At 44.3% G+C, this 131,101-nt stretch overlaps 1 protein-coding gene across 3 annotated transcripts; it reads right to left on the reverse strand.

The window, feature by feature from the left end:
• Positions 1 to 2,254: 2,254 nt before the first annotated feature.
• PIK3C2B (phosphatidylinositol-4-phosphate 3-kinase catalytic subunit type 2 beta) lies at positions 2,255 to 94,646 on the reverse strand. 3 transcript variants are annotated; one of them, XM_015422272.1, is made up of 32 exons: positions 93,726 to 94,646; positions 86,727 to 86,827; positions 84,400 to 84,554; positions 80,756 to 80,876; positions 71,837 to 71,948; positions 69,655 to 69,734; positions 69,327 to 69,390; positions 64,495 to 64,641; positions 63,200 to 63,233; positions 59,896 to 60,091; positions 57,613 to 57,735; positions 46,427 to 46,594; positions 45,181 to 45,292; positions 40,655 to 40,797; positions 31,444 to 31,632; positions 29,326 to 29,419; positions 28,209 to 28,303; positions 27,435 to 27,615; positions 26,529 to 26,636; positions 25,414 to 25,506; positions 23,981 to 24,110; positions 22,600 to 22,736; positions 21,661 to 21,830; positions 13,620 to 13,776; positions 12,680 to 12,789; positions 12,269 to 12,470; positions 11,614 to 11,738; positions 9,332 to 9,449; positions 8,249 to 8,330; positions 5,335 to 5,441; positions 5,097 to 5,225; positions 2,255 to 2,826 (listed from the first exon to the last, which is right to left on the reverse strand). In XM_015422272.1, exons 1-32 carry the CDS (start codon positions 94,644 to 94,646, stop codon positions 2,638 to 2,640), a joined length of 4,893 nt encoding a protein of 1,630 aa, XP_015277758.1. In that variant the 3' UTR covers positions 2,255 to 2,637. The 3 variants fall into 3 exon arrangements, with proteins under 3 accessions (XP_015277758.1, XP_015277757.1, XP_015277756.1); XM_015422271.1 differs by lacking the exon at positions 93,726 to 94,646 and adding an exon at positions 89,832 to 89,888 and having other exon boundaries at positions 5,097 to 5,222; positions 86,727 to 86,833; XM_015422270.1 differs by lacking the exon at positions 93,726 to 94,646 and adding an exon at positions 89,832 to 89,888 and having other exon boundaries at positions 86,727 to 86,833.
• Between the last annotated feature and the right edge of the window lie 36,455 nt (positions 94,647 to 131,101).

The following is a 131,101-nucleotide window of genomic DNA, read 5'->3' on the forward strand; positions in this document are numbered from 1 at the left end:
TTATGTTCTTATGTTCAATGTAATCTGCATTGAAAAGGTTATGGTATGTAATTAGATAGACTTGAGTATGTTAACAGCTCTCTAATGTGAATAAACTATCAGTGGCAACTATACATTCTTCCTATGTACCTCTTCCTGCATACTAGATACTGTGGGATGCTCCCAGGCTAAAAAATCTCTCTCTTTTTGCTTATTCACTGAATTCTCCCTTTTCAGCCTTTATAATTTGATTTGATACCTGTATGGACAAAGGGGTGCTGGTGTGGTTGTTATTAAGAGGCTTCTCATTATAAAGAAGAGGTAAACAGGGTGTGAAAGACAAAGCAAACTCTAATTCAGTTCCGGATTTCCTCCTGATATTTATATTTACAAACATACTGCTTCATCATTTAGTCCAAATTTTAGGTTGCTGTGTCTATAAGGAATATATTTTGAAGCTTATCAATTTCATTTTGGATTTTTAACTCTCTTGCTGCAGAAAATGCACAACACAGTTTCTACTGAATTCCATTTCCTTTTATTATTATTTTTTAATTCCACCATTTTACAATTGAAAAAGATGCATATACCTATAAGGTCCTTTCCTTTACCTGCCTTCCTACAGGCCAGGTTACAGAATCAATGAACAAGGCCAACACCCTCACTTGTGGCTTTCTGAAGTCTCCCTGCAGCAATATAGAGATTAATAAAATGGCACCTTAAAATGAGCCTCGATCTGGGAAGGGGTTGAAACAGTCCTTCCTCTAAACTCATCTAATTTCCAAAGTGGTCACCTGTTAAATACAAAAAATCTTTACAAGATCGTACTATCGATCCTGAGAAGCATTCCATTGATTTAAGGTGTTTCTACTGTGAACAGCTCATCAAGAGGGAGAAAATGATAGGTTCTTGGGCAGTGGACTAGGCCCACAGTTGCAAGGCTTCTGCCTGGGATGTGGAAACACTCTCCCCCCTCCTCTTCTGAAGTATTGTCTCTTTCATACAAGGAGGCAAATATAATTGAGAGGTTCCTAAAATCTGGTCTTTATATAATTGTAAAAGAGAACAGGCTTAAAAGCTTGTAGTTTCCCCACCCATTGGGAAACAGTTTATTTTCTACAAAAGTTTCTCTTTTCAAAAGAAAGGAGAAAGAATACATAAGAACCACCTGTTCTACAGGAGCTCCTGTAATTCAATGGGCGTATACAAAGGTTTAAGAAATCAGTGGTGTTTAGTGACAAATGCCTAGCAACCTTTAAGCTAATCATCCTACAACAGGGTTGCCAGGTCCCTCCTATGGTAAAAGTCTACGGTAAATTTGGCTTCTACCATTGAGTGTCGCCCCAACGTCCCAAATGTGATGACATCACTTCCAGGTCATGTAAGCAGTGACGTAGACATATCACTGCATGTCATATATTTCTCCCTCTTTTTCAGGGTAAGTTCCCCCTGCCAGCCAGCTGATTGGCAGCAGGGAGGTGGGGCCTGGCCATGGCGGACCCCTGCCTCCACCTTGGGATCTGACAACCCTGTTCTACAAGTTTGTCTTTTGCCTCTTGCCTCCAATCCACCATCTTGGAAGAAGAGCCTATGGTGTTTAAAACTAGTGTAATCTGTGTTTAAGCCAATAGAATTAGGTAGCCTACAACACAGAAGACCAACTTCTATCAACGGTGCTTATGCTAATTAACTGTCTAGGAAGGGTAAGAACAATGTTTTCTGCTTGCATCCATGCAATGTATTTCCTTCCAAGATTTAGTGCAACTCATCCCATCAAGCAGATCCAGTCCCTCTAACTGACTGGGAAAAACAACAACATGAGAAACACTTCAGTTCAGCAAGCAAAGAACATGGAAGTAACACAGCTGCCAGCTGCTTGCTGTGGTCAAGGCCTTTGCTGGTAGATGTTTGGAATCAAGAGTAACATGGTCGCCTTCTGCCTCTAAGAGACAAGTGCAGATGTTAGCGCAAGACAGCATGTTTCCTAGGTTACATCTCCTAGCAGAAAATCAGGAATTGTAAGCTCTACACGTACAAATTACACAGCTCTCCTTTGGAAGCAAATTCTCCAAGATGGCTTAAGTTGGAGCACACCAGCTCCTGTCCCAGAGATAAGGGTTTAATATACCATTCATACCCACCCAAAGTGTCTTTCCCCTCCCCCCACCCACTTGCCTTCACCCAAGTTCTTATGCACACATTCCTTTAAAAAAAATTAAAAAACACAACCTTTGAGAAAGTCCAGTAAGAACCTCATTGACAATATAGCCCCCACCCTGCAAGGTCTTATGTCCTATCTGGACTCAAATTATTTTTTTACTTTTTTAAAAATTAAAATATCCCCAAAGAAAAAGACCCCCTAATATTCCCCCCCACACTATAATTCATTGCTCCCTTGACACAAGGTAAATGTATAAAACGACAAGTCTACGGCAGCCATTTCAAGTCATAATAGGATTTCCCATCATGGCTCAACCCCAAATGCTCACTCTCCACAGGAAATTAACCCTTCATTTGCAAAGAAACTATATATCCATCCTTCTTATTTGCAGGAAACTTTCAGATATACCAGGATACAACTCCTGGAACGTGCACCAATTCCCAGGGACTCCCGTGGAGCCAGAGTGGTTCCAAATCCGCTGTTGCTGCCTCTGTTCCTCACATGGTCCCGTGGCTCCTAGAGCCCAACTCAAACCAGCCCATCTTCTCCCGTGTCAGATCCAGGTCCCGTAGTCTGATAATGACCTCCCCAAGGAGGATGTTCTCCCAGAAGCCCTCTTCACTCAGGACACTGAGACGCAGCTCCCGCTGGTGGAGGTCTCCTTTTGGAATCCCATCATAAATAAGCTGCAAGATACAGAAGGTGTCAGGGTGGAAGTTGACTGCCTTTTTTTGGAAGGCTCAAATAAGCAGCTGCCAACAACATGACTACACAATACATTGTTCCTGGGTGTGTCTCCTGATCCAGTTGACAGATGTGGTCTGAAAGTTCAGTATTCAGAACTTGCTTCTTAAGTGCGTGGCACTGTTTGTGGATTGGGACCATAGTGTATGGGAAAAGGGAGCTGTTTTCGTGACCTGACACAGCTCCAGAGATCCACTACTTGCCTTGCTGGGGAATCTTAACACATAGCATGAAGGGAGCGGGGGCTTAAACCACTTTCCCCATCCCTCCAATCCAGACGGGGCCCCAGTGCACATGGGAACCAAATTCTAATCATAGGAACTCTCAAACCATGTCTGTTGACTGGACATAGGATGTATATTGTGTAGTTGGTCTCTCAGGCCACCAAAGCAGAATATCTGTTCCAAATTATTTAGGACACTCTTGAATTATACAGATGTACCTTAACACAACACTATATTTTTCCAACTTGTAGCTCCAGGTAAGCATTATCTGCCATGGGAAACCAAGAATAGCAGCTATCAAATAGTTTTAAAAGTCTTTCAAGAAACTTCTATCGGTAAAAAGATTAAACTACAGTAAAAGCTTTGTTATCCAGCACTTGACTGTCCAAAAATGTTCAGTTAACCAGCACTGCTCAGAGGATAAGCTCCTCCCTTAGCTCCCATACCACTGCATCTTTGGGCATGTGCACACCCCACTCCCCATCCAGCCAGCTTGATGCCTCTGGCTGGTGTTGCGTTTCTGACAGCTGGCACTGCTTGGGTGCTTTCCTCCCCTTTAGTCTGCCTCAAGCTGGCAGGAGCTAGCCCTGCTGGAGGACTCCCAGGAAGCTGGCTCACCTGTCCACCTGCCACGTAGGATGTCCTTGTGGCTTAATGGGAATGGTCCTGCCAAGCATGGGTGCTGTTGCCAAAGCATTCCCAATCAAGTGGAGTTTGTTTGCTGCAGATTCTTCTGTGGGTAGGGTGGGGTAAAGCAACTAGCTTACGTATGTGATGTGTGCTGGATAGCAAAGCTTTTACTGTACTGTAGTTCTCACACATTTTGAATGGTTATTCTTTCATGATTAAGCAGAAACAAATTCTCCATACAGCCAATTCTGCAGCAAAATGGTGGTTGCTGAAAGATATAACAGAAAATCTCTTATAGTCTTTGAAAAGCACTAACTTGAAACGTGCCTTCACTTTTACAGTGGTTGGATCTTTTATGACAAAAATCTGTTGAAATTTTTGTGAAATTGTTTGATAGCAACTGTCCTTGGTTTACTCTGATGAGTGCAATGAATCTCTTAAACTGGGGTAGAGTTTTTCTCAGCCTGTGTCTATCATAAAGAAATGAAATAGGTGAAGCATTTTCTATCTCCTCTATGCCAGAAAAACCTTCACTTTCTTAATTTCTGTGCTATTAAAAGGCAAAGGAGTATAACCGGGGTGGGGGTGGCTATTTCTGTTAGTCCCATTATTTCATTAGAGGTGGGCTATAGTTACTTTAAACTTTTATACTAGGAAATTCGGGAGGGATAAATGAATTTCCCTGGAGTCACTTTGCTTGATTGCCTCACACTGGTGGATACAGTGCACAAGTAGAGGGGCATGCTCAAACTGGGGAGGGAGACAAAGATTCTTCTTAACAAAGGATCCTTCTATACTTTACAGTGCATGCATTATAGCTGCCTTGGCATTCTCCACCTGTATATAATGGGGTTAAATCAGCTTTAGCAGGCTGGAAATTCAAGTGATTAGGCCTGAGTTCAAAGTGCTGTACCTTCCTGCTCCAGCTGCTGGGTACAGTTAGGTTTGCTACTATCTAAATACAATATGCTCCCTCTCAATAGCAAATATAAAGAACAAATGCTGTGGGCACCAGTCCTCTGCCCAGATTTCCCTGTGACCAGCTTTGCCTCTGTCCTAACCCATGATGGCTAAAGATATATTTCCAGATATATTTGCTTCTTTTATAAAACACTGACAAATTTTGCTCTGACCTGGGCAAACCTACCAGCAAATATTTATGGAATCAATTCATTCTCTAAACATAACAAAACATATAGAAGGCAGGGGGAAAGGGGAATAATCTCAGCCAGTTGCCTACATTTTCAAACGCCAACACAAAGTTGAGAACTTCTAACTGCTTGAGCATCTGCCTGTTTTTATCAAGTCTGTATCAGTCCCTGCCTCAGCCCACTGAGGCAAGGCATGCAGGAATGTACCATTTCATTGTAAGTTGGGTTGCAGGTTTTTCGAGCAACTTTAGTTTTCCTCTTGGTAGTTTTCTGGGGATCAGGCAGAAGATAGATCTTGACATAAGGGTCAGGGTCACTGCCATCCTGAAGAGGCTGCTGAAAAAGAAAGAGGATGCCATTCCTGGCCGCAGGTTGTTTTCATCACACAAGATTGCAAACATGAAATAAGTCTGGCCAACTTGGATAGTCACAGCCCAGCACTTACCAGACCTCGGATGTGCATCACCATGATAAAGAGCTTGTTGTTCTTGTAGGAGATTGACAGCTTCACTTCTCCACCCATCTTCCCAACAGGCTGGGACCATGTGGCATCTAGGGAGAAAATGAACAGTCTGCAGTTTTACAGATGATTATAAAATATCTCAAATAATTTGTATATTTTTTGTTTTATATTTTTACAATTTATTCACCATATATTATTTATCATATAAGCCTTAAGTACGTGCTTTTCACTTCGGAGGAAGCTTTGAGCTCACTAAGAGACTTTTTGCAGCGTTCATTGAAAAATTTGGATAAATATTTTGGTATTTGGCAACCTTGTGCTTGGAAATATCTGTTGAACTCCCTGAGGAAGACACTGAAACAGGAGGATATCTGGACCTCTGTTGGAGGAAGACTGAGCACTTATTCAAAATAGACTTAAAGGACTCCTCCCTCTTAAAACTTTTGTATAATTAAGGAGAACTGATATTAATAAAGGGGTTCTGCAATATCTTTTGTGATATATTAAGAGACGATATTTAGATGTTTTGATATATGATTCTTTCTATGTATTAAGGCTTATATGATAAATAATATATGGTGAATAAATTGTAAAAATATAAAACAAAATATATATAAAAATTGAGATATTTTATAATTGTCTGTAGCATGATATTTGCTGTTTTTTCGTATTTCCTACTTACCGTGGGTCCTATTTTGGTTTTGTGAACAGTCTGCAGTTTTGGCAGAACAAAATAGTATTTCTAGGCACACAGAGAAAGGTGGCTGCAATACCCAGGTCAGAGCAATTTGTACCCATTTTCATAAAGTTTGCACACTTTATCTTTCTAATCATCCCCACCACACACCTCATTCATCTCCCATTTAGCCGATATTCCATCTGTCTTCTGTCCTATAAATGTGTGACATACGTTAAGATTTGTCCTACCGCACCACTCAAAACCTGATGTCAATTACTTAAAAATACATAAGGTAAAGGTAAAGGTTCCCTTGCTCGAAAGCCAGTCGAATCCGACTCTAGAGTTGCGGTGCTCATCTCCATTTCAAAGCCGAAGAGCCAGCGCTGTCCGAAGACATTTCCGTGGTCATGTGGCCAACATGACTAAACACCAAGGCGCACGGAACGCTGTTACCTTCCCATCGAAGTGGTACCTATTTATCTACTTGCAATTTCTTGCTTTCGAACTGCTAGGTTGGCAGGAGCTGGAACTAGAGATTATTTAACTTTCCATCATGCGCACAAAATACATAAGCCCCAATTAAAATGCTCTCTTTAGGAAGCAGCAGCAGATTGTTTTATGTGACCAACACTTTCAGTTATGTTTCCAAACATACCAGATTGGTATTATGACAGCCAAGTGAGGGACCCGCAAGGACTTGCAGGGGCATCTCACTTCCCTCCCCTCCACTGTTTCATTTTTCTTTTCCCCAAAGTCTCCATAGCCTCCCTTCTTTTCCGGCTTCTTTCTTTCTTTCCTTCCCACCTACCAGCTAACCTATATTTATCTCTCCCACCATCTTCAGCTTTCCCTCCTTCACACCCCTTGGACCCTCCACCTATGAAAACTATGGCCAGTTGCACGGTGCCAGCTGTCAGGCTGGGCCCAATTGTTTCCGGGAGGAGAACCTGCAAGGACTTATTGGGGCACCTCACTTTTCTCTGTATCCCCCTCTCCATACTATTCCCTCTTTCCTTTCTCGCCTTTCCCTGCTTCCTTCTGTCCTCTCACCCACCAACCAACCTTCCTTTTATATATCTTTCATCTTCAGATATATTTATTACTTGGTGTTATGTATTAGGTCTGGAACATTCCAGGACTATCTACCAGAGACTGGCTGAGTTTGGGGCTCTAGAACAATAGCCCACGAGGACTCTGGAGGTGACTAATGAGGAACTAATGTTATGTAAATAGCCTATCCTTGGGAGTTGGGTGTGTTTGGGTGTGGCCCCAGAGCCTCTTTCTAGATCCCGTTGTATTGCTTTCACAACGGGCTTTACTGCTAGTCACTTAATAAAATAGAACTGTACACTGCAATACATCTTGAACCCAGTATTTAAAACTTATGTACTTCATTAGTAACTTTTCTTTCTCCACAGTGGGGACTCATTACACACATTGGCACTGAACTGGCTGCTGGTGAACTGTAGGAAGCAGGTGAGTCATGCAAGCTGGGAGGTATTAAGTTGCTTGGTTGTTGCTGCCAGGCTGGCTCAATGAGTCCTCTCTCAAAGGCCCAAACAGCTCTGGAAAAGGCCCTGCCCTCTCGCCCTCCTTTTTACTTACAGAAACCAAGTCTCCCACAATGGCCACTGATCTCAGAGGTTTCTTAAAGATACACATGTTGCTTTTATCAATGGACTTTTCCAGGTTTCCTATTTGTCTTACAATTTCTTAAAGATACACAAGTTGCTTTTATCAATGGACTTTTCCAGGTTTCCTATTTGTCTGCCAACCCAGGACTTTTCCCAGGTCTATACAAAGATCTGTTATGTCTGTTCAGGACTCCAGTCTCTGGATTTAAGTATCCACAAATTTGGCTATGTTGAGAATTAGATATATTGATTTCACACTGAGGTGTGCTGTGCAAGAGCCTTGGCTTTCCTTCCCTACCCCCAGTACTGATCCAGATGCAAAGGCTGTATCATTTCTCAACACAGAACTAGTGTGGTGGTGTGCTTAGTGTGCTTGACTAGGAGAGAGAAGTCCCACGTCCCATGTACAAATCCTTACTCTACCACTTGAGCTTATGGGGTGGCCCTGGGCCAGTCCCTCTCAGCCTAACCTAACCCACATGCTGGTCGCTGTGAGGGTAAGATGGAGAGGAGAGGACCCCGTATGCTTCCCTGAGCTTCTTGGAGAAAGGATGAGTTAAAACAAGTTAAGACAGATGTTTACCTGCAGGCTTTGGAGCTGGGTTGGTGCCTGCAGCCACGTCATCCCTTGGAAGGGGGTGAAAAAATGTATACAGCAGATCAGACTGCAAAAAAAGCAGATTATTAGGTCAGATACAATTTTACTTTTCTAATCATAAGTCATTCACTTCTGATCACCACAATACAGGGTTGCCAGGCAGGGCCTGGTAACTGGCAGGGGGACTTACTAGCGGTTGGGACCCTTCCCAGCAACACAGTGAGGTCACTCCCTGTGTGCCCAGACCTGACATCAGCATGTCGCCAGGGGTGCTCCGGCATTTGGGCAAAATGTAATAAGAACATAACCGGCATCCCCCAGTAACACACTGACATCACTTCTGGGCACACCGGGAGTGACGTAAGCATGTGGGGACACTGCCAACATTCTTCCCCCATGATTTTTCCTGTGATTTCCTCCCTGAGTGGTAGCAGGGAAGTGTCTGCTGGTGACAAGGGATGCCCTGCTGCCAGCAGGACATCGCAGCCCTGCCACTTCATCATGTCAAATGATGCTTTGGTTGGGTATGTTATCTCTACATAATAATCAGCATGATAATTGCATGATAATCAGCTCATAATAAGCGAATACATTTTTGGGGCTGGAGAATCCTAAAGCTCCTTACTACATAAAATGGTTATGATTATGCACAATAATCATATATTGGTCCAAAAGTTAAGGATTATGTCCTCCCATTATATGAATGGGAAAGCAAAGTCAAATGATGGGTAATCTAGTTGCCAAATTCCCAGCAGGGATAGTGCTGCTCTCAGCTTGCTGTCGCTGTCACACAAGTTCTCCTGCCTCTTGTGCTCTGGATATTCTCCAAAAATTAAAATGAGGCTCCCAGATTTAAAACTGGAAAAGGAAGGGGAATGCACCTTATGTTTGTATCATCAAGGTTACCTTAAGCAGCATTTCAAGTGTTAACAGAACTGCAGAAACAGACATTTGTAGAAAAGAACAAATGACACTCCAGTATACATTGCAGCCCTTTCATACAAGTTATTTTTGGTCTTGCTTACATCATCATCATTTCCCTTTCCCACCGCAAGGGACTGTTCATACCTCAGCCACTTCAGGGGCAGCACGGAGTAGATTCCAGATGTAGCCATTCAGTTCTTCTTTCCTCTTTTCTGCAACTGCCTCCCCTCGTGAGCGTCCAATCACAAACCTGCTGGGAAAGCTGGGAAATTGTGGGGTTTGGGGGGGGGGAATAAGAGACATAAGCATAAACCACAACCATAAAAGAAAAAGCTCCCTGTTCCCTGCAATGGTGTTCTGCACAAATTAATTTTAGAAGGCTCAATCTTATCACATTGTAGTATGTGAACTACAATCAATATCATTCTTTGCCAGTTTAAATGCAAACCACTTCTTATTCACATTCTAGACCAGAGGTGTCAAACATGCAGCCCATTTGTTAGATACAGCCTGCAGAGGGCTCAAATCTGGCCCCTGAGCAACTTCCTTCTCCTGCTTCCTTTCCCAGGGCTGCTGCTGCAGCCGCACTGGAGCTTGCTTTTTCCCAGTTCTCTCAGTGGTTTTTTGCTTCCTGCGTCTTGCCTCCCTCACCCCTTCCCTTGCGCTCTCTCTCTCTCTCACACACACAGAGCTCCATGGCTGCTTCCTGCTGGAGAGATACAAAGACAAGCCCCCTTCCTTACATGCATGCGCACATGCACGCACACAGCTTCTGTTTCCTTCTCCAGGGCTTCTTCGCCTCTTTTGGGGAGGGAGGGTTGAAGAGAGAGAAAACAAAGTTGGAATCCCATTTTATTCCAGGTATAAGTTTTTATGTGCAAGCATACTTCTTGGGAGGGAGGGAAGGAATTGGTGGGTGGGTTCTTCTGACAAGCCCAATGTACTTTGAGGAAATTATTTTGGTTTATTCTGAAAAGTTGTTTTTTGTTTTTTAAATGGATTTCTCTGTTCCTATCTGGATTTCGCCCCCCAAAAAGAGCTTGATTAGGAATTAGAACACTTGGATTGGTCCTTATATCTTGGAGAGTAGAGTGATTTCAGATGCCAATGATAATAGCACACATTGGTAATGTGACAGGTAAACTAGCTCACAACTCATTCCAGGAGGATGCATTGTCTTGAGCTTTATTATCAATTGCAATTCAGCAGCCTCGCTTTCTAATCTCACTTTGAAATTCCTTTGTAAGAACACAGCTACTCTTAGGTCAGCAACTAAATGTTGTGGTTTCTAATGTCAGATGTATGTCCATTTATTCTTTGCATCCTCCTGGACTGAATCCTCCTGGATGGAATAGAGACCTAGGTTTCCTGTCTAATTACCAATGCTGGTGTCTCCACACCTACTACCCCTCTGCATATCATACCTAACTCAATCAAGCCTGCTATTGTCATTCATCTGCTACTGAAATCACCTTTATAAATTTTATATCTCCGGTACCCCATGTTACATTTTATGACATGCATGTCCGGGCCCAACAAAGTGACATTTATGTCAAATCTGGCCCTCCTAACAAATGAGTTCGACACCTCTGTACTAGACAGCCAGCATGACATAGTGGGTACAGAGTCAGACTAGGATCTGGGAGACCCAGGTTTGAATCTCCACTCTGTCATGAAAGTTTGCTGGGCCTGTCACACTCTCAGGCTAAAACGGAGGAGAGGAGAACAATGGAAGCCTTTTTGGGTCCCCAATGGGGAGAAAGGTAGAGTATAGATAAATGTACATATATTTATACCTGACCAGCAGATTAAAAGGTTACTCATTCATGGTGCTTTCTACTGAAAGACTGTAGGGAGGCTTTACTACGGCAGGACAGCTTGTGATGCAAATAGTTCACTGCATGTTAATAAGAAGTGTTTCTTTCTGCTCAAAGGTACAAATCATGGAAGCAATAAGCCTTGGCCTGAGTATGTGGATATAAGCCAAGAACAGGTTTTCTCCAATCACCTCTTGAAGTGTGAAGACTCAGCATCAAGCTATAGTGGTGCAGAATGCATCAAAGCCAGGTATATACCATGGGAATGCATGCAGAGCAAATACCAAGCAAACCACATAACACAAAAGAAAATAAAGCTTTTGGATTTCTGCCCAATCTGACTAGTGGAGGAGCTTATTTCCTGACCCCCAAATACGGAGGTCTTATTGTGAGTAAACCACACACACACACACACACACACACACACACACGGCTTGCCAAAGAGAAACTTACTTTATTAGACAAAAGCAAGAAAGCACAGAGCAGAGGAAGTGCCCAGGAAGAGACCTTTACACGTGTATAATCAAATGCACAAATGTGTATACTGATTCTACACTCAGTAATAGAAGCACAAATGGAAAAGGAGTCTTGTAAACCAATGGAGCTAACCTGGGTAAAAGAGAGGAAGGAACTATGAGGCGCAGTTTGTTATGCAACTCCTGGAACTCCTCAAAAGTGCGCTGGATGTAGGTGATCTCAGAGGGGTTCTCCCGTTTCACTTTCACAATGTATATCTGTAAGGCAGGGAAAGTATCCTTGAAGTCCAACTGCAGATCCCAAGAATGTTGATCCACAAGAGGCACAAACTGTCATCTTTGACTTCTAGGACCATCTCAAACTCCAGTCCATTGACCCATCATTGGAAGGTGCTAACAACTGCAGATCTTCCCATGTTCCCCTCCCTCCAGAGATTATTCTGACCTTGGAAAATTTACTCCCAAGGGTGTGGGTTGGGAAGCTGCAGTGAAAAGGGTAAATGGGCGAAGTCAATCCTTCATCTTCCATGAGCGGAACTGCACTGACGGAAGAAGCAGAAGACAATTTCATTCATTTTCTCCTAGCCACTGCAGCCTCCCAACCTGCATGGCTATTAGTCCACATGGGTGCCATGACCCTGGGAATGAGCCTTACTGGAGTCAAAGAGGGCTGCTTGAGGAAACATGGGAAATATATGTGATCCTTGTGTACACATTGCAGGAGCTAAACCACTGCCCATTGCCCACTATCCTCTGATTACACCAAAATATTTACTGACAGGACTCACATAGCCCTTGCTGGGATTGAAGACTTTTTCATGACGCCACAGGAAGACATCAACGATCCGGCTAGATGTCTTGATAGTGTGCACACGGGGAGCAAAGGAAAGTGTTGGCCGGGAGTCTGAAGCTGTGAATTTCATCTGTGCCAGATTGTGAATGAAGAAGTTGAGCTTCGTGGCTACACTGCCCAGACTGGACTCTATCAACCTGCATCACAGTATGAAATGTCCAAGTTGTAGATAGACAAGGCATTGGCTGTTCTACAGCAACATGTTCAGAAGCCCCAACAGTCTGTCATATAGAATCTTGGAAGACCAAAGCTTCCCTAGATCTTCCTATGGAAGCAGCTTTGGGATATTTCATTGGTTGATAACTTTTCCTTCCACCCATTAGGGTTAATATTTGCACCCTCTCACCTGGTGAAATAGGTGGTAGCATCGGCCTCAGAGTCCTGTGGTCTCAGTGCATCATAGACATACTTTAGGTCCTCAAGGTCAGACAACTCAGGGATCCCACAGGATAGCATCTGTGTGTCAAACAAGCCCCAGATTAGCATCACACCATTACTCAAGCTGTGTACATCCCATGTTCCTGAGATGTACCACATGCAATCTGGCTTCTTAAAAACTCCCCCCCCAAAAAAAAAACCCCACAGGGAGAACAGTGAGGGGAGGAAAGATGCATCTTCCAAGAATCCTGCACCCTTTTGAGAGCCCCATGCCATGAGGAGTTTCCATAGCATAAGCAATCCAGATTTTAATTAGTGGACAGTGCCTCCCCTTCAAAGCTCTGTGGTGCCAAGAACAAGCAGGCATCTTTCTCCTACCTTCTCCTCCCACCCAGTGTAGCGTGCAGGACTTGAGTTTTACCCCACACCAAGGTGTGCAATAGTAGAAGAAAAGGTAGGAGAAACAGTGGCCACATATTCATTTAGGTGAGCCTCCCTGCTTCCTCCAAGCTCTTCCCATTCTTCGGAAGAGTCATGCAGCCAAAATTGTTTTCCTTTTGGCCAGGAAGAGAAGTTACCCCTCACCAAGATAAATACTTATCTTATACTCTACTCAGGCCAGATGAGAAGGTTTAAATCAACGGGCTGAGTCACAAGAGACAGAGGGGATGCTTCATAATGGAGGAACTGCGGGCTTGGAAGGCCAAGAGCAGTTCCCTGCTCTTCAGATCAAGATGCATTTCCACCACTCTGTATCTTTCTGCACAACACCCTAACCCCTAACTGCAAAAGCCAGCAACCAATCCTGTGATACAGGGCTCAAGCAAGTGTTTAAAAGATCCTGACTGGACAGATGCAGAACAGCTGAAAACTATGGGGAACAGAGAAAAGGGGATGGAGTGTCTCACCAAGCCCAACAGATTGATGAAGAGATGAGTGTGCTTGCGGATCAGGTTGTAGGCCTGGCAGCAGAGATCAACAAAGTCATGGAAACGGCTGGAAGGCTTGTCCCCACCATTGATGACATATGCCATATCCGATGTGAAGACAAATGGAGCTCGGTCCCTGTATGGAAGCAATGCAGATATATGAGATTATGGCCAATCCCAGGTACAAAAGAATCCCGAAACATTTCACAGAGGAGAATAAAGTACCACGGCTTTTACATTCAGTGAACAAGGGCTTTGTAGCGTATTAGCAGACAGTCGAATGATAGAACGGGTGGCATGCTCTACCCAAAAGTTTTAAAACAACAGGTTTCCCGCCATATCAGAAACGACACTTTACATGTAGAGATCCATATATTGGAACTTTTGTATGGTCACCAAATATTCTGCTAGATTCGAGTCCAGGAGCCCCTTAGAGACCAACACATTTTTTTTGCAGTATAACCTTTCAAGAGTCAAAGCTCCGTCAGATATCTGACAAAGCTCATACCCCAAAAATTTTGTTGGTCTCTAAGGTGCTACTGGACTAGAACCTAGCTGTAGTACTGCAGAATAACATGGCCGGCTACTCTATGAAAAATATTCTGCTGTTAGCATACTACAGCATCTGAAATTTCAAAACACAAATGTGAGCAAAGTTGTCAGGTTTAAGTAAGTAGATGTGGCAGTAAGCGCCTTAGGTAAAATTTAGCATATACCTTGAAACTCCATGTACAATAAGAAAATAGGCACTATACAATAGGAAATCCAGTGTATCCATGCAAATAGATAGCTCATGTGCCTCCCACATTAACTATAGTAGCCGAAAACATGGTTACACTTACCTGTAACTGATGTTCATCAAGTGTTTTCTGTGCAGGCACACATGGGACTGCTTCAGAGCAGGTCTGCCACTAGGGTTGCCAAATCATTCTTACCTCGCGGTGGGGGGCTCCCGTTTGGCGTCTTGAGCATGTGCACGCCGGGGTGGGGTTTCCCCCGGGGCCTGATTCCGCGGCGGCGGAAATTGGGCCTCCAAAGCGGGGGGAAATCCGCCCCCCGGGGGGAATTGGCAGCCCTATCTGCCGCAGAGGAGTTTTCTACAAGCTTCTGGAATCTACAGCTGAGTGCTCCCTCTCCCCCCTTGGCACAGCAAAGCTTCAAGCTCCATTCCCACCCAAATGATCACATGACAAGGGACAGAAGCAGCACTCTTACCTTAGTCCTCCTTCCACCACTGTGGAGATTGAGAAGGAGTTGTATGGCCCACAATGGGGAAGGAGGGAGGGATTTCTGCCTGCACAGAAAACACTCGATGAACATCAGTTACAGGTAAGCACAACCATGTTTTCATCTTCCTGTCTTCTATGCAGTCCCACGTGGGAGATTAGCAAGCTCCCTTACCATGGAGGTGGGTGTGGGGCTGGTAAATGAAACAGAGATTGGAACACTGCTTTCACAACAGCCGCCTCTCTCCTGAAATCTACTTTGATGGAGTAGTGTTTGATGAATGTCAATGAAGATTTACTCTGCAGCTCTCCCTGATGTTGAGGTTGCATCAAAAGCCTGCTGAGGAAGCTTGAGCCCTTGTTGAATGCACTTCTAGGGGAAATGGGCATTCCAAACCTGCTCTACTGTTAGTGTATGACATCTTAATTGCAATCGTCACCTATCTAGACAGGGTTTGTGATGATACTGCTTTCCTCTTCTTTGAGTCTTTAAAGCAAACAAAGAGGTTGTTATCTTTCCTGAATGTTGAAGTACAATCTAAATAAAATATCAATGCTCTCCTCACATCTAACATGTGCATTGCTTATTTTGCTAAGGACTGAGGTTCAGGGAAGAAGACTGGAAGGATTATGTCTTAAAACAGGTGAAATTGAGAAACCACTTCAGGAATAAAGTCGAGACTGGGCCTCAAAATTACTTTATCCTTGTGGAATCTAATAAATGGTGGGTCAAACCTGAGCGCTCTAATCTCACCCACTCTGCATTCTGACGTTATTGCAACTAAGAATGCCATTTTATAAGATAATAAGGAAAGATCACATGAAGCCATGGGTTCAAAAGGTTTATATATGAACTGAGATAACACAAGAGAAGGATTCCACTGAAGGACTGGGGGTTTAACTGGTGGGTACAAGTTAATGACACCTTTAAGGAACCTTTTAGATAGTGCATTTAAAAACACAGATTTAGAATCCACCCCAATATGAAAGGCTGATATGGCTGTTAGGTGTATGTTGATGGAGGAGGTGGATAGACGTAAATCTATCAAGGAAAGGAGGTAGTCAAATCTCTGATAAGGGACAGGACTCTGGTCTAATTCTCCTATTGGCCATGTAGTAAACATTGCCATTTAGCTTTATACGAAATCCAGGTAGCTGGTTTGTGTGATGACACTAAAACTTCCGCCACCCTGTCTGACCATTGGTCTATGGTGAAACTAACCATGCACTGAGATGTAACATCTCCAGGTTGTGGTAATGGGCAGACCCACTGCGAGAAGGCCTTGTGCTCATGGTAGAGCTATTCTTCTGCCCTTGGCCAGGCTCCACAAAGTTGGGAACCATGTCCTCCTGGGCCACAAGGGGGATATTAATATACATGCAACTCTTACACAATATTCTGGGAACATCTCAGTGTGAGTCTGGAATAGCCCTGAGAGCCGAAGTTGGGGAGATGTCTTATGAAGCAAAAGCCTGGGGAAGAACACTCAATTTGAAAATTGAGACTCTAAAATCAAACCCAGATCGAAACCTCCTCAATCTAGTCAAGCTGGACCACCACACAAGTGATTGGGACATATTATTGGACCATAAACGATTATGTCTGGGTATCACCCATGATGTGATCGAAACCACAAGTAGACAAGAATTTTTACAGCTCATTAGAGGACATTTGAGAGACTATGACAACACATCGATTAGAGCCTGCAGAGTGTGTTCAACATTTTCAGTAGGCATTCAGCCTCCAACAATGCCAAACTACTTATCTGAGATAGTTCTTCCAAAGTCTAGAAGGGCATTCATGCTAGCGCGCCTGAAGGCCCTACCTTCAGCTGTGATGTCGGGAAGTTTTAATGGGATTTCATACTCAGATCGACTTTGCAATTGCAGCAGCAGTAAAATAGAATCTGTGGATTATATTGATTGTCCCAAATTTTCAGCTCTAAGAGATTAACTGACTCCCCTTTACTTAATCAGGACTTCCTCTCTCCAGAAGCAAAATCATCCTGGTTGCTTAGAGATGAAGACAAACTACCCTGCGTGTGGCAACATTTCTAGTAGCTGTTGTCAAACCACATGACAACTTTTGCAGTAGCAACCTTTACATTCTTCCATGTTTTCCTGTGGAACGAGGTTTATTGTGGGACAAGGGTTTGCTGTTTATGACTCCGGTTGCAAAAACAGTAAAGATGATATACACACAGTGTTTTCAGTTTCAACACCATGCGGTGGAGGAGTGTAAAGGGTGGGGCAGCATAATAAAGGGTGTAGGACCATAGCAGATGGAATGCGTCTCCCAGTGATCGGTTGTCCATGGTCATTCTCAAGCAGAAGGACTGGCATTTTGTGTTGTCTGCCAAGGCAAACCTGAGGGTGACCCCATGTTTCAAAGATTGGGAGTAAATATTTCATGTGTATGGACCACTCGTATGTTGAAAGTGGGTCTCTGCTTAGGTGATCTGCTAACTTTATTTATTTTATTGGATTTGTATCCCGCTCTCCCCGCATAGCAGGCTCAGGGCAGGTTCCATCAAATATAATATACAAACAAAAACAATTAAAATACATCAGATACAATACAAAACATCTATGTTTCTAGTTACAGCCTTGTTGTCTTATCCTGCTATCTATATGGCTATCAACTCTGTTTTGGTCTGAATGGTCCAATCCCATAGAAGTCATGGCTCCTTGCATAACCTGAGGGAGCCCATTCCCCCTTGTTTGTTGATGTAACGCTTGGTCGCTATGTTGTCCATGGACAGCAGCAGCATCTTTCCATGGATGATGACTGAAAGGGAAGCAAGGGCATATCTAATGGCTCTAAGCTCTAAAACATTAATGTGGAGGCCTGACTCAGCAGGACTTCAGTGCCCATTAACACCAAAGCCAGTTTCGTGTAGTGGTTAAGTGCACGGACTCTAATCTGGGACAACCGAGTTTGATTCCCCACTTCTCCACTTGCACCTGCTGGATGACCTTGGGCAAGCCATAGTTCTGGCACAGCTGTTCTTGAAAAAGAGCAGTTTCTGTCAGAGCTCTCTCAGCCCCACCTACCTCACAGGGTGTCTGTTGTGGGGAGGGGAAGGGAAAGGCATTTGTAAGCTGCCCTGAGACTCCTTTGGGTAGTGAAGGGCAGGGTATAAATTCAATCTCTTCTTCTTAACACAAAATGAACCACAGTGAGCTCCTCAACCTTTTAAAGAAGCATCTGTAAACAGATGTTCTTCTGAGGGGGTCCCAACTGCATAACTCCCTTTTGGAGGAAATGCTGAATCTCTTGCTGTAGAAGCAAGTTGGAAGTAGTCCCTTTGGGACTAAAATCAATACAATAAGGACTGGGTTTAAATTCTAGAAAGTATCCAAACTTTATTATATGCAAAACAAACTATTTGTGTAATTGAACTCCAATGGTGTGCAAACAAGGAAAGCTTATCAGAAAACTGTGGGAATCTACCCAGTCATTGGGGTGCCCTTCCTTTAGATGATGAGTATCTGGGAGATTGTGCTCCCTGTCACCCCCTCTGCCTAGGCTGTTGCCGTCTAGGTTGGTTCTGGGAATTAAAGGGGGTATGATAGTGTTGGTGATTCTGGGTGGGTAGAAATCTGTACGACTTCCTAAATTGATACTGTTGTTGTGTCTGGGGAAGTACCTGGGTTTAAAGTTCCCGGCTTGATACCCAGAGACTTGGCTGTCAAACTGTTCTTACGGATCCTGTCAAGCACCACATCTGTCTGCTCACTAAAGAGGGTCTTCCCTTCAAAAGGAAGATCTACATGGGCCCTAGTGTCTGGAGGGAAGGCCAAAATGCTTAACCATGAATGACATCTTATAACCATTGCAAACCACATGACAACTTTTGCAGTAGCCATAGTTTGGCTGCATGCATCTGTCACATGGTGTGACACACAGAGTTCCTGTTTTCCCAATTTTATCCCCTCTGCTTGTACAATCTTTGCCTGATTTTTCTTGTCATCTGAGAGTGTCTCTATGTAATGAGACATTCATTTTCATAAATAGATCTGATCATGAGCCTTAAAATTAGCTTTGCAGAGACCTAAGACTCCGGGATGTGTAGACCTTGCACCCAAAGATGTCTAATTTATGACCCTTCTTGTCAAGGGGGGCTGAATGCAGTCCTGCTCTTTGCTTGGATGGGAGGACTTCCGTCACCAATGAGCTGGCTGGAGGATGCTGAAATAGGAATTCTCGTTCCTCCTCTCTAATCTTATTACACGTTTTCCACTTTCTTAGTGGAGGTTTGACTGGAGGCTGGTTTAGCCCATGTGTTTCTTGTTATTTCGAGAATGCCTTTAACCATTGGCAGGGCTATTTGGGTTTGTTGAGTACAGCACATTCATAATCAGGTCTACAGCCCTCAGTTCTGGAGATGTGTATTCAATCTCTAGTGCCTTAACCATTCTAACAAGTTGTTCAGAATATAACTTAAGATCTTCAGTTGGAGAAACAGGTGTAGGGTCTCCCACGGTGTCATCAGGTGAGGGAATGGAAGTTCACTCTGAGTCATTTTCTGATTCTTGGCCTGGTTGGGTCTCAGGATTTGCATAGGAGTATACAGTGTCCTGGGTTGTTCGATGGCTCTCAGACGACAGTGATCTAGTGACAGAGCTGGCGTGACAAGTAGGTGGTTGCCACCTAGGGTTGGAAGAAGGACTGAACTGGTTCCATGGGGGCATAAACCATTGAGGAAATGGACACCACTGTGGATGAGAGCTCCATTGTGATGTCTGAGTAGTATTCACATCAGAGGCTGATGTTGAATTACTCCTTCTGTCCAGGGGTGATTAATTCAATCACATCCTCATCTGAGAACTGGTACTCTTTTGAGGCCACAGAAGGGGAAGGAGTATGAGGTTTTTGAAAACATGCTCTGCTTTCATCAGAGGAGTGGTGATGACATTGAGTGTCAGGGCTTTGACGTCAAAGGGATCAAGATCTTCAGGCTGGAGGGGACTCCGATGGCAAGCAATGTGGAGACACTGAAGTGCGTGTTCAAGTCAATAACGGCGATCGATGGTGAGGTGAGCCATTCCAACACCCTGGAGATGTTGAGGAAATCTGCAATTGACCTCAAGGAGAAAGGGACCATTGGTGTTTTGTCGGGTCCTGGATAGGTGGTTTCAACCTCAGGTTCGAGCTGGTCTGTTGCGGTCGAGCAGTCAAGTTGAGTGTTTCAACTTCTTTTTTGCTTTCTTTATAAGGCAGTTGAGAAGCCACTCTTGGGGTCTGTGCCGCCCCTCTGGTATCAGGTTTTGACTTTGGTACTGGCACAAAGACTACTAAAGGAGTCCTGGCCCTTTTTTGAGGAGAATCCACCATTTTGTGAACCCCAAGTGACTGCTCCCTTAAAGCGGATTTGAGGCAAAGAGCCCTTTCTTGCCACGCTTTCAGGGTAAAGAGGCATTGGTTGTGTTCATCACTTTGTGCCATTTTTGTGCCGCAACTGCGGCACTTCTTTAAAAGTGCCATCTGGATTATTATAATTGGAAACTGGTAGGAAAAACATACAATTCTGTAGAAGAAATATTAGTGAAGCTGTAATACATCCTCTCTCCATGGTGGCAGAAAAAGGACTGAGAAAAGAATGTTCCCTCCACCCCTTGTCACGTGATCACTTGGGTGGGAATGGAGCCTGAAGCTCTGCTGTGCGGAGGGGGAGGGGGAGCACTCAGCTGTAGATTCTAGAAGCTTGTCAAAAACTCCTCCACGGCAGGCCTGCTCTGAAGCAGTCCCATGTGCACAAAAGAAACGAAGATGAATGTATGATTATCATTCCAAAATGAAATTGTCTCAGTAAGTGGCCAGTAGGATAAAATAGAGATGTTTATTTTAAAATGAAATGCACATTTAATTGCATACCAGACAACTTTATAGCCAGCATTCTGTGTTTTATATTTTAATATTTCTGTTCCACCTTCATTAGATTTTTATAATGTTTTGATGGAATGTTATTAAATATGCTTACTGAGATCCTGTTGGGGACATTCTGTCTGCTAGATATTTTAAGTGTAAAAGATACTAAAGATCTGTTTGGGGGAGATGACTCCAATGTCCTGGAACCCCTCTATAACTGTGGTGAGGTAGCAATCTTGCAGGTGGTCAAGAGGAGAATTTGGGATATAGAGGCGCAGATCATTAATGCCGGTAGTCTTGGGGTTTGCTCTCCCTATTCATTACCCCTCCTTCCCTTACATACATCCATGGTACCGTATATCGCTAATCTGACAATCCCAGTTTTTAGGAGGGTTTTTATGCTTGCAAGGTTCAACCTTTTCCCTTCAGTAGTGGTTTCAGGTAGATACAGGGGTGTCCCCTATAAGGATAGACTCTGCAACTGTAATCTTGGGGAACCCGATTCTGTTACCCGCATTCTTTTTCGCTGTCCTAAATATTCCGTTATGCGCAATATCTTGATTCATCCTCTCTTCCCTATGCAGAGAGATTTTCTGGATAGGGATTTAACTTTTTTTCTAGCAGACAAGAGTCCAGCAACAACACTATCTGTTGCAGAATTTTTGACCTATGTATGGAAGTCAAGAGTGATACTCTGTAAATCTTGTAAACCATGTTAGGATTGTTTTGTGTTTTTTGAGTTATTGGTAATTTTAGTTGATGTTGTGCCTAATAAAGGTTTTCCTGTTCTGACTCCAATGTAATAACCAACACTTCTCAGCCCTTCATTTTCTCTACTGAGCTGACAAAACTTCAGGATTCATTCTCAAGCAACAACAAACTAATCAACTATTATAGAGAGTGTTTTGCATAGAATACTCACCTCTTGATGTTGCCAAACATTTGGGCATGGCCCAGAAACCTGCCAAAGTCTATGTGGAACATGTGACCAGTGGTCTTGAGCATTATGTTGTCATTATGCCGGTCACAGATTCCCAGCACATAAGTGGCTACACAGCAGCCAGCACATGAGTAGATGAAGTTCTCCACTGCCTGGGAAATTAAGACGTATTGGAAAAGTCATATACAGATTGGACTTGCATAGACAACAGGGCTAACAAAGTGTTGGAGGGAGGGAACCTTGAAAATGCGCAGAAGGATGTTTGGAAAAATAACAAGTTGGGGGCCTGAGATGGCAAAATGGTCCCTGATAGTACCTCGAAAATAGCTTCCTCTCACCTTAGCTACTCTTATACATAATATTTTCCAGTATGAACCACACTGTGCTTTAAAGGCAGCTGCCAAAGTGTGCTAACTGATGTCTTCATCTGAAGTTAGGCCTTATAACCTTGAAGGCAGGGCTTGTTCACTATCTTTCACCAGATACGGCTTGACAACAAATGAAAACTTTTCTTTACTGTGGCTTTATAGCACAGGTTAACGAGAGGCTCTCTTTTGCTGATTTACAGCACTTGAGCTTGTTCATTTTGTGCTCTGACTTCCTTATTTTTGTATACCTGTCTAGGCTGCAAAACTGCCATTCAAATTTGTAATCAAGACATTAATAAATAACTTGAACTCTCCAATTTATCATTTTGCTAGGGAAACACACTTTTTTAGGAATTGCAAGCAAGCAAAGCATGCATATCCTTATCATAGCATTTTTGCTCTGCTTGGGATATACAAATATATCACCACAGATGAGGGACTCGGAACATAATGGCTTTGGCCCTAGTACAGCCCTAGAACATAATTCTGAGCACTGGTTGGTGACTGTTCCTCAAAACAAGAGGTGTTATTTTCTCTCTTCTCCTGCCTTTACCTTCTCATATTCATCCTCCTTAGGGTTGTGCTTTTGCAGCCAGTCTGCAAGGGGACGGTCCTTGAAGGAGCCTGTCACCCCGTGCTCCACTTGGATCTTTCTCAGGGTTTCTGCATTGGGGATCATCTCCACCATCCCTATAAAACACAGCAAAAAGCTACAGAGTTAATTTAGAGGAGCTGCTTTTCTCTTTCTTCCTGCACAAACAACTAATCAAGGAAGAATTTGGGCTGGGATTTTGACTTTAAAGTTTTGGAACATCTTCTCGTTGGGAAATGAAGCCTGGATCCTGCTCCATGAAAGCAGCTTGACTTGATGTGATCCTACCAGCTCAGAAATGCTGCGAAACATCATTAAGAGCTGTGTGTGCTGAGCAATTCAGCTGACCACCAGGGGGAGGGGCTAGAAAAAGGAGACAAAGATGGTTTATCTCTCATATGGCTGGCTACCAGGTCTAATAAAAACTGATGTGCCAGAACAAAGGTAAATGCAGAACAGGTGTTATCAGGACAGGTGACATGACCTTACACACCTGGTTTTCTGTTTATGAAGAATATAAATATTTGGGAATGGGTTCAGAAGACAATGGTCACATTGTCCTCTGGAGGAAATGATCGGGTAAAATTAAGTGACTATTAGCACCAAAAAGTCTAGTTTTCACTTTCACCACAGCTGAAGATGAAGCCAATCTTGAACAAGGAGAAAATAATAAGATACTAGAGTAGGACTCTCAAGTGTAGGGTGTTTTTAAAAAAAACGTTTGCTGTATGTCTATATAAAGTATCCCTAAAAAGTGGTGATATCTATACCCCTTTTACTGATTAGCCATTTCATTTATTTATTACCCACACTGTGCTTTTAATATGTCAGTACAATTCATTTCCTCTTACACTTTTAAGTCTGCATTCTCTTACTGGTTAAATGTTACCCACAAAGAATCCAGATTAATACCACATTGCTTTTTCAGCTCTGAGTGCTAAATTGAACTACCTATCTGAAATGCCACAGCATTCTAGACACACCTGCACAGGAATCCTCAAAAGGATGCCAGTACATGCATCTTCCAAGAACATAAATACCTGTCCAGCAAAATTAACCGAAATTATTCATTACAAGACAATGTTGCAATGGCTATTTGCATAAATGACTTGTTAAAAAGGTATCTGACTATCTAAGCACTAGACTAAAACTAACCCTTTGGATTTATCCAGCAAGGCAGTTTTTATGTTCTTAGCTTTCACACAGAGAGGTGGTAAATTACAGATTCGTAATCTCAGTTCTACAATTCCTGACATATCAGGCCCTATAAACTGAGAGCACCAGAGCTGCTACTGAACAGATGCAAGTACTAGGGAAGTTTCACACCTGTTTCCAGACTTACCACGACCACGGCCTGTTGAAAAACACCGGAATATGACCATGCGCATGTCCAAACCTTCTTGCACCCAAATTTTGTTCATTATGCGAATCATCTGCAACGTTAGCATGTCCTGCCGGAGATCATCTCCACACTGTGAGGAGTAATAGCCCAAAGTAAGATAGGATGTTCCCAGTGTTTTGCAGCTGCTGTCACTGGGCAGAAAACACCAAACAGCTTTCCTCATTTAAGTGCTTCCAACACAAAACAAAATCCCTTCTAAATTTTTCTTTTAAGCAGCAGCCCTCACTTATTTCCACAGGCACTGACACTCTTCAGAGTGGTTTTATGCTTGGAGGTGCATCCATGTGCTTCAGACACAGGGTAGTTTCTTAGAATGATAGCCATCATATGGGGACAAAGTCTCACTCTTGCTCTGCCTCTTGTGTGAGGGGCTGATTGCCCTATCACTTGGACACTTAAAAACACAGAAACAATGTTGAGGCCAGGGATCAATCATCATCAGACATGAGATTATCATGCCAACCTCCTTTTGCATTTCAGGGATGCTACATCCAAGTAATGCTAAGTAATCAGGGATGCTACATCCAAGTGCTACATCCAAGTAATGCTACCTTACCGCAATGTCATACAGTTTTTGACTCAAAAGCAAAATCTTTAGTATAACAGTGAGAATTATTGGGGAATTTGACAAAGCTACTGTACCAACTATTCCAACTCCAATGCCAGCTATAAACCAAATTCTCAAGAACGATAACAGCAAAAGGTCCACCCTAGCAATGGCTAGCTTTGCCTCTAAAGTACGGCACTCTCGCCAAATCTTCTAAATTCGTGAGCCTACTGATTAGATTACCCAGAGCTCAATAACTTCAGCCTCCCAGCATTTTACTCTGAGGATTTGCTTCCAGGTTCATCACAGTGGCTGCAGCTGGTACCCAAAATCAAACTCTTGCAATGAGATCATTTCCTGTAAGAGTGGAGGAGTGAGGATTCTAAGGGGTCCAGAAACCTTTCCAGGGGTCTCAGCTATAAGTTATTTGGAAAAGGAGGACACAGCAGTTCCTTCAAGCTATATCAAAGCGTACAACTATAATTCAGCAGGCAGGAACTGCTTTAGTCCTTCTTGGCTTCTTATCAACCATGAAGGAAGAGAGGTTGAGGAGGGAAGCTAAAGAGTTAGGTGATCAGACAGTGGTACATAGGAGTGCAGAAAAACTTTCTCCCATTGGACCACAGTTTTTCCCAAGAGTATACATGCTGCAGAATAAAATGGCTAATCGAGGGCATCATATTGTCTTACAATTTGTAAAGAGGAGATTGGCTGACCACTAGCAGGCAGAATAGTAGATCAGAATATTGTCAGCTTTGCTCAGAAGGACTTGGGCCAAGAGAATGGCTGTGATCTGCATAATCCAATCAGAAATACTAGGATTTACCTTAAAAATAACACGGATATTCTCTCCAAGAGGGTCAACGTTCTGGAAGGACAGCTTCAGAGGGACGGCATTGGAATTAAAATAGGAGCAATCCTGCAGCCAAGAAGACAGGATTGTGGTGATATAAATCAGTACTCTAATCAATAACAGCAGAAATAAAAGCTCCCTGCCATTGGCAAAAAGGATATCAAAGAAGACTAGGTCGAAATCATTCCAAAAGTACTATAGTCATTCCTTCCAAGGAGACTCAGTTCCACCCCAGTTGTCTGGATTTCCCTTTCTCACAGGAATACTTCTTTTTTTACTTGCTTTTTGATGCTGCCTTATCAAAATATGCAATAACTAGAAGGCTACAGTGGGGGGGGGGTGCCTTTAGTTCTGACAGCTGGATTGACAGGAGGCACCAATGAGATTCTGTAACCACCCCAGTCTCCTGGAGCGTCTATGAGCTTCCATACAAGCTTTGCTCTAGACTAGAAACCCCACTCCCTTATATTTAAAGTAGGTCTCTGCAAAACTGTCAGATGAGTGATCCAGACCACACCTGACCCAAGGTGGCAGAGGTCATACCAAAGGCCTTTCTGGTTTGTGATACAAAAGACTGGCCAGTAGTACAGCCATCCTCCTCAGCCAGGCTGTTCTCCATTCCCACCCCTATTCCAGCACTGAAGGCTTCTCACCGTTCATTCTGTACGAACAGGCCATTGTGCTCTTGGCACCGGGTAGGGGCCAAGTTTGTAATAATTTGGAGTAGCTCATAGCCAAGGAGGCAGAACTGGATGATCATGGTAAATATGGCGGTCTGAAGATTAAGAGTACACTGGATGAGAAATGTAGGTGTGGAAGCTGGCAAACAGATACAACACTGGTGGAAAAAATCAGAAATGATATATCAGGATGTTAATGGATGGGAACCAAAAGACCCTCATCCTCAGGAACTGGCCTATTTGTTATACAACAGAGAGGAAAAAGCTAAAGTGAAGCCCAGCTATGCAAATGGTGCTGCTAAACTTCAGTGCTTGGAAGCTCAGCTGAAGAGCTCTGAAAGAAAACAAAAGCATCCTGATCTTCTACAGTGTATCAGCAACCAGCATTTCCAGCAGGCAGAACCATACCTTAGGCACGATCCCTTTCACAAGCAGGCTTGGACTAAGTGGCAGGCGGCAAGAGCCATTGACATTGAAGAATTGCTTTACATCCTCCAGTCCCTCCCTAAGGATGCCCTGAAAAAACAAATACCAAAGTAGTCTACAAACAGAAAAAGCCTCCATTATTTAATCTCTGTTTCTGCAGTCTGTACTTAGGAGTCACCCTAGTATAGGTCATGCCACCATCCCAAATCGCTCTATACACCAGTTTCTCCCCTCTTGCATTCTACACAAGAAAGCCCCAAATTCTGTGCTGAGTTACACAATTAAAGTAAATTATGCAAATTCTGCAGATCAAATGTTGTTCTTGAATGAGCCGTTTTAAAAAAAACTTTTATGGATTTGCTCAGCTCCCCCTGCTTCCAAGATATAAGCTTTTAAAGAAGCAAGCCGTAACATTTTTTTTTAAGTTATGCAAGAAGTGATGGCAGAAGTCAAAAAGGAAGGGAAAAGCTTGGAACCATGCACTGCAGTTCACCAGCCTATAGAACAATCCGTCCTAGGTTTAGGTTATAGGACTGGGCAGGCATTTGAGCTTCATCTCACAACATTAAGAATATTTCTAAGCAGCAAAGAGTTCTCAGTGACTTGTTGCCAGAATCTTTCATCATCCCAAACAGTAATTCCTTCTGGGAGAGGGTGAACATTTAACCCATGCCACAGTTACTTTCCAGGAGAGGTTGCCCTTTGGACTTTTATGTCTTAAGTGCTTCCATCAGCCTTTGAACTCTCTGAAGAAGAAGCTAAGCTTTCATCAGTACATGCTGTTTGGATAGGTTTCATCAGTATATGCTGTTTGGATGTGTCATTGCTCCCCCCCCCATCCCACCCCACTCACAGTGAAAAGAATGAGATATATTCAAATGCGTGTACCTGTCGTGACGATGGAGCAGCCTCACGGACCTGCTGAGCCAGCTTAGCCAGGGTATTAACAAGCCAGCACTGCCGGTCGAACTCCTCTCGCAAGCCCTTCCCACAACAACACAGCAGAGCTGCCAGCAGATACTGGTAACGGATGCTGAACTGAGAATCCTTAAGTCCATCCTTCAGCAGCCTACAGAGATGGAAACCTGGTCACCAGGACTGGAGTAGTGAGGTATGTGTGGAAGTGTCATGTACATGTGCAGCTAAGCAAAAGCTTCTTCTGGACCTGCCAAATCAGTCTGCTCAATGTTCATGACTTTTTCCAAAGCCAAAGTTCCAAAAACATGCAAAGAAATAATAAGTAGTAAAGGGTAGTCAGGATGTTTGGGTAATGGAACATGAAAGGGCTCTAGTGGCAATGCAAGACGATATGGCGGGAGAGTATTTTTGAAGGTTGCTTTGCAACAAGGATAACTAGAAGCTTGCTTTTTGAAAGCAAAAGTAGATGCTGAACAATCCGATGATGCGTTCCTGCAGATGTCATGATAAAGACAGGATTATATGAACTACCCTTGTCTGTATCCTATTTGAGGAAGAATTTTTAAAAAAGAGAGCTTTAATTTAAAGCTTGAACAAAAGCTGGGGCCTCTGGACTTTTGGTTATAAAGAGTTTGGAAGTGTCCCTGACCTCTGCTAAGCAGCATTAGAACTGCATATTCGGAGCTCTCCCAAATGAAAGTCCCAAACCATTCCATACATATGGAGCACATCCACCAACATTACCAGAAGAAATAGTGGGTAATCCTCAGGTCACAGATGGCTCGCTTCATTAGAAACCGCACCAGAGGACTGTCCAGGTAACATTCATATTTTAGAGCCTGGGAGAGACAAATAGATTATTTCCCTATCAGGCAGTGATGAGCCATGCAGACAGTGTGGTTTTCCTGAGTGGCCAAGAAATGTGAGCTGCAAGGTTGGGGTGGGCAGCAGAAAGATAGGAGAAATATGTCTAATATTGTCAAGTGAGCAGCCTCTGCCCCGGGAATTTACATCCTCTCTTCAATCTCAGTATCACTAGTAAACAGATTTTTTTAAAAAAAATTCAGAAGTAGTTGACCTGTGCAAAATGCTCGTTTACAATTATCATCTAAAGCAGGGAAGGGCAAATCTAACCAGCATTAATTCTGATGACAAAATCTCAGAGTAGCAGTAACATTAAATTGTTTTCAGAATTCCACAGCCGTGATCTCAAGGACATAACCTCTGACAGTAGTACCCACGGTTTTACTGGGATGACTTTCCATGAAATTTGCCCTTTGTTTAGAATTCTTTTGTCAACATAATCTTGTTTTTAGAGCCTGTTATCTCTAGCACACACAACGGTGTGGTGTAGACTTTCCAATTTCCTGGGGGGGGCTGGGGCTGGGCCAGAGGCATTGCTTTGCTAGGAGCAAGGGAGGCTCCCAGGGGAGGCTGAGCACCTTCCTTCCTGAAAATTTCGGCGGGGGCTAACGCCCCGCCGCCCCCACAAAGATTACGCCTATGAGCACACACTGCCTGTAGCCTAGTTCCCTATCCCCAAGGCCTCTGAAACTCCAGCCAGTCTGGATAATTCCCGGTCATAGAAAGCAATGTAGATGTTGCCCTGGCTGTGAAGCCCTAGGCACTCTGGCACAGCAACTTCCTTGCAAGGTACAGCTCTGTGCCAACACAAACTCTGAAAGTTTGGTCCTGGCTCCACTGGTGGACCTCCTGATGGCCCCTGGTCTTTTTGCCCACTGTGAAATGGAGTGTTGGACTGGATGGGTCACTGGCCTGATCCAGCATTGGCTTCTCTTATGTTCTTATGTAAAGGCTTGCCAGTTAACATGCCTTTCTTCCAAGAAGCACAATTACTCACCTGTACCAACTGGGGCAGATAATCAAGTAGCTCAGCATCAGATATGGAATCGATCCATCGCACAGCTGTCCTCCTCACTTCCTGATCTGGGAACCTGCAGCCATATTACCACAACAGACTCTCACTAGAGGATAAACCCTACCTCCATATGGATGAGCTCTTTCAAGATCCCTGAAATCCTAGAGCAGAGAACTGTTAGCGTCACCAGACTTACAGTCTGATCCTAAGCATGTTCTACAAATTCCACAGAGTTCAGTGAATCTTACTGTTAGGAGTGTGGGCAGGACCGCAGCCTGAGGTTCTGGTGTGTGGAGATACTTTGATCCAGCTACTAACACAATGGTCCAGCCTGCAGATTCTAACAGGTCTAACGCAATATTAGAACAGGGCTTAGACATTCACAGTGCAGATCTAAACAGTTATATCCTTCTAAACCCATTAACTTTAATGAGCTTAGACGGGTGTAATCTGGGAATCCTACATGGGAGGCCAGTCCCACAAGGTGATGCTGAAGGATTCTTGCTCTGCCCCACGGCTGCTGGCCTTTGGGGTTCCACAGGGTTTGATCTTATGCCCCATGCTATTTAATATCTACATGAAGCCACTGGGAGTGGAGGTTTGCACTGCAGTGTCACCAGTATGCGGATGACATTTAGCTCTACCTTTCTTTTCTACCTAATTCTGAGGATGCTGTTAATGTTCTGAACCAGTCCTTGGAGTCCATAATGGACTGGATGGGGTTAACAAGTGGAAACTTAATCCTGACAAGATAGAGGTGCTCTGGGTTAGTAGAAAGGCAGACCAAGGACCTGTCTTGGATGGGGTTATGCTCCCCTTGAAAAGCCAGTTTCACAGCTGCTCAACACAGCAGTCACCTTAGAAAACCTGATGGCTCCTGTGATTCACAGTGGTTTTGCCCAGCTTCAGGTGGTGTGCCAGCTGAACCCATTCCAAGCTCAGTCTGATCTGGCCCAGTCACATCTAGATTGGGCAACTGCAGTGTGCTCCACTTGGGGCTACTTCATGAAGAAGAAGAAGAAGAGATTGGATTTATACCCCTCTCTTCACTACCCAAAGGTGTCTCAGAACGGCTTACAAACTCCTTCCCCTTCCCCTCCCCACAACAGACACCCTATGAGGTAGGTGGGGCTGAGACAGCTCTTGACAGAAACTGCTCTTTTTCAAGAACAGCTCTTATCAGAGCTACGGCTTGCCCAAGGTCATCCAGCCAGGTGCAAGTGGAGAAGTGGGGAATCAAGCCCGGTTCTCCCAGATTAGAGTCCGCACGCTTAACCACTACACCAAACTGGCTCAGTGTTCAGGGGCTGCAGTTACAGGGATCGCATGCCCACCCAAATCCTATAGCAATTACACTGGATTCAAGGTGTTTTTGACCTTTAAAGCCCTACATGGCTTGGATGTCTGAAGGACCTTCTCCCACACATTGCTGTTCAGGAATCAAGATCACAGGGAGAGGCCCTGTTGACTGTCCCATCCACCACAGAAGTTTGTCTGATGGGTGCATGACAGAGAGGGCCTTTTCACTGACAGCCCCACAGTTATGGAACAACCTCTCTAGGGAGGTGCCCCTGGCCCCCTCATTTTCAGTTTTTAGGAGGCAGCTGAAGACAGTTTTATTCATGACGACATTTGATTACTACTTCTGTCTGTGGGCAGTTTTAAATTATTTCTTTACATAGTGCTTTTATGAATTTTACATATTTTATTTTATTAATTTTACATATTTTATTGCATTTTATTATTATTTATAGTGTAAGTCACCTTGAGTTTCTATAAGGTAGAAACTTACGTCTCATATCCTGGACATATGAGATTAGTAATTGACTGAGCACCATTGTTTTAAGTGTTGGATGTTTTTATTATGTTTTATATGTTTTTAATTATGGCACGGCTAATTACCCTGCCCTTGTTAGCCGCCCTGAGCCCACTGGGGAGGGCAGGATATAAATGTGAAAAATAAATAAAAATATAAATATAAATAAGAGGTGGCTAATAATTGTTTAAAATAAATAATTGTGCTACAGATTGCACTGTTTGCCTACTAACCTTCCAGGGCCTCCCACACTGACAGCAAAAGCTTCAAGGGAAATTACTTACGCTGCATGTAAGAGTCCAAGGGCATCCTGATGGTTCATGTGCGTCCATTGCTTTAGCAGGGCATAGATGTCCGGCAAGCATGCCCACTCCCAACTCGGAGCACTAGCAAGCAGCAGAGGCAACGAGCCAGCTTCAGAATGGCAGTAATAACGCTTCTCCCACAGCCGCTTCCGGTCGGCATCTGTGAGCCTGAAGTGGGAGAAGGCAATAAGATTAGACCAGGGACCCAATGGCTATTAGCCCCCATCAGTGAACACAGCCTCCACATTCAAAGGTGGCACGCCTCCGGGACAAGCAACAAGGGAAGAGTGTTGCCTCCATTATTTTCTTGTAGAAGCATCTGACCACCCACTGTTGGAAACAGAATGCTGGTCAAGATGGACCCCTTTCAAGAGTGCTTTTAACCTTTTAAGAGAACTTTGTAGACATTCTATGAAAAACAGAGGCTCACAGTGAGAATGGAAAGGAAAAAATAATTTTTTGTGCAGTGTGGGGGTGTGAACAGGACAGTGTCCTATACAAATGGCCACTTTGTTGAAGTTTCTTTTTGGATATATATTTTTGCGGGTAATTCAGCTCACAGTTGTTTCCTGTTGTTCTTTGCCATTTCTTGCTGTGTGCTATACTGTTGGTTGTCGGCCACTATACAATACCATCTGATCATATGAACATAGTCTGAATATCATCAGAAAAAACGAGTGATATTTTATGTGGCCACCAGAGAGCAGCACAATCGCTGGAAAAACCTGCCCCTTCATCTCAGGCATACAGCACACAGCTGGGCGTTTAGATGTGCAAATGAGTCAATTCATTTCTCCCAGGGAGGGATCAGGTGGCTAATGAGGAAGCTTGAACCAATTCCACTCCAAGTATAATGGGATCAGCGACTCTCCTGCCCAAAGGGCAGCAGGAGGCAAGGAAGCTGTAGCCCATGATGAAGTGCAAGGGCACCAGGGAAGGGGCCGGTCCTCATTAGAAGTAGTGGAGCCACCCAGACATGCATCATATGGAGTTGGCCTTAGCTTACACTACAGTAAATCAGCTAGTCTTTAAAGATGTCCCAACACTCCTCTCATTTTTGCTGCAATAGGCTGACATGGCTTCCCTGCTGGAATCTGCTCTTGTTTTATGGCTCTCTCTGCACCAATAGTGATAAGTTAATCTGCATCTGAAGGGGAGAAGAAAGGTTAAACTTCCCAGTAACTTGATTCATAAGTTTAGTCCTTCCTTAAAACTTCTGGAATGAGAAGCAAAAGGCCTGGCAACAATCAAAGGAGAGAAGGAAATGAGCAGAGCTTGCTTAACTTTTAAAAAGTGAGGCAGCAGGGCTGAAGCCTGTCTTAGAGGCAAAACCCTCTGACTTGGAAGTTCTCCCCCCCATCCCAAATATGTCGCAACAAGCCCTAGTATTTCCAGAAGGGAGCTTTGACTCTCAGAAGCTTACACTCCATAATGCTCTGCACATTCTCAGAGACACAGATTTAACAGCAGGGATAAGCAACTATTCAGCACACGTGCTGAATAGCAGCATGCCAGACCATTTTCCAGAGTGTGCAGGGCTGGGTCTCCACCCAAGGGACCAAGGTGAAACTGCTAGCAGTACTTGGGATTCAGCTTCTTTCCTGTGTGTCTGGCCAAGCACAGTCCTGGCCTCTCCCTTCCCGCTTTGTATGCCAGCTCACCATCTACTTCACAGGCAGAGATGAGGGGCACTGCGGCTGTCTACACTTATTGTTCAGTTAAGCCCTACACTGAAAACAAGGCTGAGGGACTAACTCCAGGAAATGAGGTTTACCCCATATAGCTCAGGCCCCATGCCTCAGCTGGAAAAGTAGCTTGCTGTAATTTCATTTGGTCCCTTGAGAATCTTTTTAAAAATTGTTTTTACTGATCAATGCAGTTGACAGCTCAAAAGACAATACGATAAGATGACCTGAAAGGTCGACAGCGAGAGGTCTGAGGGAAGACAGAAACCGCAATGGAGAGTATCACAAGAGGACTGAGTGGGATTGGCAAAAGCAGCCTACATATGGTGTAGGTCTGCAACAGAAAAGAGCAGCTGGGAGGAGAGGAAGAAAGAAACCTGAGGAGGAGCTGGAGGTGCCCTGCACTCCAGCGGTACAGGGGAAAATGGTATTGTTGGCAGAATTATTATTTAGGGTTACCTTAGCTCCACTGTGCTAAAGTGACCGATTTCTGGAAACAAAGATGCAAGGGGCTGAGGTGCCTGGAAGCCACACCTTTAATCCCAGACATGTGGGACTGGGCCGTGGCTATTCAGGTCAGAAGGAAATTATTACCTGAAACATTCCGGCATCAAATCTTAGCACTTAAATGTTTCCAGGGTTGAGGTCTGACTCAAATCAAGTCCTTCTAGGCCACATTGGCAAGGCAATGTGAGAAAGACCACAGAAGAGATGTCTTGGAGGGAGACCAGGGCTGGTTACAAATGACTGAAGCTCGGGTCCAAGGCCACTGTAATCACCCCAGCAGCACTGTCACTGGGAAAGCAGGAGAGCTGGGCATGGGGGCATTTGCAAAGCTGGAGGGGAGGGAGGGTCACTCACATGCCATGGCTAGCTTTTCCCACAGGCTTCCTTTTGCCACCCCCAGGAAATCCATTCACTAAGATCCGGAACAAAGCTGAAGGAAAATGAAAGTGCTGCCCGCCTGTGGGAACTTCCCACCCTAGCAATGACCCATAGCAGGCAGGAAAGGCTGTGGCACTGCCTCCTGTACAATGCCAGGAAATGCCCACCCACCACTTTTCTTTCAGAAAGCCAGAGCTCCCAAAGATGAAGGGAAGGGGTGTGTGTGAGAGGGCAGCTGGACACCTGCTTTACATGCATCATGCACAACCCCAGGGTACAAACTGACCAGCACAGCCACTTTTTTTCCAAGCGCACAGGCAATCTGCAGTTGCAAATGTGGTGGGAATAATCAAATCAAGGTTCTCTTCTGTTATCTTGTGCTTGCAGAGACAGTAAAAATATTAACTGCATTAGAACATATCAATGCAGCCTTTAATGACAATTCTGGCATTAAACTGGAATTTTCAGCACTTCTGGCTTGATCTACCCATTGTTCGATGTTGTGCTGTGGTAATTTCAGGGCTATTTTTGGGCAGGAACGCAGAGGAATGGAGTTCCAGCTGGCTTCGGAGTTGGCCACGCCCACTACAGCCAAAACGTCTGTGTGCGTGGCTACAGAGGGAAGGCCTGGAGAGCGACCCCCACCATGGCAACTCCAAGGCAGGCAAGACAGGGGGGCCTCTGGAAGGATTGGGGAGGCATTTAAATGCCTCCCCGTCCCTTCCCCAGCCTGTCCAAGGGCTGGCTTCCCGGGGATTCCTGCAGCCGTGGGGCGCCGGGCAAGCCAAGGGAAGGCAGTTTAAATTTCCCTCGCCTCCAAGGGCCAGCTTGCCTGAGCTCCCCACAAGGGAAGGCATGGGTGTGTGGCCTAATATGCTAATAAGTTGTGCTATCAGGGGTGTGGCCTAATAGGCTAATGAGTTTCTACTGTTGGGTGTGGCCTATTATGCTAATGAGTTCCTGCTGGGCTTTTTCTACAAAAAAAAGCCCTGGGTAATTTTATGTATTTACTATATTTATATCCTGCCTTTCTCCTCCCAAGAGGGTCCCAAAGCAGCTTACATTGTTTTCCTCTCCTGTTTTATCCTCACAGCAGCCCTGTGAGGTAGGTTAGGCTGAGAGTGTGTGACTGTCCCTAGGTCACCCAGCAAGTTTCCGTGGTGCAGTGGGATTTGGGTCTCCCCGATCCTAGTTGGACACTTTAACTATTATGCCACATTGGCTCTCCAGCCACGCACCTCCTGAATTTTCCAACCAAAGATAGAGATCCTGCCTCTAAGGAACAACAGAAGACATGTAAGATTTCATCATAGGAATGCCAGCAATGAAGCCACACCCCTTGGCATTCATGAAGACTGGCCAATGGCAGCTTTCAATTTAAAACCAGCTGTATACAACTCTAGTCCTTGTGTCTCTGGAATTATATCCAGCTAAGCCCAGAAGGCTCTGCTACTATACAAGTAACAGAGCTCCCAACAGATTCTACATCCCAGGCACCACAAAGAAGCAGATAACCAACATTAATTCTTAAGGAAGTCAAGCAGTTTTACACACTCTTCACTATACTCTTCAGCCCTGGCAGCTCTTTTTGAATGAACACAACAAGCAACAGAAGGCTCAGGGCTGTATTAGGCAAAGGCTGATGATGTTATTACTGCCAATATTGTTGCACAGCGTGTATCATATACCAAGTCTGTAATCAGTCATCACTTTAATTTCCATTTAGCAGACAGGGCAGGAAACACAGACCGAGAGAACAGAGGCTTTTCCCCTGTGTCACCAACGGACTACTGAGCTCTTGGCTGGCACTCAGTCTGTACACAGCCTGTATCCTAGTCAGTCCCTGTTCCTGGAAGCACTGAGGAATGCTATCAGGATAGGCGAGACTCAGCTGCTTCAAGTTTCATGGGCTTTCTCTCTGCAACACTACAAACATCTGGGCTCAATCTTTGTCTCATCCCCAAACACATAATTAGAGACAGCCTCTCAATGGAGCCCCAGTTTCTCCCCTTCACCCACAGTCCTGGGAGGCCCCATTCACTGAAGGTGCTTTGGAACTCCAGGGGATCTGAGCATCTTATCCATAGACCCTGAGCCCCAGAGCCTCTTTTTATTATTTCACATAGACCCTGAGGTATGTGAAATAACAGTAAACCTCTCAGCATATGTAAATGCCCCTTTCCTCACACTCCAGCAGGGGTCATTTCCTGCAGGAGCACAGCTCTGGCAGTAAAGAGCCCAGGGGGCGGCCACATGCAACAAGCCCCGCCCCCTGCTCCCAGCAGCCCTCAGTCAGAGCAAGAAGCAGCCAGGTAAGCTGCAGAGCCCCCCCGGTCCAAAACAGCCCAGTGGCACCTTTAAGACCACGTTTTATTCAGGCACAAGCTCTCCCTCCTCTGCGAGGACAGATCTGCACGTTACCCTTGCCTTCTGACACACTTCCAATGATGTCAGGGGGTATGGTATATGCAAATAAGTTATGCTAATGAGCTCCTGCACCTCTTTTTCTACGAAATGACCCCTGCACTCCAGTAACCATGAACCCCTCCTCCACTTAGCCTTAAGCAGCAAGGTAACCAAAGCACATGCTGTAACAGCCAGGTATGAGCCCTGGCACCTCTCTTTCTGGAAGACAATACTCAACCAATATAATGTGTGGGGATGTGGGAATAAATTGGCCACACATATGTGAAGCCTTCCAGAGCAGTAAGTCAAGGGAGCAATAAGCTCCACCTGAAAAAGAAGAGAATACCAACCACTGCTGATAAAAAGGCAATTTGTAAGCATGTTTCTAGCTCTTATAGAAGAGATGCTATTATCCCAGTGAGCACTATATTTTTACTGTAGGAGGCATATGAACTCCTTGAACACAGTCACACAAGTGTTTATTATCATGAGGAAATTTTCTGAGGTGAGAAGCATAGTCCTGCTCTGTAATGCAAGATAGACTGCCCCAATTGGAAGATTAATTACTAGAGTCCCAAACATCCATCTGCAGAGACTATGTGAGACAGCAAGGAACTAAAATCTGCCCTAATCCATAGTAGTTCCTCAAATCATGTTTCTTTTCAACACTTTTATTAAGTTTGAGAAAAACAAGGTAAAAAAATTATCAGACCGGGAAATATTTGCCACTTATAGTTTTAAAATCCTCTCCATTCTTATTTGCCAATAGATCACAAGCAATCTAGGTTGGAAGCCCTTCTCAGTTGGTAGAAAACCATTTATGAAGGAAAGGGATCATAGAAACTGGTTGATACTGTGTCCAGAATAGCAGCCACTAACCAATAAGCATGTTGCCAACACAGAAATATATTTTGAACAAGAGGTCTGGATGAAAGTCTCATGCCTGGGAACGCTTTTAGAACAGCTGTAGCAAGAGTGCGCTTGGAGTTCTGATCTCAGAAAGTGAGGAAAGCCAGAGAGGCAAGGAAGGAGGTGAGATGTCTAGACGAGATGTTAGACATCCCACAGGAACAGGGAGGGAGTATAATGTGCCTAGCAAAAGTGCAATGGCATTTAAAGAATGGGCAAAGACAGATGGGCCGATGCTGGTAGGGATTCCTTTCACTGTAATACCTTTACCTCTCCTTCAGCCTTTAAACCAGGGTTGTCAAACATGCGGCCCGGGGGCCAAATCAGGCCCCCGGAGGGCTTCCATCAGGCCCGCAGTGGAACTGGCTCTCTCCTGCTTCCAGTTCTGCTGCTACTGCAGCATCATAGCTTGCTTCGCCAGACTCTCTTAATCACTCAGCCATTTCATGTTTTAACCTGGGTCCTAGACTCAGAACTCTCAGCATGAGATTACTGTGGTGAATGTCAATAAATTAAAAGTAGGTTTGCAGCTTATAGAGCTAATGTTTTAAGCATGTTTTTATTTTACATTTAAAAAACCCTTTGTGTTTGTGTCCTTTATAAAGTTTATATCTCCGCTACCTGGCACTACATTTTATGACACACATGGCCCGGCCCAACAAGGTCTCATTTATGTCAGATTCGGCCATCATAACAAATGAATTTGACACTCCTGCTTTAAACTGTACATTTCTCAGGGTAGGGCTGCTCCCTCTAAGCTATGGAGTCCTGTGAGCAAAAATTCTACTTTTCGAGCTACAGGCATTAAAATTGTAAGCGAGCGATTTGGCTACTGCATAAATTAGTTTGCTCTGGAGCCATCCTTCCCGAGCTAAGACAAAAAGATGTAACTATGAGCTAGCTCACACTAACTCAGCTTAGAGGAAACACTGCCAAGGATCCGCCCCTTATTTAGCTTATGTTTTGCTCTCATACACATTTTTATCTTGTCTTCCCCCCCCCCAGGAGCAACATGTGATTTAAATGGCTCTCTTCTCTGTTTTATCCTCACAATAATCCCATAAATGCAGTTTGGACTACAAGAGACTAACTGCCCCAAAGTCACCAAGTTGCACTTCATGGCCATGTGGTGATTTGAACCCAGGTCTCCCCACACTTAGTCCAACACTCTAAATACTATATCAGACTATTTCTGTAAAGCACCTCATGCAAGCAGAAAAGAAAGTGAAAGGGATATATGGAACAGAAGAGCTCCAGACGTCCTACCGAGGGCTATTCAGAAACTGGAGAGGTCAGCCTAGACCACTCCAATAGGAGCCATGCAACAAAAGAAATTTGCATAGCCTATCGAGCGAGCAGAGGCGTGACCTAACTAGTTGCTGGATGACTTCCCCCCACTGAAGGAGAACTGATGGAAAACCAGTAGTCCACATCTGTTAGCAAGAGAGTTCTGAATTCTTGGCTTTCAATTTAATGGATAATTCCTTTCCAAAATACAGTCTGGAGAAGAGCAAGACCATTCCCTCCCTCTTATATGCAACATGCTCTTGAGAGAGTTTGACAGCCATGTGTGTAACCATCAGGGCTGTTGTCAGTTATTACTGGAATGATGCCACAAGCTTTAGAAAGACTGGCCAGATGCTTTGAGTCTGAATAAAAGTATAGTAAGGATAGACTGAAGAAACAATACGTTATATAGTCACCTTTGTGGAAGGAGGTTTCTTCTCTGCTTAAAGCCATTTTTTGTCAAGGAACACAGTTGAAACATTCAGTTACACTCAAGGAAGGGGCCCATGAAAACTTAATTAATGCCCACTGAAAAGCCAACAATCTCCTGCAAGCTTCAGAGTACTTTTGTTATAGACGATGTGTTCCTCAGATAAGGATCAGACCCCAGGATTCTTCATCTCACCACACAAAAGCTGCCCTATACTTGCATACACTGCCAGTTCAGCATGATCTAGTCTGACTGACAGTGGATCTCCAGGATCTCAGGATGAGGAAGGTCTTTCACAGCATCTGCTACCTGAGATCCTTCTTTAACTGGCAGTGTAACAGACTGATCCCAAGACTTTCTGCATGCATATCTTATGCTCCACTATTGGCCTACAGCCCCTCAGGAAGTGAACATAATCTGAGCTGCTTTGCTTGGCCACTTTGAGGAAAAGTCATCTCAACAATAAGACACGTTGGCCTTTAGGAACAAACAAAATGAACTGAAGTCCAGTGCCAGAGACTTCTTTGGGTCAACTCAAAAGTTCTCAAAAAAAGTTTAAATCATCCTAAAATTTTGTGTGAAACCAGCTAATCACTCCTCTGATGTCTGTTTCAGTGAATAAACAAAACAGCAACTTGTTTAGAATGACATCATGGAAAAATGACCAGGTTACAGGACACAATTTACCTATGAAGGGATGTATGTGGATTTATGGCCCCATTGGCTGAAGCTTTCCAAAGTCTCATGGTGTTTTGTGCCTTTGCCATTACTGCCAGCTAAGGGTGTAATGGGGACTGAACTTCAGCTCTCAGCTTTGCATGATATGAGGTCACTAATCTATGGATAGGCTGCCAATTGACCAGGAAAACACACCTAGTTTTTAAAAAATCTGTTCAGTTGCTGGAAAAGCAAGGGACAAAGCAAGGCCTTCTTTTCCTCTTCAGCCTTTGGGGGGAGGGGGTTGTTTTTAAGTTGTACATTTTAGGAGAACAAACAGATTTTGAATGGGGCTTTGGCCACAATCTACTGGACTCCAAACTACTGGACTCCAAAACTCATGTCTTTGTGTCAAACTTGGTCTGGGGTCTGTTCCCACCCTGGTGCCACAGTCCTTGGAAGAGGTAGCAATCCTAGTTACAGGCTCTCCTCTAAATACGCACAAAATGGGTATGGCACACAGTAGTGCTGAAGGAGGAGATCCAGGAATCATGAAGGAAGAAAGACTGGTTCCTTACATTGCAGTACACGAAGGTTACCAGAAGGAATGACATATGACATGGTCTTATACTGAATCAGACTATTGGTCCATCAAGGTCAGTATTGTCTACTCAGACTGGCAGCAGCTCTCCAGGTTCTCGGGCAGAGGTGTTTCACATCACCTACTACCTGGTCCTTGCAACTGGAGATACTGGGAGGGGGGACCTGGAACCTTCTACATGCCAAGCAGATGCTCTACCATTGAGTCACAGCCCCCTCCCCGAGCTCTTTTTCCCCTCCCCTTGTGATGCTACATCCAGTACCATCCAAAGGTGTCTCAAGGGCCAGAAGCCTCCTCCCCTCAGTGCCTGTGCACACCCCAGCCTCTTACCAATACAGCGATTCCTTCTGCATCACCTCCTTCAGCTTCCGCTGGTCTTCCTCAAGGAGGCTGTGGAAGTTGTACTTTGGACTGAAGTCTGCTGCAGGTGGACTAGTAAACTTGACTTCAAATGCTGAGCTGGGAAAATCAATCTGTAAGAAAAAAGCAAAGAGTGATTGTTACACACACACATACACACACATACACATACAGAGTCTTAAAGGCATCTGAAAGGGCAGATGAATACTGAGAGGACCTTCTCTCACATCCTTTTAAGGAACTAGCCTGAAAGAGGGTCTTGCTCTCTCCCACTTGTATTTGGATGTCCTGTTATTCATGTGACTGTCGGCCAATTCAGACATCAAAGAAGCAGATGCCTATTTATTTCATTTGAAATAATCATGAACCGCTTTTCTGACAAACCTTCACAGTGGTTTCCAGGTAAAACCATAGATTCAAACAATCTCACAGTTCTATTTTCCAAATCATTGGATTTTCACGACTATTTCCCAAATCATTTGGATTTTCAACACACACATTCCCACCCCACCCACCCCAAGTTTCTTCTGTGCCAGGCTCACCAGGTTTTCAGAGTGCTAATGATGCAGTTTCAGGGAGGAAGATACATCATTGTTTGTGGAAAATGAGAAGAGAGTTACAAAATCAAGTTAACTCCCATTCTCTGACTAGAAAGGCCACAGAGAGATCAGCAAGACAAAAGGCTAACAAAAATGACCAAAGGGTTTTACGGCCAAGTCACATCCCCAGTGAGCCTAGTCACAGGGCTTGTGCGAAAACTGCTGTCAGTCTATTTCAACATTTCATTTGCTTAGACTGTGGCTGCGGTCAAACACACTAAGGCTGCGGTTCCATGGCATGGCAATTGTGCTTTGTTCCCGATGTAATTAAAACTGGAATATTTTTTTCTGAGTTGGGATGTTCACACATCCCTCCCTGAACCACAAGCTCGCCTTCCCCACCTGCCCACCTCCCCCCACCCAGCAACTTTCCAGCCACCGGCCCGATGAAAAGAAAAGAAAAAGGCACCTTTGAAAGAGTTCTCCTTTCCACCCGATGCTGCTGGCTAGCTGGGTGTGCTCCCTGGCGCCGGGGGCTCCCTCCCTCCTAACGCCGCAGCTTCGGGGACTCCCTGGGTGGATGCCAAAGCCTGCTCGCCTGCCCCCCCCCGCTTCCTCCCCCAGAAACTGTCAATGCCGCCTCCATGCCGGGGGATGGCGGGCAGGACTTTTCTCCAAGCAGGATGAGCGCTTGTTTACTCAAGCGCTCAAAGCCGGAAGGTTTTTTTAAAAAAAAAATCGCACAGAGCGGTCAGACGGCCCTAATCGCAATCATTGTGAAAGCTGACTGTCCAGATGGGCGAAATCACGCATTCAAAGCGCAAGTGCCAGGAAAATACTTGATTCTCCCGGGGGCACGAAAACCCGGGAGCATTGCGGGAGTGAGCCCGCTTTGGCGTGGGAGGTGGATTTGCCTGTCTGATCAGCAAACTTAAATGCGGGAGGGAACAGCAGCGAAACCTGATCAAAAAGACCGTGTGATCTCAGCCTAAATAATCCACTTTCAGTGCACTTTCCAACTGGATTTGTACTGTGTAAACTGGCAAAATCCAATTCAAAAGTGCACTGAAAGTGGACTGAAAGTGAATTCTTTAGTTTGTGTGACCACAGCAGGAGACTCGCTGCACCAACACAAAACTTCCAAAAGAGGGCTGAGTGTTATGCCAAGCCACAATCTAGACCAGGAGGGGAACAAGCCAATTACCCTTCTGACTGCTGATTCAGCACTCATTCTCATTTGCCCCATAAACCTACATCATGACAGCCTCAAGAGGAATGTGTGAATCAGCCCTCAATCAGGGACACAGTTTCTCCGAACTAGCTGCCAAACTTCTCCATGCAACATTCCCTTGGGAGCAGGCCACAAATACACAACTGACCCTGTTGCCCCACCTCCAAGCATGTTTCAAATGCGTTGAGACACTTGGGATAACTAAACATGCCCCAGGGGTGGAGGTGAGGGAGAATCCATATATATTTATCTCTGCTCTCATTCAATCACATGTGAAGTAGGGGAAGGTTGGGTCTGGTTTTGGAGCATGTGCAAAGTCTCCTTTCCCACTCCTCACAGGGAAGGGCTGTGGCTCAGTGGTAGAGCATCTGCTCAGCATGCAGAGTGCCTCAGGTTCTATCCTCTGCATCTCCAGTTTTAAAGGAATCAAGTAATATGAAGGAATATGAAGTAATATGACCTTCATATGAAGGTCCTATGAAGGAACTCAGGTCCTGGAGAGTTGCTGAGCTGAGTATGCAATTCTGACCATGATGGACTGATGGTCCAATTCAATATAAGGCAGCTTCATGCTTTAGTGTAACTGCAACCCCTTCTATCATGCACTAGGCAGAGATCCTCCAGAGCTTCAGGGTCACTGCATATAAGCTGCTATCCTACAGCAGTGACAGACAGTGCCACATCCCCTTAGATGCTCCCTTTAGGCCATCCCCACCTTGAGCATTGCACCTGAACAGTAGGATATGTGAATACATACATGTGGATCTCCCTATCACATCTAGTTTGGCCTCAACAGCTTCCAAGGACATAGACAGTCCCCAAGCAACATAGTTACATAGATAAATAGTTTAGGCATTAGATTCACTACTGGATACACAATACATTTGTATGGATGTATTCACACCAGTGAAAACAAAGGCCTGTAAAGCTAAGCTGATATCTGTATGGGAGAACAGGAATGACCTGCACATTACAGCATTCAAGAGCATGCAGAGATATCAGTCAGTGCTGTAGGTCAGCGGCTATCTACAGTGACCTCAAGATTCAAGAGAATCTGTGCTTAGTGCATACTGCATAAGGGACGGCAATTGCAAGTGGATTACAAGGACATTTCCTTTGAATCTTCCAAGAGGAAAAGATGGGGGGAAATAAGGTCAAACGTCCTGAGCTTTAGAAAGCCACAACCACACCCCATCTTTGAAAAGGAAAAAATCCCAAGGTAGGATGGGATGCAAAAGTTCATTAGCAGCAGACCTCATTCATACAAATGCAGCTCACTGCAACAGCAGAGCTTAAGGAATTACCAGCCATAGCTTTAAAAAAAATAAATTAAAAGCTTGATGAATTTGTAAGTGGCTTTGGAAGAAAACTCAATCACTTGGTTGCATGCCAAAGAAATCAGTACTCTGTAAGCAGGTCAGAGAACTGCAGCAGAATTAGGAAAGAATGACAGGAGCTAATTGCAGTTCAGGCAGGGCTGGGTTGGTCTCTTAGAAATAATTCTCCTCCCTGCTCCGTGTCAGCAGACATCGGTGAACATGATAGGACCCGGGGGAAAGGTTCCCAAATCCAGCCCAGCTGTATTACTCGCTCTTCCTCACAAAGCATCCACTTAAGCAGCATCAGCTTCTCCTGCCCTTCCTCCTGTCCACACCCTGTACAGCAGGCTCCTAGTTCTGTAGCCAAAACATGACTGGTGTGTAGCAGAAGGGAGGTAGAAAGAGAGAAAGAACAACTGGCATTATTAATATATTTATTTATCTATCAGTTTTATACCCCGCCCTCCCAGCCAGGGAACAATGTAATATTGGAAATCTCAATATCTATATATCTAATAGCCAAGTTACCCCCTCCGTGTGGATATCTAAATCCACAAATCGGGGGCACTTGGGGGGCAGGGAGATTTTCCTGCACACTTGGGGCTGTCCCTTGGTATGCTGAAAAATCTAAAAAGTTTTTAAAACTGTACAGGGGATATTTAAAACCCAAATAAAGTAAGAGCGTTCCCTGCGCATACACAGAGAATGCTCTGGGAACTCTGCGGTGGGCCGGTGGCTGGGAGGCGCTCAGGCCTCACCGCGGGTGCCGGGGGGGGATCAGCGAGGGGGGGATCGGCGGGCCCGGCAGCTGGGAGGCAGATTAGGGGCCTTTAGGAATACCCCCCCCCCCCCGTGAGTATCACGGGTCCCACTTCTTGTAAACTACTAATTTAGAATTCTGACAAAATCTCTTCCTAGCCAAGCATTCAACAGATTAGTTCCATCTACTTTTTAACATGCTCTGACCTGGATAGCCCAAGTTAAAGATCCCTTTGTCAGATACTTTAAGTCTCAAAAACGTATACCCTGAAAATCGTGTTGGTCTCTAAGGCACTACTGAACACTAAAAAGTGAGCGTGTGATCCCTCTTAGTACTGCCGGTATGCAAAGGCACTCTTCCACTGTTCAGACCATTATGTGTAGATACTATTGTTTGTGCCAATCTTTTTATGATGGCTGGAAGGAATCCTAATCAAGATGGCCCTGACCACACCCAGTGCATATAAAAACTGGAGTTTTCATAGACCAGTGCCATAGCCCCAGTTTCCAGGGACAAACAAACAATAGCCCAAATGTGGTTAGGATAGTTAGTGAGTGGCTATTTATATGCATGTCAACTAACAATTTCAGTGTGCTTTCGTGCTTTCTGCAGGTTCACAGGGAATGGAACCCAAACGATGAACTCACCTGCAGAATAACACTGTCAGGTTGGTTGAAGTTGGGAGCACTCGATCTGGCACTGGAGGGGTCTTGAGTTGCTGGCCACAAGCCCAGGAGTTTTCGCCCACAGGTCAGAACCCTATACATAAAAAAAAGTGGAATGAGACATTGAGGCTGATACAGGGTCCCGTAGCTAACTAGGAATAATATCCAGTGACGTAAAAGCAGTAGCTTACAGAACCCTCAGCCATCAGCAAAAAATACTGGGATTCTTTTCTGTTATCACACTGAGCTCCTCTGCAACAAAGCCACAGTTTGGAAGGACTAACCTTTTAATATTTTATTTCTTTATTTAAAATGTTTTTATGATGCCTTTCTACCTGATCAGGGTCCCCAAATTGGCACACATAAAAACATTAAAACATCTGACCCAGTAAAAACATTTGAAATTATTAAATGTTCAATAGAAATACATAATACCAGAACCAGGGAGAAGGGCCAACAACTGTTGCTGGGGTATGCCAAACAAAACAGTTCAAAAACAAAGATCATAAGGTCTTAGCCATCACTAATCTAGGGGTAATACAGAATTGCCAGTCAAAGCTATAGAAGCTTAACTGTTAATTTATAAAACCAAGCATACAGCAAAATTCAGAATCACTGCATTACATTAATCCTACAAGGCTCTCATTCTACAAACTGGAGATGTTCAAGTCTTGCTTTTATGCCACTCACATGGCCACTCAGAGCCTATCCCAGATCACTTTTCTGAAAGGGACCATAGATTCAGGCTTGTTCCACAACAGGATACTTCTGTGCTGCTCAGTCATGCCTTTTTCATCATCAAATCAGCTGTGTTGAATCTGAAACAGGAGTTCTATACAGCACTGAATCAGGGGTCCCCCCCATATGGTGCCTATGGGTGTCACGGCACCTACTGACACCTTGGGGTGGGGCCAGGTAGGACTTTTGCCCAGCATGGTTTCTGATTGACTATTGGGAGATTTGATCGGCTGTGCAGATTTTTTTTTTTAATATAATGGCAATGTCTTCGCCATTAAAACTAACCAGCACATCATAGAAATTCCAGACTAAGAGTAGTGTGGAAGCAATCCAGCACAATGCCCTAGGTGTTAAGCAAGTAATAGCCAACAACTCAGCACAGTTGTCCAAGTTACTGATCCCATACAGACATCCTGGATAGGTACCTTGTTTATTCTCTGTGGCGCTCCCTATATTCCCTCAAAGAAGCCACAAAAGCAAGTATACATACTGCCTAAAGTTGAAAAGGGGGGTGGTAACCCAGCCCAAGGCCTCTGGATTCCGGCGCTGCTTATTTGTCTCTGAAGAGCTCCCAGGAGGTGGGATCGGAACGGCATAGAGAGTGGCTGTCAAAAGAGACTCCCGTGGCAGACGGTTCACTTGAATTGGAAAGCAGATCCTGAAAGAAGTTACAGTGAATTAGTTAGGACATTGATTTCAAGCTATTTCCCTCTCCAAGGCAAAGCCTTCTTACAGCAATTATCCCAGTCACCATTTATAACAACCCAGTGAGGCTATGATTTTCATTTTCTTGTGGTTGGAAGACCATACCTAAAGTCAGGTCTTCCAGGTTTAAATGCAACACTTTATATGATGAACCACTTTGGTCCTTGATTCCCTTTAGGAATCACATGAACACATGAAGCTGCTTTATCACAGTTAGTCTTATCTACTCACACTGCCAGTGGCTCTCTAGGGTCTCAGGCAGGGCTCTCTATGGGCAGAGGTGTCACTCATTTGTTATGAGGGCCAGATCTCATATAAATGTCACTTCGTTGGGTTGGGCCATGTGTGCCATAAAATGTAATGCCAGGTACTGGAGATATTTCACCACTGACTGTGTCCCACACCACTCCTCAGCACCTAACTAACCACCCTTTGCTCAATATGCAGAAGAATTTTTGTGTACCACAGTGAACCACTGCCTGACAATCAAGGTCCAAAAACCAGAAACACTTGTGGCTCTTCAAAGACTAACACATTTCAGAAGCTTTTGATGAGCTGCAGCATGAAGTGCTGCATTCCATTGTGCAAGTACAGCAAAGACAAGTGGCCAAGTGGTATCAACCAGGGGAACCCAATAAGCCCTGCCTTAATGAAACTGCTACGGTCAACAGGCTTGGGAGGGGGGTGAGGCAGCCCCACAATCCCACACCTCCCTCTTTCAAAGTCCCACATTCATCAACAAGTTTGAACCACAAGGGGAACTGTGATGCTCCTCAGCACCACAAGCAACCTTCAAGTGCTGCCATTCTCCAAAGATGCCAGCTCCACTTTAATTGCCTTTTGCAGACTTTTATTTCCTACCAGCTCCATGGCATTATCCAACCACACAAAATATTACACCCCATGTGCAAACACACAGACACACATCCAGTGCCTGCCTCTGCAGTGTGCAAACCCAGCACACTTTTCTGAATGCCTGCTCCCATCCCTGATCTTCACCTAACACACACCCCATCCTCCACTTCCATTCAGACTGTTACATAAGACATAAGGAAGGCAGGAGAGGAGCCACGTACATTGGGGTCAGCAGGCTCTGGCTCACCTGACTCAGCAGCTCTCCTCTGCCCCTGACCCTTGGCATTTTGCACACGTTGCACCCCTTACATAAGTCCAGGCTGCTGTGCCAGGTCCCCTCACCGTCACGGTGGGGGGATTTGGGGGGCGTTCCAGGGGTGGGCAGGACATTATGTATGATGTCATCATGTCAGTGACTGGTTTTTGGGCTCTGGTTTTTGGCAAAACTCTATGTTTTTTTGCATTCAAAACCACAGAGTTTGCCCAAAAACCAGAGTGTCACCACATGATGTCCCTGGCGCAGTGATGACTTCTGGAAGTCACATCATCATGTTGGGGATGTCACGTGACAACGTCTCTGTTTGGGGGTGGGGTTTCCCCCTGTAATGTATTCCTCTCCGACCATGTGCGAGGCTAGTCGCCACACGGTCATGCGAAGCTTCCGAGCTTCGCTCCCAGGGACAATGGCCCTTGCGGATCCTAGCCCGCGCCAATCAGTGGGCTAGGCTCCCGGCCGAGAGCCCATGGAACTCTCGGCCACTGTAAATAGCCTATCACTGGTGTCGGTGTGTGTGTGTTTGGGTGTGGGGATTGTTGCACATATAAGCCGGCCTGCGAGCTGGGAAACTTGTCTTGTTCTTTCCTGAAATAAAGGTATGAGAGCTGAAATCACTAGTAAGTCTCAGTACTTTTCACCCCCACTGGCCAACTGGCCGGCAGTGGATCGAAGCCTACAAAAGTGGGGGAACCCCTGCTGGGACCTGGGGGCTGGCAACCCTACCAGCCAGCCATCTTTCCAGGAGCCCAGGCAGCAGAGGAAGGAGCCCGATGTGCTCTGGCCGGAGGAGGTGGCAGCAGCAGGCAGCACAGCTCCGTCCAGCGCCTCAGCCAAGGAAAGCAGATAGGCCTCAAAGGGCCTGGCTGTGCAGAGCTTGTGGCCAATTAAACTTATTCATCGCCCAATACCTGCTACTGCAGGGCTCTGGGTGATATACAAAAACATTAAAACCGTAACATAGATACATAAATAATACTGATACAGCGATCTAAAAAGATCAAGTGGCGAGAACTGCAATGGTTGAGCAATCCCTGGAGATCTGGAGGAAGACCCTGGGGAAGGCCCATGTTTGGGGAAGGGAGGGACCTCAGCAGGGGGCATATTACCCTAATATAGGCCCTTCCAGTCCACATTCAGACTGTTTCCCCCCAGTTGCTTGTGGGCCACATAAAAGCCCTGGATGGGAAGGTTCCAGCCCCTGGGCCTTATGTTTGACATGTCTGCTCTATGGTCTTAGGCAGAGGTCTTGCACATCACCTACTCCAAGATCCTTTACCTGGAGATGCGAGGGATTGAATTTAGGACCTTCTGCATGCCAAACAGATGTTCTACCACTGGGCCACAGTCCCTTTCAATGTAGACAATACGTTTCTGCTAACTCTGAGTTCCTCCCCTACCCCAGGTTTCCTCATGGTGTTCCTGCTCTTGTAGCTCTCAAAAACCTTTGAGGCCCAATAAGAATGAGTGCAAAAAAATATGACTGTAATACAGAAATAAGTGGAGATTGATAGTAATGTTGTCTGGATTCCCCACTGTAATTGTGTGTACAGTTAGATAGTTAACCTGTCTTAGGAGAAATTCGATCAGAGATCCTTAGCTCTCTCTCTCTCCCTCTCTCTCATAGAACAGTTCTCAGTTTCCTGGAGGAAGAGAATGGCTGTTATCAGTCTGCAGCATAGACTTAGGCTTGCGGCAGAACATTCTCCCTGCCTTCCATTCCAGCGCAGTCCTCCTCAGCCATGGTTCTCCTTAAGTCTATATTGTACATTTATGAGTTTAATTCCTGTCATTACAAAAGAGCGGGGGGGGGGACTTCCCCCCCCCCCCCATCATAATGTTCTTCTACAAGACACACTATAGTTAAAGCAAATTGATTTCTGGAAAGAAGTTCAGAAAGTAGCAACAGCCAAAGGAGAAATTGGTCATGCTGAAAGACTATCACTGCTCTGCCTTTCAGCATCTCATTTGAACTCCTGCTGCGTGGCAATGGAAGGAGGGGGCAGAAATCGCATTGCAGTGACACACAAGTATTTGGTTCAAATCCTTCTTGGCAGGGAAAAGAAGTGGGCTTGTCCTCCACATGCGGGGGCGGGGGGACCACAGGAGCCTAGGAGGACTTCCCTTCTTCAGGCTCCAAGATACAGAACAGAAAAATTACTCAGAAGGAAGCAATCGAGAGTGTAAAAGCACTGGTACCAGCCTGTAGAAATGAAGCTAGCAACCACATTTTACAGAACTACAGACTATGTTATGGTACGGTACATACTCCTCTCCCTACACATTTTGCAATTACTATGTGTCCACAGAGTTCCTAATTAGGACACTGCCTGTAAGGAAGCACAACACATGCCAAATAAAACACCTGAGCAGCTGCTTCATTATGCAGTCTCTGAAATAAAATGCTACTGTCTTCCTTTACTGAAAGATGCTGACTTGGTCAAGACCATTCTGTTCACTCCATGGCAGAAGAGAGGACTAAAGCTAGATGGATCCCAGTTCAAAATCTGTCTACTAAAATTCACTGACTTTAAAGCTGTAAAATGAGACACATCCAAACTGTTTTAGAAGTCACACTCACCCACACACAAACACACCAGAAACCTTTCCTCAAATACCTAACAGAGTAACTCAGTAGTGAGCATAGTTACTCAGTGGCAAGGAAAGTGATGTTCCTCACATACTCAGAGCAAAACTTCACATGCTCCAGTTTATTTATTTATACTTATGATTTAAATTTATAGACCACCCTTCCCTAAATACACAGGGCTCAGGGCGGTGAACAACAGTAAAAACATGAATAAATTAATAGAACAATTCCAACAGTTTAAATAAAATATGACTAAAACATTCTCAGGTGGCACTAAAACATCAGAGTTTCAAATTGTATCACTGAACTGTAGTGTCAACCCCAGGCTTTGAGAGTTCTCCTGAAATTTCACCTTATTTCTCGACTACAGAAATCAGTTCCCCTGGAGAAAAATGGAACTTCAGAAGGCGGACTCTGTGGTATACCATTCTGTCTATGAGAAACTGAAGCCCTAGAGTGACATCGAATATCCACCGAGTTTCCTCTTTTCCCCAAACACAATCTTTCTGCAGGACCACCCCAAACCTTCCCAAACCAGAGTTGGCAACCGTTGGCTTTGAGTTAAATCTCATTGAGTCCAAATTCAAACAAGACCCAGCCATTAAGACTCCAGTTGCAAAACTGCCCCATTTCCAAAGTTTCCATCCAGAGTGTTCCTATCTGGATGGGAGGGAGGGAGGCAGAAGAACACTAACCTTGAACATGGGGCTGTCCCTTAAACCTCCTTAACAGGAAGTGCCACCAGCTGGCCCCTCTGCCGATCCTGTAGCAGTAACAGAACTGAAGAGTGTGCCAGATTAAGGCAGTCTCATACACACAGAGAGATTGCCCACAGTTCGTTTTCAAATCGCTCATGGCTGAATGCCCTTTTTTGCAGATAAGCAAAGGGCCTGTGGAAGCAGCGACATGGTGGACGCATTCAGGCTGTCCCACTCTGGAGTCCAGTCCATCTTGATTTGCAGAATAAAAAACACTCACACCAAAAGGAGTTTAGGCCACAATCTCCATGTTGCTTTGCTGTGTCTCTCTTGATGTCCTCCTGTAGCAACTTCTAAAATTATCCCTTTCCTATCCCTCTTTCTGTTGGCCTAGTAAAAATGCCAAGTGCCACTGAAGCTCAAGAGAGGGCAGCAGGGCTATTTGTGGATCAGGTTCCCTTCCCCCTCTCTTCAGCCAGCTACGCAGAACATATCAGCAAGCACAGGGCTAGGCGGGGACCCTCCCCCAGGCTTTGGAATTCAACAGCCATCGGAAGTTATTGTGTCAAGTTCTCAGATTCAGACTTCTGCCTGTCCAGACGTGGAAGGCATACTTTGTGGAGGCATAAAAGCGGTTAGAACCATGTGACAGTTTACATAGCAAATCAGGCTTAACTTCAAGCTAATTGAGTCAAGTCAGAATTCCCCCAACTTGAATTGCTTTCCTGACAGCCACAAATAACTTACTCTCCAAGAACCTGATTCTGATTAGGACTGTGCCCCACCCCATGCCATTTGCCAGAGCCAAGGCCCTTTTGCAAGGCTGGACATGCATGGGACAAACAGCACCCCACCGGATCACTTCAGCTTGGGAAAACAATGTGGGGGGTGGGCGAGACTGGAGCGGCTCATTAAAATACTGTCATGTCGTTTGGCCCTTAGTTTGGCTATTTTCCACCACTTGTCTCTCAAGATCTTTCTACTGCTTTGCTGTAGTCTTTCCCAAACCCAGTCTGGTATGATATTTTTGGAAAGTGTACAGTCAAAGAGCATTTGGATGTGTGTGAATGGGAAGAAGAAAATTTTTGCATGTCCTGGCCACAATGGCACCATTTTCCCTGCCTCAGCCGCCCCCCCCCCTTCGCTGCCATCTGCTCCCCCTCCACTATTTTTTTTAACTGGAAGTAGCTAGATTGCTATAGAGTAATAACATTGTACCAGCCGATTGCAAGAAGGTACTGGTTTCCAACTTCTTCTTTTTAATGCCCCTTTCTTTGCAGAACTGTAAGGGGAAATATACACAGGCTCCATATTGCCCTTATTCATACTTTTGAAAAATGAAAGCTCAGAATTAGTACATTGTTACAACATTACAGGATCTAGCTATTTCTGATTTTTTTTAAAAAGCCTGGGGGAAAAGCCCTCCAGTGAAGGAAGGGGATTCAATGGCCTGCATAACTGCCTCCCTGATTATCAACAGATATGATAGCTCTGCTCCTCAGACCAACACCTACTAGTTATTCCCTCCTGTAAGATAGTTGGGATGGTCAGAGCTAGAAATAGTCTTTTTTCCCCCCAGTGGCTGTTCCTGATTTATCGAAAGTGTTAGGAAGGCTTCCACTATGCCAAGATTCTGCAAGTGGTGCAATGCAGAATTATTCAGGAGGGCTTTTGACACTATCACCTAACTGTTTAAGTATACAGGTTTGTTAGTTTTTGTTGGGGTTTGCAAGTTTCATCCCTTCACTCATGAAAGGGTTAAGCTGATATTTCTGTAGCTAGTAAACAAGTGTAGCATCGAAGAAGAAGAAGAAGAAGAGAAGAGATTGGATTTATACCCCGCCCTTCACTACCCAAAGGTGTCTCAGAGCGGCTTACAAACTCCTTTCCCTTCCCCCTCCCCACAACAGACACCCTGTGAGGTAGGCGGGGCTGAGAGAGCTCTGACACAAACTGCTCTTTTTCAAGGACAGCTCTTATCAGAGCTACGGCTTGCCCAAGGTCATCCAGCCAGGTGCAAGTGGAGGAGTGGGGAATCAAACCCAGTTCTCCCAGATTAGAGTCCGCGCACTTAACCACTACACCAAACTGTGTAGTGTGGAGTAACCCCTTCCCTATGTTTTCTAGTAAAGCATTTTCTTAGAAACTAAACACACATGTGTCTTGTGATGCATTATTCCACTGCGCTTTATGCACTCTGCTAAATTTCCAACAGTTTTTATAGGTATAGATATAGATGTATACTCTTTTAGGTGGTCAGCCGTGCTGGTGTGAAGCAGTAGAACAAATTTAGAGTCTAGTGGCACCTTTAAGACCAACAAAGGTTTATTCAAGGTATGAGCTTTCGTGTACATGCACACTTTTTCAAATATTTGAAAAATGCAAAAAATGCTTTAAAACAAATGCATGTCAAAAAAAACACAACCCCTTTAGGTTATGTGTATTTATATGCAACAAATGGGCCCCCTGCAAAACTTGTGCAGGGGAATCCCATCGCCAAGCTCAGTGCAGCTCCAGGCCCCACCACTCACCTTGGAGCCCAGCCGCAGTGGCGATGGTGGCAGGGAGCTGTTCCGGTCCAGAGCAACTCCTGGGCTCCGTTGTAGCTGCTGCTGGGCTCCACCTCAGATGCCACCAGGCCCACCGCAGCACCCAATGGCCACTGCAGAATCATGATAAGTGCGCAGACAACATTTTTTTAAATTTGGGGGCAATGTGATTTTTTTTACATTTCATATTTTTCTTCAAACTTGGGGGTTTAGTGACAGTATGACCCTAATCTATGGATTTAGATATCTACAGATGGGGCCCAGACTTTGCTGTTAGATTTACAAACAAGCAGGAATCTGCAAGGATTTGTGGGAGGCATCTCATTTCCCTTTTCCCTTTCCTGAAAGCCCCCATAGAATCTCCCCTGTTCCTGCTTCCTTCTCTCCTTAGAGTTGTCAGATGTTTCCCATGTTCAGCTATATCTATTATTTATTTAGATCATTTATACCCCACCTTTCTGCACAGTGGGGAACAAGGCAGCTGACATTATTCTCCTCTCCTCCTTTTTTCTCCTCAAAGTATGTGACTGGCCCCAAATCACACAGTGAATTTCCAAATCAAGATGGGGAGTTGAACCTGGGTCTCCTAGATCCTGCTCTAAAACTCTAATTGCTACACCACACTGGCTTTCATAGGGTGGCTGCTGTTGAAGAGCAGCAAGCTGCCAGGTCTAGTTGAGTCATGCAAGTCAGGTGGTATCAAGTAACCCAGAGGTTGCTGCCAGGCCTAGGTTTGCCAACCTCCAGGAGGGACCAGGATATCTCCCAGAATTGCAACTGAACTTCGGACGACAGAGATCTATCCCCTTGGAGAAAATGGCTGCTTTGTAGAGTGGATGGTATTTTATCCAGCTGAGGCCTCTTCCCTCCCCAAACCCTCCCATCGTTAAACTGCACCACAAAACCTACAGGAGTTTCCCAACCTGAAGCTGGCAACTCTAGTCAGGCCTGGCCCCGATGAGTCCTCCCTCAAAGGCCAAAATAGGCCTGGAAAGGACCCTGCATTTTTACTCACAAAACCCCAGTCTGGAATACAGTCACTAAGGGAATCAGCTGCTTAAAGCTATAGGCACTTCTTTTATCATCTTTGGGTTTTTTAAACCTCCCAGTGTTGGGGTTTTTTTAGATTTCACATTTTTCTGCAAACATGGAGTCCTTTTCAGGTGTGTACAAAAATCTGTCTTGCCTATTGACAACTCCAGTCACTGGATTTAAATATCCAAAGATTTGGCTGACTTTGTTATTAGTATATAGACAAGTGCTGGCCTGTGATATTGGGGGGGGGGGCTTCCCCCCCACACAGACTTTCTTACTGGGGCCAACATGGCTGCCAGGCCCAGTATGGCTCCCTGGCACTGCCACAGCTACTACTGGTCATAGCACAGCTCGTGGGCTCCAACAACCCCTGGAGGTAAGTAGGTACATTCTCTGTGCTTTTACTTGGGGGGGAATTTAACCACATGTATTTTCTTGAAGAGAAGAAGAAGAGGAAGAGGAGGAAGAGGAGGAGGAGGAGGAGATTGGATTTATACCCTGCCCTTCACTACCCAAAGGTGTCACAGAGTGGCTTACAAACTCCTTTCCCTTCCCCTCCCCACAACAGACACCCTGTGAGGTGGGTGGGGCTGACAGAGGTCTGACATAAACTGCTCTTTTTCAAGGACAGCTCTTATCAGAGCTACGGCTTGCCCAAGGTCATCCAGCCAGGTGCAAGTGGAGGAGTGGGGAATCAAACCCAGTTCTCCCAGATTAGAGTCCACGTTCTTAACCACTACACCAAACTGACACACACACACCCCGCATGTTTGCAGAAAAATCTATTTTGGGTAAGCATGGCCCTGATCTGCATATTTAAATATCCGTAGATGGGGGCCATATTTGAGAAATAGAAATATAGATACGTAATTTGAGCCTCAGTCATGTTGTCTGAAGGGAAGCTGGTGTCTGCTAAACGTGATGTCACATAATGTAAATTTTCAGATATCACCTCTGTGTATTTATTTACTTACATGATTTTTATGCCACCTTTCCACCCTATCAGGGCCATCAAGGCAGCTATAAGAAGTACCTACACAGTTAAATGGGATGCATGCACACATCTATGTGTATGCAATGTAAATCTACAGACTACAGCAGCTTCTTGTTATGTGTACATGTTAAATAGTGGGTACAGAAGGCAAAACAGAAACCAGCATGCTTTTCTCCTATATATACATGATACCCATTTGGGAAACTTATCACGTTGAAGTGGTCTTTTCCCACAAAATCAGATGGGAGAGGGAGTGGACATCATTTAGAGAAACCCACAAAGTTGAAAGAAAGAGCAGTTAGGAGTGAACACCACTTCAGAAGAAACCTATGACCAAAAGGAAGGCCAAACAATAAAAGGACTAGTCAGTCTATGGAGAAACCTCCTGCTGACAGCTAGTACTTTCTTATCAGTGTTCAGGCTTGAAAGAGTAGACCTATGTGTACTACATTTTACATTCATTGGGAGAAGCTTTTCAAAAATTCTTATTCCCTCACTCAAGTACCAGACTGAGTCCTATGTCTACACACAGCTAAGAAGCATTAATTCCCCTTTGTGATCACATCCAACTTTGCTCTCCACGGAATACTGAGTGGGGGATTTTTTATTTCTTGTGATCCTTCTCCACCCCACACAACTGAACTGTGTGCCCCTTTACAGGTACTCTCCCACCTTGTTGCCATGCAGCCACTTCAGATGGCATTATTAAAGACTTAAAAACGACTGCTTTGCTGAACTGTGAAAATAAGGTGTCAGGGAAATGGACAGAACTGCAGTCCAAGAACAGTGCCCTTACACTGGACTATGGAATATACTTTAGCCAAGGGGTGCCTTGTGCCTATACAGCACGCCAAACCAGATGTGGACCCCGGGACTAAAGGCAGTCTCCTGCTCCTGCATCTCTGCAGCCATGCCAGCACCAGAATGCAGACCAGCAGCCCTGACCTCCATGCACGCAGAAACAGCAGCAAGTCACAGAGGGAAGCCATGCTCTGCAAAAAGGACAAGATGTTCCTGCACAGACACCATGAAAAACGCCTTTCTTCATCACGCAGGCATTCCCTCTCCCACCTTCATGTATTAATGAGACCAGGAGAAGCACACTTTCCTCTCCAACCTAAGACAAAAGGATGTACCCAGCAACAACAATAGTGAGCCATCAAGTCTTCCTGCTACCCATCAAGATAATGCAGCTGTCAAACATCTGGTCGTTAATCCAAAGCACCAGTCCTGCAACCTGATTGGTTCTCTTCCTTCTCTCCTTTATCTATCCCCTTCCCCAAAGAGGTGTCACTCCCTGCCAAACAATTACATTCACGGTTGTCCAACTATTAATCCCTTTTTCTGCCCCATTCTTAGTTTAAGTTTTGTTAATATCTCCTGGGGACCATGTGACCACAAGTGTTAGCCTCAGGTCACATTTTAGTTATATAAGGAAAGCCTTGTGCCTTTGTTTGCTCTCGTGCCCATGCCTCTACTACCCCCACCCGATTTTGTTGGTTCCATTCTCGGCTGGTTTGGAATCAGTCCATGTGTGTTGCTGATCAACTCACGATCCATTTCCTCTTATTGTTATTTTTTGCTGCATGGTCACCAGACAGGTAAAGTATTGCCTGCTCATGCAAACGTCTCTATACTTTCCAGTCTGCATTCTTAGCCCTGTATTGTGTGTGTGAATGCTTGATTTTTGTATGTATGCTTGAAAAACCTTTAGTAAAGAAAGCATTACTTTAGCAATCTAGCCTCAGCATCTATTCCTGGGAATTCCAACTCCTGTAAACACAGGTTATGATCCTATAATTAATGCCCTTTTGCCATTTAATACTCATAATTCCCCACAATTATTAATAAATAAGACAATTTGGCTAACAACCTACTCTTGGCCAACATGATATACCAGATTCCATTTCTTGAGCCACTCTCTTCTCTATACCTACTCCTCCATAGATAAGGACATAAATGGAAAGATGTCTTACTGCTGGTCCCAGATGATAAGATGGAAGAGGTATTTATATACATGAGCTTTTCTGGTTTGCAGGGGGCTGCATAGCTCCTTGCCACCATGGCTGAGGGAGCAGGAGAGGTAGAAATCTTCATAGCTGCATAAACGAGAGAAAAAAACAGAAAGGGAAAACCAGAAAATTCTTTCATCACACAAACAGAGAAAGGAGGAACACATGAAAGGGATATTTTGACTTGATTTATTTTGTACTCTGTGTGTGTGTGTGTTCAATCTCTGAGAGACTGAAGGAAGAAACTGAAAGCAGCCTGCTGCCATTCTTAGAGGCAGCCACACAGCAAAGAGGAGGAACACATGAAAGGGATATTTTGACTTGATTTATTTCGTACTCAGCAGCTGATTCACTGGTGAGAACATATCTTAATCCCAAGCAAGAGCCTATCCAGATTTCCCCCTAGGGGAATAACTGAATGACAGACAAACCCCAGATGGCCTTGGTCTGGCCTATATGCACAAGTCTGTTTAGACACTTAGGAGTACCCTGAATTGGTGGATGGCCCCAGCTATAAACCTTCTTCCCCCAGATGACTTCTAAGACCTTTTTTCTGGTCTAGGTTGAGGGAGGAGCTGGAAATAGAATGAGGAAGCATTGGGGGTTTAGCATCTATATTGTTTTAGTTGTGTCAACAGAAAAATAGCAGAATAGTTTATATTTGCATTTTAATCTATTAGCCACACTTGAGTCTTTGGTATGGTATGGAAGGATACTTTCAATAATGTGTTACTACATGGTTTAATTTGCTTCCCGCAGATCTGTTTGCTTCCTGCATATGCTATTTGGAACCCCAGACATTTCATGGGCTCAGCCAATCATGGAGTTTTGACTGAAGGGTTTCTACCAATGAAGTCCTTTTTAAAGTTCAGGTTGCCAGCAGGGTTGGGATTTTTGGTCAGCACCATTTTTTAGTCTTGATTACATTCACTTAGAGCAAATCTGATTTGAATCATAGCTGAAACTGTGTCTCTTAAACAGAAATCAAATCATTTCCAGCTCAGACTGTTGATTAAAGGGAGAGGACTGGGAGAGACTAGTTGTCCCACATGGACAGATTAAGCGTGGGATCTTCCCTTAGGCTGTTCACTTTCGGGAGAAGCTTTTCCTGCTTCCTTCCCAGCCAGCTGGACTGACATACGCCACTTAGAATGCCATCACATGGGGGCTCTGTCAGAAGGGCCAGCCATGTGACAGGTGCCAAGCGATGATGCAGAGAGGGCTACAGGGCAGCAAAGGTCAGGCCAGGCCTGGATTTCCCAGGCTCATGTTTTGTTCAGAGTCACTCACTCGTTGGAATACATTAAGGATGGAACAAAGGCAAGGGGTCCCTGGAGGGGTGGTGGCTAATGTTACCATAACCTCCCTACCCCCACCCCCCCCTCGCAGGCTCCTGCTGCTGGGGATGTGGATTACCAATGGGCACCTCCCAGACACTGCCTCCCTGCCTTTACTGAAACACAAACACACAACCAAAGGCTGCGGACAAAGGAATATCCCCGCCCTGCCCAGACTCCTCATTGTCCCTACATCCATTAAGTGATTTCCCTCCGCCAACAGTCATTGGTTGAAGGGGCATAAGCCCAGGCTGAGAAGCAGCCATCTGTCACTGTCTGTGGGGCTGAGCCAGGAAGGCGGAGTGCTGAGACCAATGGACTCTCCTAGTGCATTCCAGTGAATCTGAACAACAAGGGGTGGGGGGGGGGCAGAATCCTGCTTATCCAGATCAGCTACTCCTTGCAGGAGCCTTTCTCTGGTCCTTTCTCCCACCTGACACCCCTCCCCAACCCAGTCTCATTAGAAATTCTTCTTTACAATATTAAGTCTTTGCTGCTATCTACTTTCCTGGTTTTAACTCTGCAGTAGAAGGGAAAAGGTGTGACTGTGGGTGGTTTGTGGAATTGTTTCGCTCTTTCCCATAATATAAGGCCTTCGGGACAGCCAATGACGTTGAAGAACAATAGATTCAGTAAAATATTTATTTCTGTACCACTAGCTCTGAAGTTTGTGTGAAAATTCAGCTGCTGCTGCTGTTCTTTGCACCCAAGTCAAGGTGGTGGCTATACCACATACCTTTAAATGTGGCACCAATTTCCCTACCCAAATAAGCTTTAAAAGCTAAAATTTCAGGTATACTATGCTGTGTACTGTAAGGCCTCCAAACCCAGTATGGGCCCACATTGTTGTGTGGGGAAAAGAGGCATATATTTCTAAAGAACATCACCAGGAAAAAATGCTGTTGCTTACCTTGCCGCCCAGGTGATGGGTATGCGATGGGTGGCATAGACTGTGAAAGAGAGGGGACAGGTAAGGAGCCGGGCCTCTTGGCTAAGATAATGCTTTCTGTTCCCATGTATCACAGTCTGGAAGTCCGCATTAAATGTGTTACAGTAGAGCTCCACCAGATCCAAGATGGAAGCCGTCAAAGCTTCCACAACCTTCTCTGTGAAGGAGAAGAATAGATGTGAACAATTTAAAATCCTAGCATTCAAGATGAGGGATCCATGAGGGATCATGGGTTTAGAGAACAGTTTGGAAACCCCCACCTCCAAGATCTTTCTCCCCAGGATTCTACAAGGAGCATCAGCAAGCTAATTACATACATACACATACACCATCCCCTTTTCTCTTTAGCTGAGTCTCTGCTTCTCTCAGTGTTCTGTGCTTCTGAAGCATATTTAGTCTTCATTAGGTTAACCCCCCCCCCTTTATTAATTTACAGAATCATATTTTTCTACATACTTGTGGAGTAACCTGAATATGTAGATACCCGTATGGTGTCTATGGGTTTGTTGCTTTTGTGATTGGCACAGGAGCCAGCCACTTTACTAGCAGATATAATGATGCCCCTACATAGTTTTTACATGCATGGGAGACTCCTTTGACTACAGATAAGCCCCACCAAGTTTGGTCCCTAAAACTGCAAGGACATCATGGATGTCCCCAGTCAGCTCTCTTGACTGTTTCAACTGTGGCACGGCATACCACTTAAAACCAGATTTCTAAGTTTAAAAAAAGATGGATTGTAAATCTTGTATAGTTATGCAAATTAAGGCATTTGTCTATAGTTATTTTATTTTGTATAATTTATTCTGATTCTGTTAGCTGTAGGAGGAACAATTAGTTTTGTAAGGCATGAGGGAATCTGCTCATATTCTCATTTTGGTTTCTGAGGTTTCCCTAGGCTTGTCCTACATTTTCAAGCCTGTCCTTCCACCCATGAGGACTAGAAACTGGCTGTAACCACTGCTCAGGACTAAAACATCCCCCAGAGCCTCCTCATGGGGCTCTCAGACCAAAGAGGGGAAGTGGTTAGCAGCACCCTAGCTCTTCCTTCTCTCTTTCCATACCTTTCCCCTGTAGCCAGTTGGCTGGCAGGATGGCTAGCATGAGTCCCTAACCCTTATGAGGGAGACTCTCTGGGTTATGCCCACCCCTTCCTCTTCCTGCTTTCTCTAAGGGTTGCCTCACACTCCTGGTTTGACTGGCAGGAACTATTGTCGATGGGGTGAGATTGGGCCACATTGGCCTCCAGCCTTGCCCTCCATCTCCTTTAAATGGCTGCCTTGCCTTGCCTCGCCCCAGCCAGCTGGGGCCAGCACATTATGCTCAGGGCTTATGCAGTGGCTGTTCCTCCCTCTTCTGGCCCTCCTGGGTCAGGTAAGCTGCTGGCCTCTTGGGCAGCCCTGGCTCCAATGGACCTGCCATCAGGAGGGCAGACTGTCCTGTTGTGTCAGCTGGCAAGAGCAGAGCCAGTTTGTGCTGTATGCAGGCCACTGCCGGGCGAGCTGCTCCAGCTGGTCCTATCTCGTCACCTCAGGTAAATGGGGTGGGGGGTTCTGGGGCTACTGTAATTTTCACGAGTTGTGGAACTCAGCTTTTCTTGCAGCAGAAAGTACAGCAAAGTATTTTCGTTGTTATTTGCATTGTGGGCATATATGAGTAATATATGCAGGCTAGGGAGGCCATGTCTCCTGCTTCAATGGGAGACTTCCCAACCTCCATCTCTTTTGCCTGCCACCTCCTGGCTGGGTGGCAGGAGGAAAAAATGTCACAAAAAGATGTTCTGCTGTCAACAAATACCTGGAAATGACATCATGCTCCAGGAGAATGATATCATTGCTGGGTATTCACTGGAAGTCACATTGGAAGAGGAGGAGGAGGAGATTGGATTTATACCCGGCCCTTCACACAGAGTCTCAGAGCAACTTACAAGCTCCTCTCCCTTCCCCTCCATACAACAGACATCCTGTGAGGTAGGTGGGGCTGAGAGAGCTTTTTCAAGAACTGCTCTTTTCAAGAACAGCTCTGACAGAACTATCACTTGCTCAAGGTCATCCAGCAACTACAAGTGGAGGAGTGGGGAATCAAACCTGGTTCTCCCAGATTACAGTCCGCGCACTTAACCACTACACCAAACTATATAGTATCAAGAAGAAGAAGACGAGAGAAGAGATTGGTTTTATACCCCGCCCTTCACTACCCAAGGGAGTCTCAGAGTGGCTTACAAACTCCTTTCCTTTCCCCTCCCCACAACAGACACCCTGTGAGGTAGGTGGGGCTGAGAGAGCTCTGACAGAAACTGCTCTTTTTCAAGAACAGCTCTTATCAGAACTACGGCTTGCCCAAGGTCACCCAGCCAGGTGCAAGTGGAGGAGTGGGAAATCAAACCCAGTTCTCCCAAATTAGAGTCTGCGCACTTAACCACTACACCAAAATGGCTCTACACCAAACAGGCCTAATGGCTCCTTAGACTTAGCACTATATAGTATCAACATGCGTAATGGCTCCTTAGATTTGTGTATGCCACTTTGCACACATGACAATCTGATTAGTTACTTCCTGGTTTGTGGCAAACCATAGTTTGCTGTCACATCTGAACTGGCATTGCAAACAAGGATTCAAGTGTACTTTGCAATTGAAGGGCAAGTGAAAACCACAGTTAGTTGGTTGGGTGGTAACTATATGGTGGTGTTTTTTCACAAAAGCAAATGTTGTGCTGGAGGGGGAAGTCTTCCTCAAGGACTCATCAAGCTGATTCATGAAATGCCAAACTGGCTGTGCATTAAATCTGTGTGATAAACAGGGTTCATTTGCAACATGTAAACATAGACAGATTGAAAAACCTAACTTTGGAAAGGCACAACTCAAACCTCAATGTATTGATGTCAAGATGCACTGGGAACTATATTCTACCCCAAAATTAATCCTCCTCCTTTCTCTCCATTAAGCTTAGACAACTGAAAAATATAACTCAAAGCTGCAATGGTACAGTTTATCTACCAGACATTACGCTATGAGGTCATGAACAGCTATTGGAGGAATCGGTATTTTTGAAATCTGCTCTTAATTATTTTGCACCAACATCTAAAAACATTTGTCATTGGGCTTTTTCCATTTAAACAGTTACTATCAACACACCTAATACTACTAACAAAAGCAGTTCAGTAAATAACTATATGCAGTAATTTAGGATTAGAAGTTCCTTTGAGAGGCTGCTGAAATAAGAGTTCCAGGAACTCAGTAACAATAATAGAAGAAGAGAAATTACCTCTATTTTCCCTCAAGGCCAGAATGTTTGGATCCTGTTCAGGAAAGAGAAACCAGACTAGAACATTTTCATGACAATCAGAAATGGAAGCAGCTCCCTGAGCCAACCACTTTATATAACATGCTCCAGCCACGTTTCCATTCCCGGCACTTAAAATTCACCCAAAATGGGGGGGGGAGAGCAAAAGCAGCTACATTTCCCAGGTTTTCACATCCACAAAAGTATCAGCTGTTAGAAGCAGAAGATGGTCTGAAGAAAAAGGGCAAATTCTATTCAAATAAGGTCTCCTTTTCTTTGAGGAATCCTGCCTGAGCATAAGGAATAGGAAAATTCTTCGCATAAATAATAACCATCCCACTTTAGCAAAGTGTTATAACAGAGTTTACCAAAAATTGGAGAGAAGCAAAGAAGAGTTTTGCTCCATTTTCAGTTACTCCTTTGCCCTTCTATTCCATAGGATCTTTCATTAGCAAGAAAGGATAAATGACTGATCTTTAAATCATTTCAAGCTGTTTAACATGCCAAGGATCGGTGATGGGCAGTGGTTAAACTCAAGCATCATTTCTCTAGCCTCAGCACCAGCTTGGAATACTCTCCACACTACACACACACACACACTCCCATCCCATACATACAACCTCATAAGTCATGAAAGAAAGATGTCTACTTTATTTCTGAAATTACAAATAGACCATAGCACAGTAATATGCCTTACAAGTCCCTGACCTCCTGTGCTTGGGACCTGTTTATATGTGCATCTCTGACTGAAAATCCCAAGAGAGAAGCAGCAGATCTTGCTCTCTGCAATGTAAATTATTTGTTCAGAATGTTGATAGGCCCCTCTCCTTTCCCACATAATAGGTCCTCAAGACTCATTCAAATCCCCCCCCCCAGCTGTTTATCACCTACATGAGCCAACTGGAGAAATTATCCAGAAATCTGGAGAGCAGTGCCATTGCTGTGCTGATGACACACAACTCTTTCTCCTTCCCATCTAAACTAAAGGATGAGGCTCAAAATCAATTTAAGTGTGAATGCAAAACCTATGCTGACTAAAATGTGCTTTTGTGTTTTCCTCTGCATCTGTCCTGCATTAACAGCACACACATGGGTGGCAAAAGTAGCATGAGACAGGCTCAAATATGCTTCTTAGCATCAAGTACACAGCACGTAGCACTTGTTGTTTCTTCTACAGTCTGTAGCAGAGGTAAAACTCTTGTCCTCATTTCCTCCTATTTAATTTTGGCATTCAGAGTAAATTTCACTTCCCTCTGTCTTTCATGCTTGCTTCTTACCTTCTGGATCTTGGGCTGCATGCGAGATGGGCACGGTGGCAGCTGATTCAGGGCACCTGTGATCTCCTGAGACTCCACAGCAGCGAGAGCACTGCAAATGGCCATGACAGACTGGATCACCCGCTCAGCCTTCAGGTGGAAGTCTCCCTGAATGGGGAATCAAACAAGAGCCTACGTCAATGACGGCAGTTGGTGACAGTTTAGCCATGCAGTCTTGCCTACTATGAAGATCCACATGTGGCATGCTGCTAAATCAGAAGCAAACAGTTTACATGGACCATTAGGGTGAACAAGATGCTAACATTCAGATGCACACAGAGGAAGCTTCATGTTTTGTGTTATGTCCTGGGCCCGGCATTGAATGACCAAGCTTGAAACCTAGAACAATAGATAGCTAGGATCCTGGAAGGAACCTATAGACCAGGAGGCGCACTGTAAATAGCCTATCACGGGGAGTGGGTGTGTGGGGGTGGAGTGTTGTGCATGGATTTAAGCAGGGCTTCGGTCCTGCTAGAGTTGTCTTGTGTTTGCTGGAATCACTAATAAACTATGAGCTGATCACTCACACGTGTCGAACCCAGTATATTTCATTTTGCCTCATCAGGGAATAGCACCACTCTGGAGGAAATGGATACAAACTGCAGAACAAGGCGGTCCAGTGCTGAGAGATGAATTTCCTTTGCCTAAATTCTTCTTGCCACATTTACTTGCTGCATGCAGAATATTGCCCAGGCAAGGGGGAATCATCAAACAGATCCCAACAAGCTTAATTCAGCATCTAAATTACTTATTTCTTCACAAAATGCATGTGTGGAACTCACTGCCACAGGACAGCTACTAGCTTATACCCTCTAAAAGGGTATTAAACAATTTCATGGATGATAGAGCCCTCAATAGTTAATAACTGTGATGTCATTATACCTCTGAAAGCCATTTTTTTGGGGGGGGGGGGGGGGAAACAAAAGAAAGGGGCATATTTGGGCCCTGGTCCTGAAGGTCTCTTCTTATGTTTTTAGGCTCCTTCAGAATATGCCTTACCATCAAGGTTGCCAACTCTGGGTTTGGAAAAACCTGGAGACTTGGGGGGTGGAGCCTGGGAAGAATGGGCTTTGGGGAGGGGAAGGACTTTATTGGTATTTAATGCCATAGAGTCCACCTTCCAAAGCAGCCATTTTTTCCAGGGGAACAGATCTCTGTTGTCTGGAGACTGGATGTAAATCCAGGAGATCCCCAGGGAACCCCTGGAGGCTGGCAACCCTACTTACCCTGCCTCTGATCTGCGAATCAAAAAAGAATGAAATCCCCTCTCCCAACACACAAACCCTTTATTAAGGCTGCAGTCCTTAAAATACTTCTGAAATAATTTTAATGACACCTGGAAGTACTCCAGACCAAGCGGTCTGAAGTCTGCTAACAGGCTGAGAAATCTCCACTTCTTCTATCCTATGCATTCCTTCCTCCTTTGCACACATAGAAAGAAATTTAGGTGACACTTGACACATATGCAACAACCAGAGTGAACAAGTGTGAAAATGCCTCCAAAACACTGCTTGGAATTTAGCTTCATCATTTTTACAACAATTGTCATTGGATAATTGCTGAAGCTTAAGATGTGCTTGTTTCCAACTTAATGCATACCCCTTTGCTTGTTCTAAACTTTGCTTTCTGAGCTAGAAGCTGGCCTGACTACTCAAAAAGCACAGTCCCAGAATCTCTGGTGAGCTTGGCCAAAGCAAGCAAAAAGAAAAGGAAACCGGCCAAGTTCAACAAATTTAGGAGCTGCTTAAGGCTTCACTTGCCCATGATGCCCATTCACCAGTGTCCATAAGAGCTGAAGGGACATGGTCTTTATACCTCGTCTGCTAAAACTTGCCATCATCTCCAAGGCGAAGAATCAGCTTCCAAAACAAAAAGGATTTGGGGAGACAGCTGAAAATGCCTCTCAGCTGATTTCAAGCATGCCATAATTCTCAAATTACTAATTGCTGGAATGCCAACACTAAGCTTCCCGGAACCAAGGATTTCATTTGACGTTGCTACAGCCTTCCACCAAAATAAATCCAGACTGAATGCCTCAGAATATGCAGATGGAATTGCCACTAAGGGGCAGTGTGGATTACTGCATACAAATTCTACACATTGTAGATGGGTATGGCTTGCTCCACCAAAAAATAAATGAATAAATAAAAAATAAATAGGATTCTTCTGTTACCTGAAATGCAAACAAATGTATTGCTAACTAAATTTTTGTGGATTCTGGCCCATGAAAGATTATGCCATAATATATCTGTTAGCCTTCAGAGTGACACAGGACTGCTTTAAGCCTACAAATCCATTGGACAGGAAGCATGAAAGGTAGGAGAAGTTGTAAGAACAGAAGTTGGGGATAACTGGCCCTATGGTTCTCCTAACTGTACAGCCCTCAGTTGCTTAATGGAGCCATGCTGGGCTTGGTTGCGGCTGAGGAGGATGCTGGTAGCTGTGCCGGGCTGCAGCAGAGGAGGGCTCCAGGATCATCTCCCCTGCCAAGTCCCTCAACCCCCCACTGAGCCAGGAGAATTCACACACACACACACACACACACACACACACACACCGTGAGTATCACTGGTTCCCCACTTGTATTTCTTTATTTATAAACGTACAAGCAGAGCACAGGTGGAAGGAAAGAAGTACCCCCATAGGGCAGCAGATGGGCTACCTCACGTCATATCTCCAGAGGCAGATCCTGTATCCCCAGGGTGCTGTAATCATCCAAATAGCTCTCTGTGCTGCTGTGTCTCTTTCAGAGTCTGAACGGCTGTTTCTTCACACACCAACACATCTCAACCCGTACCCTTCACCGGGGGGGGGGGGGGGGAATCACCTCTGCCAAGCCCTGACAAATGCTTGGATAGAGATAGGTAAAGGTAAAGCTAAAGGTTCCCTTGCTCGAAAGCCAGTCGAATCCGACTCTAGGGTTGCGGTGCTCATCTCCATTTCAAAGTCGAAGAGCCAGCGCTGTCCGAAGACGTTTCCGTGGTCATGTGGCCAGCATGACTAAACACCAAGGCGCACGGAATGCTGTTACCTTCCCACCGAAGTGGTACCTATTTATCTACTTTAAATTTCTTGCTTTCGAACTGCTACGTTGGCAGGAGCTGGAACTAGAGATGGGAGCTCACTCCATCATGCAGCACCCGGGTCTCGAAAATAGAGAAAGTTCTTAACAATTAAGACCCACTGAGGTAAAACATACATGATTACTAAGGAACTTTACCATTTCTTTTGTCATAGGCTCTAGTTCCTCCACCTCCAGCTATACTACCCATCTATAGGACGGAAGCATGCAACAATATGAAACCTTACTTTCAGTGCTGGCCAGATAACTTTCAAGCAAAAAGAAGACCTTACAGCTAGCTTAGCAGGCAACAGAAGTCTCTTGCTTAACTTACTTTCTCCTTTGCTTCACCACTCATCGAGTCTGAAACGTACATTCTAATCTGTATTAAGGGTCAAGCAATCCGGAACTTTCCAAATGGAAAAAAGTCTTCTGCATCTACAGACATTAGAAACAACCTTCACAACAGCAGACAAAATGCATGCGTGTGTGTCAGGGCTTTTTTTGTGGAAAAAGCCCAGCAGGAACTCATTAGCATAATAGGCCACACCCAATATCAGAAACTCATTAGCATATTAGGCCACACCCCTGACAGCACAGCTCATTAGCCTATTAGGCCATACCCCCATGCCTTCCCTTGGCTTGCCCGGGCGCCCCGCAGCTGCAAAGCACCCGGACAAGCCAGCCCTTGGACAGGCCGGGAAAGGCACGGGAGGCATTTAAATGCTTCCCTGATCCTTCCAGGGCCCCCCCTGGCCCGCCTGCCTCGGAGCTGCCGGGGGGGGGGCCACTCTCCAGGCCTTCCCTCTGTAGCCATGCACACAGAGGTTTTGGCTGTAGTGGGCGTGGCCAGCTCTGAAGCCAGCTGGAACTCCGTTCCTGTGCGTTCCTGCCCAAAAATAGCCCTGGTGTGTGGTTTTTTAAATTGTACTTGTCCCAAGAGAAACTGAAAAAAAAGAACAGATAAGTAGCATAAGAACTGCTGATGCTGCCAAGAATAGAACCTGGGGATCCCTCCACTACACACAGTATGTTTCCTGCTCTGACTGATAGCCGATGTTGCTGTGTAGCTCAGCCTCTTGGCTGCAGTACCAAACATACTCGTGGCTGGCAGTCCTCACCTTGTTGAGAAATCGGATTCCCATGAAGGATTCAAGACTGGAATGAGGAAAAGGAGAAGCAGGCAAGCCCTTCACTGTCAGATGAGGCCGGGAAGGGAAAGGTTCAAGTAGGGTTCAAGTCGGTTCTCATTTTATAGGCAGACCCAACCCTAGCAAAGCAGCATAACCCTCCCATCGGCTTCAAGCAGGAAGCAAAACACAATGTGAGCAATAAGTTGATTTCAGAAAGGCCCAACGAAAAAGTGTAACGGGGGAAAAATATTTGCAACACATAAAATGTGTGTTTAAATTTACCACTTCAAGAACATATTGCAAAGCATATCAGGTGTTGTATTGCCCTGTAATATCAAGGATTTTTTTAAAGGGAGCAGACAGAGTAACTATAAACTCGTAAACATCTTATCTTAGTGCTGGTAAGGGAGACAGTTCTCCCTTAGGGAAGCCATGGCAGAAATGTGATTAGTGGCCCAAAGAACATATCAGCACAGTCCTGCACATACATATCTCAGACTCTTATGCTGGGTATTATTCTAGATATTTTATATTAGGAAGTGCCCCTTCTGGACTTTGCCCTACGCATTACAGCATTAATCCCAACACTGCCCTCTCACCTCAGCTGCAAGGAATGCATCCACCTCATTATGGAAGGTATCAAAGAGAAGGCTCAGGGCCTGCCTGTTGGGGGGAAAAGAACAGAACAGCTCAGTCAAGAAACGGGGACAAGATGCCATACCTGCTGCATGTGAAAGATCTCTGCTACAGCCTCTATTCTAGTTCTTACCAGACAGCTTGAGTGGTGGCAATGCAGCTGGTCCAAAACAATCCTGGATCTATTAAGTTGGCCTTTATTAGTGAGCTCTAGCTTGCCTGTTCCATGAAAGCTGTACAGATGCTGTCCCCACCCCCCCATATCTGCTTTAGTTCCTGACTCATCTTTACCTGCTGATGGTCTGCTTGATTGGCCTCTCCTGGAGGTGAACATAGTGGTTGAGCGTGGAGGGACTCTGATCATCGTTTGGCTACAAAAAGGAAGACAGTTGTTCAAGTGCATTCAGTGTCTCTCTGTTAGGCCTTCCAAGTCTGGCTAGTAGCCAAACTGCCTGTGAGTAGACAGTAATCATAGTACTTGGTAGACCAATGGTCTTACGGTATAAGGCGGCTCATGTGTTCTCATGAACACTGCCATTTTCTAATGAATGTGACTGAAATTCCTGGTATCTACATGAACAAATCCTATTAATATGAGATGGGGATGAGCTCTGAATTTCTCACTGAATTTCTCCCTAGAGTTCCTGTTAGAAGTCTGAAAAGTTTTCTAGATCCATGTTAATAGCCATTACAGAGATTACATCTTCCCAGGCATATGGATTGTTCCTGCAAGTGATCCTAACAAGTATGAATGCACTGTATGTATGAATCACTTCCAAACCATGTATTATGTATTGTCAGATCCACCAGCAGTTATTAAGGAAGCAATTTACATATAAAAGGTGTGGCAACTCAGACATAAGCATAACATTCAAGAGCAATCCTGTTCCAGGAAAATGCAGCTTCTGAATCATGCATGAACCACTGAAATGTGTAGAGTCAAAAGACCTGCAGCACTGCTCTCTGGAGTGAGCTTGTCGACCATTTAGAACCTTATCCTACAATCTGCTGCATAGAGGCAATAGGGCACAGGATCCAACCTCAGATCCTAGTGCGGAGGGACCCCCTTGCCTCTTTGCACCAGCCTGAAGTGACCATTTAGTACCTTATCCTACAATCTGCTGTATAGAGGCACTAGGGCACAAGATCCAACCTCAGATCCTAGTGTGGAGGGACCCCCTTGCCTCTTTGCACCAGCCTGAAGCGTCACCCACTTTGCCAAAACTAGAGTGCAAGAATACTGCTCATTAAGCCTTCAGTGATTTTTTATACCATATTGCAAGAGCCACTCTATAGGCCTCTCACTCCTAATATTGGTGTAGCCTTCCACCAGCCAGAAGCTGCAACAAAGGCATTTCCTTGTGTATCTATCGTCATCAGTGAGGCATGCTTTCGTAGGTGTTGCCAAACAAAAGCTCTTGCAAAAGCTATTATAGTTGGGACTAAAGGCAGACTGCTGGTCAAGAGAAGGAATCCTCAGATCAAGATCAGGCAGCAACTCCACTGCTTAAACCCATGGACATGGAGAGTTTCTTGCTGCCCTTTGGCTACATCTGCTATAAGAGATCTTTGGTGACAGATTTGGATTCTTGACTAAAGGAGGCATTGGACACAATTTTTGCCAGGGGCTCAGAGTCCATCAGTGACCAGCCATTCTGCAGAAGGAGAGGAGACAGAACAAAGCTCCTTCCCATCAGCCTGCCCGGCCAGTGGTCACCAGGCTCCTCCTCCCCAGAGTACTACAGTGGCTAGCCACACAGCAAGAGAAGGAGGGAGACACAGCAAGCCCCCTTTTGCTTTTGGCCTGTTTCACCTATTTGTAGTTGTTTGCCATCTTGAGTTTTTCTTTTGCAAATCTGATCAATAATTAAAGGCAGGCACTGGTCCTTCAACCATGCTTTGTAGCAGTTCAAGCAACAGCTGGTAGCGCCACTGTTCTGCTGATATGAAATGTAAACACCAAATACAATTGCAGGTAACCAGGTATCTGACATATTGTTAAAACTGTGATCCTTTCTCTGTAATAAGGTAAACATCACAACCTGACCAGGAGTTAACACCCTAAGTTTCAATTCCTATCACCCAAGAGAACAGCCCTTTCCCCACCCTTTATGTCACCTAGGGTTGCCAGCTCCAGGTTGGGAAATACCTGGAGATTTTAGGGGGGGAGCCTGAGGAGGGAAGGGTTTGGGGAGGGGAAGAACTTCAGTGAACTGTAATGTCATAGAGTCCACCTTCCAAAATGGCCATTTTATCCAGGCAAACCAATCTCTGTTGCCTAGAAGTCAGTTGTAATCCCAGATCGCCAGCCACCACCTGGAGGTTGGCAACTCTAATGTCACTATATTGTCACCTTTAGATGGAGTAGAAATTTTGCCCGCTAGAAACAGCAGACAGCCCAGACAGCTGGTAGGCAATGCCTCTGTCCCTCCCCCAACACAACTTTGTGCTCACTGGCAAAGCAGGTACTCACTGTCCGAGCCAAGTCACTGCGCACAGCCTTCCTCTTCAGCAGCTGCAGCCGGATGTCGATGTCAAACTTCCTGCAGTGTTGGATGTATTCATGGCTTCCCAGCGGGTGTTTGCTGAAAGGATGCAAACAAGGGGTTTTTTTATCCCTCTGAAGCCAAAAGCCCCCACTCTTTGTATAGAGGCTCCTGCAGGCAGGAAAGATCTTTGAATTCACTGTTTATCCAGTAGCCTCTACAATTCTGCATACAGCACAGCAGATGAGGAATATCCTGGATCTAGCATTAGCTTATCTTGGAGATATGGATAAGTCAAATCATTTGTATGTGTCTCAGTTTTTCTCCCAAGGAAACAGCAATTAGCAATTTCATTTCATGACTGGGCTTAAAAGAGTAAGCTTTTTTAAACCATTAAAATGGTAAATCTCCTAAAGAAACCACAACAGCAGTGACAAAGAATGGAATGCAGAGATGGAACAGAAAGAGTTTGAAAGGAAACACAGTCTTTATAGGCAACACTCATAATTTGCACAGAACTGCAACACGAAGATGAAGAAACAAATAGTGCAGAAGAAAAAGAATCCTACATATATAATTCCCTTACATATTGGCCATTTCTATCTCTCCCATTGGCTGTGCAGTGCGCTCCATCAGCCATTGGTCCATCAACTGCCACTCAAGAGTATTCGTGTCCCATTGGCTGGGTGCTGGGTCACCTCCTCTCCCCCACCTACTGCCAGCCTGGAAACTCTTCTCTCACAGAATAAACTGCCAAACGGCCGTCTCTCCTGATGAAGACACTCCTCCTGCTTGGCTCCTGTGGGACTAACCTTTCCCTCAGTGTTTGTTGCTAGGCAACCAAGCTTGGTTCTGTCAGTTAAAAGGCAAAGACAGGAGGCGCTTTCCAGGCCTTTGTGGAGAACTCATTGGGGCCAGTCCTGACTAGGGTTGCCAGCTCCAGGTTGGGAAATTCCTGGATATTCTGTGGTGGAATCTACAGAAGCTAGAGTTTAGGGAGGGGAGAGGCCTCAGCTGAACAGAATGTTCCTTCTATCTGATAGAAATCCCAAGATTACCCACCAAGTAAGCCAGTTTTTGTGTGGTGATACTCAGATCACGGAAACCCCAAGGCAGCTAGTTAGATATAGTAGTTTGAAATTAGATTAAATTTTGCTTTTAATGTTTTATTGATGTATTTTAAAATCTTGGAATTTTGTAAAGGTGTATTTCTTTTTGTATGACTGGTCTAAGGACTGTAGAAATAAACTAAACTAAACTAAAACTAATTATTAAAGATTCCTATTCTTCACCATTTGAATTTTCATCTTTGTCTTGCCTTGATGTGGCCCCCTTTCTTCTCCACAGAACTGCAACAATAAAAAGTAATCAAAGTGAAAAAGTCTTTCGGAAGTAGGTTATCTTATCATCTTATCTTACTTCAAACCCAGCCTTTACCTCACCTTTCTTTCCAAAGTGGTTTACACTGGACATCATACTGGCTCACAGATCCTTATCTGAAGAGCCTATCTATCTCTCTCTGAACATAGCACCTCTTTAGTTCATGCCCTGCCAATGCAGACTCTGTAAGTACCATGTGCATGCAAACCAGAACCTGGAATACACTATATATGCTGAACTCAAACTCTGCTTGTGTTCTTGATAAAAGGAAGTGCAATGGTAAAGGGCAGAAGGGCAGTCATAACAGGAAGTCTAGCCCTTTCACCTGCCAGTCCAAAAGGAAAGGTCAGTTCTTATCTCAGCAGAGCCTACATCCGGGCTCTGGACCGCCACAGCTGCCATCACACAAGTAAGAACTCTGCAGAGCCAGGAGGCAGAGGGTGCTCTGTTTTTCAAGGGAAGAAAAATATACAGGAGGGGGAAAAACAGGAGAGGAAAAAACCCACAAAGACTGGAAAAAAAGAGATCGCAAAATCCTCTAGAAACACCAACTCTGCAAGCTCTCTAGAAAGACGCTGCATTCATCTGCAGGAAGTCCTGAAAGTCATTTTTATTGGGCAGGTTTTTTAATGATGGGTAATTTTACAATATTTAATCTTGATTTCTTATTTTATTATTTGAAGAGGTGCTTTATTGGATTTCAACATTCTTACTTGCTTCCTAAGCCCTGAAGACACAGTGGGCTGAAAGCGGGGAGGGCGGGATAAAAATATAATAAAATAAATAATCCAGGCCAGCACATCCACTGGGCTGCCAGGATATTTGTCCAATGGCTGGGCACTCTGGGTGTGCTCCTTTGCTGCACAATGAGAGCAACTCATACACCTGGTAATTGAAAATAGGTGTTTTCGTTGCATTAAGAGAAAGAGGTGCTACACTCATCTGGGACAAAGTCACTAAAGGGTTCTTTATCCTGGAAAACAGGAATGCATGGAAAGGGCAATTTTTGTTCCTCCTGTTCTCTGCTCTATAACCTGGACCATTTAAATTGAGTTCAGTAAGTTGGAACACCACACATAGAAGCATCTACATGTTTTACGAAGGATTTTTCTGCTTATGAGGTCTGAACTTCACCCCCTGCCCTGAGGGACATACAGGGAGCAACTCAGCAGGGCATGCAAGTTCAAGAGTTAATAGGATAAGGGGAATTTTTGTTATTCCTTGGATGTGAATTGTAGTTCCAATACGGGGTAAATATTTGGTGTGCACCAACAACAGGAATCAATAGCAAAACAAATATATTCTGTGTCAATACCAAATACATACAATTAAAGGGTATGCAAAATTCAGACTATATCCTATAAAAGAGCACCCAGCTAAAGGAAATTGATCTTGTAGGAGAATAAGAAAACCATGCCCACCATAGTTGTAACAGGATTGCAGGCTATGACTGTCAGTCCATTTAGAAGGGTACAGGAGCCATCCAATTGCACGTCTGCCTCTGTTTTGCAAAAATCCTTAAATAAAAGCTGGCACAGAAAAATAATGATTTTCTTGTGATTTCCAACGCTTTGAAAGCCATTGTTTAAAACTGAAAATGGAACTGGGGAGCTCAAATAATATTGCCCTCTTGCAACAGAAAATGAACACTCTCATGGAGAAATTATTTTTATGCACAGAAATCATTATCTATTCCTGAGGTGCTGCCAGACCACCAAGAGTTACTTTGTAATTTGTCCAATATGTTAGACTTTCTAGTGCGTGCACATTAGACTGATGTCTGCACACTTCAAGCAGTGTAAGCTGAAGCACATGTGACTTGAGAATTAAAGGCCATTTGCTAGCTAGCTGCTGACTCAGCAAAAGATGCTAGAAAATTGTAGCAACGCATCAAGCCAAAACTGCAGCAAAGTTTTCCTGGGGGAAGCTGTCTAGAAGGATGGGCCAGCAGTTAGATGAACAATGCCTTTTCTTCAACTGCCATATACTCCCTGTGCCACAATTGGACAGGTTACAAAATCTCTCCAGATCAAACAATTTCATCTGTATTTATGATATCAGCACTTCTCTGCTTATTTTAAAAACTGCAGTATACAGGAACAAATAGGATAATTGGAACATTTGTTCTAAAATAGAGAATATGGGAAACACATGTTGCTCTTTTTTTCTGCTGTATTTTGCCTTTCGGTTTGAGCGCTTTCAGATCAACATGATGCACAAAAGTAATTTGAACTAGTTTATAACCTGTGTGATGGTACTTGTATGTTTCCCCCAGTAGGACAAATAGCAGGTCTCCTGCTGTCTGAACCAACAAGGGGTTTTGGCACTCGTCTTTGGGGATGGGATTAAGCCAAGAGAAAACAAAGTTTTCTTCCTAATGTTTCCCAAATGACATTGTTGAGCTATAGGGAAACTTTGGCACACCAACTCATTAAAGTGGTTTTCATCTAGATAGAGGTACAGTGGGGAGCACTTTTGCCTTCTACATTTGGTACTTTGGGTGCTGCCAAGAAGGGAACATACAATGGGTCAGGCTATCTCATTTCAATCTACACACAACTCTCTGTCCCACCCTTTCAAAAGCCAGAGTATGAATAATGTGCACAGTATTTGTCTGTGCATATGTCTAAATATTGATCAGACATTTCATGTAGCCAGTCATATAATTCAACGTTCAATATGTATTCAAGGTAACACATACAGAGCACAGGCTTGTTGTGTTAAGCCTTCAAAAGAAATGCTGTCTGATATAGTCCTTATCCTGCAAGGCTTAGCTTCAAAAGCAGAGTTAGTATTTCACAGGAGACATAAGACAGCATGTGCAGGAATGGCTGTACAGAGGCAGTCTATGCACAACAACAGGTAGAACCTCCCTGTAACAACTAACTTCCCCCATTTCCAAAAATCTCAGCCTTCCAGGTATTCTAAAGAAACCAAAAACGTACATGGCAGGAATGGCTGTCCTACTTACCCATCTTGAACTTATACAGATTCTTGCCCCTTACAAGACATTTATAGAAGAACAGAAGGGTTTTCAATAAGGACTGGGAGCCAGAATTCATTACCCAAACAGCAATTGCTGTATCTCAATATTTATATGAAGGATGAGCCTTCATATAACTGATGAGCCTCTGTGGACTTTCCGAACTCTGGTTTTCCAGATCCTACCCTTTGCCCCATTGATGAGGTGCACATGTAGCTCATCAGTATATGCAGATAAGGCAAATAATGCCCCTCAGGGTCATTTCGAGTCAGGAAAGCTGCATGGGGGTGGGGAGGTTGAAGACTATTCTCCCTCCACACTGCAGTCCCAATCTGAATCAGCACATAGGTGCTTGAAAAACAAGTTTACCTGCTCTTGATACTTCAAACACTAAAGTCAGGTCAGTGGAACTCCAGCTGTATGTTACAAATTGTAGTGTATACATCAGGCTCAAGCTGGAAGATTGAAACAGGTCCACAAAACTTATCTCATCCAAGTAAGACTGGTGTGTAACAGTCACTACCTGCTTCATCACTGTGTCCAAGAGGATATTTGCTAAAGGCTGATGGAGGATTTAAATAAGTGAGACCAAAGAAAGCTTCTTCAGGAGGGGCCTTACCGCAACCTCCTTCAAGGCAGCAGGGATTTCCTCTTCCTTCAAAGAAGCATTAATCACAGACAGGTCACAGGTCAGTAGTCCTCTCCAGTTAGCTGTTAAAAGCTGAGGACAAGAATCAAAGTGGCATCCCACATGCCTCCCATTGACTCATTCACATTCTCAGACTGCAACAAATGAAACTCATCCAAGTAAATGTGACTCGACTCTGCCCTGACACCAGTGTTCCCTCTAAGCTGAGTTAGTGTGAGCTAGCTCACAGTTTTTTAGCCTCCAGCTCACACATTTTTGTCTTTGTTTAGGAAGGATGGCTCCAGAGCAAACTAATTTATGCAGTAGTTATATTGCTCGCTCACAACTTTAATGCCAGTAGCTCATACAGTAATTTTTTTTGCTCACAAGACTCCACAACTTCGAGGGAGCATTGCCTGACACTATTTCATTATGGAAACATGACAAAATTGGTGCCCCGTTCCTAACAGAAGCAAATGATTGAAAAATGCCTTACAAACACATCAGTGAAAGTTACAGAACAATCCGTGCTGGAACCTTCAAGGTCGGATGAAGGACAAGCACTTCAAACATGGAAAATCTCAGCTGGACAGCTTTGTGTAAGTGGAATGGTGGTAAAGAACTAACCATGCTTTACCCTGGAGTAGGACCAAAAATATGTCATAACCTGCATTTGGTTATATTCAACACTAGATTTCCTCCATTTGTGCTCTAGTAGCCTGCCAACTTAGGGCCAAACTAGATGCAATGGTGTCCACAGCTTCATCCTGTAAAGGCCACTGCCATTTTAAAGTGATTTTAAAATGCTGTGAGGGTCAGATCTTGATCTGGCTTGCAGCATGGCAGGCTGAAGTGCCCTTATTCTCCCACCCCACAACTTTTCAAGTGCCAAAAGAGCCACAGGGGAGGTGTGAGGCCGACTGCCTGCATCATCTTTGCTTTCCAAAGATTGACTAAAGCTTCAACAGGAGTACTGGTCATGTTGACAGGAAACTCCACACACACACTCAAGAAACCATTGGGGGCAGAATGTCTTAATGAGTCCCCCACTCCCAGTCAAGATTACAAGCTACATTGAGCCTAAAATGTCCAAGCCATATAAGACCCAGGAGAAGGGATTGGCCACCCAGATGTTCAGGGATGTCAGAATGAGGAGAGGAATGCAAGTGAGAGTACAGTGTGGCCAAGAGTATAATGTGGACAGTCCATTAGCTGGAATCCAATTGAGCTGTACATCTTCCTAAACCTACCTATCAGTTCTGCAAAAAGAAAGGGTACAGTCACACCTCTGAAGAATTTACAGCCTCCAATTTCTTGCTACCTTCCACTTATAAAGGCTGCAATCATGAATGTGTCTTTTTCTTTCCATAAGCTGGCTCCAGTTCCCTTTACAAGGGGGGGGGGAATACATGAGGCGCCTGTGGGTTCTAGGTTGGCAGTACTATTTCCCTCATCTGATATACATTTCTTATTTCTGTTTTTAGTTAAGGCACATTACATAAAAGGCAGGAAGATTTTTCTGCTGATGGCAACATCACCATTTTAAAAAATAAAGACTCCCAGAAGCCAAAAAGAAGCATTGCAACAGTTCTTGCTGGTTCTCTGGCTCCACATCTGGAACATTTTTCCTCCAGTTACCCCTTGAGAGGAGGGGTGTCATTCTCTCTAGAATCCATCGTAGTCACAAGTTACTTACTATACAGAGTGTGCAGACTGAAAGGTGTTAAGAGATCTAGCAATGCCAAAAGTGAAATGCTTAGATGTCTGAGCAGTTAACTGACCTGTGCACAACACTTATTGCCTTCCATGAATACAGAGAAAGTCAGACTGCATTTTAAGCCACTTTGCTTATTGCCAGAGCCCCAGAAGAGAAGGAAATAGCCTTGAGACCTACAACAACATTTATATCCACATATAAACACAGAAGTCTTCAATCTGGGAGGTTTTGTGTCTTGAACTGGCTTTCAATGCACATGCTGTCTCTTGTATATAAGCACACACACGTGCGCGCGCACACAATGGTTCTCCACAGAGGTCTTTGTGGTTTTAAACTCAGTCTGTTCACTAACCAGCCAGTCATAGTAATAGTCAGTTTCCACTTGCCAGCTTGCATTCCCAGTCACTGTAGCTGGACCGCAAACTCTTAAGATCAAAAACTACAAAGCCACTCTCAATGCCTCCTTACATCATTAGTAATTTGTCTGGTGGAAATGCAGCACACTGTGGTCAAGAAAAGCAGGTTAAATGGCCTAGATGTTCTGTCACAAATTTGGAATGCTCATTCCTGGGTTGGCTATTAGTGAACCAATGGGAGAAATTTATTGATTTTCCTCCTGAAAAGCAAATGGTATTTTCAGTATTCCTCCAGGGGAGATTTCACATCACAAAATGCACCAGCATTAGTTGCTGGCCACCTTGGTAGCCCCTGCTAAACCGCATTAACTTGAACAAGTCATGGAAACATGGTGACAACACACATTTGACTTCGAAACATGGTTCTTTCAAGAAAGCATTTAGCACCTTTCACCAGGGATTATATGATAGCTGCAAGGAATGTAATGGTCTCCAGCACATTTCTATTCGGGCTTCTGTCTGTACTGTGCCACCTTCATTGATAGTCATTCTTTCATAGAACAGGTTGTAGATCAGCTCTAAAAATATTAAACTTCTCTGACTCCTCTGCCAACATATTAAGCACCACCATTACTTAAAAGAATGTTACTTTCTACCTCTTCAAGGAATTCTTCCATTAAAATTAATGTCAAGGCATATAGATGTACCAGGACTTAGTCATGGCCTTCCATGGCCTCCAGTGGGGCTTTATTGACTAGTAAATCACAATTATGTAAGGAATCAGGAAATAAAGCAATGAATGTTGCCTCAGCCATGCTTCTAGGATGTGCCAAAATAATCCAGTTTATCCAATAAAATCACCCTTTTAGGGAAGAAGTGCCAAGCACTTAGAACACTAGTGGAAAACGTGTGTGCAGAAAATGAGAGAAACCAGTTCAGAATGAAGGCTGTTAAATACAATTTATGCTATCATAGCAAAGATTACAGGGATTAGATTCAAGTTCTTCAGTCCCTTTACAAAACAAGTTTTCAGTATGGTCTAAAGCAGAGGTCCCCAACCTTTCTGAGCCTGCACGCACCTTTGGAATTCTAACACAGCGTGATAGGCTCAGCCACAAAAATGGCTGCCAAAGGAGGCAGAACCAACCACAAAATATCAGGGAGTGAGGGTATGCATAACTCAAATAGTCACCCTTCAGCATTCCAAGCAGAAGCTTTGCTTAACAGGATGCTTTTAGAAATATTTTTCTAAAATAACACCTTATCTTCAGTCAGTCAGCTGTGGTGGCAGACAGTGCCAAAGCAATGTTTTTTTAAAAAAATCTCCACTCCAATTAGATCTTGGGTGACCAAATATAAGCCCTGTTGTGCAGAAGTCCCGCCTGACCCTGCCCAATTTCCAAAAACATTTGACAGGTGCTGAGAAAGGTGCCAGCAAGCATCATGGTGCCTACAGTTGCCATGATGGGGAGCCCTGATCTGAAACAACTAGATTCTATTAAATCACTGTAAGAGAAACACCCTTTGAAGAACAGAGAGGGGCTACATGACACATGTTAGCAACTGGTGCTTACATTTTGATGTGATATGAGAGGGAAAGATTTAGGGTTATTTGAAGAGCTCTTCATGTTCACTCTCACCCATCCACCCACTGCCTAAAGCTGCAGCATTTCTAACTCCGTATTTCTTCAATTCACTCCACAAAAACAGCAGGATCTCTAGAACTGTATCTGTAAAGCACACACAGAGCTCATAAAGATTGTGGGATTGAGAATGCATCAAGGATGCCAAAAATAAGATGGGCAATCTTAACTTTTTTTCAAGTGCTGCCCACTCACTCACTTTTGCAGGAATTCCTCCAGGCCACACAGTTTGAGCACAAACTCATCCACATCGATGTCACGCAAGTCATCATGAGTGTAGCACAACGTCTGATAAATGAGCAAGTCCACTGTGGAAGAACCTGCAAGGACATGGAGAACAAACAGACTCAACATGATGAACCTCATCAAAATTCCCACAGACTTTGCCATCTTGACCACTGATTGCCCTAATGCAATGGTATTCATTCTGTGGCTTATGGAGAACCACATTTGTAATTACCATCAACCCAAAAATCCACATGACTACTGTATGTGGGCTCTTCTGGGGAAGGATAATCAAAGTACCTGTTTTTTCTCTGCAGAGCCTGATTCCTCAGATCTGGCCAACAGCTGCAGGAACCTGCCTCATGCTGGGGAGACAGCAAGGAGGCATAGATAAAAGTAAAAGGGCACTCAGGCTTCTCACTGCAGGAACTACTCTGCTCAGCCCATGAGCATTCCAAAGGGAGGCTCCAAGTCAACACAGATGGCTTGTGCAGGGCAGGCTTCTGCAGTGGGAAGCCTAGACACCCTTGCTATCTTCTCCCCTGGCTTGAGGTCCACCACTCAGGCGAGAGCAAGGTGCTCCAGTGCTATTCTGCCTTGTGCCAGGAAGAGAGCAAGAAGGGAAGTAAAGGGTGCTCAGGTTTCCCATTTCAGAAGCCTGCTCTGAGCCAGCCAGCACCATTCTGAAGGCTCTCTTGCAAGGAGGCTGTGCACCTTTTACTTTCCTCTCTGTCTTTTTGCTGTCTCTCCAGCATGAGGCATAGCATGCTGCCAAGGCACCCAGAGGAGAGCAAGCTGGCCATGGAGAAACCACCACCTACTGTGGCCAGCTTGTTCTCCTCTTGGCAGCTGTTCACGTGCTGTAGAGGCTGCAGAGGGATTGTTGGAGAGAACAGCACAAGGCTTGCAGCTTACCCATCCTCCAGCAGAAGTTGCTTCAAGGGGAAAACCATCTGTCACCACAAGCCTCACCAGGCAATAGCTTTGCTCACTTTTTAAAAACATGGGGCAGGTGCAATGGGAATGGTGCTCAGAAATACCAAAGGGGCATATCAAGTAGCCACATGGGGCTCCAAAGCCACTGGGTGAGTGTCACTGCCCTGTTTCATGCCATGGACTCACTTCCCCTGATATCACTGAAAATGTCATTATGTCTCCTCTGCTCTTTCTGAGCCTCATTAATTTCATGGTCCCTTTGCTGCAAGGCAGAATGTTGCCAATTCAATCACTCTCAATTTTAGTCTCAAAGGATAGCCTCCTAAAAGTTAACAGAATTCTTATATGGAGGCATAAATGAGATCAATGAGGCCGCAGCTTCCACAGCTGATATTGGACCTAGAAAACTTAAATTAGAATAATAGGGTTCAGAAAGAAACAAAAGGGCATGTGGTCAAACCCCAATCCAAACAATGGGTTGGATTCACTGATCCAACAGGGGAAGGTAAACATGGTAGCAGATCTTCCCTGCTTTCACCTTCCCCATCAGTCTCTTCTGAACCTGGGAAAGTTGATTACAGGACCCTACAGCAGTAACAGCCACATAGCTCAGTGGGTTGCAGTAAAGTAGGGGAAAAGGGGAAAAGCACCCATCTTGTCTTCCACCCACCAGCTGCACTGATGAAAAGGCAGGAGGGAGTTGTTTTGTCCCTTCCCCCTCCTGAATGAAACCCACTGTCCTGTGTGGCTATTACTCCAGGTGGGCCCCAGGAATCAATTTGTCAAGGATCAGAAGGAAATGCTGGGGGGGGGGGGGGGAGGAAACATCCACATTCCTTGTATGATCAGATTACTGGATCCAACACTCAACTGCGGGTTACAATTAGAATGCAGAAGCCTGGCATAAATTGCCAGCAGAGCAAATAACTCTGAATGACTAAAATGAGGAAGCTAGGCCACACATCGCAAGGGGGACTAGTTGTAAAATTTAATTGACCTGATCGATATGTCATGTCCATCAGAACATAATAATGACCATTCCCTATCAATGAAAGAGCAACATCATGAGATGGAATGCCAGCATGTTTAAGAAAGGATTAGCTGATTTAAGCTAATACTGTGATGTCTCACACTAGTGCCTTTCTTTTCTGCATGTAAACTTTGGATTGATTTATGACAAGGTGTTAGAGAAGGGGGGAAAGCTTTGAAATTAATTAAAGAAAGCAAATCCTACAATTCATTAATCTCCACATTTACACTGGAAATGTTAACAAGAAATCTGACTTTGTTTAATTGCATTTGTTCACCTGTTGAACAAGGTCAAGCTGAACTAATTGCATAAATCTGCTTCATTAAACAAGTGAACTACATGAATAAAACACTCCTTAAATTAGATACTGGTCACCGCTTATAAGACATGGATGGATAACTGTCAATCTGTTACAGAGTAAATAAATACTAAGATGGCAAATACTGAATGGAAAATGCCAAGACAATGCATTTTAAACAGTACGTTAAATATTAAACATTGAGTTAAACAATCACAAAGAACAAAATCAAGATTACTCTAGATAAAATTGTGAAATTCACAAATACTGCTGCAGGTGAGGGAGGAGATGGAAATCTGAAGTCAGAGAGGCAGATAAAGGCAGGTTGATGGTTGGCTGCGAAGGAGATAGGGTTGCCAACTCCAGGTTGGGGAATTCCTGGAGATTTGAGGGGTGGAGCCTGGAGAGGGTGGGGTTTGAGGTGGGGTGGGACCTCAGGTTCAATGCCATAGACTCCACCCTCAAAACCAGCCATTTCGTCTTGGGGAACCATTGCTGCCAATCTCCAGGTGAGGGCTGGAGATCACTCAGAATTACAACTGTTTTTCAGATGGCAGAGATCAGTTCCCCTGGAGAAAATGGTGGACTCTATCATTATACCCTGCTGAGGTCGCCACAGCAAAGTGATGCTAAGTGCCCAAGGCCTCTTTCTAGAGCTCATTGTATTTATTTCCACAACAGGCCTTATTCCTAGTCTCACAATAATGTTACAAATTAAAACACAATGTTAAAAGGGTTCACAAAATGATGAGAACATGGAGGAAATTTTTTTGTGAAGTCTGGCTAATATCATAAGGGCTATACAGTAGAAACATAAAACCATATTCTGTAGCATAGCTTTAAAAAGGTCCATGGCTCATTGGTAGCACACCTACTTTGTAAGTAGAAGGTTCTAGGTTCAATCCCTATCATTTCTACAAAGATATCAGGCATTAAGAAGAACTGTTCTCTGTAAGTCCCTTGAGAGCTGCTGTGAATCAGAGCTAGATGGACCACCTGTCTGACTCAGCATAAAGCAACTTCATATATGTACACAGATTCTACAACAGGTGTATGTACAAAGATGGGGAGAACATCATATTTCTGTCCTGTAAAAGAACATGGCTATTTAAGAGCTGGAAAAATGTGATACCCTCTCACAAGAAAAACACTAGATAAATTTCTGATTTCCAGTCAAATGAATAAGAATACTGTGGCTCAAAAAAGTCTGAAAAGAGCCCACAAGGTCTATAATTTGTTTTAAAGGAACCAGAGAACATCCTCATAGACCATTCATTCCATAACACATTATTGCCAGGAATTCTGCCTGGCGCTATGAACTGAAGGGACTTTCTAGTTCAAACTAACAACTTACAGTCACAGGTGAAGGTGAGAGGCTCCTGCAGACTGTCGTAAACCACGGTCACTTTCAAGCTGACCCCATGGCCAAGGTGTTCGGGACTGAGGTTCACAGTGCTCCAGACATAACCAGTAAGGGAGTAGTCCTTTGTACTGTAGCCGGATCTCAAGCTGTGGGAAATAAAGAAGATATGGAGGAGGGTACTGTTGGGTCCCGTCACCAGCCCATGCCCTCTAGGACCAGAAAGAACCTCTTCCCCCTTGTTTTGCCTTTCCTCTTTCTCCCCTAGAGATCTTGGTACTTGACGTTTTAATTTCCTCTAGTCCCATTTAATTTCTCCCCCTTTTGGAATTTATATCATTACAATGTGAAGATCTGTAAGGAACTGGGAAAGGGAGATCAGTCATCTGGAACATTGTCCCTACATTTCTCCTCCTCCCAGCCGGCCCCAAATCTATACATTCTTAGGGGCTTGAAGGAAGGCCCATTCCCCTTTCCTCATTTTTTTCTTATTTCAACTGACTGTTACCAGCTCTCAACACTCTATGCCTCCTGGGGCCATTTCACTCTTCATCAGATTATTACTAGCGTGAGGGCAGTGTTCTTTTCTTTTTGGTTAATTTACTAAGAATTATTTTACTATATATACCAAAGGAGTGAAGTGGATAGGGGGAGCTTTTTCTCCCTCTCCCACTCCCATAATACTAGCACTTGGAGATACCCAATTAAATGGTTGGGACAGACAAAAGGAAATACTTTTTAAACTCAATGACTAATTAAATTGCAGAATTCACTGTGGTAGGGGTCGTGATGTCCATGAGCACAGATAGTTTTAAAAGAAAAGACAGATTCATGGAGGAGAAGTCCATCCATGGCCACAAGCCATGGTGACCAAAGGAAGCCTCCATCTACAGAGGCAGCAAACCTCTGAATATCAAGATGGGAAGCTGTGTTAGCCCGTCTGTAGCAGTAGAAAAGAGCAAGAGTCCAGTAGTACCTTAAAGACTAAAAAAATATGTTGCAAGGTATGAACTTTTGTGAGTCACTGCTCACTTCTTCAAATACCATTTGAAGACTAGGGGTAGTCTCATCAAGCCTTGTGATGCAACATCTGTTTTCCCATTTGCTCAAAAATCTTATTTCATTTTCTCTAAAGAAATTTACCTAAGGAATTTCTAAAGTAAGATTTCTGTCTGAAAGAATCAAGCATTTTATAACAGTCTAACAAAATGATCACAAACAGTGGGGGTGTGCCTGAACTTTATGGCCATGAAGCACACTTCACTCATCTAGCTACCCAACTATTTGGTTCAACCTTAACCCTCACATTCCTCCCTGTCATCTCATGCCTCAGCCCACTATTTCATCTGCCCTGGTACCTCAACAGCCTCCTTCCCTTCAGTATTTATTTATTTAATTTCTACCCCATCCGTGGGCTCAGGGGGGCTTACAACACAAGACTCATAAAACAATAAAAGTGATAAAACCAATAAAACAACAGATGGCACAATAAACAATTTTATTGTTTTTTTAAATTCAGCTGTAGCCAGTTCCAGTGGACACTCATGATATATCCACTAAATGCGAGGAATGTGCATGGCTTAGATATGGGCAAGCTCTTGTAAAATGAATAGCTTGTTTTTGTGTCCCCTAAAGCATAGAGAGTGTATTCTAGGTTTCCAAAGTCTTGACCCAACAATTTTCTGAACAACTGCTTTACTGGTTGTTACACATATAAACAGGCGTTAACACCAAACTTACTAAAGGAGCATACAAAGAAGTGGAAAGCCAAATATCATTTACACATTTAAACAGAGAATATTTGTGTGATGTGCTGTTTATAATCTTAGTCAGAGCTAAAGACTGAGACTCTGTTGATTTGAGCTATTTGTGCAATTCAACACAGTGGCCTTGTAACACTCCCCAATTCCTTCATTTATGATTGTCAAAGCATGGCTGGAATGCTTCCTCTGCATTCTGTTATTACTGCTTTACTGCAATCAGTGGTAGGAATTAAAAGTCTAAATAGGTTCATCCTCATCCAATCAATTTCAGGGTAGGAATTATAATCCTAAATAGGTTTATCCTCATCCAATCAGTTCCAGGCTTCCAATACATTTTCCACAGATGCCATTCCTTAGACACAATGCAATATAAATGTTAGAGTCAAAGAGGATTTCTTCCAGTTGCTGAGAATTAAATCAACAACAGTAATCAGTTGCTTGAGACATTTATGTTGTCCTGGCACTCTAGAACCTTAAATTCAAAGGGGGATGTTGGCCAGTGACCAGTCCTGAAACAGTATTTTACTGAGCTATTTTCTGACCCAAACAAGTACTTACACATCCAACATATGACAGAAAGCAGCAACCTCTTCATCTTTTTCCTCAGAGACCTCAAACAACTCATAGCCGTTGGCCACAGGATAATGTCGAGAAGTGCCCTGGCACTAAAGGCCACACAGAAACAGAAAGCACAGTCACAAATTGCAACAACAACAGCAAATTAAACACAGTTCTGACTCCATCTTGTGCACTTGCCAGTGTAAGTTTCGCCATGATACTGAGGCTACAGAGCAGTTCACACAACTCAGTGGAGGTGCTGAGAATGTGGACTGAACTAGGGCTGCCAAGTGGGGGCGGGGGGTGGGCAAACCCCCGCTTTGGAGGCCCGATTTCCGCCACCGCGGAATCGGGCCCCAGGGGGAACTCCGCCCCCCGAAGCGCAGCGTGGCTGCATCACCGGAGGTGACGCAATCACGCCACTCACGTTGGGGGCGTGGCCCTGATCGTCGGAGGGAAAACTCTATGCTTTTCCCTCCGATGATTGTGGCCACGCCCTCAACGTGAGCAACGTAGCGCGTCACTTCCTGTGACGTGCTGGCGGTGCACGCGTGCACACACACATCGCCAGAGAGCTCCCGGAGCCCGGCGAGGCTCCCCCGCTGCCAAGGTAAGTAGACTTGGCAACCCTAGACTGAACAGATAAGAGGAGTTAAGTATGTGCAATGGTTTCCTCACAAGCCTAGTTTTCAACTTAGCCAACCTTTACCATCCCCCTCTTGGCAGTGTTATGGTACAGTGGTAAATGTGGGTTAACTCGCATGGGGGAGTTAACATTGCAGATCTAGTAAGTGCAATGTAAGAGATGCAGCCCTTGGTTTGGCTTGAGACTGTTGAAGACAGAAACTTTACACGCTCTGAGTGCAGTGCTCATACCTAGAAATCTACTATGTATTGGCATGACTGTTGTACATATTAGATTCCATGTCAAAAATGAAGTCAAATGAGGAGGAAGTTCTTGTATTTTATTGTAATGAAATACGGAACACAGTTAGGCCAAAGGACCCATCAAAACTGACTGCTTTCTTCTCAGCATATTCAGGGAAAAAATGCCTCAATTAACAGGGAAACAATTAGACCAAATAGTTAACCAAAAATTGACAACTTTCTTCTTTTTCTTCTTCATCTTCTTCTTGAGCATATTCTGAACATATTCAGGAAATACATGATATTTTATACATGGACTGACATCATCAAGAAAACAATATTCAAACAGCATAATTGGTTACAAAAGACAGTGCCAATTTGAGTAATAATCCTCTGATTGGCCAGATATAAAGAAACATATATCTATGCCAAACTAAGTGTTTACTTAACCTAACCTAAATGATAATGGGCAAGGATTCTTCATATCAGACTAAAATCTTATCTGACCCAGACATTGAAAGGTTTGCCCTAAGAACTACAGAATCATGAACTTTGTACCTATTATGTTTCCTGCTAACAATATCAGACCTACAAGAGGAAAGCTTTCTATATAACAGGCCTTTCTAACATCCTAATAAAATAGTACTTAAAGAATAAATCTATAAAAACCAGAGAGATATGAATATGAACAATCAAGAAGGAAAAAACCTATATATGAAAATCTTTATATTACATTTCGCAAAACTTCTCATATGGCATATCGCTATCCCTTGATCCTTTCTTGAACACACACACACACACATCATCATTCTATGGAGCACTTTAAAAGCTCCCCCGTAAACAAAATGGTTTTCTGAACATGGTTGCAATTGGTGCTGAATATGCTGGACTATGATTACATAAACTGGAATGCTGGCATTGCAAGACCCTGTGAAATTAAACTGAGTTGAATGGTACACCCCCATTTGGCCCTAACAGATATTTTTGCTTACATACACTATAAGGTTCGGTTAATGATAATTGAATTGGCCCACCTTTTCCATATGTTAGATCTATATGGATGTTCCAGCCCAGTACCAAAGCATGTCAGATAAACCATTACAAAACAACACATCCCCCCTTATCTTCAATTCAACTTACGGTTACCTTCAAACCTCAAACTTAAAACTGACACCGCACCCAAAAACAATCTGCACAAACCCACTGTAATAATGTTCCCACCCGGTCAGATACCTCTGGATATGTGGGATAGCCATAAAGTAATTGCCAGTGCATATGGGATAGCCATAAAGTAATTGACATTGCCAGTGCAATGCCTTCAGCAAAGGCTGAATGTGCTCCCGCATAGGCCCATTAACAGCCTAGCTGCAGCATTTTGCACCAGCTGTGACACCCCAGCCCATGTCTCCGTGCAATCTGGGCAAGGGGGCACATCTGAACCACAGGGGTGGCACCAGTAGAATGAGTATGCACACAGCTTTCTGCATGGCAAAAGTAATGTTTTAAACTCACTATAAAGCAACCTGCTCTATTATATTTCCACTCTGAATTTCCATTTTATCCTCACAAACCACCCTGTGAGATAGCTTAAACTAAAAGAGAGTAACTGGTCCAAAGTCATCAGGTGAACTTCACGGACAAGCGAGGACCTGACCCTGGGTCTCCCCAGTCCCTGTCTGACACCCTAACCACTCCCCTACACTGTAGAATTTTGTAGATTGAAGGGAAGTTGTTATTACTCTGTGTCCACCTTGGCTGAAATGTGTGTGTTTTTTTTCTTACTCTAACACTAACAAGACACATCCGGTTTCAGGGAGGTAGCCATATTAGCAGAACAAAATTTGAGTCCAGTAGCCCTTTAAAGACCAACAAAATGTTCCAGGGCTATAACGTTTTGTGAGTCAAAGCTCACTTTGTCGAGAAAAATACTTAAAACTTTTCACTGAGTTTCCATTGCCTCTTTACCAAATGCCAGAGCAGGATGTAGAGGAAGCAGGGAGAGAGACACTTTGCATGCCATGCCACACCACACTGTGCATATGTGCACATGGCCTCAGTGCCTCAATTCACTGCTTTAAAGCAAACAAAGATCCCACTGTCAGAGCAATTAACCCACCAAACAGAGGAAGGGGGAGAGAGAGAGAGAGAAAAAGGGACAGAGCACCACAGACATTAAAGACAATTTTAATGTTCTTTCATAATTAGTTTCTTACACAGTAGAAAAAGAGAGTAACTTACATAACTAGCAGGAGCTCCCGACAGCATTTTCATGGGTTGCATGAGGAGTTAGTCCCATGAAGTTTAGTGGCAAAAAACAGCTTGCTCATATTTATATCCTTGGGGTTCCATAGTTATTTATCATCTACTGTAGTGTCCTAAGACATGCCTTGACCCATTTACAATGCTAAAAGCTAGTAAAGGCTATCATTGCAATCCAGGCCTAGAACGCTCTGGTATCCCCTTTACCAGAAATCCACTTTTAGCAGCATGATAAAAGGGCTAGGAATTCTTCTTAAAAGGCTTGATCCAGAGAAGTCAACAATTTTCCTGATCTCTGCTTGGTGGCAGGAAGCTAGCCTGTCACTCTCCTCACACTGCGTCTTTCCTGAGAAACTTGCAGTGTTTCGGAAGCTGTTGCTTCTGGGGGGAAATGCAGCTGAAGTGGACTCAGAACTTTTGGAAAGAGAAGAGCTTAGCTGGACACCAACTCAGACTGCCGCTGGGTGGATCTTATAAATAGCACAGCAGATGTATGTACACACAGCAGCAAAAGCACTTAATATGTGACAAGAAGCTCAGTACAGCCAATGTACTAGAGGGACAATGAATCCTGGGGGTGACATTTAAATCGGGATTAGGAACAAATATCAGAACCTGGTACTCATTACAATCCAAAGTAGATGTTTAAAGTACATCTCCACAAGAGCTTTCGTTTCAGCATTTTACTGCCAAATGGGAAGCTTAGGAAAGGTCCTCCAGATAAGTTTTGGGACTATGCAATATGTATGAATCATGACAGCATTCCTATTGGACAAGTGTACCATCAGGGGGAGTCAATACCCAGGGACAGGGTATGTGGCAAGTTGGATTCTCTTCCCATACCAAAAGTCTGTGAAGGCACAGTTTCATAGATTGTGGGGACTTGAAGAGTTGTTTTTATACCCCACTTTTCTAAGGATTCTCAAAGTTGCTTACAATCTCCTTTCCTTCCTCTTCCTACAACAGGCACCTTGTGAGGCGGGTGGGGCTGAGAGAGTTCTGAGAGAACTGTGACTGACCCCCAGGGCACCCAGCAGGCTTCGGGAGTGGAGGATCAAACCCAGTTCTCCAGTCTGCTGCTCTTAACCATTACATCATGCTGGCTCTCACCTCATTAACACCCCATAACAAGATTACAGGTCTCTGCCCATGACAAAGATCTTTCAAGAATCACTATATCTCAATGTCTGTCAAAGTCTAGAAGTGAAATATCTCAAAATGAAAAGAAATAACATTCAGTCTTTACTGTACCACAGACAGGCATACAAATCACAATACACACTAGCATTCTTTATCTTGTCTCTGGCATTTGATCCTTTTAGACCACACATCATTCGTGGTACATACTGCTTTTGGCTGTTGTAACTAAAGATCATTTAAGCATCTTTCTGCCAAGCAGGGGTACTCAAGACCCCTAACAAAAGGTCATAAAATTGTCCAACTGCAAGATTGCCAGATCAGCAGCAAAATCAAATCCCAAGAGCAGTGAAATTATTATCATCTTTTTTAGAGAGCCAAAACAATCTCCACTAGAGTTACTCAAAGGTCTTCTAGAATATTTTTTTTAAGTCTTCAGTTTGTTCTGGGCAGCCTGGAGATACAGCATGAGTCTAGGGTTGCTACAGAGGCTGATGACTGGCAGTAGACTCACCGTCTTGGGGTGTTTTTTTTTTGCCAAAAATGGCACTGCCAGAAGTGATGGAATGCTCCTGGGACAAAACCAATTTCCCTTCATTCCCCCACCCCTGCCCCCAGCTCAGCAGCAATTGGAAGGGCCAGTGTTGGGTGGGAGGTTTCCTGCTGTAGCTGGAAACCTGGCAAGTCGGTATTAGTCTCGCAGGGATAAATTCCATAACCTGGGGAGCAGCTGCAGAAAAGGCTCTGACTTGAATTCCTACTAATCTAACTCCAGAGAGTGCAGACAGGTTCTGACTTGAAGGCCCCATTTATTGATGTTAGGGCCAGTGTTCCCTCCAAGCTGAGTTGGTGTGAGCTAGCTCACAGTTTTTGAGCCTCTGGCTCACACATTTTTGTCTTAGCTCAGGAAGGATGGCTCCAGAGCAAACCAATTTATGCAGCAGCCAAATCACTCGTTCACAACTTTCATGCCAGTCGCTCACAAAGTAGAATTTTTGCTCACAGGACTCCACAGCTTAGAGGGAACATTGGTTAGGGCTTAAACAAGTTGATATGAGTGGGGAGGTAGTCCTTCAGGTACTTTGGACTCATGGATAGGGCTGACAACTAGGGAGGGGAAGGGAGCTCAGCAGAATCCCACCTTGGGGTTAGCAGCCCTTATGACATTCTGGGCCTTAAAGGTCAAAACCAGCACCTTGAATTAGGTCCAGAAACAAACTAGAAGCTGGTTACAACTGAAAAGTTCCACAATATTATTTTTATAGGGGTCTTATGAATTTTCTGTTCCATGTCAACAATTCCTGTGGTTATCAAAGGACTGTTGTGCAAGTGTGAATAGCTGGGATTTTAATTTAGTTATAGACAGAATAAGAGGATGTCTCAAAAGAGGTTTTCTTTGAAGATGTGTTCAAATATCTGTCAAAAAGAAAACACTTCTGTCTCACTCAAACATTAACTTGTGGGACAGCAAATACTTAACTCAAGCAACAGGTGACAATGCACCATGGATAACAAATGTCTTCACATACAGTATGCCCCAGTGCCCTGAAGACTTACCTGCTAAGAGCCATACACATACCATAGTAAACAATGCATGCATCTGTAGTTTCAATCCTTGACGTATGTTTCATGCCCCTAACATGCGCTCTGAAAATGTTATGCTGTCTTCAGTTCTTCTACTGAAAACTTCCTACCGCTTGTGAAGACACGTGGACTAAAAATAGTACACTGCTTCCAACAGTAGGCTTCAATATGGCTGCTACTAATATCTCTATATTCCATTTTGTCCTATTTATTGAGATTGCAAAGCTTTAAGAAGAGTTATACACTAACTCTCTACAGCTGCTTTTGTAATTCAAATTATGAATACTGAAGTAAAGGAAGATCTATCATTATGTCTGTATACTCCATTATTCATAGAATCATAGAGTTGGAAGGGGACATATAGGTCATCTGGACCTACCCCCTGCTTATTGCAAGATCAGCCTAAAGCATCCCTGACAAGTATTTGCCCAGCCGCTGCTTGAAGACTGCCAGTGATCCTGTCTTGCTGTGCAGTTACACACAGAGTTATTCAAACCTAAGTGGACTGATTTCAGTGTGCTTAGATAGCAGTAATTCTGCATAGGATTGTGTGAGTGCTAACATACAGTAATTGTACAAACACAGCTTTATGCATAACACAGTCTTAATTCTTACCCAAAGCAATATCTACTTTTGAACACTTAATAAGGCAGCAGAAAGCTTACAGGGGAAAAAAGTCTAAAAGCACGCAATTAACACATGCAATCATTATATGGATATATAAAGGTTCCAAGTAAAAGACTCAGCACACTTCCTTAGGGCTGATGTTTTCTAACTTTTGACTGACAAGGGTACAGTATACCACTTTTATACCACCACCACCCTTCCTGGGATACAGTTAAAGATTAATTTTTTAAAAAACTAACAATATTCAAGGACTTTTTAGTTACTAATACTTTTATGATGATAAATGATAATCCCGTGACACCTGGAATCACCATACTGTATCCAAAATCATGAGAAAGTTATCACCTTGAGATGATTGTGGGCTATTCCTCAACAGACCTTCTCTTTGGAATTCCCAATGCCACTTGAGACTCCTTGACATCTCCTTCCTCCCCCCCCACCCCGTAACATTCCATCTGCTCCAGGTTTTTTCAGCCATATCCTCAGCTATGCATGCTAATTTTGATGACATGAAAATGGTCTTACCGGATCTGCTGAGATCCTCCGGTTCTTGTTAGGTGCAGCATTCTTCCGTTCACCAAACCTGGATACATAGGTTCTGGGAGGGACTTGGGGAGGCATGGTCTTGCTGCGAGCAACTGGCTTTCCACTGCTTTCTTTCTCAAAAATACTTCGACCTCCCTTCCAGCTCCATGTGGTTTCCCTCAGAAGATCAGTGTCATATGTGGACTTGAGGTTTAGTCTTGTGATAGCATCATTGATGCCATCATAGTCCACAGTGCTATACGGGTCTTCCTCTGAGATTCTACGGCCTAGCAATTTCCCATCAGCTCTCTCATGGGCTGAGGAAAACATATTGATATCATTGGGTTGAGACCCTTTAAGTGATGCTTGGTTCACTTCAGAAGCATTCCAGATAGCAATGCGAGGAGGCAATGGGGGAGGAGAAAGCTTCTTGGGGGAGCTGCTGTCACCACTATTGTGATGGGATGTCCTACTGGACTCAGTCAGGAACTCTCCCCCTGAGCTGTCAAAGATGTACAAGTAGTCACTGGAGAGAGGTCCCTTCAACCAAGGCTGATTATCTGGCTCAGGCAGCAGACTCGATGAGGTAGTGTTGCTGGTCTCAAAAGCTCTTGAAACCTCCTGGTCAGAGAGGGCATTGTAATTAAGGGTGGGGTCTGAGCCAGAAAGGCCTCGCATGACCTTGATATTATGGCAGTCATTCCTGACAGCAGGTTTGTTGTAATCCAGAATTGGATCATCCCAGGTAATGAGAGGCTGGTCAGTATTTTGCTTAGCCTGGCTCTCCTCCTTATCCTGCCTCAGGCGGGACAGGGCATCATACTCCATCTGCAGGGCTTCCGCAAGAGCCAGCTCCTTACGGCTGATCCCCACGGATTCCAAGGACTTCCAGTGCTCTCCATTGCCTCTGGTTGCAGACATCTCTCGAGAAGCAAACAATGAAACCAGTGACTATTTGATGCTCGGTCCAGGGGTTAGGAACAAAGGCATGCTGTGTCACCAGCCACCTGCAAGTGAAGAAACCAAAAGAAACTTGAACAAACAAAACAAACCTTGACTCAAGCAAAACCTGGAACTGTCAGCATTCACTTGTCCCTCAGGAGGGCAAGACTTTGTATGGGCTTTTCATCATTTTCTCCAAGAGGGACTGATCTCTGTAATCTGGAGATCAGTTACAATTCCAGGAGATCTCCAGGTCCCACCTGGAGGTTGGCAGCCCTGGGTGGTGATACTCATTTACTTTGCATTATTAATGTATATTTTTATCCTACCCTTCCTCCATGGAGTTCAAACCAGTATATATTTCCCCCTTCTCCATTTTGCCCGTACAACAACCCTGTATGGTAGGTTGGGCTGAGAGAATGTGACAAGCCCCAAGATCACCCACTGGCTTCATGGCTGAGCAAGGATTTAAACCTGGATCTCCCAGATCTTAGCCTGTTGTATGAATTACAACATAAACTGCGCAAAGCACTCTGAATACTTTAAAGTGCTACACAAATGCTAAATAGTCTTTAAAACTGCCAGCAGGGCTAGTAATAAACAGCTTAAACAAATTCCTGTCTCTCGATTAGCAAAGTAAAGTGGGTGTGCAAGAAATAAGAGATTATAGGGACTGGAAGAGTCCCCAGATTTTGTCAGCATCAAAAGCACCACATTCCTAAAAAAGATGGCCTGGTCAGCAGCGCTACAATATGACTGGTTTACATGGAAATCATTAGACTGTTAGCACTACATTACAAGACTGCAATAAGTTTCAATCAATACTATGTAAGAAAAAGGTGGGGAAATGTATACTAATGTTTAATGAACTTACTAATGGGAACTCAGGGGATAATGACCTGAGCAGTTAACCAAACCACCCCTTCAAAACATTATTCGGCTTCACTCATATTACTTGCTGCTTTTAAAAACCACAGCTGAATAACTGATGCTACAAAGACCATTTGGAAGAGATTCAGGTGAGTAGCCGTGTTGGACTGAAGCAAAATTTGAGTCCAATGGCACCTTTAAGACCAACAAAATTTTATTTAAGGTGTAAGCTTTCATGTGCAAGCAAGATGGCTGAATTACAAGTTATTACAACACTCAGGACAATGGACAATGGAACTCCCAGGACTTAACAGAGATATCAGCTTCTTGTCTCACTACACACGCTAAGTCACTCAGTTCTCACTTATACCCAGAAATTAAACTCCGTTGGTCTTAAGAGTGCCACTGGACTCAAACTTAGTTTTCACATCTGTTAACTCCTTTATTATCTGTATGCCAATCTGCTGCTATTTCTGTCTTGCCAAATGTGTTATTCCAATCTTACCTGTATTTATTGCTCAGTTACTTATGCATCTTGACTCTAATTAACTCTTCCTGGCAACTAACCCCCCCCCCACTTGTATGTAATATTTGAGGAAATCTGTTTCTATATATTTGAAGAAGTGTGCATCTGCACACGCAGAGTCTCGCTGTTCTCGCATGTCCCCAGGGTTGAGCTTGATTGGTCTTGGTGGTGCGGCTGGACTCAGGCTTTGTTCTCACACCTGTTAGCTCTCGCATGTGTGTGCTAATTTGCTGCCATTCATTGATGTTGCCGCCTTGATCCAATTGCAGCTTCACTTGTGCATCTTAACTCTGACTGGTCCTTCCTGATGCTTACACACACACACACACACACACACACACACACACACACACACACACAAACCATCTTTCTGTATGTAAGGCTTGAAGAAATTTTGTTTCAGTTTGTCTGAGAAAGTGCGCTTGCACACAAAAGCTTGCACCTTGAATAAAACTTTGTGGGTCTTAATGGTACCACTGGACTCAAACTTTGTTTGGAACAGGAGAGAGGAAAGGACTAGCTAGAGGAGGTTGGGGCATTTGACTTGAAAGGTGTGCTGAGGACATCTGGGAACAAACTAGCAGCAACAAAAACAAACATTCCTCTTTTCTTCTTTAATCTGAGGACATTCATGGTAACCTAAGCATAGCTTGTCATAGCAATACATGTGCAAGTCTGGCTTATTTCATATATATTCACTTTTCACATCAGTTTTATTTACTTTGTAATTTGAATTAAATAGGACACAAGAAGTCCCTTCCTTTGACTTGTAGATCTCACAATCAGGACTGAGTGGAACAGAGTTTTGAAGCCTGCTAGGGATGCCAGTGTCCAGTGGGACCTTGGAATCCCCGAGAATTACAGTTTATTTCCAGACTACAGTGATCAGTTCCCCTGGAGAAAATGGATGCTTTGTAGGGGGAACTCTATGGCATAGTACCCCACTGAGGTCCCTCTCCTACCCAGGCTATGTCACCAAATCTCCAGGAGTTTCCCAACCTGGATCTCACACACTACCCCCCCCCCATCCCCCCCATGGCACGGGGGAATCTGGTTACTCTAAAGGTAAAGGTAAAGGTTCCCTTGCTCGAAAGCCAGTCGAATCTGACTCTAGGGTTGCGGTGCTCAGCTCCGTTTCAAAGCCGAAGAGCCAGCACTGTCCGAAGACGTTTCCGTGGTCATGTGGCCGGTATGACTAAACACCAAGGTGCATGGAACGCTGTTACCTTCCCACCGAAGTGGTACCTGTTTATCTACTTGCAAAATTTCTTGCTTTCGAACTGCTAGGTTGGCAGGAGCTGGAACTAGAGACAGGAGCTCACCCCATCTTGCGGCATCCGGGTCTTGAACTGCTGAACTACTGACCTTCAACAGCCTGCAGTTCAGCATCTTAACCACTTGAGCCACCGCAGCTCCTAGAAGCCTCCAAACCACATCCAACATCATGCAATAAACACCATCTGCTTGCCTGAGAATCAGAGAATTAGCCTCATTTTACCAACTATCCTCTATTAGAATGTTGTGTTCTAACCAATGTGCAGAACAATAAAGCAAACAAGACAAAGATTTTGAAGCAAGACTTCCAAACTCTTCACTGGAAGCATGGCAGGGTACTTAGTCCCCTTTACTACATTCCATCAACTGGGGCTTCAGGCACTTAATTAATAGCACTCTGCCTGATCAAAGCAGCTTGCTGCAATCTGCACTAAGGAAGAAAAAAAATCAACATGCTGTTAATGCTGCTTTCTTAGGCTGTAAAACAGCAGCATTCCACAGGCCCAGGCAGCCCACGGCTTCCCACAACAAGCAAAGTGGGGCAAACAACAGTAAAACTAGTGGGAAACTGGGGCAAAGCCAGGTGAAAATTGCTGAACAGGCTACATGGTCACGACACCAATTGAGAATGAGATCAGAATCTGACTTGGTGTTCCAGCCAAAATCCAGTTGTAACATCAGGGATTCAGGAAACTTCCTTTCAGAATGTCTAATACCAACAAGCACTGTTACTGTATGGGGGATATTAAATTGATTGTTGTTAACTGTGGAGAGTTTCCCACACAGTTCAGACCTAGATGGGGTAAATTTAGTGCAACCACAGCCTTCTGTGGGTTCATTTGCGAAGGCACATCTTTACATGGTTAATTCAAAAGGAGTAAGAAGATATTGAAGTTTGCTAACTGTAGAAAATTTAAGTAAAAAGAGACTAAATAAAAAGCTGTCTCAGGGTTACTAATAAGAGTTAGCGATCCCTTCTCTATTTTAAGTGTTCACAGCTCTACAAACCTAAAGTGGAGACAACTAAGTTAGATAAAGAAACTAACTGGCAATGGAAAATCTGGTTCTGGTCCATTTCATCTGAAGTCCATAGGGATAAGGAGCTGCTTAAAGCACCAGGTTAGGCAAGGCAAGAATCTCATCCACCTTAAGATGCCAATTAGGCTTGCCAAGTCCCCCCGGGGGGCGGGGAAAACCCCGCCCCAGAGACCCATTACACACCGCCGGTGGATTGGGCCCTGGGGGGAACCCCACCCCCAAAGCACACGACGTGCCCAGCATCAGCACGTCATCCAGAAGTGACACAGTCACGTCGGGCGCATTGGGGGCGGGGCCACGGTCATCTGAGGGAAAACTCTATGGTTTTCCCACGGATGATTCTGGCCCTGCCCCCAGCGTGCCCAATATGGTTGCATCACTTCCGGGTGATGTGGTTGCGGTGCGCGCACACTCCCAGAGCAACACTGGAGTCCCCCACTGTACGTACAGCAGGGACTTGGCAACCCTAATGCCAATTCTAATTTTAACCTGACCTAGGGTTGCCAGTCCCTAGGTCCTGGCAGGGATTCCCCTGGCTTTCCAGGCTTCTGCCCACCACTGACGAAGTGGCCAGCAGGGAGACCCCATTCCCAAACAGTGATGTTGCTGTGCAATGTGCAGTGATGTCACCCAATGCAATGATGTCACCCGGAACAGACACCATCACAATAGGGGACACTGCACGGCGACACTCTGCTTTGAGGGCAAACTCTATGGTCTAAAACTGGTTTTACCTTAAGAGTTTTGCCCCAAAATCAGAGCATCGCCATGCAATGTCCCCAGCATGATGGGAGCTGCTCTGAGCCCAGAGGGGTTGCCAGTCTCCACCACCGCCATGGATGGCCTTGGAGGAGAAGCTCGGCTCTGCTGCCACTGAAGCTGGGCTTGGATCAGCTCTCAGTGCAAGGTGATGCACACTGGGATGAAAAATTCCAACTTCAAGTATAAGCTAATGGGACTGAACTTGCTGAGACTAAGAGGGGGAAAGATCTTGGGGTCGTAGTGTCAACCCAGAGTGTTGCAGTGGTGAAAGAGGCAAACTCTATGCTAAGGATTAGTAGGAAAGGGATTGAGAATAAAACGCCTGATATTGCAATGCCCCTGTATAGATCTATGGTGCGGCCTCATTTGGAATGCTGTGTACAGTTCTGGTCACCATATCTCAAAAAGGACATTGAAGAGCTGGAAAAAGTACATAGGAGGGCAGCCAAGATGATTAGGGGGCTGGAGAACCTTCCCTATGATGAAAGGCTGAAGAGTCTGGGCCTTTTCTGTTTAGAAAATAGCTGGAGAATAAGCCTATTAATGACTACTAGCCATTGTGACTGAGGGGAACCTCCTCCACATTCAGAGGCACTAAACCTCTGAATCCCAGAGCCAGGAGGCAACAGCAGGGGAAGGCCTCGGCCTCTCTGCCATGTTGCTGGCCCTCCAGAGGAGCTGGTTGGCCACTGTGTGAGACAGGATGCTGGACTAGATGGACTATTGGTCTGATCCAGCAGGGCTCTTATGTTCTTATGAGAATTTGGAGAATATGGTCCATTATTATGAAAAGATAGCTTAATAGTAACAACTGGTATACAAGTGAAAGATGACACCTGGAAAGTTCCTTCCCACTTTCAGGACAAGGATACCAACCCCCAGATGGGAGCTGGATTTCTCGCAGAATTACAACTCCTCTCCAGACTATAAAAATCAGTTCCTGACAAGCAAATGACAGCTTTGGAGGGGCAAATCTATGGCATTACATCACTGATCTGCAGGGTTCCCAATATGGCTCTGGCAAATCCAGGAGATCTGGAAGGTAGTGCCTGTGAAGGGTGGAGTTTGGCTGCCTCTTCTAATCTCTATGGTCTTTACCATTCTTTTCTCCTACTCCTCAGTTCTTTGGGGTTGGAGGCTAGTAATTTCTCATCCTGGACAGATAAATGGGAGGCCTGTGGCTGAACTCCCTCGTATCTCAAACTCTATCGTCCCAAAACACCACCCCCAAATCTCCAGGAATTTCCCATACTAAAGTTGGCAATCCTATTTTAGATCAATCTCATCCTAATTTTACAGAGAGATGCTGAATTGCTTCAGGCTATAAGAGTACTGCTTGTCCAGAGAACTGGTGCAGGAAAAGCAGGAAAAGACTTCAGTGAGTACACATCCTGTCCAATATGTCCCACCCCTGATTTGAATGTCTGAAAAGGGAGTTGTGCCTCTGAGGGTCATCTAGTTATTTGTTCCTTTCCCCAGTTGCAATGAGTCATCCTACAGCAAACCTGCACCAATGCAATAAAATAATAATAATCACACCACACACATACATTTTTTAAAAAAAAAAAACTTTTCAGAGAAGAATGATGCATGATTTTCCCTTGTAAGGCATGGCCAATGGCCATATCAGTTAATAAATGTGCATATCCTGCTCTTAGGGATTTTCATCATGTTCACTCTAAACAATACTAAGGCCATGGACTTCAATGGACGGAGAAGATCACAACTCTCTTTAGGACTGCAGGGTAGCAGCAGTTGCCGATTTGCTGCAGTAAACCACTTGCAAGAAAAATCCCAATGAAATACAGCCCTCTTGCTCAGTTGTAACAAAATCTAGTTGTGCCTTTTAAAACTTACAGCTTCATAAACTGCAGAGACTGAGGGTGCCTTGGAATTCCTTATAATACAATTATGCAGTTGTATTTATTTTAAAAGATACAGTTACGTGCATGCAAGAGTCATTTTCTGCAGGAGCGTGCCCCCCCGCCCCCCCCCCGGGCCAAAACAGTCCAGTGGCACCTTTAATACCACGTTTTATTCAGGTACAAGCGCTCCCTCCTCTGCGAGGACAGATCTGCACGTTACCCCCCCCCCATAGCTAACAATCCAAAACAGTCCAGTGGAGCCTGAGCGGTGGGTGTTGCCTTCTGACACACTTTCGGTGATGTCAGGGATGTGGCATATGCAAATAAGTTATACTAATGAGCTCCTGCACCGCTTTTTCTACGAAATGACCCTTGCTTGCATGTAAGGAACTGGGAAAACTCTAGAAGCCAGTTGTGAAAGAAATATGAGGGAAAGGTAGGTAGGTATAGGCAAAAAAGAAAAATCATGGAAAAAATGACCGTCTGTACTCAACTTAAATCCAGAAAACTGCAGCAGGGTGAAAAAAGGCTATGCAGATGAAGGTTCTAGAACCAGCTATTTTCCACTCCTATGTAGATACTACAGTAGTTTCTCCTAGCGGAAACAGGAAGTCACTGCAGCAACTGAAAGAGGCTCAATTCCTGTCACTGTAGTAATGAGGCTTGGAGATAGCAGAAGAAATACTGTGAGCAGAGTAGGGTTGTCAACTGTGAGCTGGGAAACTTCTGGAGAGTTGGAGGGTGGAATCTCGAAAAGGTGGGGTTTGGGGAGGGGCAGGACCTCAGTGGGTTTAATGCCACTGAGTCCATCCTCAAGGTAGCCATTTTCTCCAGAGGAAAATGCGAGAAAGAAATGTTATGGGCTAGCAGCCACTGTGCATATGTCAGTGTTTGGAGCATGAAGAGACAATTCACCTTTGGATCCTTTATCCCTAACTCTTGCCCTATTTCAATATGGGAAAATGCAAGGATAAAAGGCAAAGTGGAAGGCCGGATTCCTCCAATCTATCCTCCCAGAAAACACCTCTTGATTGTCACTGCTTGACTTGGAATGGCTGGCTGGGGGAGAGACAGGAAGAGGAGATGTCTTATCTCCCTGTATTCTAACCTGCAGTGGACAGATTAACAGAGGCCTCTGCAAGAGACCCACATGGACCTCCGAGAACACTCAAGGGTGGATTCATGTGAAGAAACAACTTTTCCAAATAAGTAACACCTCCTCCCCATAGGTTATATTTCAGTAACACACATAGGGACATAATGCCCCTGAAAAGCAGCCAATTCCTTCATGTGTTATTATCAGTAATGATCCACTTTATCCTTTATGTGGATTAGGAAGCATGCTTTTCATGTCACAGTGCATATAAATCTATACTTTTGCCTCTATGTCCAATAAGATAGTTTGGGTGATTAAAATAAAGATCTAACCAGCTCACAGGATAAAATCAAGCCACCCTGCATCTAGGCCAGTTGTTTGAACTGATAGGAGAGCTTAATTCTCTTGAGGAATTCGTATCAAAACATGGGCATGTTTGCTACAACGAGGTCTGGAATCAAAGCTCTGCCTCAGGTCTCAATGAGAAATGCAGACAACAACAGAAATAAACTTCTCCCCAGCATCACCAATCTTGAGCCAAGTATATATGAGGATATGACAGTAACATAATCAATAAGAGCAGCAAAACAGGCTGCTGTTGTCTGTGGATGATTTAAAGCAGCTGTCTCCCCTTGTTGAGGCATGTAAAGAAATGCATTTTTTCTTTGGAGGTTTGAAATGAGCAAAACCTTCAATCTGAGTTTAAAAGTTTTTCCCCCTCTCTGGGCAGAGAACAGGCAGGAAGAAGGGAAATCAGTTCAACTGCTTTCCAGATTTACCTCAGCCCACCTTCATACAAATGCTAACAGGTCTAGCTAAAGACAATTGGATGGGCCAGTCCCCCCCCCCCCCCCCCCAGCAGAGGACAGAGATTTGGAGGGATTAAGACTAGAAAAACTTCAGGAAGAAATTCCTGGAAACGTCAGGAAAGGCTTCTCTGACCTGGCCAGACCTGATCGGTGAGTGGGTGGGGAAAAGAGAGGTGATAAAACTCAGGGGAACAAGGAAGAAGCTCTCTTTTTTGTGCTGAGTCCCTCAGAACAGGCAGAACACTTAACTGATGTCTGGAGGAGGCAGCCATTAACCATGTGCAGGCCTGGGGAGCTGGAGGAAGCCTCAAAGTATTGGTAATTCGGTATAGCCCTGAGGTGGCCAAACTGTGGCTCTGGAGCCACAAGCTGGGGAAGCGAAGGGGAGGCATGCCTCCCTGATCGGTCTTCCCTTCCCCAGCCAGTTCCCCTTCCAGGGTAGGCTTGAGGCAGGAGGGAGCAGAGAAAGAAAGCAACTTTAACTGTAAGTACATTCTAAAAGCCTCCCCTCCCACCCGCAAATATCATTGGACAAATAAATATCATTATCAATATCTATTGTTACCCCTTTTGTTTTTATTTTTGGCAGTCTCATTTAATGTTAATAAAAAGCAAATGTGCATATTTTCCAATTAAAAACATATGTGCGATATTTGTTCATGTCATGCGGCTCTCAAACATCTGACATTTATTCTATGTGGCTCTTACATTAAGCAAGTTTGGCCAATCCTGGTATAGATCTATAACAATCTAAACTAAGGAGCCTGTCCTATATTTTAACATCTGATAGGGCATGTATACAGGGACAGAGGAACTGCGTTTTACCCATTTCTTTTGAATCTCTTGCTCCGTCTGGTGCTGTGCTAAAAGTATGCTTGTGAACATTTTCATTTTAATACAGACCTTATAACTTTGGGTGCTAGTAGTGGTTCTCTGTACCACATAGACCTCCACCTTCTTGGACACGCTATTACAAAAGGAGTGCCAGGGGGAAGGTACATTCTAAAAGCCTCCCCTCCCTCCCACAAATATCATTGGACAAATAAATATCATTATCAATATCTATTTTTACCCCTTTTGTTTTTATTTTTGGCAGTCTCATTTAATGTTAATAAAAAGCAAATGTGCATATTTTCCAATTAAAAACATATGTGCGATATTTGTTCATGTCATGCGGCTCTCAAACATCTGACATTTATTCTATGTGGCTCTTACATTAAGCAAGTTTGGCCAATCCTGGTATAGATCTATAACAATCTAAACTAAGGAGCCTGTCCTATATTTTAACATCTGATAGGGCATGTATACAGGGACAGAGGAACTGCGTTTTACCCATTTCTTTTGAATCTCTTGCTCCGTCTGGTGCTGTGCTAAAAGTATGCTTGTGAACATTTTCATTTTAATACAGACCTTATAACTTTGGGTGCTAGTAGTGGTTCTCTGTACCACATAGACCTCCACCTTCTTGGACACGCTATTACAAAAGGAGTGCCAGGGGGAAGGCAGGCAGTTTGCAAGTGGCTATTCCTCCAGGGGCACACAAGGCAGTAAACACTCCAGGCATTGGGCAGTGGAAGACACAGAGGCAAGGCCTCAGAACTTGGAAGGAAAGCTGCAAGTCCTAAGCCTCCCAGCATGCAATTCCTTACAAAGGTCAGGTGGTGGCAGTGGTTACCTGAGAGAGAAATAATAGCCACTCCAGGTGTTGGGAAAACCTTGGAGGGAAGGGTAGAACAGGGCCTGCAGGCTGGAGCAGGCCTATTCTGCCTTATGGCAGATTTGTACAACTTTCATCAACCATGAAGTTGATCTTGTGAGTGACTAAACAAATGTTCATATCAACTACAAAAACAAACAAAACAAACAAAACCCCCAACAACCAGATTTCTGAAAACATAGTTAGCCTGAAAGCGATTTGCAAAACTCTAGGACATAAGATCTCCATCATGATGATGGTTGCAAAAATTTACCTTGGGGTAAAAAAGGGATTTCAAATATGAATCTCCTGTGAAACACAAGTAAAACTAGAACTGCTAGCTAAGCTGACTGCAGATGGGAATGCTGCCAGCCCTCTGTGGAAACGGTGTTTAAGTCCTGAGGAACGGGGCATGGCATGCGTGTGGGCAGCAACAGAGCATCAAAGGAAAATGAGAAGCCACATGAAAGGCTAACTTTCTAGCTGCCCTTCACTCTGCAATGGCAGCAGCTGCTTGTGTATTTATCTGAAAGCTCTCCCTGCACAAAGCCAGCAACAGCCTGCCTGATACAGAACCATGGATGGAATCAAAATCCTGTGTGTACTCAGTGAAAATCAGCTGCAAGAGCACAATCACAGCAATAAAAAAAAGACATGAAACCTATTGGCATTATATTGAGCTGTATAAGTGGGTCAAAGAGGCTTCTTCCCAAAGTACAGCACTAAATAATCAAAAACATGTAAGGGCTTGGTTTATCTATCCTAACCTACGCTTACCATGGAAGGACACAGAAAGCCAATATCCATTTCCTGCCCTTCCAAACACTCTGGGCAACTAGCTCTCAGAGTCCATATCCTATTTATTTATTTATTTATTTATGCAGAGAATCAACCTGCCCCGATTCAGAAGGCAACAGTGACAACAGTTACCTTGAAGACTCTTAACACAGTGCAAGCATAAAGGGATACAGTAACAAATGGGAGCAGAGGAGTGTCCCGGTCCAAAGTTATTTCCACTTAGGAGTCTCTTCATCCTGTAAGTCTGAATATATATCTCTACCATATATTAAAATGTAGCATACATTTTGAAAAACATGTTTCAAACCAGTGCTTGACAAGAGACTCTCCTCTGGCAAGTTCCTGGTTGGCCACAGCTCCCTGTGATGTGTATTCATATTTCCAGAGTTGTGTTCACAGATACTGTGTAAAGTGTCTCTAAGGCTTCATTCACACATCATGAGGATCCCTGATGAATCCCCAGTTAGTGGTGCCATCTGAATTCAGTGGCTGGCACCAAACAAGGATTTCAAATTAGAGCTTCTCATTGATGATTTATAAACCACAGATAGTGCTAGTTGTGGTTTGTTGTGACATCTGAATTCATAAGCCACTGTTTGATGAATAGCACTGCCAGGACATAGAGACATCAGTACAAAGAAGACGTATTCTCTTCTGGGAGCAAGAGAAGAGCAACACCAGGCAGAAAGAGTTTATGTACAAACCAGGATTTTTAATTTATGTCTACCAGGGTAGCCACCATTTGTTGTTAAGTGTGATTGAAATAAACCATAGTTTAGAGTGATGACTAAATACAGACTCAGATGAAAGTAAAAATGATTTTACCCAGTGTCTAAAATCTCTACCCAAATCTAAAATTAATGTACGCTTATTATTAGCTGCGGTGGCTCAAGCGGTTAAGACGCTGAACTGCAGGCTGTGGAAGGTCGGTAGTTCAGCAGTTCAAGACCCGAGTGTGCTGCATGACAGAGTGAGCTCCTGTCTCTAGTTCCAGCTCCTGCCAACCTAGCAGTTCGAAAGCAAGAAATTGCAAGTAGATAAATAGGTACCACTTCAGTGGGAAGGTAACAGAGTTCCGTGCGCCTTGGTGTTTAGTCATGCCAGCCACATGACCACGGAAATGTCTTCAGACAGCGCTGGCTCTTCGGCTTTGAAACAGTGATGAGCACCACAACCCTAGAGTCGGATTCAACTGGCTTTCAAGCAAGGGAACCTTTACCTTCTTGTGCACTATACTAGTATTGGCAGAAGTCCAAGAGGTCAGTCAAGAAAAGAGTTTCTTCTCTTGCTGCTGCTTGCTTTTCCAAGGTTTCACTTGGTAATGAAAATGCCTCTGATTTCCTCTCTGGCCATTTAAGGAGAGTTAGATAAGAATCTGTGCATTCCAAATAGAACTTCCCTCTCATTTCCCTCCATGGGATACTATTAATAAAAGAGCCAGAGTCCACCCTAAAATGGAAGAGCTAAGAACGCATTGCATCCTTACACTAAAGATATTATTGGCCTCCTGCTCTGGCATCTTCTAAACCTAGGAAATGAACACCTAATGTGGTCCCTGTGGTTGTCTTATTTCATAGTATCTGTATCACAGCAGTGTCTTATACAGAATCCTTGGGTCAGCCTTTAGAATCCCATTTGCATACAAGTCCAAAGATCAGACATGAGGTCTACCAGGTTCTCACTTAAAAAGTTTTGATTCTTCCAGCAGAAGAGTGCCTGCCATGCAAGTGATCTTCAAGGTAAATGCCTACTTCTCAACATCAAATCTGGCATTTGATGTAGCCTGTAGGTTACTGAGAATCTAAATATAGTTCTCAGGTTTCTATTCTTCATTTATTTACTTAAAATACATGTATCCTGGTTTTTCTCTGATCCTAGATGTGGCTTACATCATAAAAACCAGAAAAAACTCAATTAATAGGAAAAACAAGAAGAAAACAAGTTATCACCCCATCATAACAACTGACTTCTATTCATGAGCCCATAAAAGCACACTGGAAAAACCTTGCTTTTACAGAGGCTTTGAAAATATTGTGAGCTCACGGCCTTCCTCACTTCCTTGGGAAGCCTGTTCTATAGAACAGGCAGGCCACCAAGACAATTCTCACTAACCTGAATTGAACCTGGAAGCAAACTGGCAACCAATTTTAAACTTGGGATGCAGTGTTCAAAAAGCTGAACCCCATGTCAACAATCTAGCTTCCATGTTTCCTTTAATGGCAGCTCCATGTAGAGTGTGTTATAAACCCAATCTTGATGTTACCACACCATGGATTAGTGTGGCTAGGTCAGCTGAGTCTAAAAAGGTGGACAATTTCTGTGCCATATGAAGTTAAAAAGAGGCATTTATATATATTTTCCACCTGATTTATCAGATTTTTCCAGCATAAGGGCTGGATCCAAGAGAACTCTCAAGTCCTTAGAAAACAGCAAGAGTCCAGTAGCACCTTAAAGACTAACAAAATTTGTGGTAGGGTATGAACTTTCCTGAGTCACTGCTCACTTCTTCAGATATAGCTAGAATGTGAGTCCATGGAAAGTGAAGTGATTTCAGATGCCAAATTACATTAGCAGACAAATGACAATAGCCCTTGAGTGAGTCTGTTAATGATAAAGCCACATCAACCAAGGATGGTAGCATTATTTACTTATGTATCAAATTTATATCCCGCTCCCTCTCCCCCTAACGGGACTCGGGATACTCCTATGTAGTATGTGAAGCCCACCATCCTAAGACAGCAAGCAAAAGAAAAAAAGCTAACTCAAAAAAGAAGGTAGACAGAAAACTGTTCAAAAATGCAGATGTGAGCCCTGCTGTTGCTGTGGTTGCATCAACCAGAAGAGAACTGCTGGGATGGCATTTGTGCTGCTTCTCAATGTACATACAGTACATGGACTGTCAACGGGAGGGTCTGGGTATCTCTGCTCCTCTTCAGAGCTCTAGAAAGATCCATGCACTGATCTGTACATTCACAGCCTCCCTGTTTGCACTGAAGACACACATCACCCTCTCTAGCTTGGTTCAGTCCAAAATGCAGCTAGATTTCCCAGCCCATTTTAAACCTTGTTAGCCCCACCTGCTATGTTAGAGGTCACAAAATCACAGCACATTTCCCCTGGATTATGACAGGGTAATGGACAGGCACAGAGGGGCTGCTAGTGCCCAAGACAGAGCAGCAAAACCAGAAGGGTCTCAGTCTGTTGTCTGTCTCCACGCTTCCCCCTCCCCCCAGTTTCTGGTTATAATTGCAGGAAACCTCAAGCAAAGAGGCTGCTCTTGGACATTAAAGAAAAACTGGGAGGGGAGGGGAGGGGAGGGGAGGGGAGGGCAACCCATCTGGTCGCAGAGACATGTGTCTGTGGACTTTAGGGTTACAAACAGCCCCGAAGTGAACAGCTCGGGGCCTGTGCTCTTGTATTTGTAGCAGCTGAGCACCACCTGCTTGGCTCTGGGGACAGACAAGGGAAATCAAGCAGAAAGATAGTGCTAAAGTCTGTGGGAATTCACTGCAGACCCCTCCCTCCTCCACCACCACCCAACAGGCAACAAAAACTGCAGCCGCATGAAGGATAGTTCTAGTTGCAGCTGAGCTGGGGAGGGGGGATGCAACTGCAGGCTCATCTGCCTGCAGAGGGAACAAATGGATGCATGGAGGTTTGTGGTGTGATGTGCAGTGTAAGCAGTAATTCTGCGGCTGCTACTAACGTTAGGGTCATCTGGGAAGGCATCTGACATCCAAGGTCATTGAAGTAGAGCATACCTCAGATGAGGATGCCTTCCAATACCATCTGAGCTAGAGAGACTGAGGTTTTCTGGGTAGAGGGGGGGAAAATCATTTTTGTTCCCTCCGAAATGAGAGAGAAAAGTAGGAACAGGAAGGATAAAGCATCAGCCAGTCTCTCTCGCTCCAGTTTTTGAGGCACCCCTCAAACAATTCTTTCTGTACCTTTCAGCTATGAGATCTCCCTATACTCTGCCCTTCTTTAAAACCAATCATCTCTGTACCTCCTGGTGAGTTTTAGTGAGAGGTGCAGTGGCATTTGGGGATTCGACCCTGGTTCAGTTTGAAATGACTGGAAGACTTCCTTTGGTTTCATCACAGGGGTTATGCAAAGTGTCATGATATGAAGAATAAAACAAGGCTAGAGTTACCAACCTCCAGGCAGGGCCAGAAGTTCTGTAAATACATGTGATTTCCAGACAACAGCTATCAGTTCACCTGGAGAAAATGACAGCTTTGGAGGGCTGACGCAATATGACATCACATCCCTGCTGAGCTCCCTCACCTAACCAAGGTACTACTCCCTAAACTCCAGGAATCCCCCAACCTGGAGTTGGCAACCTTAAGTAAAGGTGGGCTGAGATGTGGCAATGCATAGGGTGGGAGAGCAAACCTAGCAAGAGAATAGCAAGCAGTGTAAAATAATACTCTGGCTGCAGTCACACACACGAAATAATCCACTTTCAGTGCACTTTCCAACTGGATTTTACTGTGTGAACTGGCAAAATCCAGTTTGAAAATGCATTGAAAGTGGATTAAAAGTGGATTATTTAGTGTGTGTGACCGCAGCCACTGATTATCAAGTTTGGCACAAATTTGAGGTTCACAAACCAGTGCCTATTTAGGGCATCTGCTCTTATTTTTAAAAAGTAATTCTTTCAAAGACACTTGGTAAAATATGCAGGCAGCATTCTGTCCAATTATTCAATAAAAAGCATGTTTGCTTCCATCTGCCAATCGGGAAACTTCTGCTAGGACTGATATCATGTGGGGACTGCAAGCCTACTTATGCAGCAGACTCACGTGGTAGAACGGTTTGTACCACTGCAGACGAGAGGGAGTGCCAGTTTTGAATGCCCCCCCACCTCCTTGCAAGCAAAAAACCTGACATAACAAGGGGGCAGGCTTAAGAATATAAGAGGACTCCTGCTGGACCAGACCAGTGGTCCATCCAGTCCAACATTCTGTCTCACACAGTAGCCAACAACAGGGCATAAAGGCCAATCCCTTCCCCTGATGCTGTCTCCTAGCACTATGGGACTCAAAGGCTTGCTGCCTCTGAATATGGAGTTCTCCTTTAGTCAACATGGCTATTAGCCACTGACAGACCTGTCCTCCAGTAATCTGTCTAGTCCCCTTTTAAAGCTGTCTGTGCTGTCTGTGCCATCACTATATCTCATGACAGCAAATGCCACATTTTAATCACTCTCTGTGTAAAGAAGTAATTCCTTTGGTTTGTCCTGAATCTACTCCATATCAGCTTCAGGCTTGTCCAAACGGATCCCTATTTCTACCTATACTGTGATACAACCCTTTCTATAACCTCAGGAGGCTACCACCTCATTCTGCTACACACAAAGACCAGTAAGGTTGCCAGACTCCCTGGTGGAGATAGGTGTCCCCTGCCATCAGGCTTTGCCCCCCAGCTACCCATCAGTTGGCTGGTGGGGGGACTTACCAGTAGAAGGAAGACGACCCAGGCCACGTCACCAGCTGTCACACCATAAGTGACATGATCAAACCAGCAACTTCCAGGTGATGCTCTGGTATTTGGGCAAAAACTTTATGGTAGAAGCCGGTTTTTTTAGAGTTTTTGCCCAAATACCAGAGCATTGCCTAGAAGTTGCTGGCATGATGATGTCACTTCCTGTATGACACCAGCAATGTGGCCTGGGCCTTTCTCTTTCTCCTGATAAGTCCCCACCCCCATCCCCTGCTAGCAACCCTATCAGGCCTGATCGACCAAGAAGCTAGACCTTTCCAGTTAGCTAGAATTATGGAGGGAAACATCATGTGAGAAGGGATTCAGTTCCTTTGTACTTCAATGTCTTCCCATAATGAAAGGCAAGGGGCAAGTGCCTCTGAGCTTGTTGTGGCCTGTAAGGGGGACACACACACTGTAGCCATTTTAAAGACAGCTGTGTTGACATTTATCACATTACTCTGCTGTGAGCAACATTTGAGACCCAACATGGAAAATAAATGTTAAGTGATGTGTCAGGGGCTGAAAAGCAGATTTTTAGTCTGATGTCAAAATTTGAATAGTCAATTGAAACCAGGAGCAATTTCAAATGTCAACGTGCTTGAAAATTTACCAGCATCTCATCAGGACGTTGGTCAAAATGATACTACACCTACGCCTATGAAACTGTCAAGTGTGAGGCAGGAAAGACAAGCCTAAGATATTAATACCAGGGCCCCCATCAACAGATGGGGGAGAGAAAGACAATCATTTTGTTTTGAAATAGGGTGTTAATGTCTATGGATATAATTGCTACCAAATCCAGAGCACTAGTATATATGCTAATTAGAGGAACATGTATTCAAAATCTTTAACTGGGAGATTTATTCACCAAAAGAACCTACCTGGTGGAAAAGGTCAAGCAGTTACTTCTGAACTAACCAAAGCTGGTCACAGTGTGCTACCATCAACAGCAGCACTGAAAGGAATTCATATTGTGTGAAGAGAATGCTCTGGGAATGAGCGATGATAGCACATATATCTCACTAAGTACAGGGATAACATAGCAAGATTTTATTTTATTTTTTATTGCACCCTCCAGTTGTAGTGACTGGCCAAAAAGACAAAATACTTATGTCTGGGTAGCAACTTGAAATGAGGCATGGAGATGCCACATTTTATAGTAAAGGCAAGCATTTCAGGTCAAAAGTGTGGTCTATTGTCTGCACTATGATGGGGCCAACCACAAAACAACTGCCATGGGAGAGCTTCCAGGCCAAGCACTGTCCTCTGAAGGAGGCAGCTGCTTCCTAATGGAGACTCCCTGAACTCTTCTGAAGCACCAGGGGAAAAACCCAGGATCAGCTTTCTATCTTGGGGAAGCCCAAACAGGCTTGGGCTCCCCCAGCTGTACTAAGTCAGGCTATCACTCCATCTAGCCATGGATTTCCAGGTTCTCAGCAGAGACAGAAGTCTTTTCTGGTACCGGCTGACTCAGATCACTTAACTGCAGAGGGATCTAAGTGGTCAGCCATGTTGGCTTGACGTGGTAGAACAAATTTAGAGTCCAGCAGCACCTTTAAGACCAACAAGTTTATTCAAGGTATGAGCTTTTGTGTGCAAGGCACACTTTTTCAAATACATTGGACTGTAGGTGAGTTTCAAACTTATAGACAGGGACTTGACAGCAAATTAACATGTAACATGATGATGTTTAAGGTATGCAGAGGGAGACAGAGGTGAATTTTCTGAAGGTATTGCCTTGAGATCAGCAATCCTATCTCCAGTCCGAATATATCTCTTACTGTTAACAAGCGGTAGCAGAGAGGAGGAGGAGGAGGAGTTTCTTTCTTTTCCCCCTGCATCATTTTACCATAATTCCACCACACCAACAAGCCTCAGTGGGCAAAAAAGCCAAGCACAAGAGCTGGCAGCAGCCCAGAGGGTGGCATTTGCAACTGGGAATACAGCAATCCAAAGGTCCTACAGCTTGTTCTTCATTTTTTCTTTAATTGGGAGATCCAATCATAGTTACTGTGGGAGTAGTGAATGGATACTGAAAAAAGAACTATGGCTCATTCAAAAATCTATATTAATGTGACTGTTCTTTAATTATTGTGAAGCTCCATTGTAAAACTCTGCATGATTTATTCCTAAATAGGATGGATTGCAGTGTAAATACTACTTTTGCCAATTAAGAAACCACCACATTTCCTTCTAAGCCAGGTTAAGCTTTGCAAACTATGGATGGCAGTTTGTTTTTAGAACATGGCTGCCAAGGATTCAATCGTGGGAAGGAAAAGAAGGAGCTCCCTCAGAATATCTGAAGAGCCAGACAGAGCTCAAGCCGCAGAAGCAAGGACACTACAAACACAGCAGCCTTCCTTCTCTCTCCTAACTTGCTCTGTGTGCTGCCATGCTCAAAGGACAAAGGCAGGCAGAACAGATGAGAGAGACCACTCTTTTGGGTCTGAGCAAACCATCAGATTTCTTGGCACTGCTCTCTCCCCCAACTTTCATGGTATGTGCCAACAGCAAAACAAAAAAACTGATTTAGAGAAAAGGGCACAATTAATGTTCCTGATTTGCATCATAAGTGATTACAATTGCCAATAGCCTGGAGGAAAAATATGCTCTGTTTCTTTAATAAACCAGTTGCCGTGTTCATCGGTATGCAGGTACAGAATATCACCTTGTAACCAACAGCCCAGTAAGTTTCAATTAAAGGGGCAGGACGTTTTCTACCCAGGCTGTTGGCTACCCTCCATTCCTTCTGGTATTCAGGTGACTCCTAAAGGTCTTGGCTGTTCATCCTGCAAAACCTTCCTTCATCTAAATCCTGGGGATAGCAAGCAAGCTGCAGTCCACAGGTCCCAGATTGGTATGAATGGAGACCCAATATTCTGATTTGCCCGTGGCCACTTAAATACACTTCCTACACATGTAATAGTGATTAGAAAACAAACCCTGTGGGAATAGACTGTTAGCCATACATCCATGGGCTTAACATACTAGGTGACAGAGAGGTGGTTTTACATCCAGTATGGGGCGTGTTCCCTTTCTATGGTTGGCTTGCCCTCCCCCTTCTGTATGCTTAAAAGCTACACTTTTAAGAAGAGTACTAAAGCACCATATGGTTGCAGGCTGTGTTATGCTGTGCCCTCCACCCCTTCTCACAGAATGAACTTCTGACAGTTTGAAAAGAGCAGCTGGAAGTGCAAAATGCCAGTTCACTCGGCCGGCCCTATGAAAGATGTGGGCATCAGTAACCTATAGAAAAGGATGGTGTGCCAGTGTCCTACTGTAGTATCACATGTAATGATCTAGTACATGCCGAATTACAAAAATTAAAATATCTAGAGCCAGATTTTATGGCATACAATGTGATGTGCTCCCCCCCCCTCCCCAAAGTGGGAAACCTTGTGCAGTTTCCTAAAGCCTTGCAACAAGCCATACAAGCCAACAGGCCCCTTGGAAGTGGTCTGTTCACATCCACCAGAAAAACTGCCAGAGGCTGTGTAGGTGACTGATAATCAGTCCAGTGGAATTTGCTGTGCGGGCAACTGGCTTCCAGGAGAGCCTGCACGCTGCAGGAATACTGAGTGTCAGCTGCCTGGATGAGAAATGCAAGCCAAAGGACTACAGCCTTTGAGCTGCATTTGAAATATCTAACATTAGAGAAGAAAGAATCTCAGACAGATGGTATCTCCATATCAGACAACTGCTTAGATGAGATTTAAATAAAGCTATTTCACTCTTATGTCTCCTTCATGACTAAAGCTGAAGTCATATCAGCAAATAGTGAAAGTAGATAAACATATTTAATAACATGAATTGGGTTTAATGCCACAGCAATACTCGAGCTCGAGATCCATGCCATCTGTTCAATAGGAAATTCTACAGAATGCCTGATATTTTACCTTCTTGCAGGGGTCTAGCATACAGTAAGTACATGCACTGGTACCCAAATGAATATATATGGATATATATATTCATTTGGCTCATGAAAACAAATGAGGAAAACAACAAATTCATTCATTCACTTCCCTAGAGCATGATAGTTTCAAGGAGAGAGAGAAGGATTCTCCTCTTTCCTTCACATCCACTATACTTTGCTGTGCTTTGGGTGGTAGCAGCGGCAGAGAAGCCAGCATAGAGGAAAAAGAATGCTTCCCTTCCCTTGCCTCAGAAACATAGTTTGCAGAATTCTTGAAGAATTTAGATGTCATTTTCCTGCATTCAAAGCAGCACAGTGCCTCATGCACTAGCTGTGACTGAGATCCTGGGGAGGTGTACAAAAGAGACGGTCTCTACTTGTCCCAAGAAGGTACCAGGCTGCTGGTGCTTCAAATCAAAAAGGTGGCAGAGCAGTTTTTAAACTGAATATTGGGGGGAAGCTGACAGGAGATGAAAAGTCTCTGGCTTGGGATGGCTCATCTCAAAGAGACGAAGGGGTAGCTGTTACTTTTCTACAAGGAAATGGATTAGAACTGTCCACTGAGACTGTGGCTAACAATATTGACTGCCTGGCAAGGCCTCGAGGCAGCAAGAGGAAGGTTGTGGGCCTAACATGCATGGGAAACTATAGGTGTTTATACACAAATGCTAGAAGTGTCCGAGGTAAAATTGGGGAACTGGAATGCTTGGTGTTGGGGGGGGGGGGAATAGACATTGTGCGTATTTCAGAAATTTGGTAGGATTAGGAAAATCAGTGGGATACGGTGATTTCTGGTTATAAATTATATCGGAAGGATAGGGGGGAAAGGGTTGGAGGTGGCGTGACTCTGTATGTCAGAGAGGGTATACAGTCCAGTAAGATTGACAGGGTAAGAGAATTGGATTCACTTCTGGAAATGTTGTAGGTCGAAATAGTGGACCCAAAAGGAAGCTTAACACCGGGAGTTTGTTATTGCCCACCAGATCAAAAGATAGAGGAGGATTATAAAATGATGAATGAATTAAAGATAGCGGCTAGACAAAATAACTGTGTCGTAATAGGTGATTTTAACTACCCACGCATTGATAGGGTCAATATGTGTTCACGTCGGGATAAAGAGATTGAATTTCTAGACACTCTCAATGACTGCTATGAAGCTGATGGTCACAGAACCTACTGGGGAGAGGCGATCCTGGATTTGGTCCTAAGTAATGCCCAGGACCTGGTGAGAGATGTAAAAGTGATTGCACCACTTGGGAACAGTGACCATAATGTTATTGAGTTCGACATTTGTATAAATAGGGAGTTGCCCAAAAAGACCGACACAACACTTATAACTTTAAAAGGGGTACCTTCTCTGATATGAGGGGAGATGTGAGGAAGAAACTGAAAGGAAAAGTAGAAAGGGTCAAAACCATTGGGGAAGCTTGGAGACTATTTAAAACTACAATCCTAGAAGCTCAGATAAAATATATTCCGCAGGTTAGGAAAGGCACAAATAGGTATAGAAAAAGGCCTCCATGGTTAACAAACAAAGTAATGGAAGCTGTAAAAGGTAAGAAGGATTCCTTTAAGCGGTGGAAAGCTATTCTCAGTGAGGTTGATAAAAGGAAACACAGGCTGTGGCAAATAAAATGCAAGTCTGTGGTCAGGCAGGCAAAAAGGGAATATGAGGAGCATATAGCAAAAAACATAAAGACCAACAATAACACTTTCTTCAAATACATTAGAAGCAGGAAACCAGCCAGGGAGGCAGTGGGGCCCTTGGATGACCAAGGGGTAAAAGGAGTACTGAAAGATGATGGCTGAGAAGTTGAATGCATTTTTTGCCTCTGTCTTCACTGTGGAAGATGAGAAGTGCTTGCCCACTCCAGAACCACTGATTTCTGGAGGGGTGTTGAAAGACCTGAGTCAGAATGAGGTGATGAGAGAGGATGTCCTACGACTGATAGACATCTAAAAACTGATAAACCACCAGGCCCGGATGGCATAAATCCAAGAGTTCTGAAAGAATTCAAATGTGAACTTGTGGATCTCCTGACAAAAATATGTAATCTTTCATTAAAATCTGCCTCCATTCCTGAGGACTGGAAGGTAGCTAGTGTCACTCCCATCTTTTAAAAGGGCTCCAGAGGAGATCTGGGAAATCACAGGCCAGTCAGTCTGACGTCAATACCAGGTAAGTTGGTGGAAACAGTTATTAAAGGACTTCCAGTTTTTGGTGACTTGCAGGCAGGTGCGCTCCATCGTTGCTCTGATGTGAGCAGCCCGCAAATGTGCCAATGGGGAGGGGTCCGAGTTGATCTTGGACCCCCATAACTCCTTGTAGGGGGGTTGTAGCCTGGGGCATGTGAGGTGCCTCTCCCGAGGAGGAAGCCAAGGGATCGAGGCTCCTTTTTGCCCCGATAGGTCCTTGTGGCACGGAGCAAGCAATGGCACCTAGACGCACATACTGGCCCGAGCACACAAGTCATCCAAATGAAACGATCTTCTCTACATCTTAAACAAACACAAGTAAAAATGGGAGTGAACCCACGAGTTAGCGAGCAACTGCCTAAATCCCGAGAGTAAAGCTGCCCCAAAATCCCAAACAAGTGGAAGGGGGAGGGGAATCCCGGTCCCCAAAAAACCAAAAACTGAGTTAAAAGAGGGGACTGAGAGGATTTCAGACTGAGAGGATTTTGACTGAGTGAGGTGCGGATTAGCAAGAAAGCGCTTATTACCAGACTTTCAGAGACTTCTGAAATTTTTTCGCTAACTGTAAACAATGACACAGTGAGCAGAAAGAATGGCGGCAAAATTGAAACTTATAACAGGAGCTGCCAGCACATCGTCTGCGGTCACTAAACCAGAACCAACCATAGACTTTCCTAAAATGATTGCTGCAGCTTTGCACCCTCTACTGGACCAGATGACCAACCTCAATGACAAGTTTGATATATTGCAAAAGGACCTTAAAGAAACTTCAGCGAAAACAGAAAAGTTAACCAAGAAGCTGAAAAAAGTTGACGTTAAGTCCAAAGAGTTTGAACAAAGACTGGAGGTAATGGAAAAAGAAAAAATCTCTGACAGTCAACAATTGCTACTTCTTCAAATGGAAAAATCAGCATATGTCCTGAGATTTCAAAACATTCCGGAGCAGAAAGGAGAGAACCTGAAAGAGATTTTAAGTGAAGAGCTCGCTCCTGTGGTAGGCTTAACAGCGGAGGTGATACAAAGCGATATGGATATGGTATACCGTACCTATCCAGAATTTATTTTTAAAAAACAAGCTACCCAGGGAAGTATACGCGGAATTCTCAAAAAGGTCAACGAGAGACTTAATTTTGAAGGCAACAAACAGAATCGTCTTGAAAATCAAAGGAGAACAAATCAAAGAAAAGACATTCCATTTGAGATCAGGAAAAGAAGGAGACAATACAGAGACTTAACACTGTTTTCGCAAAATCATACCACTCCATACAGATGGATATTACTGGAAGGCCTTATCTTCAACTACAATGGGAAAAAAGAAAATATTGACTCTGTTCTTAAAGCGAAAACATTCCTTAAGCAACAACAGAAAGCGAGAGATGGATCTGAGACAGTGGAGGACAACAAAGATGCAGAAGAAGAAGAAGATAAAAAGGGGGGAAGTTCTGTCAATACCATGAACAGCTCAGCAGAATCCTCTGACTTGGAAGCAGAATTAGAGGATGCTGCTCCTAAACCTTTATAAGTTAGACTAGATTTTGATAAGAAGCGCAGAGGAAAGAAATAGGCAAAATAAAGTAACTCTGAAAGTCTGATGTTTATTATAAACTAGTTATCTTAATGCTAAGAAACACACACTTTAGCCAAGTAAGATTGTGTTTGCTCACTTTATACTTTCATATTTGCATAGTATTAACTCTCATGTATTACTATTTGAGTAATAGGGAAATATTGATTATTTTAAATTTATGTATTAATGATCCTTGCTACTCGTAGTTTTAGGTTGTTCCCTTCCCTTGACCCTGTAGGTTTGTAGAAAGAAAAAGCAATAAAAAAAAATTTTAAAAAGAAAAAGAAAGAAACTGTTATTAAGGAAATAATTAGTAGGCACATTGATGAACAGAAACTATTCAGGCAGACTCAGCGTGGGTTCTGTAAGGGAAGACCTTGTCTCACTAACCTGTTAGTGTTCTTTGAGGGAGTGAACAAACATGTGGACAAGTGGGACCCAATAGATGTTGTTTACCTTGACTTCCAGAAAGCTTTTGATAAAGTTCCTCATCAAAGGCTCCTAAGTAAGCTAAATAGTCATGGGATAAAAGGACAAGTCCTCTTGTGGATCAAAACTGGCTAATTAATAGAAAACAGAGAGTGAGTATAAATGGGCAATCTTCATAGTGGAGGGTGGTAAGCAGTGGGGTACTTGGGTCCAATACTTTTTAACTTGTTCATTAATGATTTGGAGTTGAGAGTAAGCAGTGAAGTGGCTAAATTTGCGGATGACACGGAATTGTTCTGGGTGGTGAGAACCAGGGAGGATTGTGAGGATCTGTCACAAAGGGATCTGTCAAGGATGGGCGAGTGGACGTCAACACAGAAAATGGGGTTCAATGTGGCCAATTGCAAAGTGATGCACATTGGGGCCAAAAATTCTAACTATAAATACATGTTGATAGAGACCAAATTGGCAGAGACTGACCAAGAGAGAGATCTTGGCGTCATAGCAGATAACTCATTGAAAATGTTGAAACAGGAAGGGAATTGAAAACAAATCAGCCAGTATCATAATGCCCCTGTATAAATCGATGGTGCAACTTCATTTGGAATACTGTGTGCAATTCTGGTCACCACACCTCAAAAAAGATTTATAGCACTGGAAAAAGTGCAGAAAAGTGCAACTAGAATAATAAAAGGGTTGGAACACTTTCCCTATGAAGAAAGGTTAACGCACTTGGGGCTCTTTAGCTTGGAGAAATGATGACTGAGGGGTGACATGATCGAGGTTTACAAGATAATGCATAGAATAGAGCAGGCAGAGAAAGAAGTACTTTTCTCCCTTTCTCACAATAGAAGAATTCATGGGCACTCAGTGAAATTGCTGAGGAGTTGGGTTAGAACGGATAAAAGGAAGTACTTCTTCACCCAAAGAATGATTAACACATGGAATTCACTGCCACAGGAGGTGGTGGCAGCTACAAGCATGGACGGCTTCAAGAGGTGAATGGATAAACATATGGAAGAGATGTCCATCAGTGGCTATTAGCCACAGGGGGGGGAGAAGGAGGAGGAGGAGGAGGAGAAGAAGAAGAAGGAGAAGAAGGAGGAGGAGGAGGAGGAGGAGGACAGAAGCTGCTCTTTTTCAAGAACAGCTGTGCCAGAACTACAGCTTGCCCAAGGTCATCCAGCCAGGTGCAAATGGAGGAGTGAGGAATCAAACCCAGTTCTCCCAGATTAGAGTCCGCGCACTTAACCACTACACCAAACTGGCTCTCTCCGTCTGGGGCAAGTGATGCTCTGTATTTTGGGTGCTTGGGGGGGGGGTAACAGTGGGAGGGCTTCTAGTGTCCTGACCCTACTGCTGGGCCTCCTGATAGAACCTAGTATTTTTGGCAACTGTGTGACAGAGTGTTGGACTGGATGGGCCATTGGCCTGATCCAAAATGGGCTTCTCTTATGTTCTCTTATGTTCTTATTTTTCTCACTGGCTGTCTTTCCACTTGACTCATTAGCTGGCCCCACTGCAGGATGGCAGCACCACTGCCCACAGCACATTAAGTATGGTGAGGAGGAGGGATGGGAATCAGCAAATTACTAGAAAACATGGGTATAGAAACACTAAAACCAGGAAAGAGAGTAATGATTAGGGAGGCAGGAAGGAATGGCACAGATCTTGTCTGTGTACAACCACAAGGGTTATGCTGCACTAGACTATGGGTCTGTTAGGGTGGTCAGCTCTAGGTTAGGACATTCCTGGAGATATGGGGGGGGGAGCCTGGCATTCTGGGAAGGGAGGGGGCTCAGTAGGGATGAGATGCTACAGAGGCCACTCTCCAATGCAGCCATTTTATTCAGGGGGAACTGACCTTTGTAGTCTGGTGATCAGCTGTAATACCAGAAGATCTCCAGGCCACACCTGGAGGCTGGCAACCCAAGCTTGGATAAGCAGACCATTTCATTAATATAAGGAGGGTGTCTCTGCAAGACCTTTCCTGCTCCCTTGTGTCGCACCCTTTCAACTTGCAAAAAAATATGAAGCAGCTACTTATAAAGGGTTCCACCTATGTTTAGCAACTAGTGCAGAATTCTCGTATGCTATGTTTCCATTTGCACTGAAGCATGCTTGCTCTGTGCACCAGAAAAATAACATTCCGCCTTATAAGACTGAGATCTGAGAGACATCAATTCAACTGTCAGTGGTACCTGAATAAGCAAGTTTCACTGCCTTGTGCAGCAGTTTCACTCCTTCTGGGCTAAGTGATGTAGAACACCCTCAAGCCTCACCAAACAGAACAGCACTCTGCATATCCTTTCATTTGTGACAAAGAAGTTTCAGTTCTGCAGAACAGCCTAGCAGTGCATGACAAATTTATACTGCAGACATACACCTATAACTCCATGGTCAGGATGTCAATTCTCAAAGGAGTTTACAATCAGTTAGGGTGGGGTGGATGGTGGAAGACAAACCCTCATTTTGCCTTAAGAGCTAACTACTGAAAATCAGACTGTTTTTCCAGCTAAACTAAGCACAACACACTTCACAAGTTGAGAAGTCCTGAAAGTCTGCTTCTGGCAGGAGACAAATGAGCAGGTGTATTTGCATATACACAAATATAAAATGTGTAAAGATAATATTATGCATTAATGTAATCAAAAGGGGCAGGTATAATTGCATTAGTACATTGTCACTCCAATAGTATATCCTAACACTGAAAATATGAAGGACTTCTCTGGCCCCGGTCACACGGGGGAAATTGACGCGGCCAAAGTGCGGCTTTTTAGAGCCACACCAAAAGAGACACGCGGCGGCAGGATCAGACAGATCCCCTGAGCCGCCGCACAGTTGCTCCCCAGCACGATCAGATGCCCGGGGGGGGGGGGGCCACGGAGGGGGGGGGGGAAGCCACAGAAGGGAGAGCGAGGCAGCCGGCTGCACATGTGTGCACATGCGCAGTTCGTCTGGAAGCCTCGAATGCTCCTGAAGATGGGCGTGCCGGCGAACCCACGGCTGCGCTTGCTGTGGCGTTTTAGGTTGGTCCTACTATTTCCTCGGGGTTTTTTTTACTGCGGGTTTTCGGCCTGAAGGGACGGATCAGGGATGGGTGCGCACCGCTTCCCAGATGTTGTGGTGTGATCGTGCCCGTTTGCTGCGCCCCCGATCCGTCCCTCTTGCAGGCCAAAATCTCCCGTGTGACCGGGGCCTCTGTTAAGTTACTGAAGAACAAAGAATCACTTCTGTTTGCAAACAAATCAGGTGACTTTCATGGTATGACTCCCATCTGGAGATAGTGAGGCATGGAATATTTGGGGATAACAACAGGAGACCCCCCCCTCCCCCAAGTGTTCCAATGAATAACTGGAAGATTTGGGAAACAGTGGGGAAAGAACACATAGTCTGGAATGGTTAAAGGTTTTACTCACTCGGAAAGTGTCAGGTGAAGATCTTGAAACAAATATATCTGAAAAATTTTGTATATGTCTACTATATTCACAGGAGTTATCTAATGCTGTAGATCTTGATGGTCGCCCACCCAAATACTAACCAGGCCCCACCCAGCTGAGCTTCTGAGACCTGACCAGATCAGGCTAGCTGGTGCCACCCAGGTCAGGTCACTCTGTCAGTGCTTTGTGTAATTTGCTAACCACATATGCTGATGGTCCTATTAGGACTATACGAGATTCTTTCTGTTCACTTTCTTTCCCTTCCTACAAAATTATTGGGGTTTTTTATTTTCAACTTTTATTTTTCTCTGCTTCTCAGGCAAAAAACCCCAACAACAGAAGGAAGAGAAAAAAAATCTCCATAGCTTCAAAACCTCTTCTTCTATCCACAGTTGTATTACAGTGCCATCTTAAGTAGAGCTAAACCCTTCCAAGGCCACTGACTTCAATGGCTTGAGAAGGGTATAACTCTGCTTAGGATGGCACTGTTGTTGCCTTTCAGTCTTCAGTTTGTGACTAAGGGCTAGCAGTCTTCCGATTACTCTCCACCACACTGCCAGATTGATTTCCAGCCTGCAGCAAAATTCTGGAAAAAATTACTTCCCTCTTCCCAATTGCAGTCCCTGCAGAGTAGCATTTTAGAGCTGGTTCATACCAACATGCAGCATTTATTTCCTCCATCCTTGTTTTATCCATTTACCCAGGGACATTTAGGGGACCTTAGCTACTTAAAAAGAAGGCAGCTGCAAATGGTTGTGGCTGCATGTATAAGCAGCTGGTTTGCACTAAAGCTTCTTCATTTGGTTGCACACAGATGGAGAAAATGAACTCTCCTTTATGTGAATCTGCTTCAAATCCATGGTGAGAAGATTTACACTTAGAACATTCAACTTCCCTTGACTTAACCTATCTTAGCAAAATCAGCACTCCAGTCTGCCGCCATCTACAGCTACAGGATTCCATTGTTCACCTAAACCCATCATGCTGAGCAGGCAGCAAGGAAGAATCAAAAGGACAGGACAGGAAGCAGCAGATGAAAACACAGCTGGGGAGGCTATCACCTTGCAGACAGACCTTCCCCCACAGTGTCCTGAAATCAGAAGGCTGGAGAGCCAAAGTCACACTGCAGTGCCTTGCAACCACAGGCCTTCGTTTAGCCATAACCATACTGATTCTAGACCACAGAGAAAGACTATTTTGTTCAAGGCACATCAGCAGGGGGGTGTTGGAGAGATGGTGCTCTCACTTGAGAAATAAAGCCTTCTTTGGCACACCTTCGCTTCCCTCTACCTCATTACAAAAGAGAATGACTCCTTATCTTCACAAGCCTAACACATCTCAGGCAGCGCCTTCAATGCCGCTTCTATACAGAGATTTTCTTGAGCCTTGTGTAGCTCCTGCAAATGCCTCTGCAGTCACATTGTCAACACAGTATCCACACAGCAGTTTTCCCTGAAACTTTAATCAGCCCTCCACAGCCATAATTTCCTCCCCCTCCACCACAGATCTTCTAAAACTATATATTGCAACAATGTATCATACTCAGCTTTTGTTAAAAGTTAGTATATATCCCTTTTCGTTGTGGAGTTACAGGGAGGAAGTGCAGCCTGTACCTTTCCCCTTAAAACTCCACAACAAAAAAGGCTACAGAATTACTTTTTACAAAAATTAAAGCTGGGAACTAGTCCATTGTTGCAATAGATGATTTCTGATTTTTTAAATAAAAACCCCTCTGTTTTTTTTGGGGGGGGGAGGGATGATGGCCATGATGGCTGGGACAAGAAAAATGGTGCTAATGTGTGTGAGAACTACAAAATATGCACACCTTCCTGTCCAAATGGGCTCTGATCATAATTTTTTAAAAAGATTTTACCAGACCAGGTTTGGAAAAGGTCACAGAATGGAGGGAGAGGGTCCGCACAGGAGAAGGATGGATAGAGGCTAATATTATGCAGATGTGCCTAAAAACAGCTCCACAGCAAGGTAGAACAAAACATCAGATGTGGGAAATGTCCAGATTTTCAGTTATCAGTGCCAGATTTATTTGGAAGCAATTGGGGAGGAGTAATAACCTGCCCTAGAAATATTATTTGTTTGATTGGAGTCCCGTGGAACCTAAGAGACCAACAAGATTTTTGGGGTATAAGCTTTCGAAAGTCAAAACCCTCTTTGTCAGCTATGCTGACTAACATGGCTACCCTCTGAAACTATGCATTTGCTTGTTTTGTTTTCTCACAAACTTCTACAGATACATTCCTTAGGCTATTAATGTTATTAATCTATCCATTTATTTTCCTGATGCCAAGCTAAAAGCCATACTCCATTCACAGGTAGCCCCTGAAGAAATACACAAAATCAGATAAAGTACTGTACAACTTCCAGAAGCTCTTCTTAGTGAGAAAACCTAAGGTATTCACAGGTAAGGTCTAAGGAAGTTCTTCTGTGGCAGCCCTTCCAAGTGAACACCTGTGATCCTCCTTCACTAGTCTCATTCACCAACACATTTGCTCCCTGAAGATCTTCATACCCAAAGAATGAGCGAGCCCCTCTAGTACAATGAAGTTAATTTAAAATCTTTGTTCCTGCCAGTATACCCTCCCTCTATGGTATTTACACCAACATTCAAAATAAGGCAAGAAGCATTTACTCATTGCTCTCCTGACCCTGGAATGCACTGCGGCTTCAGCCCAACAGCCTCCAAGGCATGGAATTTTCAGGTGTGAGCGAACTGGTCATATCTTCTTCCTGTGATACACAGGCTGGCCATTAGCATGTACGTCACTTTGTATATGTCCATGATAGTGCAGCTTATGGGCCCTGACTTGCATGTTTTGCTAGCTAGCATCCCTTGCCAATCAGATTTCAATGCAGACGAACCTACCCCAGTTTGTATTAAAGTGTGGGGGGCTATATGGGGGGATGCTTGTGCATGGGGAAAATCCAATGCTTGTGCATTTTCCATGGGGAAAATCCAATATCTCTATCAGAAATAGACTTCTTATGTTTGGCACGATTATTTGTATATGCTTAGAGTAAAACATGCATGCAACTGTGAGACCCAAGGAATAAATCAGCATTGCATTTTATTATGTAACACAATCATAGTATGCCAAACAATTGGTTTTAAAGCTGGTATCAAAGGAACAGGCATGTAGGAGTTTGTTTGGTCTGCTGGAATCAGATCACAGCCAACAACTGCTGTAAAGAAGAGGAGTCTAAGAAAGGCATCTGCAGACACTGCTTCAACTCAATACAAGTTTAGAGCAGTGTGGAAAGTGGCATCTTAGAAGACTGCTGCAGACTGCTAAAGTCAAATTATCCGAAAAAAGGGAGCTCTGGTGGAATGAATGTTGTTCAGTCTTTAAGATGCCACTGAAGTCCTGCTTAGTTTTGCTTAACTTACAGCTAAACAATTGGATGCATACAGTTAAGACTGCACAAAGCTGCAGCCTTTCCCCCATCTCCTCCTTTAAATGCACAGTCACTTCTTCAAGTCTGATTTTATAATTTGCTCTTTTTAAAAAATCATATACAATGCTGAGGGGGGAAAACAAGGCTAGGGTGAATGGCATCAAGGAAATGAATGTCAAACTACTCTATGTCCAGTCCAAAAAAGCATCACTCCTCTCTTTCCTTAGTAGGTCAAGCCCTCCCCCACTTCCTCCAGTAGAGAAAAACAGGAATGCCCCTCTAATTAGGGATTTTGCCCTCCTGCTCATCATTTTAACCAGGATTATGGTAAGAGCCCTATAAATTACATATAAACCAGACTACACAGAGAAACCATAAGCTCCTTATGTTTCCCCAAATGCAAGAGCTGAGCTCTTTTAGAAAAGAGGTATATGGTGGGGGGGGGATGAAAATAGACAAGAAATAACGATAGTAACAATACTGACATTCCTGGCAAAAGACACACTCAAGCATAACCAGAGTTTATTTTGCTGTCAGACAAACCAAGCGTCCTTACAATAAAATATACGGACGCACCTTCGAGAATAGAGGCCAAACGTTCTCGTAAAGTTGCAGGGAATTCCCAGCCATTCCTCGAAGATCTGTCTGGTTCCTCAAAGGGGGAGGGGAGCGGCACTAACCTTCCAAGGGTGTAACTTTGTCTCGGATTCCACTGTAAACCTTTGGATAAAGTGCTGGCCAAATGTATTCGAAAGCCTGCCAGTTTGAGAGAGCCGAGCAGAAAGAGATTGCTGTCCGTGTCTGAGGTCCTGGATTCTCGCTCCTCTTTTATTTTTTTATTTTTTTTTGTGCCCCTGTCTTCTCACTTGCTCCCCCCCCGCCTTTGCCAAGAGACCGTCGCCTTGAAAAGAGGTGGAATGCAAAACAAATGTTTCCAAGGAGATCTCTTACCTCCCAGCACACGTTGTAAAAAGCTCACTCACTCACACAACTCATTCCCAAGGGAAAGATTAAAGTAAAACCAGCTTTAGCTTTCAAAAGAAAAGATGTCGCTGCAAGTAAGGAAGGGAGATTACTTAGACTGACCAGAACTGGATCCCGCTCTAAAACATTCCTGCACAAGCTAGGGCTGGGAGCAGCCTCCATGCCTGCAACCTGCTTGTTCTCCAAGGCTCGAGCGGCTGTGCTGTAACCAAGGCTGGGACTGCAGTGGAAGAGCTCCCACCCCCTTCCTTCCACTAGAGAATTTAAAAGGAGACATATGTGGATTTCTCCCGGGTCTAAAGTGGCGGTCTCAAATGCTTGAATAGGCAGTATATCACATAGCCACACAACGGCCCCGCCAAACCGATTACTCCCAATTCTTACCTGGTATTGTTTGCACAGCAATTTCCTGCTCTGCTGCAGCAGTTTTCGAGCGAGATTATTTCGCCTGCACCTCTCTCTTCCACAATGCCTCCTTGCCTCCCCCCCTCCCCCCGTGATAATTCCAGGATAGTGATAGCGCCTCGGAGCGATCTGCTAATCTTGTTGCATCTGGCAGTAAAAATCCAAGCAGCAAATACAGCCACGGGTGTCTCTTGGAAGGTTACTGTAGAATGAAGCCGCCGAGCTGCACATTTCCAACACAACAGAACGAACTAGACTGAGAGAGAGAGAGAGAGGATACAACTGAGCGAGACAATAGAGAGGAGACGGGATGAAAAGGAACGCGCCATCTTCTGGCGACCTTGCGCATGACTGCTCTGAACCCTCGCTTTAAAGAGCCAGCTGCTGGTGCTCTGGCTGCTTTCTGGACTGTGGGCGAGCTTCCTGGTCTCCATAAGCCGCTTTGACACCCCACCCCCCCAAAGCCCCGCGGCGATGAAGCTTTACTTTGATACTGCATTGCGGGTACGGAGCAATGCCGCAATCCCATTTGCGCTGCAAAATTGTTGCTCGGAAGGAAATCGCCTGTCTGCCCTGAGAAAACGGTTTGGTAGAGTTTTCAAGTGCACCGCAGATCCATGAAAGAAGGGCAGGTTTATGTCTCTGGGTTTGAGTTATGCTATCCGGCTTTTCGATTGCCACAGAAATTGCAAATTTGGGGCACAGTCTAGGAAATTATTTAAAGCCCCATTGAAATGAATGGGAGCAGCTCTGGAATGCAGTTGTGTCTGAAGACAGGGAAATTGGAGTCTCCCTTCATTGCCTTAACATTTCTGGAAATTTTACCCCAGAAGAAGAAGAAGAGGAGGAGGAGGAGGAGGAGGAGGAGGAGGGGATTGGATTTATATCCCGCCCTTCACTACCCAAAGGTGTCTCAGAGCGGCTTACAAACTACTTTCCCTTCCCCTCCCCACAACAGACACCCTGTGGGGTAGGTGGGACTGAGAGAACTCTGACAGAGACTGCTCTTTTTCAAGAACAGCTGTGCCAGAACTATGGCTTATCCAAGGTCATCCAGCCAGGTGCAAGTGAAGGAGTGGGGGAATCAAACCCAGTTCTCCCAGATTAGAGTCCGCGCACTTAACCACTACACCAAACTGGCTCACTTGAGCATCAGTCCCCAAAGTGGTATGCCAAATGTGAAGCATTTTGTACCTGTGTCAGTTCATGGAGACTGAATATGGTCCCTTATTAGAGCTGCCAACTCTAAATTTGAAAAATGTCCTTCTCTTTACCACAGGCTTAATGTGTGGACATTGAAAGCTGAAGGTTTTCATGGCATGGAGATAAATGACATCATTTGGCAAATAATAGTCCATTAAACTTTTATTAAATTGACATTTTTCTCCAGCTACTTGGTATTGTTCCTTATCTCTCAAAATGGCATGGTACATATTTACAATATGTTCCCTGTCAATTTGTTGATTTGCACTGATTACAGACATTGATAATGTACTAATTGCTAAGTCTGTAGTGTCACAAAGTCAAACAAGATGGTTTGCAGAAACCTGCTCATGAGACTTTATACCAACAGATCTACAAGTAGGAATGTCACTCCTGTTGCCCCATCATAGTCCCAAGTCATGATAATAGTGCTGCAGGCAGATAGGCCATTCAACTGACTTGCAACTCAGTGCTTCTGAAGTCTTAAAATATGAGATATGTTTCTGGTACTCAGTAAGGGGGAAAAATGAGGCCCAGTACAGGGTTTATTAATACAGTATTGGGGCATTGATAACAAGACAAGGTGCTTAGTAATAGTGCTGCAGGCAGACAGGCCATTCAACTGACTTGCAACTGAGTGCTTCTCAAGTCTTAAAATAAGAGATATGTTTCTGGTACTCCGTAAGGGAAAAAAATTGAGGCCCAGTACAGTATTCAGATTGAAGTCTTGCCATCTTCCAGTGTGATAAGATCATTCCTTCTGAACTAGGCACCTGTGTCCTATCACAGCAGTACTAAACAGGGCCCCAGTACCTATCTGGGCTGTGGCTCAGCAGTAGAGGATCTGCTTGGCATGCAGAAGGTCTCAGGTTCAATCCCTGGTGTCATGACCCCCAGCAGGTTGCCACCTTTGTCTGCCACCACTCTGGATTTAGAGTCCCTTGGGAAGGCCCAGAGTACCCTCCCAAGCCCAACCAAAATACCCCTTTAAAGCCGAGAAAACATAGGTGTGATGACCAGGCAGAGAACATAAAATAAAGGGTTTATTAATACAGTAATGGGGCATTGATAACAAGACAAGGTGCTTAAATATATATAACAGTGTCTAAAGGCAAAATAAAACAAATCTACCTATTTCTTATACTTGTTAGTATTCAAGGCCCACAGCCTCTTATACCAGGCCTGTCTGTACTCACTCTGTCCCAAGTGAGGGATCTTTCCCTCAGACCAGACTGTTCCCTCAATTTTAACTCTGAGAGACAAGGCCGCAGAAGAGAAAGAACACAGTTTTACAGCCCTCAAAGCTTAAATCCCAATCTCTTCACACAATCCCTGGACACGGATTGGCTACAACCGTCGCTAAGCATTGTGGGGATTGTAGGCTGTATCTGCTTCCCACTCCCATGCAGGTCTCTCCTGGGCTTAGGCCGCACTAGGCCTTGCTCCCAGTCCTGCACAGATCATGACACCTGGTATCTCCAGTTAAAAGGACTGCCCAGCAGGTAATATGAAAGACTTCTGCCTGATACTGTGGAGAGCTGCTACCAGTCAGTGTAGACAGTACTGATTGTCAGGTATTCCAATAACTCAGTAACAACACACAGGACCTAAGTAGGTTCAGTTTATTGATCAGAGTAGAGGACACTCCATGAACTTCTGTGTTAGGAATAGCATAAGATGAGCAGGCTAAGCAGTTATACCCCGTTCGTATAAGACCCCCTGATGAGCAGAAGCCAATGAGCAAACACCTGCAAGCTCAGGGAAAAGCTAACGGACTCAGTGAGGGAGGAAGACTGGAAAAGGAGGCAGGATGGAGAAACCAGGCGCTCAAGGCCACGGGGAGATAACAAGGCAACAAGGAGAAGACAGCTGCAGGGAAAAGAAAAAGAGATTGGATTTATACCCCGCCCTTCACTACCCAAAGGTGTCTCAGAGCGGCTTACAAACTCCTTTCCCTTCCCCTCCCCACAACAGACACCCTGTGAGGTAGGTGGGGCTGAGAGAACTCTGGCAGAGACTGCTCTTTTTCAAGAACAGCTGTGCCAGAATTATGGCTTGCCCAAGGTAATCCAGCCAGGTGCAAGTGGAGGAGTGGGGAGTCAAACCCGGTTCTCCCAGATTAGAGTCCGCGCACTTAAGCACTACACCAAACCAAAGTGGGGTGGCGAAGCGCAAGCACACAGACCACACATTCCAGCACACTAGACATCCCATGGCAGTGTCAACCAACACTGACTCTAATGGACCAATGGTCTGATATCAGTATAAGACAGTTTCATGTGTTCATGTATCACACAAGGAATGAAAGCAGAAGACAACACAGGAACTAATGGAATACATCACCTAACCCAAAGTAGATGCTTTGGCCCTGATTCACCCAACAGAGCTGCTTTAGGAGCTGCCGTTTATTCATCCCCTTATCTGATGCCATACCATCACTTCTGTTTGTGTTGGCTGCTGTGAATGGCAAAGGATGACAGACTATAAGTTATCTTGTGGCACAAACAAACATGCTGATGGAGATCCCGTTATCCTGAAGATAAGCTACATTTTTGGTTGGGTTTTCATTTTGCTGATGGCTGTTTTTATGGGTCTGGGAAAAACTGAAACCACTTGCCCAGATGCTCTTTGTTCCTATTCCTTGGACCTTTCTACAGTTGCCAG

The sequence above is a fragment of the Gekko japonicus genome, unplaced genomic scaffold (assembly GCF_001447785.1).
Source record: "Gekko japonicus isolate JY-2015 unplaced genomic scaffold, Gekko_japonicus_V1.1 scaffold546, whole genome shotgun sequence".
Lineage (NCBI taxonomy): Eukaryota > Metazoa > Chordata > Lepidosauria > Squamata > Gekkonidae > Gekko > Gekko japonicus.

What these genes read in the sequence shown, in the direction of transcription:
- PIK3C2B (XM_015422272.1), bottom strand. Translation starts at nt 94,646, where the DNA reads ATGTCTGCAACCAGAGGCAATGGAGAGCACTGGAAGTCCTTGGAATCC. An exon ending in CTGGAGGAATTCCTGCAAAA is followed by an intron (nt 71,949 to 80,755) that starts GTGAGTGAGTGG and finishes GCATCCTTTCAG; the next exon opens with CAAACACCCGCTGGGAAGCC. An exon ending in CAGAAGGAATCGCTGTATTG is followed by an intron (nt 31,633 to 40,654) that starts GTAAGAGGCTGG and finishes CTCCCACTTCAG; the next exon opens with GCTCACAGATGCCGACCGGA.